We start from the raw sequence: 144,179 nt of genomic DNA on the forward strand, positions 1-144,179 counted from the left end.
CAGATGTTGAATTCCTGGGTGTGCCTTTGGAGTCTCGGCTCGGTTTGTCCTGGTTGCTGAGCTAAGCTGTTTGAGCAAAACATCGTGGGAACTGTCATCTGTGCTGAGCAGCAGATGAAATCAGGTGGTCATCACGCGTAAAGGGAGGCGAACCAGGACCAGAATGTGTCTTAAAAACCTTTGTTCTCGTGAACAAAAACACCTCGCATAATCTCGTGCAATAAATACCTCATTTTTTTGTGAAATTAAGACAGTATGCAACCCACCCCTCTCTCCCCCCTCACACACACACACACACACACACACACACACACACATACAAACCTTTTTTTGCAGTCTTGGCAGAATTTTTCGAAACTGAATTATGTAGCAATTTGCTGTGGCTTTGATGTGATAAATTTGAAGCCCTACTGAAATGTACACAGACTAGAGGGGTCTGTGAGCAACCATCAATGCCGTTGTGCTACAGTATACGACGAGTGCAGCCCTCCGCTCCTGAAAACAGAAAGATGAGACTTTGGCTGTTGGGCTTTTCTGCATAAAAGTGCTTCGTTCAGAGTCCGGGGGCTTCCTGATCGGGGCCGATTATACCGCTGTGGCTACAAAAATGATGACTATTCAGGAGAGAAGGATGCTGACTGGTAGTAACCTCAGGAAAAGGACAGTGAAATGAAGTCTGGGAAGCGGTGTGCTGAGGGGGGTCAGAGTCATTATAATGAGTCTGTTTGAAATTAAGAACATTCATCTGGGATGATGTTTCCTCCGTGAAATACAAAGTACACGAGAGCACATTCCCAACACAGATGTAACTTTGCACTTCCAATCCCTCTCTGTTTTTTTTTTCCGATTTGTGAAAAGATTGCAAAGATGGAGGTCTGATGTTATTGTGTTTTTTTCATCACATTCAATCGGTCTGAAAAGAATGCATAAGGTTCTGTGGTGTTTGTGGATCAATAGTGTTGCTCCATTGGTGAGTTCCTTGGTATGGGTGACACAGCTTCACAGTTATTTGGAATTGAATTAGGGAGGTTGGAGAGGGAGGCAGAGATGATGAAGAGTATCAATCATTCTGTCTCTTGTGTGAAGTTTTTTGTGGGTCGACAGAATCGGCAATAATGAAAGTTCACTTGTTCACCACTGAGGGTTTGTGGGTACATTTACTTTCCCCACGACACCAGACCTGGAACAAAAGAAGTGACCCCTCAGCTGAGGAGGCAATGTCAATACGATCTGAGTGATCCTATACGAGAGTTTGTCCTCGGGACGTTTGTTGCAACACTCGCCTTAGGGGTTACGCAGTGCCACAACGCTCTGCCCAAACACAGATTGCTCTGTCTTTTCAGTTTTATCACCCCTATTAACAGAATCACAGCTGCTGTTATGAGTTTTTCTTCATACCTAACTGATGTCTGACACTGTAGCTACTCGCTCTAGCCTGTGTTCATGACTTGACCATGATTGCTTTCACGGTCCGAACACAAAAATAAAAAGCACAATTACCTTTCATTTTTCCTCTCTCCCCTCCACTCCTCCTTTATTCTGCAGCAGAGTGATCACCCCATCGCTCCAGAAAAGATTTGATAACATTACTGTGGAACTGCCCTCTCTGCTGTCTCGGTATTAGACAGCGTGGTTGCGATGGAGAATAGTTTAAGTGAGATTGATTGAACCCAGTTGGTCGAGATTGCTAGTGTGTCGGAGTCATTTATGCAGGGATTGGCTCATAACCTGTCAATCAGATGGATGGATGGACAAGGCAGCGTGGTAGAGGGTGGAACAGAGAATGAGGGAAAAGTGGACTCAGATAAGTGAGGGGCGTTGGGGCCGCGCTGCAGGATCACCCTGAATCTGCTTCCCACAGTTTAAAAATATGTCAGCGAACATAGAGGACTTGATGTGTCCTGACTTATTTTAAGTAACCTTCACTTAAACACATAACTCATGTAAATTAAGTCTGGAATACATCGGAAATGTTTGAATGCAATGAAGACAGAAATCCACATCAACACAACTCTGAAAATGAAAGCGTAATAACACATCGTATCGGGCCGCCTGCAGGAAGCAGTTGTCTTATGAAAAACCCGTCCATAACTGATCATTTAAAAATGTTCAAAAACAACAAACAATTATGTGTTATGGGTTGAAAAGATTCCACCATATATTACATTTTAAGATCCTTTTATATAATCCCTGATTTTCATAAAATCCAACCCCAACTATCATTTATGTATAGCAGTTATCTCCGTTAGTGCCACTGTTGCTCTGAATCATCAAAAAAGTATCATTAAGCATAAAACCAGAATGTTATTCTTATCACAAGGAAAAGGTCATGTTTCCGATCTTTGCAGCTCTATTGATATACATAAAAGAAATGGATTGCCAGGACTACAGGTGGTGGTGCGGTACTACACCAATGTGTGTTTTGGGGAGTAACACTAAAACATAACTTTTGTTCATAGTCACATAAAAACTCCATTGGGGCACATTTAAATTACAAAGAGGACGATAGGCAAACATTTTTGATCAATTACATTTGGCTTTGATTTGTGACAATGTTATGTAAGCATATATACTTTATATACATATTTATGATAAGCTGATATGACTTTTATTAGATTGACAGGTGATTTATGAAACAGGTTCTAACATTTTCTTTAATACTCCAGTGCAATGGGGGTGAAGAAATTACATTTGTGCCGCTCAAAGTATAAATAGAGGCAATTTCTACTAACAAGCAAAGCTTTTCTTCAGCAAGGTTGCTGTTGTTGTGAATCACTTTGATATTCTTCATCAATAGTTTTAAATGGAACTAGTCTTTACCAAATATACAGTCCAGTCCAAACTATTTTGTATTGGAATGCAACCATTTGGATGTGGATACCAAAACAACTAGCCAGATATCAATTGATGTATGTGTAAATTACACTTTAACCTTTTATTGTTTGCTATGCAAGAAACTAAATGCAATGTTTTCCAGAAACATTCTAGAAGTTAAAGAACCAACTAAAAGAAGTCATATAAGCTCATATTGTGGTAGATGAAGTGGAACTGATATGACATGACATATGATAATTTACATCTGAATAATATTTTACTTATAAAAAAGATTATGAGACACAAACTTGAAAGAGTTAAATATATATATATATATATATATATATATATATATATATATATATATATATATATATATATATATATATATATATATATATATATATATATATATAAAGAATTTGGAGAATGGGAATTGCAGCAAAAGAATTCAGCAGACCAATGCTGTGTGAATTTGTGGAAAAAGTATCTGTTCCTATTTGCAACAAATTAAAGGGGTTGAGCTGCTCAGCATCCATCATCACGACACACATAATAATATAATTGCCCAACCGCCCAACTTCATTATTCTATAGAACGAGGAATATATCAGGAACAACTGTCTGTTCTTCAAACAAGTCGTTCTCTTTACATAAGAGGTTACAGCAATGACACCATAGGTCCTCTCAACTAAAAAGATTAGCATACTGATTGAACACAGTGCAGACACCTCTATTGAGGAGTGGATGGTACATAATCATCCTAATATCTGGCTTCCCTAATGAATAGCTTTATTTAAATAACAAGAGAGTATTGGGAGGAGGAGAACAGAAATGAAATTATTTGATTTTCTAACATCCTTTGTTTCCCACTCATGTTTCTCCTCTCACTTTCAAATCAGACCATCAAAAGGGAAGTGCTGCGTTAACATTTATTTACCGTGGTAGTATGAATGTGAATCACTTTGAATTCTGATAGACGAGCATACAGGACTTCAAATGGGGCTGAGAATACAATTGTGTCTGTTATTTTAATTTAAAAGTTAAAACATTTTAGTGAGGGATTTGTGTGTGTGTGCGTGTGTAAGCCGATCATCAAGCCTGTTGTCAGAAGCCTGTTGCAGGATCGCTGTGGCTTCACAGTGAATAACTAGTGTGTGAGCTGATAAATGAGGTGTCTGACTGTCCAAGCCTATGTGTTATCTCGGTGCTGCTATGTACAGCCGACTTCTGCGTAGGCAGTGAAGGCAGGTGACAGGAAAAGAGGGAGGAAAGGGAAGGGAAGGAATAAGGGGGCTTGGAGGGGGGAAAGGGGAGCGACAGAGTGACAGACACAGAGACATACAGAGGGGTGGAGGAGACAAGAATAAAACGGGGTAGGGGTGGAAGCCTTTGGGTGCCTGGTCTGTCAGGCATGTGATTTAGAATATAGTGAGGATGATATTGTGTCTGTGGGTACCACGCCCCTGCAGAGGGGAGCTCAGCTGGGTTTGAAGCTGATTAGGTGAACTTTGCTCCTCACTAAAGAAACTATATGTGCATAGTGGTGTGCACAGGCATCGAGTGATTTCAGAATGGATACGCGGACAGGGGAATGGATGTGGAATGGATATGTGTTGCATTTTTTTCACCATGATTTTTGTAGGTCTGTAATAAAGCATGGGCCACTAACTGCCATCTAATGCTTCAGCAATACAGCTTAATTTGGTGTGAAAGTATTTCTGGCAGATTTACAGCATCTTCTGTGTTCGTGTGTAGCTGTCAAGTAGATTATAATTCATGAGCAACAAGATGTGCAACACGTTGCCTACCCCTTACTTATCATAGAATAGCATATTAAGATGAATGAAATTTGCAGGCTTCTTGTGAATGAGCCTCTGCGTTATATTTCCAATTATATGTATGTATACTAGAGTTGCCAATCATGTATTGTGTCTGCAACACGAATACATAGTGTTTTTTTAATGAATGCATTGTCTTTATAATTATATGGTAATCGTGTTTTAAAATATTTTTTCTGTGTCAGATAAATGGTAACAGAGGACTAAGATTCAATTGAAATGTGTCTTTTGTATTACAGTACTAAAAAAGTAGCCTTCCAGTAAACTCAGGTTTGAAGTTTATTTTGAAGTTTCACAAAATAGGGCGAGGGATTATTAGGCAGTGGCAGCAAGTAAAGCATTAAGAGTTCATAGAGATATAGCAGTATGGTGTTCTCCACAATGCACATGTTCAAGTGTTTTAGCCCCTTTTCACTAATACCTGCTGTTCATCATTTCACCGTGCACAGACAAAGAAAAATATGTGTGGAGTGCGAGGAGAGAGGCCACTCACATGCATCTTTATATATGTGATGTATTTTCTCTTTATACTTTCAACACTAGCACCCTGAGTGTGAGCCAGATAATGTGCCAGATATTAGAGGTGGCATGAAACGGAGAAAAATAACAGAAGCAGATGAAAAGAAGTAAAGCTAGAGAGATGGGTTGACTGTTGCTAGGTAATAACGACACGCTAAAAAGATGAAAAAGAGGAAAAGGTGAGACAAATCCAAACTGATAGGAAATAATATAGATAGTGGCGAAGAGGAAGGTGATTGGCTTCAAGTTAAAATAAAAAAGGAGTGTAAGCGTACAGTACACCGCTCTTCCCCAACAGCACTTCTGCAAGCCTATTTTCTTGTCAGAGAAGCCAATAATCACATCCAGGTAATTGAGTGCAGTGTAAACCAGTCAGTGCTGCTCAAGAGGTTCTTTGTGTTTGAAGAGACCTGCTGACCTCTCTCGTCTCTCTTGTCTCCTCTTAGTGTGTGTGTGTGTGTGTGTGTGTGTGTGTGTGTGTGTGTGTGTGTGTGTGTGTGTGTGTGTGTGTGTGTGTGTGTCGGGGGTGCTACGGCTGCCTGGGTGTGTGTTTGAAGTGTGAAGCTAGGGGTTGGCAGAGCTCTGAGATATACTCAAGGAGAGAGTGAGTGGGGCGATTCAGGGGCACGTCTGATGCAAGTTGAGGGGCTGATGAGAGTGTGTGTGTGTGTGTGTGTGTGTGTGTTTGTGTGTGTGTGTGTGTAGGTGTGTTTGTGTGGGTGGTTGTGGGGGTCAGCTTGCAGATGGGCTCAGCGGGGAAGCGTGTGTGAGCGGTGGGCGAGCTGAGCACTCTGAAGCACACGCAACTCCAGTGTCCAGTGCACCTCAAAAGCAAGCGATCTTACTGAAATATCAGTTCTCGGTTTGCAAATGATCTTTCGTGAGCGGGAGACATGAGGTATCAGGCTGTGGTCACACTAACGTATGAGTGAATGTTTCTTGTCAACGTTTTCAAGAAGTTATGAAGCCACTGCATGAAATGGGCCGAGCATGGAACACGTGCAACAAATGACGCGTAAGACAACAAATTGTTGACTTTTTATGGATTACACAAATAAGACATAATATAATGTGTTACATGAGAGCTGGTATAAGCAGATTGTGTTACCTTCGGACAGAGTCAAACCAGCTGTTTCAATCTTTATGCTAAGATAAGATAACTGTCGCCTCGCATCAGCTTCATATTGACCAGGCAGACATGAGAGTGGTATTGATCTTTTTATCTAACGCTTGACAAAATAGCATATTAGCAAGATTTTCTCAGGAAAGATAAGTGCGCAAGTTTGCGTGTTTGTGCTCAGAACTTTTATTCCACAATGACCCCTCAAGGAGGTATATACAAAGAATGTATAATGCCCAGTAATGGGCAAGTCAATGCAACGAAGAGGAAAAGCATGAATAGACAAATAAGCAAACAAGCACTCTGGTAAAAAACGCAATAGTTACTTAAAGGTGGAGTCAGCAGAGATTGCTATTTAAAACACAAACAAATTTGCTGAATTTGACAAAAAGTGTATTGGTTTAGGATACATTTTACAGTATCGTTAACTAACTAACCTGCCGTGCTCACGTTGCACATCCGTTTTTGTTGGTGTGCGTTAATGTTTTTGTACCACCTTGTTAGAGGGGTAACATCAGTGTGGGGAAGTGGAAAATGTATCCCCGACATGCTTAGCTTTTCTTCATGCCATTCTCAACCAAGGAACAATTTCAGACTATATTTGCTCTAATGTAAATGACATCTGTCCGTTTCCTTCCATTGGAGATACAAATGAAGTGCTCAGGGCTGGGTCACCATCTTTTCTCCTCGTAATAATAAGAGACAGCAACGGTAGGCCTGGCACGATGCCTCGTATCTTTAAAGACTGAAGCAAATACATTGCAAAAAGGGCAACACAGGAGTACTCAAATGGGAAATGTCAAAGTCATGTAACCTCAAAAGGTGCTTAGTCATCTTCACATTGCCTACAACATGTTGTAAGTGTACTTTGAGAGCAAAGAAGATACCCCTGACCTTTTGTTGATATAGTGCACCCTCCTCCTTTGCTCTAGAACCGCTATATCTTGCTTCCTACTCAAACAGACGATAAGAACTACATATTTGCATGCAGACTAGCTGTGTGTCGGCAGTTTGGCTTCCTCCACAGATGATCGCGGCAGAGCTAGCCAAGGTTTCTTCGCCACGCTCTGCAAAATCAAACAGAGGCAAATGGCAGAGCCAGAGGAAGGCGGGAAAAGCTAATTGAAAGCCAAACACTTCACAGCCCGCTGGGATCACCTCTTTTTTGTGCACGGAACGTGCCGAGTGCTCTGTATTTATGGGGAGAAATCAGATTCTACAAATGACATGGAGTCCCCTCCAATGGCGCTCGAGCCTCCTCGTTCAGCATGGCGCGTGGTGCTGAATGCAGGAGGAACAGCTTGGCGGTTCCCCCAGGATCAGACCTGCCGACGAGCTGCAGCTGTGCTGAGAATTGTCATTTTTAAATATTCACATATTTAATCAGCTGTAAGGGCTCTCACAACACACACATACATACATACATTACGTTCATAAGTCAGCTTGCTTGCAAGATAAATATTTAGTGTTATTAGAGATATGTTGATATTGGCCCAGACTGCTTTGCATTACCACTCTATATACATATTGTTACGCACTACAATTAACATATATTCAGCAGGATTTTATTCTGAAACAGATTAATTGTCTCAAATGATACACCTATATATCTAGTCTCAATTACCAGTGTTACTTCTGTGCTAACACCACAACAGGAAAACATTTTGCTCATCCTTTTGACTAGCAACATTTACAAAGGACTTCCTATACCCGAGTTAGTTATAAAAAAAAAAAAAGCCCAAAAGGTTTTTTTTATAAATAATGGCATGAACTGACCAAAAGTATGAGAGTCTGAAGGCCTGTTGGAAAAGGGCCCCAGAACTCCCAGCTCTCCATCCTCAAAAGAAATAAAGAAAGCAAAATAAAACAATAGGCAGTGGGCTGCATTGTCTGGAAGAAAGAGATCCTTAGATATGAGTGTAGGGCCTCCCACTCATGACGGATCAGGAACACCTGAGAGCAGGGAGCTGAGGGGGGTAGGAGCACAAGAAGGGACGCGTAGCACTCAGTTTTAAAGCCGCCTGCCGTTTTCATGAACCGCGAGAGAGACCGTTAGTGTCCCTGTCTCCCTTTAGTTGTTCATCTGTGTCTACAATGATTCTTTGTAAGATTTAGAAAATGGTGTTGCTCCTGAATTGAATCAGAATCAGTGGAACCAAACTTTAAATCCCATGAAAACATAAAGCAAGTTTTGCAAATGAGGTTGTCATGCCTGAAAAATGGGGTCTGATTTAGACAGCACATGCTGTATTGCCTCTAGCAAAACAGACACGACGATATCGACACAAATTTAACACACAATACCAGGCCTGTTTGTTATTGTTTTAAGAAGCTACTAAATGGAAGAGATTGCATGACTAAAAGTATTACAACAGAAATTAAGTCTATGTTGCACCCAGGAGGAAAAGCTTGCTTGCTAACGGTGTGAAACTGCCAAATGTTTCTGATACTGCAGTGAGATTCTGAGGCAGCATCAATTAGTTGTGTGCATTCCTTTGACCTGTCACTGGGATATCTGAGCACCTTTTATCATCGTGCACAGTGTGGAGTGTGAGAGGCATCATCTCTAATCATGTGTTGTTGTTCTTTCTCCTTTTTGTTTTGTTTTTTTGCAGGGGTAAAAATATGTCCCTACGCCATGCAGAGTCCCCAGACAGCCATGTTGTTTACTGCTGATTAACAAAGAGAAGGGAAGTCAAGTCTGTGACACCAGGTAACGTGAATGAGGTGCCACAATACCACAGCAGGAAGACAGGAAGGATTCCAAAGCAGCAAGTTTGAGAGAGACGGAGCGAGGCACAGAGGAGGAGAGAAAGACAAAGAAAAAGACTTGTAGAGGAGGGAGAGAAAGAAAAAGCTGTGATATTAATGTTCACTGCCGAATCCTTTCCAAACGAAATACTAAAAGAGTGCTGCGGTTGGCATACGCTTCTCAATACTTTACCAAATTAGCAGAAGAAAAAATACTGCATTGCCAAGTGTTTGGCATTCATGTTATGATCCCGATCAAGCCATTTGTATCAAACTACAGTTGCTATTGCTGAATAACAAACTTCCAGACAAGGTCAGATCCGGTAGCTTGCTCAAAAATAGCCTACCATTAATGGATTTCGTAGGCCAAATTATTGCCTTTTTTATAGCCTCCACGGTATTCAACTCATCTCCACATTGTGCTTTACAGCTACAGTTGGTCTTGACTGACTCACCTCACTAGACGATAGTTAAAATCCTTCCACTCAGGCAGGTTTGCAGTATTTCAAACCTGATCCATTCCTTTGAAATAGACAAGCTGTTGTCAGCCAATTAGGAATATGTTATACCACTATGACTCTCTGAGGATCGACTTTGCGTTCACATGATACCGGATATATGAAGGAAAACATATCACACGTGGAAAAAATAACATCCGTGTTATTTAGTTCAATAAGGAAGCTGTCAGTCCTGAAATGAGCTCATGCTTTATGCAACTGAAACCTTTGTGGTATGTAATCTTTATGAAACTAAGTATACAGCCATGAACAAGAGTCTACAGCCTTGCATATGTGAAGCTGTATCACAATTGATACAGCAAGACTCATTGAGATGTCTCTAATTTAGCACAATTATCAAAGTTAAACTTGTGCTCGAAGAAAAGTCAGGTGATCAATTCTTAAGGATTCATCATCTGTAAACCGTAAAGACATGATATCATTTCAATTTGTCTGAGAATTTAGGTATTTATATGTCGGGGTGAACGCCATTACTATCCACGTAGCCACAATATTAGTTTAGCTAAAATGTTGTATTATTAAACTAATTGTAAAAAGAAAATTCCTACATATTTAGGGGGCAAAGTACCTTAGCATGTAGCTTCTTAATATTGGCCACTGACAAAGGTGTAGCCAGGAACATGGCACGCACAAATACACAACACAGCTTGACCAGGCCAGTCCTTCCCTTGCCTGTGTCCTTGAAGTGTTACACTTTGCAAACCTTTTGGGGGAAACTAATGAGAAGTGACACGACAACTAGCAGAAGCGGGATGACACATCTACACAAACATTACTGTGGACAACATCTCGTTTTTGTTTTTTTTCTAATATTCTAAAAATACACTTTAAACAGGATGGGGAGTCTGCCAACGGATCAAACAGGCACAAGTGGTGCACCAGCTGGTACCATGGAGAATACCTTGGATTTCTGCAGCACAGCGACTGACGTAGCAGCGCACAGGTCAAAGGATTAGCAGGTTTGTTAGTGACAAAGATGAGTAACAGGGAGGTAGAAAGCGGTTGCTTTTGTTTGAGGTACTTTGAGCTGCTTTCTTCCTGTACGTCATTGCTTTTTGGAAATGAAATATGTGATCGGGCTTAAATAAATTAACTTTATTTTCTGCCATAATTAAGAGTAAACCAGCAGTAAAAAAAGAAGAAAAAAAAACATCAAATAAATGTCAAAACATATTTGTGTACATGCTCGGATGAGCTGTGTCCTGAATATGTTTTTCTAGAGCCGAAAATAAATGAGCTTTCCCATGGGTGCATCATGATTCCATAAGCTTACCTATAATAACAACAGCATGACATGCTACATCTTCCCCTATAATTAGGTTACTATTTCCTGTCCCCAAGGAGCCCGGTGTCAGTTGGTAGAATCCGGCTTATTATTTCACTTTTCTGCTCTCCTTTCACTGGATGTCTATCACCACACCTGAACAAATAAGCGCACATCTCTGAGCATATCACTCCTGCCGGGAAACTCATACTGGCACAAAGACTAAGTCAGTTGGCGGAGATTGTTCTTAAGCCCCAGTTTAAAATTGTATCGACTTTGAAAAATCTCTTGAGGTTCTACATTTATATTGCGGCTGGTCCAAACTGGAATTCAGGGCCTGCTTAATTTAGAGGTTTGTCACTGTATGTGTTTTTACGTCATAACCTTGGAATTGGTTTCATCTGCGATCTGCGTGGTTTTGAAAGATTCCGGTTCGAGGTGTTTACATCCTGGTTCCAAAAGCAAGCGGCGAGAAATCAAACCATTCAGAGAGTTTCACAAGACAATTAGCAATGTTTTATTAAAAAATACAAATAATTACAAAATAGTCTGCTGATGCTTTCTCTCCTTTTTTTTCTCATCGCTGTTCGCAAGTCTAGCTGTGTACTATGTTAGCTAATAGTGAAAATAACCAACGACAAACAATGTTTTTTAAATGACCTTTAATTAAGTTGTCATTAGCAGCAACGTCACTGACAACGTCTCTGACAAGAAAACTGAATCGAGCACCATTCATTGAGCTTAAGTGCGCTTCAGGAAGAGACGGTGAACAGAGAAATGTCATGGAGGTGGAGGACTATCATCCGTCCTCTGGCCTGCAGTCCCAGTGCTGCGGAAGGCTGAAGTGTCCCTGAGCCAGACTTTGAATCTCTTCCAGCACCGTGGGCACGGCTGTGTTGCTGACCCCGCTGTGAGGATGTGGGCAAACCAAAAAGAGAAGTTCCCTCTGGGAGACATGGAGGAGACAGAGGATGTCTGTAGCATTGTCTGTTTGACCAGTCAGGAATGAACGATGGTGGTCTGATCAATATTTTACACGGCTGCTTTCCTCTGAAGCTCGCAAACAAAGTTCAATATCTCTGTGTGCCGCAAAGATTCAAGAAGTATAGAGGAAAAAAGATAAACAAGTAGACATTTTGGGGTAAGAAAATAACATTTGAGTTCAATTATTCATCTTATATCAATCAATAACTGCGCTCGTTGAATTGGCCATACTTCCGCTCTGTGCTTCTCTCTGACAGTGAAAGCTGTTTCAGCCATTTAATCAAGTTTTAACTTTAATTTACCTATTTAACTTCACTATTTATCAGTCATTTGAAGTTGTGTTCCTGGGAACGATGAGATGAAAGATGACAAAACAATCAGTAGAATGAATACAATGTCTGAGTATTTGTATAATTCCCTGTTGGTTCATCACTATGAGTGACACCTTTCAGAGACATGCGGTCATGTGATCTGTTCTTAATAAAGATATATTGATGACAGCTGCTTTATTAAAAGACAAACACGAATAACTTGAATCTGCACAGAACCGAAGCCGAATCATGGAAACCAAACTTGCTTCAACCTTCTGTGTTTTCTCCTTTATATTTTACTCTATAAGGGTACACCTTTTCCAATAGGGTGAATGATTTATTAGTGAAGGATGTCGATGCAATTGAGAGGCATTGAGTGGATTGGTGGAAACGGGAGGGAGGGGTGAGGGTGATGGTTGATGACAGGAGAACTAAGAACCATGCAGCGCTGGACAAGACATCAGGTGGATGTGATCTTTGCTGCTCCTCCCTGTCCATCACGGCTTCATCGCGATGATGGAGGGAGTTTTGTTTATTTTGTTTTTCCGTATCTATCAGCTTTTCCTTATTCTCTTTATTGATGATCCAACATGGAGTTCACCGGTGCAGTCTCAGTCATAAAGCACCTCATTGGAGCACTGTTGTCACAACGATGGACCCAAATGCACACTTCTGGCACAGAGGGGGGTGAAGTTTAACATTTATTCTGAGACCAGTGTCAAAATGTTTCTGGGAGCAAATTGTATCAATAATAAAGAATTAATATCAAGATATAAAACCATTTTAAATTATTAAATTGTGATTATAAAACCCATCAATTAGTATCAATGAATGACGGTATTCGCTTGCGCCATGAGACACTATTAGTTCTTCTAACAGAAATTAACAAAATATTTCGGACAAAATTGGGAAAACTTCAAAATGAGACATTAATCAATTGAATCTTAATCTCAGGGTTACTATGGATGTTTTTTTTCAGAGTATACAGGGACTTGTTATTTCATATAGACACAAATCAAATCAAGTTTTTCATAAATGTAATATTTATTTGACGAACGGCACAACTAAACTACCGAAGAGAAAATAAATGAATAAACAATGAGGAAGAATATGATCAACAGAACAATGAAACACAAATAAATGAAATCGACTGATTAGTTAAATTTGTTGATTCACTTTTTACATCAAGTTTCGCCCAAATCGTTCAGCAGCTGAGAGTTTGAGATGCTCCAGGGACAATTTTGCATAAATTTTAATTTAAGAATAAATTTGGATCATTAGGTCTGAGATATTTCTACGTAACATTATTTCATTATGTGACTTAAATGTCTTTGGCCTCGGAACATCAAACTCATTTACGTTTTGAAATGGTGTTGTTTCACCTGACGGCTCTGATGGGCAGATTGGAGGTTGAGCTGCACGCCGCGGCAGCCGCTTCTTTTTGGGAGTTTCGTTGAATCGCACTCTTCCATCTCTCGCTGGATTCGTCTTTCCTTGATATCTTCGGACCCTGGACGTCTTTTTTGTGGAAGTTCGGCTTGGACCGTTCTTCCTCGTCTCCATCTCTCTCAGCAGGAGGCTGAGTCATCTTATCAACCCCATTTCGTAGCAGCAGGGGTCCTCGTGGCACCTTTGCCAGTTTAGAAAGTCTTTAATGTCAGAGTGTTTTCTTTTGGAGACTCTTGCTCTCAATATTTTCTCTTCAGAACATTGGTGCATCGCAGGTCGGAGCTACATGGCATATTAGACAGCACAGGATTGCCAATGTCGACAGGTTAGGAACACAATACCGGAGAAGAGGCGGAACCGACAGAGCCACAAAGGAGAGATCTGGCCAACGGATTCAAAGTTATCTCATATTTGTGGTCATTTTTTCTTTCTCTCTTTTCTCTGGAATATGAATGATCGTAAAAGCCACAGGTCACAAAACATTGTTGGGTCAGCCGTAACCGTTCGGGGGCCATGGTTGACCCAAAGGCTCGTCTCGAGTTGGTCCGGGCACGCGCTAAACTGTGATTCTCACCACTTAGTGCTCTATGGGTCGTGAGACCATCCTGAAAGCAGTTTATTAGTTTGGATTGTGTCGTAGACATTTTCGTTTCATAATCTCTCTGTAGATGTTCGCTACACCGCGCTGGAGGAGGGCGATGATGTGGGCAGCTGAGATCGCTCAAGGGTAACAGACAGGGGAGCAAACAGGCAGACAGACAGAGCATAGGAAACAGACAATAATTAGCGCAGGTCCAAGAATACGAGGAAAATTCCATTTCCTAATATTGAGTATGACTAGTTGAGATCATTTTCTGACGGAAACTGTGAAAGACATACTGCAAACTGAAGAAATGATCAGAATCAGCTGCGAATGCAGACAGATGTGGGCGATGAGCAGAAGAGCAAGAAGAGCCAGGACGACCACGCCCACATCCAGACACAGACATGAGAGACAGACCGGGAGGTGTTGGAAACACAGGGGAGAGGGGAACACAAGGAACACGAGGACCTAAGCAGGAGCACAGCCACGACTGTGATGGAAACCAATTTTTTCTCGCTCAGTTATTAAATTATCCTTATTGTTGATGTATTGCGCTAAACTCTCTCTCTCTCTGCTCCTTTATGAGAAGGATGTTATTATTTCGTCAGTGCCTGTTAACTACCGCCTTTCAGGACTGCCCGATCACCTGTATAGAACTGTACAGGTGAATATCAGGTTATTTCGGCCACTTCTGGGGAAGAAAGCCTCCTGTAAATGCTGCAAAATGAAAAGTCTCTTTCTTGTTCTTGTCAGAGTGACAGGATATAGCTGCCTTGCAAATCCGGACTTTTTGAAGTGCTTTTATATTTTTCTGAAAGCTCAATTTGAATAATAAGCTGAAAAGTGCTCTTTTATGACTGCTATAGTGTCCATTCTTTAAAGTGACGAGGGAAAGGAAACTTAAATGTCTATGAGTGATGTCACTTAAAGCATTCCTCTTTGCTTGAATGAGACTTACTGAATATGTAAACATGCTCCAATATGAGTCACAGGTGCAGTAACATTCAGTGCAGCACAGTGATAATTGTACCAGGATAAAAAACATGGAAACATATGTGGCATAAAAATGTTGAGTAGAACCAATTCTACAGAAATTAAGCAGCTTGTTTTTCATTTCCTCTGTTTGGATTCATTCAGCAGGAGATAGCTATCAGCTCAGCGACGTAGGTAGGATGTATTTATTTATTTCCACCTTTTATTTATTTATATGTAGTTTTAAATACCACCCACGTCTGCTCCACATTTCTCTTGTCTCCTCACTCTAGTTAAGATCTGCGCTGCAGCATCGCAGCTGACAGTCTTTTTACCATTGTGATTCATGCATCCAAAAGACTTACTGCATATTTACGCCTTTAAACATGGGAAAAGACGTTTTACGCCTGCCAGAGGCTTCATCTGTACAATGTGTACATCTGAGGGTGAACAATAATTTCTCAATCTTTGACATCAACAAAATCACCTGCAATCGATGCCACAGGTTGGGATGTTGTGCTCTGCTTCAGATGGGGACTATAAAACTTACATTATGAAGCAGTTCTTCGTCTTAACAGAATGACGATTGAAAAAAATAAATGTCAGAGGCTTTAACATTTGAGACATTTAGGATCGTGTGTCAGGCAGTAATACTTACGCAAAGTTTTCAACAGTTGAGAAAGTTCTATTAAAAAGACTTTAATAGCACTCTGCTGAGCCACGGTCAAAATAATGAGTAATCGTGATAGCTAATCATACCTGCAAGTTAAATCTTTTTGAGGCAGTCTGGGTTGATTAATCTAAAACAGAAACTGGGGGATTATGATTCAACTTTTTGTTTTTGTTTGGATCTACTTGGGTCTCAGTGCTGAACCACAAAAACCTCTGAGGCCAGGCGGTCTGAACTGCAGCTTCCAAAAGTCTTCCCTCTCTGCCTGCAGCACATACTAATGTAGAAGTGCGATAAATACACAGAACACAGGAGATATTGAATTCAAAACAGACCCAACTATGATTCGGACCAAAAGCTCACAAATCATATTCAGATATGTTTATAAAGAATCTTTTAGAGATGCAAAAAAGAAAGAAATCAACAGAAAAAAGGGGAACAAATTACGACCTTGAAGTAATTATTTCGGAAACACCTGTGATATTATGTCTTACCGAAGAAAATGGACGTATTATTTTCATTTTATTCTCGGAAACAAAGGAAACTTATTTTTAGAACAGAATCAGAGCAGAATGACTTGCTGAACAAGGACATCTATGGGTCATATAGTATAATGCAAAATCCCCGATTTGTACCTTTTGCTTCATAAATTACAGAAAAATAGGGATGCAATTTTACCAATATAACAATTTTTTTTTTTTTCAATAACAAACACAACATTTCCCATTTGTAAAATATGTATTTGTCATTTCTGTATATTCATGCCTGCTCATGGTTTGTATAACAATCATCCATGAAAAATTTAAAAAATGGCATTTTTCAGTACATGCATATAGGTCACGTCCTGCTGTCCCCTCTACTCATATCCTTACGGTTCACATCTTGTATGATAGAAATAATTCACATCCTCCAATATAATCTTACACAGAGTGGAGGCAGCAGGGATAGTGAACATTAACCTTACTTAAGCTGCTGTTTTTCTCGAGGGGATTTGGAAGGATTTTATTACTCAAAATTGAAAGGCGCTCTCCAGTAGGAGGAGCAGACATGAATGGACCAAAGCTACTTAGTCAAACTGACACACTACACTGGGAAATGTTGTGGGATGTTGTTGAAGTACAAAAAGCCAACCGGTTATGAATAAGCTTTTCTTTGTCTCTGTGTTTATTTTTTCCTTTTCTACTCAGAAATTACATCACACATTACAAGGCCACTTCGAGCTCTTAAGGCTCTCACTCAAACAGGAAACATTGAGGCACCCTTTTCAGGAGCGCTCATTTTCCTCATCATGCTCAATCAGTGCAACGTTTAGTGCTTTTGATTCTGATTCAAGAGGCGGCGTTGACCTTTGAGACCTGAGCAAGGAAAGATGAAGGGCTTCGAACAATACCAATTTTAAATGTCGTATGAAAAGGTTCAACTAATTGCTGTTGGGCCAAGGAAATTTTCATTTGAATCCAGCTGTATGTATAACTTAACACAAGAGGTTTGTAAGAGCTGAGTCATAAATGCCAAAAACTAAACAAAAACACCTTGGTTTTCCCTTCATGCACGATTATGTACACGCACTCACATCAACTGTAAGCTTGCCGTCAGTAAATTATGTTTCCTATCAGATCATTTTCTCTTCATTTGCACTATGACGTTAAACAAACTCACACGTCTTGAGAGCACCAGACAGTTTGTGAGATGAATAAATAAAGGAGCGTGTTCTTTTTTTCTATCCCCGTAGATCTGTCTAATGACAGCTCTTGATATTTAACTGTCTTCCTCAAACAGCATTGTCTCAGTTCTGCTTGAACCCGCTCCAATTGTCATTACTATTGCATAGCCTATGGCCCTTTACACTCATCAACACTGCATTGCATTATTTACAAACTGGAAACAATTGAAGGAGCGCTGGATTACAAGACTGGGAGTGAGCCATTAAAATCCTCATCCTGAATTATGAATGACTATTTCATTTACCATGCCATGTTACATTAAGCACCTATATGGTGATGTTATATTTAAGGGACTTGCCATTCTCTCAGGCTGCTGTTTGTTGCTGTTTGACGAGAAGCGGACAGATTCAGGACAATACTTCTCTTTTGGACTTGGTCTGGGCAGACATTGGGCAAATAAATACTTGCAAAACCTAATGGGATTGAAGGATTTCTACGTAGCTGCAGGCAGTGCAAAGAAGCAGGGACGGGCTTGACAGACAGACAGACTCAATAAATAGCTGGCTAGAGACAACGTCAGTCAGATTAGCTGATGGAGGAGATCACGTTAACGTAACTCAAATGACCCGAGTCATGGTTCAGATAGTAAAATGGGTCTTCCTCCACAAATTGATACTGATCACATCATACCTCTGACAGCTTTTGTTTTTCTGCGTCATGCTGGTATCTGACATTAAAGTGCTGATTAACAACCAAACATGAGTTGGAAATAACAAGAAATCAGCTAGGGAGGAGAGAGGTTCTCGTGCGGTACGTCTACAAGTGGTTTGGCTCTAGCCAATACTCCTCACAATTCCTTCAGTTTGGATCTGATTTTAAAATACTTCCCTGCAGGCCCACTTTCAAGCCAGCTACCCGTGTGTGCTTGTTCAGATTTACATCAATGTTAGAGATAAAGCCCGCTCCTCTGATCTCCTCCATCAGAGGGAAGAAAAGTGTGTACACAGAGGATAAACACTATATTTTAAAGGGAAGGCACAAGCAAATGGAAAAAATACATGTTTATTCCACTTACCTCTTGTGGTACATAGATATCACTGCTGTTTTCTGACACCACTAATATGCTCTTAGCTCTTCCCTAAAAGTTGCTACACTAATCTGATATTTTGATGTCAAGCAGAATTAACATGCATCTCAGGGATTAGACTAAATGCAGCTGTCCTGAAGCTGTGACTAAGGAGGTAAAGTCTATGAACCTCGATGTCACAGACAGTAAAAAGAATGGCTACCCATTTTACTTGACAAAATATCACATCCAGCAAGAGACATTACAACTATAGCTTAAATGTGTGACAAATGGAAATAAATAGAGAACCGATGCAACATATGTAGAGCGCGACAATGGACGGAAGCTCAATTTGAAAGACAAAAAGTGCGTCACCACGCTTGCTGTGTGACGGGCAGACCGAGAGGTGTGGACTGAGAGATTGAGCTCATTATTGCACGAGAGGTTCAGAAGGCCCTGAGCTTCTGTAACCAACGTATTTGGTGCTGCAGGAGAAAGGATGAGGGAATAATATTAGCATGATATGGCTTCAGAGGAAGGTGGGGCCCTGCTGAGTTATGCACACTCATAGCTGGTTATTGGCATTGCAACATCTCATTGAGGGAGCACGTGTGGGTCAGTGGCAGTTCAAAGAGTTGGGAGTATGACTGCAATTCAATCAAATACAAAATGACAGCTGTTTGGCCCTTGACCCATAACCGATTGGAGGCAGGTTTGTCATTAGTTACACATTGTTCATTTTCTTCTGGCTGCGCATCTTTTTATTCTTAGGTAATATGGATGGTGTTTTTCCACTTCCAGCTGCCAAGTGGAATTCAAACCAGCATTTTACTGTGTGAGCTTTATGTGTGAATCTCTTGTTTTGGATGCAGTGTGAAGCCTACTGAGAGCTGTGAGCAGCAAGGTAGGGTAGCCCATACTGCTCTGTTGGCTGTGCTCTCTCAGATCTACAGGGGAACTCCATTCCTCGTTAAACGACAAACCACCACCTGTTCTCATTTCATCTCTCTCGTCCTCGCTGTGCCTCTTGGACCACCGGTGAAGGGCAGACACCCAGGTACTCCTTGAGGAATGGAGGCAAGTTTCCCATTCAAAACATTTCCCATCCATTTCCTGATGGCCGCCACCTGTTCAGTCCCTCTTCCCCTCTTCCCACCACCACATCCATACACACCTCGCTCCCGTGCGAGGGATGGGCAGATTGTTGGGGATGGGAGTGGATTGTCACTGTCACAGAGGGCAAAGGAGGAAAGAAGGTGGGGACTCTGTGTTACTGGATGGCCCCCAAATTCCAGATGTCACTCTTTTAATGACATAATTATGGCCGTCTTACGACTCCCCTTGGCCTTCAGCACATTGCACGGGCACACACGCACACACACACACACACACACACACACACACACACACACACACACTTAAGCACGCATTGTTCCTGCATATTGTTATCATTCAAAGTCTGTGCCCATGTCATTCATATTTATAATCATATGTCTTTCTGAGACATAGTCTGTAGGTAACTCAGGAAGTTAATTTATGTTTTCTCCTGCTGTCAAATGATCTTAAAAAGAACAGCATGATAGTTTAAATAAAATCATATATCAATCAGGTAAAAAATGAAGCACGAAAAAAACTCACAAAAGGATTTGTCTTCATGACAGCTTATCAATCACATGTCAAACTGGCCAGCTTCTTCTTTGCTGACACCCTGGAGCTGAGGCCATCTGGATCGGCCATTTTCTAGTCATTAACCATGCTCACTTCTTAAGAATCCTGAAGTATTTGCTATTTTCTAAAAAAAAGACAGAGGCTGGTAACTCCATGCTCACAGTTTGAAGCACTTGGTTTGTTAAATTCTATCTTTGCTTGGTGTCGGACAGACGTTGCTTTTGGAAGAGGACCATGATGAAAGGGGTTTTGATCCGGAGGCATACAGCCCAACAGTGTGAGACACACAAAGTGGTAGCTACCAAGCCGAAATTCAACAAACATGCACTCCACGAATACATGGGAAACTGTGAAGAATGATCACAATGAATACCACGATGAGCTGTTGTTTCAGTGGAGACCTGATAATGATGAAGGCAGTCCCTTCTCTAACAGGGCTAATTGGGGTTCAGAGGCATCTAATGCATCATAGATGGAGAAAGGGAGGGTCTCAGTGGTGTATGGCACCGCTGGCACGAGATCACAAGCATTAATAGAGCTGCACCTTTCACTTTGGGCTGAAAGACATCTGTTGCCAGCAGGTGACCTCGGCTTTATCATTACCAGCTAGACCCACCGATGTTTTCCTGGCATGACAATTTAAAGCGATATATATGTTTGCTGGCTAATTCAAGCTGTCAACATCATCCCTGTTTGTACGTGAAAAATGGGTGCACCATGCAGCGCACCAGATGGCAGGAATGGATCATCAATCTGGGACAGCAGACATTTGATGGATGGATTCTCCAGAGTAAACAGTTTCAAACTAAGAACCACACTGAGAAGAAATTTGCTCACAAATGAGCACTTTTGTGTGGACATTACATACTGAAAGATGCTGTCTTTGACTATTCATGTTTTTGACTTACGGTTTACAGGCACAATACAGAATCCAAACGGGAACAAGCAGCACTTCCACCACCAAGGATCGGTGTCCCGTGAGTTACTGACTCACAGACCGACGCACTCAATACACAGCGCAATACACGGTCACCCCACGCCTTTGCCAAAGTATACCCCAATATATATTTGGCCTGTTACATCTGGCCTAACAAGAGTGGAAATTGTAGGTCCTGCGTATCTTCGCTTTGTCCTCCTGTCTGGGCCTGCTTACAGTGTGTGTGTTGTGTGTGAATTTTGTTTTTATGTCCCCCCCCCCCTCGTCCCCTCCCTACACACACACACACACACACACACAGTAGGCGGATTCATCAATTGTGCCACAACTTCCAGTTTTCGTGTCTTGACAATTGCAAAAATAGAACTGTAAACATATGTACATGACAATTAGGAAAGGGCTCTTAGATATAAAAAAAACATTCCTAAATTCCTGATTAGAGTATAAAAGGCACGTCAGTCAAGCACATTATTCATTAATGAGACCTAAACTGAGGCGAAAGAATATATGGACATTTCTGTTGATTTTATCAAGATTTTTTAGTTTACTTTTATCAGTTTCCTGTTTGCTTAAACAGCAGCCTGTTCGACATTTTTGTCACCTGACAACTTCCCTTCAAAGACAAGAGAAACACTCCTAAGCAGGTAACATCCTGGGTACGAAGTGGCAGAGTGAGCCGGCTGAATATCACAATGTTTGCAAATTCAAACCTGCTGAGATGGCGTGCCACGTCTTGACAAGTTGCACTCTCCGAGCAAAATAAAATCTCTCCCACTGAATTCAGAGTATAAACAGTTGGAAAAGCTGCAAATTTATAAAGAAAAAAGGGGGGAAAAAAGCAACAGTGGAAGGCGGAGATGAGTCCTTTCATGACGGCGCCATCTCCATATGACATGCGACCACCAGTCTGTGCCATGAATAAATCATCCTGAACCGGGCAGCGAGTAAACAGTTGTGTATCTTCACCTCAGATGCCATGAGAGGTCTGTCAGACACAGCAGTTAACAAAGTCTGCCTCCTCATCATGATGCAGACCGTATTTCAGGAGATCCAGGTCCAAATCCGACACCCATTACCCCCACCTTCTCCTCCCTCCTCTCCAATGCAGGAAGTCACCCGTGTTTCTCCAGAGACGACTGAAAGTTAAATCGAGGACGGTGGCAATGCTGCTAATCTTCCCCCAGAGTCTCCCCTTCACTCGGTTGTATTTAAAGACTGCCCGGGATGGTCTCTGTAAATTAGGCAACCAGTGATCTGGGACAAGCTACCAATTTGTACGCAGTGTGGAGAGAGAATCAATGCGACCTCATTGGTTTTATCTAACATAACTGCAAGCATGACAGGCTGGTGTGAAGAGCGACAGTGTCTGAACTCTGCCTGCAAGGTGCTCAAGCTCGTCAATGACGGATGCTTTCACAAAATAATTTCATTTGAGAACACAGTGTACAAAGATCTTTTTTTTTTTAGAATATAGTTTTTTTGTTTTTATTTATAATTTATAATTGGCAGATACAAAAAACTCTTGAACTGTATCCAAAGTGTGCAATAAATCACTGTTGATTTTTTTCCAAAAGAAAAATACAAAAAGACCATCTACTTTGGAAAGTTGACAGTTGACAACCAATGTAAACTGGAGTGAACTGGTAATTCTACAAAGGGTTTACGAATCGCTACTAATGCTCTTTTAACTGACTACAGTTGTTAAATCTGTTTTGCTCTCCCAAGATGAAAACCAAAGTCAATATGTTTAAATACATCTACATTGGTGACATTCTATTTCCCCGTTGTTAAATACAAGAAAGGCAATCATATCCGTAAGCAGCACAAATGTGTAAAAACACATTAAAATGAAATACGAGTTTACAAATTGTACCAAGATGTTCATGTGAGAGGGTAAACAAACAAAGGAGGGCGGGAGGGGGGGGGGGACATTTTGAAACATAATGTTGTAAACAATCACCTTCACTCACGGAGATGCACAAAAAGAAAACAGAGCTTGTTAAGTGCTAAACAGCTGTTATTAATTCAAAATGCTTCAGCAGTCTGAACAAGCATCAACTTCTGGAATCAAACATTGAAGGCAATAATGCTTAATAATTAACTAAATTGGTATTGAAATGTCACAGCAGCAACACCACATGAAACGGGTCCCTGCTCGGCAAAATCTGGTAACAAATTGTAAATCAAAAAGGAAATGCTATTAAAAGAACATTGTATTAAAAAAAGACTAACATTTTACTTTCACATTTCAACTGAAACAAATACACCCCCCTCCCCCTCCCAAAAAAAGTTTCAAATTTACATCCACGTCCTTGCCGTGATCCAACTCCTTGACATCCCATTAGCATTAGCAGAGGCGTTGATATGATGCTGGTGCCATACCCTTTATATCCCACAGATATGACAAAAACAAAACAATCTTGTTTAAATCTAAACAGTTATATGAACACATGAGGACAAATGTGTGACTTTAATATTTTTTTTAAAAACTGCCATCTGAAGGAGAACTCTAGGCAGGAGAGGATCTAAGCATGTCAACGGAGAATAGTCAAGTGCAAAAATGTGACAACGTTGTTCTTCTGATTCTCATGCTTTCTGAAACTGGTCTGCAGGCAGATAAAATGGATACCTCAAACAAGCGTACATTCTTTTTGCACAGCCCCATCCCCCAGATGGCAAATGTCACAAAATAAACTCACATAAGGATTCTAAAAAGAAATAACATTTCTTGTACACAGAATGTCCAGCCAACGTTTGTGACAGAAAAGTGTCCCTACACAGCCAAACGCACAACCTAGATCCTTCATTCCTATACAACTCAAAGGTTTAGGCTTTAAGATGCAAAGTCTTTAAACATGCAACACCATTTAAAGTTCCTATCTAATTTCTGCTGTGCTAGTCATGGTAACTTCCTCAGACACCGACATTTCCAGATAACTAAAACTAGAACTATGCACTAACGACCTACCAAAGCTGTCTGAGACCATTTTCCAAATACTTTTTAAAGGACACTGATGTCAAAAAAGATGCTCGTTTATAATGTGAAAACACAATTCCCTGTCAAAGTATCCATATAAAGCACTTGCGTAGCATACTGTGTGCTCTTCCCTTTACTCTGGCACAAACAGCCAAGTAGAGACAATCTGTGGGGTAGTGCAGCTCTGTGGGGACGATGTGAATAAGCAATGGCTAAATGTTTGTGTTTTTTTTTTGCAAATGTCCTTGAAACCTCTATGACACTAATGGTGCCACGCAGCTGTGATGTAACTTTTGTCGTGTGCCGAGATCCTGGCATCACTCGCATATGGCGAGGAGGACTTAACCCTGGCTTTCCCAAATCCTTTTACCTAAGCTCACACATTTTCTGGGCTTCTTTTGATACGGCTCATTAAAATTGACGAGAGGTCTGTTTGTCAGTTGCAGGTTAACTGAGGGCAATTGTCTTTACTCATAAGCGGCCTAAAGTAAATGTAATTGTGGATTAAACAGCTTTTTGCTCAGAGTTGCGCTTAAACACACTTTAACCATGACATTCCCTCTTATTAAGAGTAACTTTACTTTGCCCTTAATTGACCGTCGTTACATGCAGATACAAGCATTACAGATAGTGACAAAGTTGTTAGGCCTGAGCTGTGGTTCAGTTTTTGTAACATTCCTAATGCAGAAAGATTTAACGATTAATGGTAATACTTCAAAAAGGCTTATAGATCATCTTGATGGCGTTTCCACAAACAGCACATTCAAATCCAGCATCATCAGTACCTTTAGGTTTGCACATTATATAATGGCTACATGCAGCCATACTATTAAAAGTTCTCTTACCAAACTGTTAAAGCACTTACAGACTAGCACATTTTGGGCATCTTTTGCAACATCTTAATTTTGTGGGCCTAGTTTTTTAATTCATATGGTGATGTGGTTAGGGATTCATTTTTGTTTCTTTGACCAATAAGCATCCCTGTCTATTAATGTCTACGTTTATACAAATGAAAGCAGGAAACATGACTTGAATATAAAGGCTGCACCAGGCTAAGCATACTGAAGCACAACTGTATTTGTAGAAAGGCAGTTGTAACTTGAGTCAGAGAATACCTGAGGAAGAAACTTCATCCACTGGATAAGTAGATATGCTTGTAAATCAGGAGAAAAAAAATGTGGTTAACATGAAAATCATAGGTTGCCATCTTCAATTGTCTTACGATGAAGCCTCGCCTTGCTATTTGACGAATTGCATAGTAGGAATGCAAAATGTTGTTCTAATTTGTAGTTTGGTCATGCTGAAAAGCATGGTAAATGTTGCACAATTGGACAAGTAATACAAAGCAAAAGATGATCAAAATAGGTCAGTCTGCAGAAAATTTGACATTTGATTTTAAAATCTTAATTTTCATCTATTAAATGTACAATTTGGTGGATAAAAATTTATTTTATTTTGAAATTCTTTTTTTCCCCTACAGGCTAAATTTTAAAGGTGATGGCAATTCTTTGAAAATCTGCTCTACGTGCACAGCTGAATGTTACACTACACTAATCTATGCAGCTAAGACAATTTGGGTGTATTATGTATTCTATACTTTTGCAATAGATTATGTGCTGGCCTATGTTCCTGGAAGTAGAGCCTCCTAAAACCAGCAGAAATACCCATTAGAATGGAATGGAGGACTTAACAGTGACACAGTCACCTGGACACAAATCGAGAGCCACCAGAACCAATCATCTCAAAACTGTGGTTGTCTGTAAACCTTGTTTAAATCTCTTAACTGAACACAAAAGTGCAAATTGCTACCACTGTCCTATCTCTGTGTTCTCAGTAGTGCTTCTCTTGCAGATAATCTTTCATCTTGTTAGGTAAGGGCAGTTTCTGGATCAGATCTATCCTTGTGTATTGTCTAATGACAAAGCGACAGAGATACTGCAGAGAGCGCACTTGCATAAACCGAGATACTGGATTGGTTAGTCTGACAGGGTAGGTTGCAGACCCTGGTAAGCGAGACCTGGAATAGCAAAAAGCTCCATTCTCTGAGTCTCTGATGGAGTGTTCGATCAAGTCAACGATGGATGTGTGTCCCTCCACATCAGGCTGCTCATAGAAGCTGAAGCGTCCATTGGAGTGTTCAATGCGTGTGTGGAGGGTTTTGCCCTGTGACCTGAAACTCAGGCTGAGCAGGTACCTGTCATCTGAGCTGTCTCTGACCAGGAATGAGCCATCAGCCAAGTTGACAAGCTTTTCCTCTGCCTCCCAGCGTGTGATGGGGCCCCAGTACCAGCCCTGCCTCGCCAGCTTCTTCAGCTCCTCTGTCAGACTGGTGACAACCATGGGCCCGCTGCTCTGCACTGACTCGTACACCCGACTGACCCCAGGAGCTGAATTTGGATCAAAGTTGAGGTGGAGTCTCACCCTATCAGCTACTTGGCTGTCCAAAGAGCTGAAACCTGAAAAAGTCCTTGGAATACGTCCATTACTCATCATGAGTGGCAGGAGTGGAGAGAGGGGAGGTGGGACCTCTACTCGAGAATTTTGGAGCATCAAGCCAGCGGAACCAATGAGAAGACTATTAACTGAGGTTTCCATGAAGAGATCCGGAGGCATCCCACAAACCAGTTCATGTTCCTCCTGTCCCTGGTCTGTGTGGAGGGATGCATTGTCTGCTTCAGTCACCACCTCCATAGGAGAGGCGCTATCCAGGCAGAAAGAGTGGGACCCTTCTGGGTACATTCCCTCATCTAAAGGCATTGTGTACTGGATGTAGTCCTGGGGAGTCAACCCCAGCACTACAGGCACATCATTTTCATCGATATTTAGATGAAGCTCCCCATTTTGTGGCTGTTGGAGATTCTTTAAGGATTCTGCTTGGTCCTGAAAGAGCCCTTCCATTTGAAAATCATGAAATTCTTTCCGGACACCATTTAAGTTGGGACTTGGGCTGGGAGAGTGAACCATGGCTTTAACTTTTACCTCCATCTTGATACACGCTTCATCTGAGTTTACGGAGCGCAGAGGCCACGGTGAAGGGCTATAATGGTGACTACGTAGGGACGCAGATCTAAGGGGTCTCTGAGCTTTCACCTCATTGAAGCTGATGGGCACCGAAGAGGATGAGAAGCTGTCATCATCATCCACCGAGCCTATGGCAGAGGAGCTGCCTTTTACTTTTGCCTTCTGCTTAGCAGACAGTCTCCTTTTAAGTGATCCCATCAGACTCTCACTCTTTGAGCGGCTCTTATTCTGGCCTCCTTTGTCCTCTTCACTACCAAGGTCACACCCAGATAGCTCTTTGGTGTAGCAGCCCCCAAAAAGTGACTCTTCCTTCGAAAAATCCGTCGTCACCGAGGGCTGCTGGAGCATGACAAAGTCACCCTCCTCTTTGCCCTTTATGCTGAGGGACTTGCGGATGGTCTTAAGGCTTATCTTCTTCATTCTGACAGGCCCTCCAAAGTGGGGGCATGGGTTGACTCTGCTGGTTTCCTGATGAAAGTACTATCCACAGTGTCCCCCCATCAGGTCGCACGAAACAAGTCATGCATACAGTGGAGCCATCAAACCCTGTAGAAAGAACAAACACAAAACATTATAGATATTAAATTATAATATGTTCCAAAAGTCAACAAAATGCTAAATTCATGTCCACTAAAAAGATGTCATTTAACAACAGTACCGCACATTACAGTCAATTAGTTCAACAATTTCTCAGACCATCAGTTGAAAACATGAAGACATTCATTTTGTTACATAATAAATAATAACACAGCAAATCCTCAAAGTTGAGAAGCAGGGACCTGGAAATGTTTTGCATTTTAGCTTGAAAATGAAGAGATTACTTGATTATTAATTGTATTATTGTTTCAGCTCTAACCACTGTAATTTCAGCACAAAGGATTTGTAATAAAACAATGACTATATGTGGCATACTAAATGTCTTGTTGCAAATCCTTTGTTTCATTGAATGTTTGGAGTCTAATATCAACAGACATTAAAAGATGCTTCTTACTTTCCCAGGCTTGGCTGGCACAGATCACTGGCCTGCAGCATTGTTTACTATGGAACATACTAACAGTCTAATAACTAAAAGCCAGGACTTGTACCACAGGAGTTTGACAATGTATAATCTAATTTGCTAAAGTGTACAGCCAAACAATAGAAAATATATCCAATTCCAATAGTCAATGCCCATACAGTATTGTAATTCATTACTATGTTAAATTAACAAAAATAATTTATCAAGAGTATCTAGAGACATGTGCCACTGAGACTCGAGCTAAATAAAGCTGCTTGATATTAAGACAGCTGCAATCTGATTACTCACCATTATGTACAGGAAAATGGTGACTCAGTTGGATGGGTCAAGTTCCACTTCCACCACCTTTCATTTGATGCTATGAAAAACAAAACTAGTTAATTTGAGAAGTTCGACAAGTTGGTTATATATGGTAATAACACATTATGCAATACAATAGATATATACTAACACAAACAATATGTGTGAGTAAAGTCAACGTTAGCTTGGTATGTCCTGACCTGACAAGGCCTACCGTCACAACAGCATGCCTTTAGCTTAGCTACGCATGTTGGGTTGTGACTTTAATGACAATATTTTGACACAGTCTGCCCAACTACGATATAATAGCTAACGATACACTTCAAAACAGTAAGGCTATTAGAAACAATATAGTTAATCGATACAAATTGCCAATTTTAACATATATTGGCTTGCTTGTATGCTAACGTCAAATAGCTAACATACAGTTCACTAGTTTGTTAGCATAGCTACTTTCCAGACAAATCTGTAAACATGTAAATACGTATTATACATGCACATTATACTGTATCATACCCGGTCACTTCTGCGTGTTTTAGTGGGCGAAATAACCCAGAAGGGATGGCATCTCTCTTGCACAACACGTTCATGAAAGGTTCGCTTCTTCACAACTGTTGGCTAACGTTAGCTTTAGCTAATATTAGCTACATAAGTCAATCAGCTAGCTTTGTGAGCGTTTTCTGTCGAAAACATTACCGTCAGCCTCCCTTCAGTCAACTACTGCGCCCAAAGCGAGGTGTATCGCGTTATTGTGTCCGAGTTTGGTTCTTCTCTAAACCTGCCGGTTTACATTTCCGACTGGAATGACACAATAAGGTGAAATCTTTCTGTCTAGGTTGGCTAACACTTTGTAGCTGACGGCCTCTTCCTTTCTTCCTTTGTTGCCTGTTGAATTGTGGGAGCAGGATGAGATGCAGCGAATCAGCAGCTACAGCAAGTGTTTACGTCCCAGAGGCAGAGCAACCCAAACACTTTTGTGTATATATATTTTTTACTAAATATATAAGGGGGAAAAAAATACGAAATTGTCTTACCAAAGCATTACAAAATAGTTTCACTTAATCTGCAAATTATTTGATTCATAACCAAGCAATTAAGAGACCTAATCTGTATCATGCTTTTTTCATTTCACATAATGTTTCGAGGCCTGCGGTTGGAATGTTGTTTTGTACTTAAAGTGATAATCGCGAAGATTTTCAGTGAAATAAATATATGACATAATCTATATCTAAAGGAGGTAACATAATGTTGATTGAACCTATTACAATATGTAAATCTTTGCAGGATTATGAACTGTGTCAAAAATGCTGTATTACCATTTTCTCCACACAAAAATAGAACTATGCACACAATTCTGAAAAAATAGCATGTGAGTATGGGAAATAAAAGACTCCAGACTTCTAAATTCTAAGCACAATTCCACTTTTTTATCACACAAATAAAATTTTTAAATCAAACAGGGCTTAAATCCCATTAATTTCTTAGAGTGGTGGAGTGACACGCATCCTTCCCCAAATAACCTACACCACTAGATGCTATTGAGCAAAGTATTTCGCTATTCCCCAATGGGCTGCTCTGTTGCCAAAAGTAGCAGGAACTGGTTGTACAGGGCAGCAGCCAGGCATGGAGCAATCATGTGTTGCAAAAAACATTCATGTTCTGTGAACATCTGTGAAAAAGGATTATTGAGTTGGGATATAAACTGAACATAAAGGCTTAAATCAACGGCTCGATTTTCACTTTGTATTCATTCATTTATTGAATATTCAGTTGTTTTTTAACCAAGTTCTGTTAACACCATGCTTATTTAACAATTTAAAAATTAAAGCTAATGGCTAAAATGTATTTCGTGTTAGTTTATTTTAGAGCAAATAATGTGCGGTTTGCTTATTTGCTTAGCTTGCTAGTCACAAATTACAGTTTTTATACAGTATAACTTTCCTTCAGTGCAATAATCAGTCATCCATTTTCTGCTATATCAGATCACTGTGAATATCAACCACTACTTGTATTTAACTAAAGCTTCGTGTGTTTAGCCTTTATGCTTTAAGGTCTTTCTAATTTGTATTTGAGAAACATCAAGTTGCCGCTTCAAGTATTTTAAGTATTTGATGCAGCAACTAAAACTTGAACTCTGAAATGATACATTGGTTGCCTAATTAGTGTCAGTATTGTTCTAAAGTAAATTGTGTTTACCACAGCCAGGCTAATTTGATCCATATACTGAACATTACATTGTTTTTCCACACTGTCAAGTGTATGGCAGTCCTTTCCCCAACCTGCTTAGGGCAGCTGTGTGCAGACAGTTTCTATGCAAAGACTCTAATTACCAGGCCCTATTAGGGTTGATCAGGCTGCCTTCACTTGATGTGTTGGCACAGGAGGGGAGGGCTGGCATAGCGGGAGGAAGGAGGGGTGGCAGCTTTTAGATATAGCAACAAGGACACTGGGAAGGAAGGATGCAATGTGTCTATGCTAAATTAGACCTGACAAACAAACTTTAGTCTGGTTTATAGTTGTTGCCAGACAGTAAAAACAAGTAAGTATTCAGCGGGGGGCATAACCCAGACTACATCATGACAAGATAAACAGATCAAAGTTACCAAAGCAGGCTGTTTCACATGAATGAAATCTTGGAGTTTAATAGGGATTGAATATCCGCATGATGCTGTCCTCAGAGCACAACATGATGGCCTCCAGAGAACCTCTCTCTCTCTCAAGATCAATATTTCCGAAAGGATTTGAATGTATTCATAATTTCTCGAGTCGAGGCGGAACTTTGCGCACACAAAGTAAGGCCACACTGTTTAATGAGATATACCTGCACCTCGCACAGCCTCTTAATTTCAAATACTTTATTTGTAAAATAGGTCTTTGCCTGCTTCAGTTTAACTCAGTCCTTTTACTTGACTCCTTTACCGATGAGGGACTGCCAGTAGCCCCTCTGTGCCCACGCTCATGTCCTCAACACTTGCAGCGGAGCGGAAGACGGGTACAGCGGGCATGTCAAACAGTGACAGGGCCAGTGGGACTACTTGGGATATGTTTCAGGGATGACTGTGGAATAACATAGAAAGGGATTGCCTTAAAAATGCAGTCTGAGCATTTACTGTATGTAGGATGCTGTTTACACTTTTGCCTCTTTTTGCTGTGGTTCACTTTATTTAAGTAGATTCATTTGTTAATTTTCTGTTTTTGTCCTTGCGACATTTAAAAATCAATGAGTGTTCCATGCTTGAGTCAGGCCATAATATCACTTTTTTCCAGGTCTTCTAATATAGCACATAGGTTGCTCTTACACCAGCTACCTCCACATCCAATGTTAAACAATTAATCAATTTCCCATGCTCGCCTAACGTCACCCTTGAGTTTGCATTATTAAGTCTGGAAGTAAATGCTTGTATTTTGTTGCTGCTGGACGACTGCAATAATGATAATATTAATGAGCTGATTTGACCTTGATTTATGCAAGAAATAGTGTAAGGGCTACAACCAATCCTTTTGCCCAGCAGCCCTTGTGAAACATTCGGTGATAGACTGATGACATGGCTTAGTTTACTGCCACTTCACATATACATTCACATATACATTTACAAGCACGTTTATAGTCCTTAAATGGGCAAATGTGCATTGACTGGTTGCAAATTATAGTAAAGGGTCAGAGAAGGGTATTTTTCTTGAATTGTGTATATGGTTCCTACAGTTTGTTGTGATTTTGTTCCGTGTTTTGATCTTGTCACTGGAAATGAAATGCATATGAATACAGCTTTTCCAGCTATTTACAGTATGTTTTCTCTACCAGTTATCTCCAAAAGAAAAAGTGCATCAGCAGTATAATGCGCCATGATTTATGTCTGTTGGCCAATATGGACAGGTTCATGACTCATGATCAGCTTTAACCATTGTGAGTCCAGAGACAAAGAGTAAATCTGGCTTCAAAGTATTTAAATTGGCAGGATTTTTTACTTAGAGATCAGGCTTGTATTTATTACCCGCCCAAGGTGCTTTCTGGCACATGAGTGATTGAGCCTGATTTTAAATAAATGACAGATTTTACAAAGGATTTAACATGGTAAAACAAATCCCTAAATTGCCTTTGAAAACAAAGGCAATTAAAGATCGAAAGTGCAAAACACAAATATATCTTCAAACTTAATATACAATTATGTTACACATTTTTTTTACAAGGCATATGAATAAAGGGAGAACTGCAGTTTTTGGACACAAGGGAAAACATCTGTAAAGACATCTGGGAGAATTGCACACCTTGTGTCTGATGGTCAAAAATGCAGGACTGAAAGACATAAACCATAACCCACGTTTTCTATTTATTTAAAGTGATTTTGCTTCCTCTATGCAGCCTACTAACAAATGATACAAGACATTTGGTGGTTGTCAGACAGAAATGATATAATGTACTGTTTGAAGCAGACTCAAGAGCTATTGAGACCGCCTAGTCTGACCTGGGGCGATATATTTCTCCACCAGGCAAAGAAGACCTCCTCAGCTGTTTGGATGTCAGAACTCTCACTCTGTATTCTCATTGTACACCTGCTGAATGCCAACAACATTCCTAAAAGCTCAGACCTATATTCTGTAACAGAGTTTGGGCAAACATGAATACATTTCTTAACATTCAAGTTAAACCCTTTGGCAAGTTCATTGATATGACGCATGCTGTGCAGACAAACTTGGTTCCAACCCACAAAAACTTTGTTTTAAATTCTGATCAAGGTGCAGCAAAGGTTTCCAAACATAACAAATGTGTCACACAAAGATACAGGGGTGTGTAAAGAATTATATATATATATATATATATATATATATATATATATATATATATATATATATATATATATATATATATATATGTATATATATATATATATATATATATATGTATATATATATATATATATATATATATATACACACACACACACATATATATATATATATATATATATATATATATATTCATTGTGACTCATTGTGATAGAAGCTCTAGAATAAGGATGTGATATATCTAAAATTAAAGTTGCTTAAGAAAATTATTATGATATTTGTAAAATGTACTTGCATATAAAGTAATGGATTATGAAAGCGTAGATTATTATTGTCCCTCAAACTCTTCTCGGTGACAGTAGACTATACAGCAGGCAGCCAAAGATAATTATGGGCTTAAATTCTTTTGGAATTATCCATAGCTGTGCTATTATATTATTATCATATAAAATTACCATTTGCTAAGTTTGTTAATTATCGCCCTGTCGGCTGATCATATCCACATCACATCTCAAGTGTGAGATCTTGTGCAATTGGGTCAACTTTACACTGAGTTTCAAAAGAATGTATGCTTGCACTTGTGTTTGAAGGCGATGCACATCCATTTTTTTTTAGTACATCGATGTTTGAGAATATAAATTTAATGGAAGGATAACACTGCTGTAAACACTTTTTTTTCCAATATTCTAGCAAAGGAAAGCCTTCAATGATTTGGAAATATGCCTTGAAACACTGATGATCCTTGCAAAACAAAAAATTGCTTCAGCATGTTTAACATTTCAAAAGATCCGATGAGCGAGATTTGCCACAAATTGGCACATCAGATATGTCACAAACACCGTTTAAAGAAAGGCCCAACTACAGCCATAATGTGATCAGATCTACTGCACATGTAAGCAGGTCCTTGACAAATAGATTAAATAAAAAGGTGCAAGTGTCATTGTTGGTTGGAAAGGTTGGACAATGAAGAAGTCCATTTTAATATACATTAAGTAATTTACAACTATCACAGCCATTTTGATCTGGTTCGCAACTGCTGTACAGCTTTTTCTGAATTTTATATATTTTTTTGCTTATATGTGGAAGCAATTTGGACACAAACAAGTTGTATTTTTGTAGCACTAAATACAGTTCCACAGTGCTCATTAGCAAATCTCCCTAAAATGCTGCACTTTTTGTACACATGATTGAGTATGTCATCATTCCCCTTAGGTGTTTACACTATTGTGTCGACATTCACCATGTGAATGTTTTGTGGGTGTTCCTCTTAAACTTTCCAGTGTTACAAAAATAAGTCGGTCCGACACTGTTGGGCCTCTTGAACGCACCTTGGTCCTCTCCCGGAAGTGGTCCAACGCTGGCGCGTTTGTTGAAAACAAACCCGGGACAGACGTTTGTGTTGACATGTCACCGGCAGACAACCGCTCATTGAACCGACAAGCCTCGGTCGTTGATGAAGCTTTTTAAAACTGTTTGTTCTTTTGTACACAGAAAGACGCGATACATTGAACATGGAATTATCTCCGCTTATAAAGAAAATAGGTGGGCTCTCCAGCTAAGGACTCTGAGTTTACCTGAACTGTTTAAACAAAACGCTGTCACTTGCATATTATTAGCAATTTGCTAACGTTAGCTCGCGTTACAAACTCTCCAGGTTGTTTATGTCACACTGACTTTAGTGTGCAAACGTGTAATTATTGTCAACACTCACGTTAGCTTTATTATGTTAATTTACCCACGTCAGGAAAACTTTTCTGAACTTCTAACCAACGTTAGCTAACAGCTAGCTAGCTGTCGACCAGCTTAAACTCTGCTCTAATGTTTCTGCTCAACTTAATACTTTGTTTTTTCGACAAACCCTAGGTCATTCTTTGCTGGAGATAAGAGTTCGAGCATTAAAGAACATCATTTGTAAGCTGGACCATTCCCTGATTTCCGTCTCTGACGTTGTCCAAGAGAAGATGCTTTTTGTGCATCTCCTTGAGTGGTTCAATTTCCCTGAGGTGCCAATGCAGGAAGAGGTCCTGGAGCTGCTTTCAACTTTGTCAAAGGTAGATACACTTCTAGTTACATTATAAATGACTTTTGTTACCAGGTAGGTTTGGCAGACAGTGGCGAGAGAGGAGCAGTCTAGCCTCAGTCTCTCTTTAATTAACAAGGCCAACCAGACATTAACCTGCTAATTACGATTGGATCATTATTTGCCTATTTCCAATATATGATGTCATACAGTTTTATGTCAGGCCCAGTGACATTTTAATAGCAACACCCATGCTAAGGGATTTAACAGTGCTGTATTACAATGAACTCTAGTGTTTTTTCTCTATTTCCACTTTGTCATTTTTATTCTTCCCAGCATCCTAGTGCAGCCCAGATGCTAAGAGACGTCGGGGCGGTGGACTTCCTCACTCAACTGTCTCCTAATGTGGAACCCAGACTGCGAGCTGTCATTGATGGAACCCTGGACCAGCTGTTCCACCTACCTGAGCTACTCCCTTGTCACATAATGGTCTACTCGCATGGACAGCGTTCTACAACTCCAACAGGTGTTGCAAGTTAAAGCCAAATGGTTGTTTGTTTTGTGTCTGTCTTCGAGAAACCTCTAAATGTTCGTCATCGTATGAAGTGGAGAGGCTAATGAGCATGGTGTGGGTTGTCAGTTTGCTTTACGTAGATCCTATAACAGTTTTATCAAATAATTGCAGTATGTAAAAGTATATTTTAACAGATCTGGTGTCTCTGCTGTAGCACCTACAGTTGGTCCACCTGAAGACCATTTTCCTAATATGGGCTATTTCCACAAGACTATGCCGAGCCATATGGATGTGCCAGCTCAGAAAATAGCAGGTACCAGTGTTTTGATTCCTTAGTTTGCTGAGTCTCATCTTGAATTTTGCTTGCAGTTTTATCTAAAGACAGCACTTTATGTTTATTCAATGAATTACTTGTTTTACACATTTTACCCTTCTGTGTTTTACAGTGCGTGAGTCTGTGAGATGTCTAAAGTTTTCTGTGTTTCCATGGCTGACTTTGACAAACACAGACAGACACATACTTTCATCCAATGAGAGGCAAGACATGAATCTAACAAATCATCTATGCCGGGTTAACATGAACCCAACAGAATGTTAAATGAACAAAATTATGATTTTAATTTTGGAAATAAATCATTGAAGAAAAAGTTAACCAGACTAAGACACATTCTGTGCCAACTTTTGGTACTTGACAGTTTGATTTCCAAAAAATACGCATGTGCTGTGATGGTAAATTACGATTAGTATTAAATATATTAATTGTAATTCTTTTGAAACAGTTCTTTAAGGAGCAGCAACCCCAACTTGGTGCGGACCACATGTGAACTTCTGTGTGACGTCATTATGCAAGACTTTCCTACTGAAATCTTCCTGCAAAGACCGAGTATTGTACAGGTATTATTACATAACCATGTTCTTGCACTGACAATTGTATTGCTAATGCGCATACGATTATGCTTAGCTTTATGGTAAACCCATTTTAAATAAGTTGAAAGATATTAATCTGAAATTCTACAAAGTTTTATTTGTCATTGTACGACAGGGTTGTACAACAACATTTAGATTTTAGTAAAATAAAGAAAACCTAAACCCTATATTCTTTGTGGAGGATGAATTCTCACAATGAGAGGAAAGAAGCTGTTTTAAAGTCTGGTGGTTTGCCAGCTGACATTTCTGTATCTCTTTCCAGACAGCAGCAGGGTCAAGAGGTTTTGTCTTTTAATATCCCCTTAGCTCTACGCAGGTACCTCTTCTCACCAATATCACTGATGCGCAGTGGATGGGTGCCAAGGATATTTTGAGCAGTTTTACTTACCCGCTGTAAAGCAATCCTGTCCTGTGCTATGCACATCCCATGCCATTTTCTTAATATTTGGATGTCAGGAATCAGGATGCTTTCTATTACTGGTCTGTAAACGTTTACAACAACTTGGAGTTTTATCTTAAGTTTGTTTAGGAAATGCAGCCGTTTATGAGCTTCATTTACCAGGGTGGAGATGTGAGAGGGCCATGTCAGATTGTGTGAGATGCTGATTTTCAGGCACTTATAGCTGCTAACTTGCTCCATCTCAGCTCCATCGATGTAAACAGGGGTGTGTGTCTTTGCCTTCTATTCTATAAAATCTCCTATCACAGGTTTGATCCCATGCTTCAACAAGTAATATTAGAATCCAAGCACCTTCAGGTACAGTGAGTTTCTTTTCAATGTTTCAGTGTCAGTGCACTTGTCTGCATACTGAGATGAAGTTTGTCATTAAAATTAAATACAGGTAGAATTTGTATTATTTTCAGCACGTTGCGGTGCATTTTGTGGATGTTTGATTTTTGGCCATCCCAGTGCTTTTCACTGCTTTAGACAAAAGCTTGTTTTTCATTTACACTGTCTTGACTTAAATATGGTGGCTTGTTGCTTCCCCTAAAACATCTCAGTGCTTTACTAAATATGACTGTACAAATAGACACAATTAAAGACACCAGAGCATGCTTATTTTCTGATGGTTCTCTGCCAACTGTTCATAATGTTGAGCGCTATTGTTTATTCACATCAGTTAAATGACATGTATTGCTTTGAGTGGCTAGCATGACCATCCCACAATGGAATTTATGGGATGGTTGCTCAAGCCACTGTCAAAATAATAACCTGTCAAATGGTGTCCTTGAACAAAACACCAATTTATAATTCTGTGTCCCTGATCTTGTAGGAGGCTGTGGTGGCCTCTGGGGCACTTACTTTGCTTGAGCAGGCACTAGATTGCTGTGAGGATCTACAGTAGTTTGGTCATGATGTACTTCTTGCAGGGTTCAAAAGACCTTGGTGGAATGTTTTGCTTCTTTCCTCTCAAGGCCTCCTTGAATATTGAATATCAGGGATTCTGTAAAACTGGTCCAACTTGTGTGCAGGTGTCCTTGTCCTGGCTTTGTTGGCTTTGGAGGAATCAAACTGGTCCTTTGTTGCAAAAATAAAGGCCAATGTACTTCTGTCAAGTGAGTGCGTATTGTAACTGAATTGACATGGGGTCAAGATACACCCTCTCTCCATTTCTGGAGAAAATAGTACGCTGCACTTTTTGAGGTATCCACCAGTATCAGTTCTGCAACATCATGCATCTCTTCAGATGCATGAGACAGAGTGTTTGAGGTGTCCTGATGAGTCACACTGTGAACATTACTGTTTTGTAATAAAGTGGTGCATTACGTCAGATCGATCTCCAGGCAGATTTAGCATACTGTCACCCTGCAGTCTCATCATCAAAAATCATTATCAGAAAGTACTTTTCCAATTGTGGCTTTACCTTGTCCTCCTTTAAATGACTAACTAGAGCTATTCAGGAAAATTGAAAGACTTGGATTTAGAGATATGACATCATTAGCTAAAGAGAGCATGGAATCTAAACTTAGAACAAATTCGATTATTCAATGCTGCTTGCCCTTTTAAAGCAAACTTTATTACAATTGTTCCGTCACTGTCTCAAGTTTAGGTCCTCTTTTTACGCAGTCTTTTCTTTGTTGTTTCAGCTCGGGCTCTGTTTCCGTTTTTTGACAAAGCGTGAATAAATATATACTGTATGTATACGATGATGTTCTAATTGGATGTTACTGGTTGGTAATTTCGTCCTCAGAAAACCTTTCCATAACCCAGATTTACAGTTATAATACTGCTCTAATATCCCCTTCTGTTTTCAGAACCTTCTTTCCCTGTTGAGGCTGGGGTCGGGTAAAGGTGAGGCAGGCTACCTCCACTTGCAGGCGCTTTCCTGCCTCCGGCAGCTTTGTGTGGGGCTGAAGAGGAGACTACGCTTTCATCAAGATCCAAGCTTTTTCTCCACAAAGCAAGGTAGCATGCTATGAGTTTGATTTTGAGATTTTAGATGCTTATGCTGTTAGTTTACATCTCCCTTTATTATAAAGTTAGTTTTTAATAAGTATATGTATTATTTGGTTGTTCTACTTACTTCAAGAGTAACTTTAAACATTCTCAACTATTTATTGTTTAAGTTTTGAAGTGTAGTTTTATTTATTTTTTAAATTATCAGTTTATTTAATATAAAATTTGACTGCTTTCTGATCCAAATTACTCTTTTCTTACAATATCTCATTTGTATCACTTCTCAACATAATCGTCTCTTTATCATTCAGGATCTATGTGCAACTAATATACAACTATACCCTTTTTTTGTGGTTGTGTAGATCCTGTTTCCCAGAACTCGTCCTTTTCCTACTCCCAAGAAGTGCGTGGGCCGCAGCGTTCCCAGGCCTCATCTCCGGTGGCAGAGTGCTCTCCTCGGCCCTCCGTGGTGGGACGCACGGGCCAGAGAGCCAGTGGAGATGGCCAAGATGGAGACGCAGCTTCCACCAGGTGTGTGCGTCGCGGCAGCTCCACATTAATGTGTAACTGCATTTTAAAAACATGCTGCAGGAGACTATGGAAGAAAGTAAACTGCATCCCTTTAGGTACATCAGTTCTTGCTCGGTGTTTCTTTGCATGTCTTTAGCAATCGCCTTGGCAGTGAGAGCAGAGATTCACTCAGTTGCACTTCTGAGGCACACACTGTATCATGTTAGTCTCTCTTTCTTGAAGAAATTACATTTTGATATGATTCAGCATTGTTGTCAACTCTGTCTGTTCACCAGACCTTACACTTAAAGAGAGTTGTATACTTTTTAGAAACTTGTGCAGGATTTTTTTTGTGGCTTTGATAATGACAAAATTGCTGGTGACACCAGCAACCCGCAAACTGAGATGAAACAACGTGAAAGACTGTGGAGGATGTTATTATTCTTTTAGAAATAAATAAGACCAGGAGCCCTCTAGCGGCCGGTCTACAGTGTTTAAAAATCAGTTCAGATTCCTATAATGGCTTCTTTTTTTATCCATCCCTATAAAGCTCATACGTCACTCCTTGTATTTGAGTTTACAGATCATGAATTTACAGTCCTGCTTCTCTCTTGTCTGTGATTCATCCAGCGCCAGCTCGCACAGAGGGGGAGCATCAGTTCAGGCCCCCGGGCAGACGCCCCAGTCACCTGCAGACGTGGCCCACTTGGAGCTTTCTGACCTGGGTGCAGAAGATGTCCTGGAGTTGCAGTTACAGCAGCTTACTTTGGCTCAGTTCACTGTTGCCACCATGGAACATGCCATCCCACTGCTTAAAACCGGTAGGAGTCATCGTGGTATTATTTAAAGAGGGAAAGATTTTGTAATTGATATAGATGAGTTACCATTGTCTGTTTTTAGCTTGAGTAACGATCAGATATTGCCCATATACCTTTACCTGTTTCCTCATATTGACTGCATTCTGTAAATTCTTGATCTTGTCAACAAACAAAAAAATCTCCCTTGAAATCGCTCTTACTCAGTGTCACTCCTTCTCTCTTCTCTCTCAGAGGGTTCGCATGCGCTCCATCGTGTTCTGGAGCTGCTGTGTGACGCCGTCCTCCTGCTCGGGGACAGTGTTGGTGAGCTGGTCTGGGACGATCGCAGCCTGGTGGGGATGGAGCTGGCAAGTCAAAACACAACTCATGACAGCCTCTTATGTAGATGAATGGATACACTTCACTGGAAGGGGGAACTGGGTTGGCCACTTGACAGTTTGCAACATACAAATAGGCATACGGTACTCAACTGTCAAGGAGAACGATAAGCATGAGATGGAGCTGAATGAATTATAAGGTTACAAAGGCGTTTTGCGGTTTACAAAGAGCTTCTCACACATGTGAATACAGCATTGTTGGTTTGGTAAATATCTCCATTTACTTCGTGTAAGTCCACACAGAATGGATTGTGTTACACTAGTGTGTGTGTTTTTTTAACACCATGCAGAGTTATTTGTCATCCTCCCTGACTGTTTAAAGAGTATGTTCCTATGCAGGGGGACTTATGCACTTGTCAAGCCAAGGTCCCTCTGGCCCTCTGCTGTTTAATACATGCCCAGAGTCTTGCAGCCTGAGAACTGTTTTGTCATCTTTATGTGGAGAGCAGCTTTAGTGTGCCAGACCTCTAGGTTTTTCCTTTGGGAATGGGCGGAACTGTTCATGCCAGCCACAGCAATGCACAGGGCATTTACTGCCCCCTGCTGGTTCAATTCTTCTATTGTTAAATCTCTCCTCCCGAGAACAAAGTAGCTGAGAATAGATTGTTCCAATGTATTCAAACGGAGATAGGGTGGATCTGTATCTAGTCCCAAAATAACCCTGAAATCTGATTACATTCAATTCCTTATGTCTGGAACGAGCAATTTTTCTCATGGCCCCCAGCCAGTAGCTTTGTGTCTGTGTGTGTGCCTGTGTATGTGAACATGCACACAATGTGAATGCAGGTGTGTGCCTGTGTTTGTGTGGCGTGCATGTTTTTGTCTACATTTCTGTCTGTGTTTGTTTTTAGAAGGAGAAGCTGCAAGCCTGCATGGAACTATTGGGGGATATCCTCAGCTACCATCAGAGCTATTCAACAGATATTCCCCACAGCTCTCAGGTTCATCACAGAGTAGCCTACACAGGCATTGCTGTATTCACCATTAAACTCCTTCAGACCATCCTCCCTCCTGAGAAGGTATGTGTGTGTAGATGTGTTTCTGTGCACTTGCATGATCTAATCATAATACTTTATTCTCTGTGATTACTTTACTTAAACTCAAAAAGTAGATGTTTTAACTTCACACAGGCGAGTGACAATCTTCCAGAAAAGACAGCAACAGCTATTTTCTACCTGTGCTTGGACACGTCATTGGGAAGTTTATTACCCAGCATCAAAGACACAGCGGTGGCCTACTTGGAACAGGTGAACTCAGACAGCCATGATCTCTACAGGAGGGTGAACCGCGCTGCCCTTTGGATGGAATCCACTTGTAACTTTCTCAAGGAAGCAGAAGCCGAGGTATGAGCTGAATAACACATAATTACAGTGAGCACGTAGCAACAGTAGCTCTACAGTCTACGCAGATAGAGCAGTCCTCTATTATCAATATTCAACCTACAGTTCTTAAATTAAGAAACACGTTGACACAGATGTAACGGTCACTTGCTGTGGCTCTCAGGCCTGTTTAGTCCGTCATCCGTCAATGGCTTTTTTTCCTCACTTATTGATTTTATTCCTGCATCTAGGGAGAAAAGAACTGGTTGGAGTTACTGGAGCTGGCAGACCAAGCCATAGACGGCCTCCCGTTTCACCAGCACTTACCCATCATCAAGGAATGCGTTCACATCTGCTCTTACCTGTACGTTAAACATCTTGCAATGTAAAGTCTTTTGTTCTGACTCGTTTTTATATTTTATTGTTTTTATGTGAGTTTGAATTATTCTGGTTGTCCATCACTAGGTGGAAGTTTGATCAGCCCAGTCCATTCCTCCAAACAGAGAGCCAGAAACTTCTCCTGAAGCTGCTGTCCCATCCGTCACTGCCTGTCAAGATGGAAACATACGAACACACTTTAAACCTGGTCAAGGTCAGAGCAAGACATCTAATATCAGTGTTTAAGTGAGAGTGTGCAGGTTCATGGCTAAAAAGATGGTGACTAAATACATAATGTGGGTCTGTTGTTGGTGAGGCACCCATATGTAAATAACTAAGATGAAGATAGATGAATGACACATTTCTGACAGCGTTCTTTGAAAATCTGAATTGTTTTTCATTTTACTAACTACCGACTAGTGTACATGACTACATTTAAAGTGAATTGGAACTTTTGTATAGGAGCACAAGTGAGAGGATAGTGATAATTTATTATGTGCTTTGGTGTGATTACATACACCCCTAGGACTGCCTTGGCATCCACAATGTGTCACGACAGGAATCAGCAGCCTGCGGTGGAATCAACTTCCTTACCCACCACAGGGTACTCTATGAAATAAGCGCTTTTGGACTGCAGGATTCTGCAGAGAAGGTAGATGAAATCACATGTTTACTTCTTGTATTTGCATAGAATCAACTTGACTTTTAGACCGCACATCCTTAATATGCTAGTTCAAAGTTAAAAGGAATACATGTTATTGAATGCAAGTACTCATTAAAGTACAGGGTTTCTGTGTGTTTGTTTTCTAAGTTATTGTACATCGCTTTAAGGTCATGCTAAGCTGTCAGGGCTGGCTGGTATCATGTGATTTAGACATTTAAAAGTCCGTCACTGACAGTACTTGCTAGTAAATGTTTTGCCAGCAGCACCTTTGTGAATTCAGCAGTTTGCATGTGATCTATAGGTGAACGTTGCTGCCAAGGATATCCTGCTATTCCTGCTCAAAGGACGATTGATGATGACAGCATCAACCTGGGACAGATTTAATGAGGCACTTTACCCGGTCATGCCCATATTACAGGTGTGGTGCTCCCTGTAGAGACTGTGTTGTATTTGTGCTTCAGAGGTCATAAAGCAGCGTCATGTTTGAAACTTATTACATTACATGTATTGCATGGGGGGATGTGGTGTATGTACAATCAAAACAACTATTATCAAAAGTAAAAATTTGGCGCTCTTGGACTAAAAATACTTCATATTGAGCTGCCAGTGAGAAAAATGTAGTTATTCTCTCATTTACATATTTGGTGTTATATTGTTTCCTTTTTTTGCGTGAAAAAAAACAAGCTTTTATTAATTGTTCAGTTTCCATCAACAGAAAGCCTGGAAATTCTTCATGAATATACATGAGATTTTGACTAGGCTGTCAAGTGTGATTTAATTCAAGGAGGCCGTTCAGAGATGGGCCCACCGTGTCAACGAGAGACAAAATGAAACCACCCATAATCAAAGCAATGCATATTTTATTTACTGTTGCGCAGCTTAGCTGGAATTCCCCAAAGTTCGCTCCATTGTCTGCCAAGGTGTTTGAATTGCGTTTGTGGTGTGTCTGTGTGTGTGTGTCTGTGTGTGTGTGTGTGTGTGTGTGTGTGTGCGCGCGCGCGCACGTGCGTGTGTGTGTGTGTGTGTGTGTGTGTGTGGCAGGGTTATGCCAGCACTGAAGAATCACTGGGAAACTGCGTCCTGCTGATAAGTGACATGTCGGATGTGGCTAGAGACGAGGTGTTTCCAAGCACAGCGAAGCTAAAAGCAGCGCTCCGACTTCTTTTTACCAAACAACCCACGTGAGTCTGGTTCTTTCTTTTGTCAATGTTGTCGCTCTCTGTTTTTGTTTGGGTGTTATTTTCCTGCCCAGATGATTGCACACATCAGAGATGTGTGTGTTTGTATAAGTCTCTGATGGTATGTTTCTTTTGTGTCTTTGCGTTGCAAAGTTATTTGACTAGTTTGACGTTGGGTCTCAGGGCTTTTTGTGATTCAGACAAACTCCTGAGAGTCTTAATAATCTGCTTTAAAACACACAGTGATGGACATATTACCTCTGCCTGGTGCTGTCAGCTGATGTTCATATCAAGTCTATCAAGTCATCTAAGTGCTCTGTGAGGCATTTGTAAAACCGCTATCCAGTCCCAGTCCATGAATATTGATAGAGATGGAAATTAATACCAGACACTGGCCAAGAGACAAGCCCTGCTACATTTAGGCAAAAGCTAATAGATGTCACTCCCCTGCCAGCCGTTTATTGACAACCAATCACCATTTGGATGTTCTGTAGAAACAACAAACACAAAAAACAGGTAACATTTTTAACGATGTATTAGTAGTCTAATGCAGGCAAAAAGCTTCCTTTGCCACCTGAATAGAGCTGTTTTTTTGTGTGGGTTTTTAAGCTATGCTAAACAGTAGGCTTTTCAATTAAATATTTAACTCCAACTATTGCTTAAACTGTGCTCATTATTAACAGTGTGAGAATAGCAGCAGTGCAACAAATCCTTCCCCACTTAACCAGCGATGATGACGCTAACACAGCCAGACCAGACCTGGATCAAACGGTGATCTCCTCGCTCCCCAATCTCTTCTGTCTCAGAAACCCTTTAGACATTGCGCTGGACTCCAGCAATAAGTCTGTCCTTAAGGTATCAATCCACATGCACATAAAAACAACACAATTGGATTTGCATCTGCACAGGCAGATATAAAGTGAGACTTGATGTGTTTAATGGTGGCTAGGTGGAGTCGGTGGAGAAGCTGTTTTGTATCCTGTCCTCGGACACTGTTGACATCTCCCTGAAAAGATCAGCTGCAGAGCAGCTGTCTGTAGTGCTACAAGGTCAGCGATTTGTAAATTATACAGCCCTTTTAATATACAGTAATTAATGCATATACAGTATTGTATTCATTTATCTCAAAATGTATTAATCATCTATGTTTTTAATACATTCCAATTGAATGTAGGCTCCATCAGGCTAATACTTTAAAACCTTTTGTGCATATCTCTCTAATGCTTGAGTCTTATGAGAGTGCTCATGTGGAGGCATATTTTAATAGGAAACACACTGGCTGGTTATACTTTGGACCCACTCTGTACACCACAAGTACTTGCAACTATGTAAAGGGGATAATATCACTGTAAAAGTCTTACAACAGAATGTAGTTGCTAGCAATTCACAACCCCTTAATAGTTGATTTGGGAATTATTTGATATTCTATAATAAAGTAAAGTGCCTGAATTGTTTACCAAATTATAATAGGTTTTAAAGGCCTAACCAGGTTCTAGTAATAAAATGAAAAAACAACTTTATAAGTTGTGTGATAAGTGGGAGCTCTTTCCTTCCCTCTCACCACCATATGTTTTAGACAAGCAAAAGAAGGAAATTGTTTATGATTATGCAAATGTTGTCTGTATATTAAATTGCTCTCTTACTTCCCTGCAGACACAGCAATGCACCCAGTGCTGAAGAATCTTGGAATAACAGACAAAGTAGTTTCTTTCATCACAGGGAGCGTAAACCGCGATAAGGTAAAAACACATCTGCGTTGGCAAAGTGATAAATGGATGTGTGCTGAATGGATTGCCGTCGAAGCCAAGTGAAACAACCCCTGCACCTCATAAATGCAGTTCCATGCACTCTCGTTCGTGTACATGTCCTCGATTTATATCTGCTCATGTGAGTACATGAGTTGCCAGCGGATGTGGAGGAAACCCACTGAGGCGTGCATGATAGAAGGATGAAATGGCCTGTATTAATAGTGTTAGACAGGCCTTGGTCAGCAGTGATTTTTGCCCTCTAGTAGCTACAGTCTGCTGATCATTCCCGGGCCTTGAATCAGAAGGCGCTAACAAGGGTAATCGTCCAGCATGTCTGGCTACATGGAGGTGAAGGAACAGGGCCACAAATAATGATTTGTCTCGACTAACAAGTGTGTATGAGTGGGATGCCTGCAGGTTATGTTTGTCCCAACCCTCCATTGCCTGCAACCTGAGCAGTCTTGGGTTTCACTTATGTGAAGAGACAGTGAAAAGACCCTGTGCATGTGTATGGGAGAGACACAGCAGGAGGAGCCAGAAAGAGAATGTGTGTGTTTGTTTGTATTTCCCTGCAATTAAACACTGGGTGCATATGTTGCTGTTCTCCCTAGAGCTTAGATTGCCTGCTGGAGCCTTGTGTATGTATCCTGAGGAAGCTGGTGTATGCTGATCCATCTCTGAGGCACAGTCTGGCACATCGCAACCTCCTGCTCCTCACACTGCTCAGGGGTACATTCACAAGGCAACTCATTAAGTAACAGCTATACACGTTATGTTGTGTAGCTCAGGGGCACATTCTAAAAAGAAATGATGACAAGTCATCCATTGATGCATAGTTTTTACCCATGTTGTCACACTGCACTAATTGGCGTATTAGTATGATGCAACTAGTTGCCACGGTGCTCATCTCTGCATAATTTGTGCTTAAATGAACAGTCACTCATGTTGAATTAGAATACATTTCATTAAAAGTATTCTTGCTTGTGACTCCCGGTAAAGTTAAAGATTCAGACTGAAATGCACACAAAGTTATGCTTCACAATTGTAACGATTATTTTTAGGTTTTTAACGCTTTAATGTATGCAAAGGCCTGACATGGGGTGGAAATCTCATAGGGGTTTTCTAAACACACTTTGTCACTCTAATTTAATTCCAAATCATATCATATACGTTTATTCATGAGGTCGAGAGTGATTGTTGTTATATAAATTATCTATGTTATGTCTTTATTACAGCGTCATTGATATTAAAGGAGAACAAAGGCAATGGAAATGAGGTCGCTGTCCTCATGACGTTACTGCTTTTTGATGAAATTGCCAGTATTGAAATATGGTGAGTTTATTTTTCCATCTCTCCTAATATACATGTACACCCATTCAATAATGTGTTGTGCTACCTGCTTTTTGAATCATATCAGGTCGAACACAGCCAACACAGATGTGACCCTCACACCATTCTCCCTGCCACTGTCAGTAACACGCAGGTAAACAAATATGTAAAGTTATGAAGATTTGATATTCAACTGCACAAGCAATATGAACACCTTTACTGTTCTCCCAGGTACAACATCCCATTCCAGGCAGCGACGCATCACGCTGTCAGCCCATACTGCTGTGTCCTGCCCTCGTCCTCTGACCTCCTGACCTTGGCTCCTGCCCGCCTTGCCCTGCAGGTGGCCTGGAACACGGCATGGCATTCTGGGATAGACAACCTCCTTGAAGAGCGACGTGGCGTCTCTACCGATGTTACTGAGTAAGAAACCTAAGGTTGCCGTGTTTTACCATGTGCATATAAATATAAAACTTGCAACATATCCCTCCTGATACTATTCTCTCTCATAGAGAATTGTAGGAAATTTGTTTCAAAAGTCTTGGCATCTTACATTCCATCCGTCTTCATTTGCTTTTAATGTGACCTAATCTAAAAAGATGAGACTGTCTCCCACACAGTTTTCACCAGCTTGATTACAGCAAGTACGTTTAAAGCACGCCCCAGACGGATCAATCCACTAACTGCTTTGATTGGGGGAAGTGTACTTGTTTGAGATGAGTTAGTGAAAAAAGAGAGGTGCCTTCTCTTTTCTATAAAATACAACTCTGTGCACATTCCTTGCCGCTGATGGTATTGTTTTTTCCTATTCATCTTTTTTCTATATAACGTTTTTCATAGTGAGTTGACATCATTTGACACTTTTCTTGAGAATTGCTTGTTAATTGTAGCTGGTATGATGCCCGCCTCTGCTTGGTTTCGATGACAAGTAATTCTCTCTTTAATGTCTCATCCCCAAAGATTAGTGATCAAATATGTTTGTTAATGAAGTCATTAGTATTCTTCTGATGCAGCACACGTGTCAGCACATCAATAGTCACGTAGTCTGCTTTTGAATAAATGTTTTTTTAACCATTTACATTTTGTCCCTACAGATTTCATCCTGACTTGAAGCTGTCAGAAGCACAGGTTCTGTCGCTGCAGGCGGTGCATCTTCCCACTGCGCTGCAGGGCTGCATCAAGGCCATCGTCATGGCAGCAGGACACAGCTCGGTGACCTCTGCCCTCTCCAGGCTGAGCCTCTATTTACTTATTGACCAACTGGCCATCCCTCACATCCCCATCCACAGTTGCAGAAAAACCCTTCACTCCCTCAGCTGGCAGGCAGCAGTTACAAGGTGCACTGGATACAAATTCAGTTTGAGGTTTTTGTACTTTAGGTTGACATGCTAATAACCAAAACATATGTATTGTTAACTTTTATGAATTAAGAAAATGATGGTAGGATTGTATGACATTCCCCAACAGTATGCTATTGTTATTACTTCTGCTGTCGAACAAAACAATACTTGCTCTGGACCAATTAATCTCTATGGCTCAATTGGTAACCCTATCCCTATTTTCTTTCTAACTACTCTAATCCTGAAAAAAAAGATGCTAAATGAAAATAATTAAAATCTCATGCATTGTAATACTGATAAAAACAAAAGGAGCCACAACCAAAGTGCATTCAATTATGCAACTTTCTTCAGTTGATCTCCACCCCTCTGCAAAAGAGTTTTCTTATTTAGTGTTGCAGCATATGTCTTACCACTTGTCATTGGTTTGAGCAATTCATATTTCCACTATACAATGATGTTTTACTTATTAGTTTATTGGGAAAAAAAAAGGTATTCAGTTTACGAGACAAGTAATGAATTTCCAAGTTACGTTTTTTTCTATTTTTCTTTTAACCATGCTCTCTTCCTGTTGTTGTCTCGGTCTGTGTCTCTTCCTCCCTGCAGGTTTCTCCAGGTGCGTCCAGCCAGTGTTGAGGATGAGAAGTTGCTTGTGGGCATTGTTGCATTTCTGAATGCCTACTTCAAACAGATGCACACAGAGTATGCATCTGACCCAGAAGACAAGGACCTACGCTGGATACTTGAGCTGCTTCTCAACCAGGTGCAAATATTTTACACTGTCTGCAAATAACAAAGTAATACCTTACTCAAGAAATCCTATTACCTTACTCAAGAAATCCTTTTTAGGTTTTTACTTAAAAGGATGGCTTTGAACATAAGTTACAGTGTGGTTAGCGTATAGATGATGTGCCATTTTCTAGTTTTTAGGGCTGTGTATTTGCAAGCACCTCACTATACGATACACATCACGATATATTGCAATAAACATTTTTTTAAATGAAAATTTTAAAATAGAGCTGAAAATACAACTTAGTCTAATACGTACATCACACATTGATAACTCAGCAGACAAATTGCATCAAAACTACTTCAAAAGGTATTTTTATTGCACATCAGTCATCACTCAGACGAGAACACGCTGAACTGAAATACACTGAAATTCTATGACAATAAAGTGCATGTTGTACTCTCATTGTGTCACTGAACACTTTTTTACCAAAATTCACTTCCCACAACTTAATTTGAACATAAAATTCATACATTCTACTTTCATGCCATAAACATCATATAAAATAAATTGGGTAAAGTTGTCTGACACTTCCCATTTACGTCCCTTTTTTTGTTATTGCCTGTGGTGACAGAATTGTGGTGTGACAAAATCGGATGACAGGATTTTTGTTTCCTGTATCGATAGTAGTTCCGGACATACCCATACACTATTGTTTACAAAATTGTTACGATATTTAGCTTCATGTTGTTTATTGATATTTCTGCACAGCCCTTCTGTTATGTGTTTGATGGTACTGTAGTTTGTCTGGTGAGTGTGTATGTTTGCAAAATATGTGTGTGTGTGTGCGCGCATCTCTGTTAGCCTGTAATCTGGTTAGATTCTCTCCTCTCCAACACAAAGGGTTATATACCTGTAATCAAAGCTTGAATAAATCACAAGCCAAACATATTACGCCAGAAAAATAGTATCACAGTGTACCACCTCGGAAGAGATTATTTCCTGAGCTCTTAAAACAAAGTTAGATTCATATTTCTGCCCGAGGAGAGGAATCACCACACTGTTTTAGCGGGGAGAGCTACTTTTAGGATTTAATCAGTCTCACCTTGGTTTTCTCATTAACGTGTGTGTAAACAATAAGCCCTCCCCTGGCAGCTAAAGCAGACTCAGATTGAATGCCTGGTAGGGGTGAGCAGCTCTGCTCTGACTTTTCTGTAATTACTGAGCTGTTTCAGGAACATCTGTCACTCCCTGCACTTATTATTAACTCTCCATGTGCACTGCTCAATAAGAAATTCTACATGTTTGTTTGTTTTTTTAGATCAGAGTTTTGCACGGTGGGTTGTATGAAGAAGGAAGGCGCTCTTTAAGATGTGAAATAAATTAGTTGCTAAAACAAACAATTAAATGAATGCCAATTCATTAGAGGCATTATGACATTAAGATGGCAGAATTCCTTCAACATATATACAATATATACTGTAAATATGAAATAATGTTGAAAATTGTTGTTGTTCTTTCATATATGAATCATTCAGGAGACTGCATCCATTCTTAATTTGCTCCTTGGTGTGGAGACCCAGGCCTCAACTCAGAGCACAGGGGGGCCGGAGGAACTGAAGAGCCATGTCAGCCAGAGGCTGCAGAAAGAACTCACCAGCTTCTTTCACATCTTACTCCTCCGTCTTACACGAACCACTGACAGGTAGGGTGATTTCACGCAAAGACGTTGACACTCCAGTCTGAAGTCACAAGACGGGCAACACACTTATCAGTCTTTATTTAGAAGTCTTTGTCTTTCACTGCAATTTGAATATCATTATCAAGCCATACATTAAATTCAACTATTTTATAATTTTACGTTGTTGATTGTTTTGAAAGGTAATTGTATTGATTATATTACTATAATAGGTATAATGTTGTTTCATCTACTTAAGTACTAATTGCTGCCTTAAAAACAGGTATACATTATATTTTAGATAGTGAAGTATTCTTCCACTGACGGGGAAGGGCTTATTTTAGTGATAGAAAACCAACTAGCTTAGTCACTTAGAACATAAAAATGAATGCAAAACGCATAAAAAAAAAGGTTTTTGAAAAAGAATTGGAATGCTCATTGTGTGTTTTTTTTTTTCTCTTCCGCTTCTCGACGACTCTCTTGTCTCTCTGGTTTGCTTGTGCCTTGCTCTTTCTCACTCTGTCCTTTCCTGTCTGCCCAGGCTATGTCTGGCATTAGCCGGCCCTTTCAAGAGCCAGCTGGCAGTCCGTTTGCTTCAGAGCCTGAGGGTGTCTGATGCCCCCCGTTTCTATGGCCTTCCCAGCCTGGAGAGAACACTGCAGGGCATGGTCAGTCTGACCGCCCAGCCTGGCTGGAGCTCCCACTACTCTGACCTGGAGCCCATCGTCCTCTGCGCCAAGTATCTCAGTGGGCTATTAGAGGTGCGTGTGTGTGTGTGTGTGTGTGCGTGTGCGTGTGTGTGCGTCTGTGTGTGTGTGAAGCTTTTCATAGTATGTATGCATATGTTCATGTGTTGCATGGGCAAATGTGAGCCTCCTACCATCTTTTCAGAGATGAGACTGCCTGCTGAAATGAATAAAAAGCAAAAGCATGGTGCTTTCTAAGGAATTAATTAAAGTTAAGCAAAATGTGGTTACGGGACGTGCATTGCAATAGGTAACACTCTCATTGATTAGATATGCCACACTGTGAAGATGCTGGTGAGATCAATCAACCTTGCGTATTCCATCTGTTTGATTGCTCAACGGTCTATAAAACAATAGCACAACATGGTGTAGACCAGCTTGCACAGCAGTCCTCAGCACAGAGGTGTCTAAACTTTTATTTTTAATTTGGAATGAAGACCCCACTGGAATAACACAATACCTATGCTTCTTCATTTGGATTGTTCAAATGGGCCTCTCTCACGGACATAAATTAAGATTGCATGAAGATTGAATGTTAATTTCCTTTTCGGTCATGATCTCTGGTGGCTGCTTTTATCTGGGTGATAACAATCGCATACCTAACACTATCACCCCCGTCTTCTCCAGCCTCTGACCCACCTCTCACCTGATACTACTGGCACTGAAGGGCCCTAAAGCTCAGCAGGCCTTGGGCTCCTCTGTCTTCATCTGCTCTTCAGTGCAGTCCCACATCCTGATGGCACATCAAAGCAAAATAATTAGTCTCAATTGTATTTATTTTTCCTTTGGATGCAGTGAGTTGCATGACAAGCATACAGTAATCATTAACTCAGAAACTGGTACGTCTTTGCCTGAAACGGGGAGCAACATGTCAAAACGCCACTTAGTGTGCCAAATCCAAATAACGTGCAGTTCTGTCAGCTATGTGTTTGTAAAGGGAAAATGAAGGGACACAAAAGAACTGCATTTTTCTCTAATTAAACATCCCACTATTTACTTTACACAGGTAATCTCATCATTTTATGTGGAGTGGGGAGGCAACTCCATGTCTTTCATGGGGAAAGGTGTGACCAAGAATGCTGTCATCTGCTTGCTTCACCTGTCCCACGAGATGATGGTCGAGAACAAGGACAAGGCAAGTGTCAGCAATGTTTTTTGCTGCTGGTTTGAAAGAAATCAGTGTGAGATGCAAGTACTAAAAGTTGACACGAGTCTACACAGTATTAAGAAATGTTGGAATGTAACCATAACAATATTTTTTTTTTCTCTGTTTTTTTTCTGCATCAGGACTTCATATCCCAGTGGTCTTTGGGGAACGAGGCAGCTGCTGACGATGCTGGCTCTCCTCAGCTTGGTTTGGCCTGGCTCGTCCCACTATGGGTCGACCGCGATCAAGAGGTGCGGACAATCTCTAGCTTCTCATTATTGTATAGACATAATAAGTTAAACACTTTAACATATATAAACTATATTTATATGACACTCCAGTCTTCAATGTTTAGCTGTTCACTATTCATTATTCAGCTGAACTTCATAAACTCTTTCTGTCATACAAAGAAGTTTCCAGATGCTTGACTTTTGGGACAAAATGAAACCCATAAGATTTGTGCAAGAACTCGCAGACAAAAAGAAGCACATGACAGCTAGTCGTACCGAAGTCTCTGTCTGTCTCCCAAAATAAGTTCTCACACAACTCATTCGAAGACGCTCCCTCGACAAGGTAGAGTCTGTCGTTGCCATCATCAGTTTAAATATGGGTTTAGGGTTTTGAATAACCAACATGGCCAAATGCACATCCACAATAAATATCATTTTTGGTCTGTAGATGTATATGCACCTACATCACATTTATGTTCTCATTTTGCTGGTTTTTACTCACACATCCACTCAAATTTGTGTCTCCCAACTCCCGCTAGGTGAGGTTTGCCAGTTTAGGTTTAGGTGCAGCTCTGTCCTCGGTGCCCAGCGGGTGCCAGGCTCTGTGTGCCAGCTGTCAGAACATCAGCGGAGGTCTGTGGGGCACGTTACTCAACATCCTCCTGGATCAGCAGGAGAGCAGCATGGTGCGCAGAGAGGTACGCTATTGGAACTACAACCATGCCCTACTGTTATTATGTTTATTTGTTGCTACACAGGAAATAAATAACTTCCTTTTGAAGAGTTCTGGGTCTTTTTTTGCGTTTACAGAGATGATTGACAAAAGCTAACCCCATCTATTATAAATTGTTAAAATGCGGCACTTCCTGTTGTTATTGTGTCCCAGAAGTAAAGAGTAAAGAGTAAAGTCAGTTTAAATGTGGCTGGACTTGGATGTATTACCAGCCAAATTCAGGCAGATGGCACTGTTGCTGATGCAGTCTTACTTGGCCCCGTCTCTTGCATGTCTCTTTTATTCTTCTTGTTTGTCCAGGCTGCATTTATCCTGCAGAACTTGATGGTGATGCCCATGCCTGCCAACGCAGAGGAGGCCAAGGACTCCCACTGGCAGGTCAGCAGCTCTGCCGACCAGTTAAAAAGCTTTTATAGACCATGAAATGTTTTCTCTCTCCCCTTTTTTCAGTTTCTTTCTGTTTATATTCCCGCCCCTCCTCCTTCTCTGTTCCTCCCTCCCATTCCCCTCTTGTTAAGCCCTGCAGGGTACAGACCAGAGGTGTTTCTAAAATTAAAGCTCTACAGGGCCTTCAGCGTTCAAATCCAAAATAATTAAGTTTAAATCTCTCTGAAAACACCAAGTGCATCTAAATTTGGGAGGTCATCACTAAATATAATTTATTCAAAAACAATGCTTATTGTCTTCAAAATTTTATTGAGTTGCTTTTTTGTATCAAGACAAAAAATGTAACTTTAAAAAATAATTAATCTTCAACTTATCTGTATTCAGTCCTTTTTCTTTCCTCTCTTCTATTTGCCCTGTTCTTATCTTTAAAATGTCAGTGGATGTGGACTCATCTCTGGATCTTCCCCTAAATTAACTATTTCCTCAGCACCCGTGTGTCCACGATGAGGTGTCCGGCATGTCTCTGGTGGGTCTTCCAGCACTCCAGGCTCTGCTTTACCACTGTCAGTACTTCCAGCATGTGGCTCTCTCTGCCTCCAAGTGTTACCAAGGAAGGTACACTTTCCACCTGCAACCTCACACCAGTGGACCTCATTCTCAGGAGAGCAGTTCTCTCAGTAGGTTTTATTTTTGGTGCTTCATCATTCATTAGTTTCTTTCGCAGTGTAGATTGATGTGTCATTATGTGTACGTGCTTGTCTAGATTCAGAGAACTCTCTGTGGTTTTGGAGATGTGACGTCCCTGCACTAACTACCGACTCTGGCAGACCCCCCAGCTCCCTCTCCACATCCAGCACCGTGGTTAGCAAGGCCTGTTTACCTTCAGACACACATTAGCTTGTGGTAAACCAACAGCTGCATTAAGTTAAGCGGATCCTCTGGACAACTATCTTCATGTTGTCTATTCCAGATAAGAGGTTCGAGGCCACACACTCTGAAGGGTCCCTCTCCATTGAGCGGCGCTGAAGAGCCTCCTGCCAGCAGACTGATGACTCAAGGTACAAGTGCAGAGGGAGTGTCTGTGGGTACACAGCCATTTGCAGTAATAGTAACACATGATTTAGTTCTTCATACCATATATCATCATATTATTATCCCCAAAAAGCACAGACCTCATTGTTTTTTTTTATTATTATTAAAAACAAACATTCCCCACATTTTTCTAACATAAAAAGTAGAACATTGCTCTCTGTATTTTATCTCAATGTAATGTCTTAGATTCTGTGGTTACATCCAGAAACAGCGTGTGAACCACTCTCTATTAGCTGTCTATTGTTGTGCCTCACAGGCCAGAGTGACACAGACGCCAGCAACTCGGTGACCTCCCAAGACTCCCGACAGGGCGAGACCTCGGCCCTGGAACCCGTTGTCATGGTAACTCCCGACCTCCTGACAGCCCACTGCGGCCTGCTGGGTAACCTGCTGGCCATCCTGCCAGACTTCACCCTCATTGCCATCCAACACCACCAGCTCCTCCAAGCGCTGGCCAGGTAAGAGGCCACACGCTCAGAGCGCATGAACACACTCTGCAATGGGTTAACCGTGAATAAAACTCAGATTGGCTTTGTTGTATTCTCAGTATGAATTCCTTCCTTGTTATATTCAGTCCGTTGCTGAAATATTTTGTTTATTTGATTACAACACATAGTTTATTAATGGAAAAGTAATTAATTGTTTTAGTTGTCGGTCAAAATATTAAATGTTTTGTGGTGGCAGAATGGTTTTGCAGTGTAAATAAAAGTCATAAAATCAACACTGAGCTCTAATTAATGAATAATCTATTACATTTATTTAAATACATATGTATATGAGCTGATAATGTAATGTTAATTGTGGCTCCAATCCCTTCTAGCTAGTTTCTTACAAACACATTTTTCCATAATCGTTTCCTTCCTTTTCAGCCTGGTAGATATTGGGCCTATTGAGAAATGTCTGACTGAGCTGAAGACACCCAACATCCTATCAGGGGAGAGAGAAGACATCCAGATCCAGGTGACGAACACTGTGATAGACAGTTCTGAAGAGTTTTTCAACTTTTTTTTCTTCTCATTTGAGCGTGGGTTGGAACCACACAGGGCTTCAGTGCAGCGTTAGGTTGTCTGAGAGCACCTCCAGATTTTGGTGTGGGTGGAATACATTTATACTCAAAGTGCACCATTGTTTTTGCAGCTTGGAAAATTAGCTATTACCATAGAATAACTTATTCTTACCATGCATACATTGTCATATTCCCTCTCACCTTAGCTGCTCAATAAATGTATGCAATCTGTTTGTATGCAAGTTCAGTTAATTTGTAAAAATGTCTTCTTGTGTGACTGTGCGTGTGTGTTTCTAGTTTGCCATTCTACTTCAATTCCTGTCCAGCTTCTCCAAACTGCTGCGGTCATGTGTCATGGTGAGCAAGGAGCTGATTGGCCAGATGGACTTCCTGAAACAGCTGTTGGCTACTCTGGTGGCAGTACTCATGTTGGATACCAAAGGATTAGGTCAGAGCCGTGTGTTCAATTTAAATGGATTCATTATTATTCATTAACAATTAGTCCAAAAGCTTTTCAAAATGTTCCACATTTAGCATTGTGTATGTCACTGTCAACACTGCTTCAAATGCAACTTCTATTCATACGTGTATCCAACTCTCCGTGCAGTACGTTCTACAGTGAGATTTGTGTGTGGCTTTGTGGCTCTCTCGTGTCATCAAATTTGACTCAGTTTTTCCCTTTTTTAGATGCAGGTACCCGAGACGTGGTTTGTGTGTGCTGGGCGGACGTGTTTATGCTCCTGGCTACTCTGGTGAGGAGGGACAGCTCTGCAGCTTACCCATCTGTCTCTGCTGCGCTGGGGAGACGCTGGCGGACATTTGCAGGTACACAGATTCTCTGCTGCGTGCGTGTGTTTGTGCGTGTGTTTGTGCGTGTTTGTGCGTGTGTGTTTAAATATGTTAAAGAGAGTGAGTGAAAAACTAAATTAATTATTCTGGTTTAGGCTGCGGAATCAGTTTATAAAAAAATTGTATTGATCATTTCTCACTATTTATAATAATAGATTATTGTCTTTTTGGCAACATTAAGGTGTTTCATTTAATTTGGAGAGCCCACTACGGTTTATGAATCAAGATCTTGATAAATTACATAAAATCTGGCGGTAAAATTATTTTTCTCCCCAATTTACAAAGAATGATAATCATCATTAGGGTAATTATGCTGATTGCAGTAAATCACTAAATACCCAGGATTAGCATTTTAGGCATTGTGCAGCTTTAATTCTGGTTTTTAAAAAAACGGGGGGGAAAAACATCATTACTGTGTGTATTAACTTCCCTGAACAGATGCTGGGATAAAATAATTGCATCCTGTCCTTATACTACCTCTACTCCTCCTTCTCGTCTTCCTCTCTGATTAATGGCGCAGCAGGGAAATGTGATGAGTCCAGTAAAAGATGAATGCTGAGCCTTTGTGCTTGTATTTATGTCTGTGTGTACTTGTTTATGGCAGCTTGGTGTCTGCATACACATTCAAATGATCAGTGTGTTCCCCATCGGTGCATACTGCCTCAGTCATGGATGTGTGGGTGTGGGTGTGGGTGTGGGTGTTGGTGTTGCAGTGTCATTCATTGAAAGACCTTTTTATTGTCCCCGTGTGTCTGCAGGAACATTATCAGTGTGTGTGAATGAGAGGTTCACGGACCCTCTTCTCCACTCAGTGGCTTTGCAGTTTCTCAGTACAATTTTCACAGTGGGAACAAATAGTCTGCGAGTAGAGGTCACGACCTCGGACTCTAAACATGCTCCGGCTTTATCTGACATTGTAAATGGTCCCTCAGCAAGCCAGCTGTGTGAACTGTTACTCCAGGTACGTGGCGGTGGACGAGTTATGTGGTAGTCTGTCTAAACCTTGATACACATTGGATATTAGAATTGTCTGAACTTGATTACTTTTCAGATACAACAATGTATGTGCTTATGACAAAGTCTCAAGAATTCAAAACTTTTTTGGAGAGTTTGGGATTTGTGTTATGAATGAACACCGTGTCCTTCTTTAACCATTGATGACAGAGTTTTGATAAGAGGACCCTCCAGGACCCTTTGAAGAAGCTGACAGCCAAAGCTCTGATGGCACTGATGGCCTGCAGTCCCACAGCTCAAAGCCACGCAGCCAAAGGTAATTCCCCAAACCTCAGGATCTTATTTACTCCCTGCTGGTTTTTCATACATAGAAGTTTCCAAAACACTACATCTATCCTGTAAAATGACCATTATCAGAAGTTCATCTTTCAATCAAGTGTTCAATTGACAATTCTAATTCTAACTCTTCATTTAATGTGACATTAACACTCCAACGTCCCATTGTGAACTCTGACTGTTTGTTTATCCTTTTCTTAGCTGGTCTAATTGACAGCTGTGTTGAGCAAATGAAGCAAATTCAATCCCAGCTCCACCTGGAGTCCGTCCGACCCGGCAAGGCCTCCCAACGCAAAAAGGTGAGCGAGCAGACACTGGCTGGAAATTTCCAGTCTCATCGAGTCTGTGCTGCCGGTGTTTTTTCCATTGCATAGAATAACAAACTGAATTCAACTTGAATGAGTTTTTGGACAAATATTATGAATATCTGTCAGTTTCTCAGCAGTTAGTCCCGTTGCTGTTACGGTGAGGCAGTGTTTTCAACATATTGGTCTTTGTTTTGTCTTTCTATTTCATCAGGAAGAAGGCTATTTAAAGGAAGTCAAGCTGACTGTGGAGATCCTGCGGAACGCTCTTTACCGCAGCGATGAATGCAAAGTGAGCCTCTCTATCTGCCGTTATATTCTCCACTGCTAATTGTTTTTTAATGGGACTTCAGAGTACAAATGCTGCGCCTGTAAATGAGATAGACCTAAATGTGCATGGCCCTACTAGCATCTCAGCAAGTTTAGCTTCTTAAACCCTGTAATGGCATTACTCATGGAGCATATTAGCTGATTTTCATTTTCTAAGTAGCCTTTCACTGGTTGTTACCTTGGATTAAATAACCAGGGAGGCTCTACCGCAGTATTTACTCTCCTCCCTCTGTGTTTTTCCTGTATCATTTAGGAAAACAGTGAAACGGCTACTGCCATCTGTGTTTGTGCTGTTGTATAAAACTGTGTTTCTCTAATGTATGATGTGAGCGTCCGTAATCATGTACATGCCTGTATGTGGTTCTTTATATACGTGTGTTTGTGTAATCTATTTGTGTGTGTGTGTGTGTGTGTGTGTGTGTGTGTGTGTGTGTGTGTGTGCGTGTGCGTGTGTGTAGGTGGTGGCCACAGATGCTCACCTAACACTGGTACTGTATGCTCTTTGGCCTTGGCTACTATTGGATGACCCCACCATGGAGGCGGTGCTGGAGCTTCTGTGCGTCTATACGGCCAACTGCACCACAGGTCTGTGTGTCTGTCTGTGTATCTCATTTGTTTGTGTAGGCACTGTGCCTGGCTCGTGCCTGCCCGTCGCCGCTGTCTGCAGTTAGCAATCTGACTGAGTCACACACACTTTTTACACTAAGAGCCCCATTGTCCACTCCAATGACCACTGAACAACATTGTTTCTCACTGTATAAGACCAGCGCCTGCTTGCCTGCCAGTCACAATGAGCACAGTGTCAGGATCCAGGGATCAGGCTGCATGGCTGCCTCACTGCATGCACGCCAACGGGTTTCAGACCAGTGGGGAGATGATGAGGGGAAGCACAAAGCGTCTCTGTGTTGCCGGAGATATTGGTATTCCATCATGCAAATGTACTCGCTGTCGATGTGGAAATCAGAATAGCAAAAGACAGTTGAGGAAAAAGGCAAGATTCGCGTAGAGGAAACAGTAGGGACATTTTGCTTTGATAAATGGCTCGTGGTCCTTTTTGATCTGTTTGTGTATGATGTAGTTGTGCAATGAAACTCAGTTTTATCAGTGGAGGAAAGGAAGTTTCATGTGAACGTTTCTGAGAGTGTGCGTCTCTGTCTCTGTTTGATTGACACACAGTTCCTCAGTGGGTGCATGTGCTCTGATTTACACACTCTCGCTTTAGACCCCTCTAACTGTGAGGCACCAGAAATCAGTGAAGTCGGGCACAGTATTTCCCTAAAGGTTAACTGAACAGCAGGTTGTGTGCAGGCTGCATGCAGCCAGCCTTAGTATTACACCATTCACCCTCAGGCTACTATTTCTTCTCCTGAGACTGCTACATTTCTAAGAAATGTTTCATCTACACTCTACCTTCTTCATCCAAGGCTTTGTTTGCACTGCAAGTTCAACAGTTTTCATCTGTTCAACACATATTTTTACAGATATTTTTGTATCATCCCCAGAATTTGCTCCCACAGACAAAAAAATAATCCCATCTTCTATAGAATGATCGTAAAATAATGGAGTTTTGTAGCAGCAGTGGAAACACCTTTTGACTCGCATCAGTGAGGTAGATCCATTATAAAGCAGACCTCCCTCGTCAATTCAGTGATAGACAAGCTTTCTTGACAGGTATTGAAATAACCTGCGGCGAACATCAGCATACGCCTGTTGCTATATCTTACCATTCCACGCTTAGCATAACCCACAAGCTGTCATGTTCTCCAATAAGCAACATCAATCAGGGTCAGACTGTCTCGTCAAGCTCATCTTAAGCTTGTTATTTTCTGTATTTTGTGTGTATTCTACAACTGGAGCAATTAGTCAAGTCAGTTGTACTGATGCAGAAAGAGATATTTGTATGTTACCTATTTGTGTTTACATTTCTGAATGGCTGAGTTGAAAATAAATTGTAGCCATAGCCTAAGGCTAAATAATTTCCCTCCCTGCCAGAGTCAGAGGAATGCATTTGCATCACCAGTCACAGTGCGTTTATTATAAATAAAGATGAAAGTTAGAAAATAAACAACTTTCACAGGCAAAGCGACCAGGTGAGACTTCATTGCTTCCCAACTCTATTCAGTGCCTGTTGTCTGGTCTCTCTCAGTAGCTTCGTCTTCATTGCGCTCACAAAGGTGAAGTTAATTCTGTCTCCGTACAATAATTCCACTCTTCATCATTTTTGTCATTTGGCTAGACAGCTTACAGCAAACAGGCTGTGCATGCAGTCATGCAGAGATGTTTTGGTATGGTGAGCAGACAGCCGTGCAGCCCGACGAGTCAGTCTTTATTTTTGCAGGCTGGACAGCCAGCTAGCTTTAAGATAAACAGTAAGAAGCCACCGGTTCCAACAAGAAGAGAGCATTTTGCTGAGTGTTAATATCTTAGTAATGAAAAAAAAGAAAGGGTTACCATAGCTGCTAACGATAGGCTAATTACACAGGACAACAGAAATAACAGAGGAAACTTAAGGCTATTGGTTTGAAGGCATATTGTTTGCACCCACAATCCACTGCACTGGTTGGGATGTCAGCACAAACATGTGACTCTTGATTGGCTGCCTCGGGGATCGCAGTATGGTATGCGGTTGTGTCTGTTGGTGTATGGGAGAAAAAAGATTGTTGAATGACTCAAACACATCAACAGTATGTGTGAAATCTGAGTTATCTTTGTAACCTTGAACTTGGATCAAATGATGATGAAAAAAAAAAAATCCAAAAAAGTTGTTTTTGTTCTTTTTTTCCTCCCAGCATGCAGTTGTGTTTGTGGGGGTGGCCCGTGTGTTGCCCCAGGATCTAAAGGCTCCCCTAGTAACTCTCTGATGCACTCCGTCATGAAGCTGGCCTCGGGGGTCGCCCCAGATAACAGCCCCGTCCAGAAGCTGTCCTTCTGCCTCTTGGCTAACCTCGCCATTTCCCGCGACTGTAGATGCCTCCTGCAAAAGGTACAAGCCTGGTGCACAGTGCACACAACATCGGGGACGAGATTTAATGTACAAAAATGTAGTGGGCAAGTGTCTGATCACAAAGTGACAGAAGCTTTGACTTAGTGAGGATTTTTTTTTGGTTTTATGAGTGAGATATGAAGTTATTTTCCGAAATGAGGGATAACTTGTTTTAGAATATATCTGCTCAGATGAGCCAATTCAAAGGTTTTTATGTTCATGTAACAAATTTACAAGATAAGTGTGATATGCCGTGTTACAAAGTAAAAAAAAAATGCAGGGTACTTGCTATAAATAAACATGTGCATCTCTCGCACTTCTTCTCCAAAATCTCTTCCTCACACTCTGCTGGCTGGTGAAATATTTTCCAAACCAGGAAGCAGCTTTTAATGATCTATCGACATGATGCTAAATCCCTGATTGCTTTTTGTCATTCTCAGAATAATTTCCTGCAAGACTTCCTGTCGGTGCCAATGCCCAAGGCGGGTGCTGTGAAGGCCGCATCCATGGGTGGTGGTGGTGGTGGTGGTGGTGGTGGTGGTGGTGGTGTGGGCTTACTGGGCCTGTGGCTGAGGCTGCTGGTCAGCCTCTCATTCGCAGAGGACGGGCAGCAGAGTATCTTTAGGGTGACCGGAGCCCTGGAACTGCTGGCAAACCTGGCACCGCACCGGCGCCATGCACTTCTCACCCTTCACAACGTCTGCTTCTGCCCGGCCAACAAGCCACATGTCATTGCCAATGGTATGGAAGGGGAGCAGGTGTTGGTTTTATTGATCTAAGTCAGGGTTTTGAAAGTACAACAATTAGATTGACTGACTGCAAATCTTGCCACAACTTCATTTTGCTTTTGTGAAAACGGACCACAGTGGGAGTGAAGATGCACCGAATGTGTTGCCATAGTTCTGTTGTAAGCCTGTCATTTCCTGGTTTGCAGTCTTATCACATACAAAATGTTATTTTCATCATGATGGTTAAATCTGCTCTGCGATCACTCAGGTTGAAGGCAGAAAAAAGAGAATCGAAACATTTGGATATTTAATAAGTAGTTCAACATTTCGGTAAACACATTAATTTAAATTAGAAGGAGGAATGCTAGAAGGTGTAAGAAGATTAATGATTCTCAGACACTTAGATGAACAGAGGAGAGGAAGTATAAAGATAGATTGTGCCCCCACGTACAATACAAGCTGTTGGTCCAGGTGGGTGTATTTTTGTTTCCTGTGGAAAGATCACATTTCCTGTGTACGTTGTGTAGTATGATTACAATCAATCAATCATTTTGCAGGAAATGTGTGATATGACCGCATTGCTATTGTAACACATACGCTTGGTAATTATCCAGACAATAAGAGAGTGGTTTATCATTTATTTGCACCTTAAAATATCCATTTGTTGTGCTTTCTTGGTCAACATCTATGTTATATGCTAATATTTGATTTGTTTTGACGACTATGAACCCTTTAAATAGTACTGTGGTCATTTTGAATTACATTTTTTTTTAAATATTTTCAGCACGTCGATGTTTGTCCGACAGTTGATGGATGTCTCTGATTATCTGCATTTCTTTCTTTCAGACAAAGCCGTGGAGGTGTTACTCTGCTGTCTGAGCAGCAAAGAGGTGGAAACTCGCTCTATGGGAGCATCTGCACTTTGGGCGTTGCTCCACAACAATCAGAGGGTACACGCATGCACAAACACACACACGAGCGCTCAAGCAGCAGTACCATTTTAGTGCCGGTGCGTTTCACTGGCTGGTATTGAAGTTTGTTGGCGATGCATGTCAAATGATATCATGGCGTGTCTTCATTCTGTCTGCTGCTATAATTATATCGGCTTGAAATATTCATTGTCCCCTCACATGCATACAGAGGAAATGACCAGTGTTTTTTATCTCCTGATTATCAACCGAAAAAAAGAACGCTCATCTGCTTCCTAATCTGTCTTTGTAATTTTCCCTCAAAGGCAAAGACTACTTTGAAGTGTCCCTCTGTTCGATTGAGAATTGAAGAGGCGCGTACCATGTCTAAGAAGGGTATGCATTTATTCACTTTGATGAAGACACATGGGTACCTGCCCTTGTGCTGAATGGGAACATTCGGTTTTGCATATCCTATTGTTTTACGATGCTTTTTTTCTATAAACCGCAGATGCAGAGAACAAGCAGGATCCTTTGAGCACCTACCTGCTGAAGTGCCTTGAAAACCTCTCTCAACTGCTACATAACTAATTGTATTTATATAGGTTTTTTTTGTATTGTGTTTTATAATTATCAAACATGAATAGATTTTGATATTAAAGTGCCATGTGGCAGATTGCTGCTGCTGTCTTGTATGGTCTGTTATCACCGGGACAAACTGAAAACTAGAAGCATACTTTAGTGTTTTTTCAATGCAATAATTTTGTTCAGGAAGTACACCAGTTGTGACGTTTAGACCCAGAGCTGTGGTTAGGAGGTGTTAGGCTGCTGTTCACATGCGACCCTCGGGTGATAACCAAGCAATAAGTCCATAGACACTGAAAACATCGTGTTGACAGGAAACGGGAGGAGACTGGTCGCTCTGTGAGGCCGTACTTAAGTGTGAGACGCATGAGGCTCTTTGCCAATATCAGCACGCGAACATATTTGAAGAAAATGCGAGCATATGGATGTTCAGCAGGCGTGATGTTTATCTTGTCCCCCGTATTAATTTAGTAAGTTAGCATGCAGACATTTGTAATTATAAGGCTGATGTGAACATCATCGGTTTTACAGGCCACAATGGGAAAGCAGACATTCTGGCGCCGGATGAAAGTTATTGCCAAATGCTAGTCTTTGCCAAATGGTGCAGCAACGTGGTGGATGTGTTTCAATAAAAATACACAAACGTGAACATCATGGTGGCGCTAGAGGAAAAAGCCAAAATATTTTATCTTCAAGAAATGTTCAATATCAGTGGATCATTCCTTTTATCCATCCAATAGCTTTAATATGTGACTGTCAATCTTAGAGATCTTAAAAAACATTACAATCTAAGCATCAATTTAGTTTATTATCCCCCCCCCCCTCCCTTTTGATCATACTTTGTTTTATGAAATGTCACAGAATTTCAAGTATAACTGAGGGGCAACATTGGTCAAACTGAGAAAACGTCAGTATGGATCACACCGTGCCACATTATGCCATAAGCCTGCCTCCCAGTCCCAGCCCTCATGGTAAAGTGCCCCTCTGTGTGGAATGAGCCAACTGTGGGCTCCCATGAAGTTGCCCCAGTTGCTCAAGTGTTCCCCTGTAGCCAGAGAGCTGCAGGAAGTGCAGCTCTACTCGTCTCATCAATGCAGCTTTCATTCTCCCTCGGAGGGGCAAGATGGAAGCAGTACAAAAGGACCACTGGTACTTCGTGGTACTCATCTTTCTTCCTTTTCCTAAAGGTATGGAGTTGATATATTTGAAAGTGTATACTAGATTCACAGATGGTAATGTGTCAGCACATGTTTATTGGAAGTTAAAATTGGCATTCACTGCCTCGGTGGGCTAATCTGAAAACTGAGTCAAATTTATCATCCGCTTTTAATCTTTCATTCATAATCAGTAATTGACTAAACATTCCTTTATTCCATTATTTGTTTTGTGTTTTTAATTGGCTGAGAAGATGGTAGGAAAGCTTGTTGTGAGTTTTGAAGACATTATTATTCTAAACCTGCCAGAACTCTCCCAAAGGCATCAGTGGACTTGAAATCAATTGTCATTCAGCTCGGATAAAAGGCTCTGAAAACTGGGAAGCTTGATCACCGACTATTGTCAGTTGTGTTTTTGTGTGGTGGCTCAAATTAGCTTAATTACCATTAACCCAGAGGTGGCCTCATAGCTGTGAATGGCTGTGTTAATCTTCAAGGAGGGGGATGTTTTGAGGAGGGAGGGGGGGAACATGGCCCTTTTTTTTGCTCTGTAACAAACATGATTTCTTAGTTTTAGAATATTATATATATATGAATATTATATATATATTTATATATATATATTTATATATTTATTTATATATATATACTGGATGAAGTGCATTTTTCTGTTAAAACAGAATCTAGCAATTATGACACTGATAAGGTGCAGAAATATGTAAATTCAACCAGTAGATTGCCTACAAGAATAACAATTTGTAGGATTATATATATATATATATATATATATATATATATATATATATATATATATATATATATATATATATATAATCCTACAAATTGTTAGATTCTGTTTTAACAGAAAAATGCACTTTATCCAGTCACTGTCCCGCAGATGGAGGCCGCTACGGTCCGCCTGGAGGAAGGGATGGTTCTCAACTGTTTGTGCCCGTGGGACGGCAACCTCAGCATGGTGTCCTGGAACAAAGTACCAGACAAGGATCCGGTAGCCGTTTTCCATCCAGAGTATGGAGTGTCTTTTTCTCACCAATACCGGGAGAGGATAGACTTCCTGAGGACCACGTCGATGGATGGAAGTATTTCCATGAGGAATGTAACTCACCAGGATATTGGGGTCTACCACTGCTCTGTTCAGACCTTCCCTCAAGGCCCCTGGACAAAGAACATTCAGGTGGAAGACTTAGGTAAAAGATGGCAGATAATGTTGAGGTGGAAATCTTTAATCACAATGCCCCGCTGAACGATGTTGGAATTAAACTTCATCGATTCTTTCATTTCCTTGAGGTATTTAGATTTCGGTCTTTCATTGACGAGCTATCTCCTGTGTGTCATCCCCAGATGAGCCCCCAGAGGAAGTCAACGGCACAGAGCCCCCCAGTCCCGAGGTGATCCAGACAGACACAGAGCTGGTGGCGGAGCCAAACAACAACTTGACCATCAGCTGTAACCACGAGCACAACGGCACCATTTACCAGGTCATTTTGGAGAAGATGCCGCACGGCCAGCCCTGGGGCATCATCGGAGTGTGTAAGAAGGTGGAAGCGGGCCTGGTGAGCGAGGACTACAGCGACCGGGGCAAAGTCAGCTGTGCAGACAGCCTGGATGTCAGTCTGCACCTGACAGGTGTGGTGCAGGAAGATGGCGGTTTCTACCGCTGCAGCTTCAGCACAGATGCAGGGCTTCAGACGACCACTGTGCTGCTCACTGTGTCCCCTCCAGGTACAACCACACACGTCATGAGGTAGTTAGAATGCTCAGATATACTGTAAATGGCCTTATGGCTTGGATAATGAATTGTTCATCGTACTTTAATTGATTTAGGAATGCAAATGTGTCGCTTGATGAAACATAATTACCACAATAAAACATTGCTTCTGATACATCAAAAATAATTCAGCGAACTCCAACAGACTCCCACCTGCTGAAACACAACATCCTGTGGCGTGCCTCTGAATACTGTTATGAAAGAAGCGTGTGTCTGCACACTTCATGTATGCTTTGATGTGATATGCGAGTCATGAGCAAAGTTGTTCACCGCAAATGCTTTCATATCTTTAAAAAAAAATATTTTCCATCATTTGTAGGTGGATTCAGCCTATCTGTGTACATGATGTGCATTTACATCGGGGTCGGAGCTGCAGGGCTTCTTCTACTCATTGCCATTATCATACTAGCAGTGAAGCACAGGTAAGATGTATCTTCAGCAACCAAAACACAAATATTGATTGTGTAAATATAGGGCTAGTCATTGATAGATGTACTACGTCATACTATGTCACAGATTTTATGGCAATTCACCCTGGATTGGTCAGACATTTTAGTCAAAATCACAACTTCTCGCATCAAGGTGGGGCGACAGGGAAAGTCATGGGATCTTTTCAGGATTTATTATCTTGCATATATGAATGTCTGAACTAACTGTTGTTCCAATCTATCAAGTAGATGTTGAAATAGTAGATACTGGTGATGTAAGATATGTATCACATTGAATGGCAATTCATTCAGTAGTTGTCGAGACATTTTTCTAAATAACCAAACGTCATCTCTCAAAAACTGTGACTTCTTTAGAGGTACATTATTGAGTAATTTGCAATAAAAAGCAAAGATAATTGAGAGGTCTTTCAGAAAATTGTATTTATTTCTGCTTTCGTGTCCGGTTTCTCATCTCATGAGTCCTTGGATTGACTGACTCATCCTGTAGGTGGTAACTGGGGGTTAGGGTTAAGGTCATCCTTAGCATTTCATGCTAATCCATCCAATTGTTGTTGAGATATTTCAGTCCGAACCAAATCGGCGCACTGACCGACAGACTGACAAAAATTTGACTATTTCCTTTGATTATTGATGCTTTCAGAAGAAAACTTACACTGAACAAATGATCAGAGGGTTGCATCGGAAATGTCCAATCCTGAAAAATAATCCTGTTTTTGTTCTTTTGTTGCAACTTGTCGATTTGTGTCTAATAATCATCACAGGAAGAAGAACAGGAGAGAGGAGTACAGAGTCAAGCTGCACCCATCTCAGAGACAGGTGAGCCTCACATTAGTCATCATATCTACTCTTGTCTTCACGCTGGACACTTTTAAGGCCCTCCCTTACCTTCTCTTCAGACACGCACTCAATTATAAATCCGTTACACTTTATTAAGCACATTCTGTCATCATGTAACTTGCTGCACTGTTTTTAGGCTTGTTGACTTCACTAACGCTGCTTTACTACACAACTCACAGTGTGACGCTTTTGGATAATGTATAAGAGCAGCTCGTCAAGATGTGGGATGATTACTTCTTCATTAAAGTAATCCTTATTGGACTTTTAATTCAACTTCATATAACTTAATTTAAGACATTTTTTTTAAGTCTGAATAAAAAAGGTGATTTTATGTCATTCTAAAAAGTATATTTCTGCCTAGATTTTCTTAGGTTTTGCACAACTCTATCATCTGTGACATTTCATTGTGTAACACTTCATATACTAACACAATCTACCTCATATTCACAGCCAAACCTCTATGAGAACATCCATGTGTGTCCCAGGATGGCACAGAAGTCCAGGCAAATAAAAAATTGCCCGATCTATGCCAACCTACAGTCTGTGCGATCACACAAAAAATGAGCATACATAAATATGATGTACCGTGTACTGTTAAAGTATACTGTTTTTATTTGTTTTTTTACAAACAAAGCAGATTCATGTACACTTGTACGCATGTGCTATTGTTTCCCATCAATCTACACTCAATAATCCATAATGGCAACGTGGAAACACAAACGTGTCATTTACATAAGCATTCAGCCTCTCTGCTGTGGCGCTCCAGGTTGTGACCAGGTGCATCCTGTTTGCTCTAATTATCCCTGAGAGCGTGTCAAGAGCTTGATTGGAGTCCACCTGTGACTAATTGCTAATTGATTGGACATAGTTTAGAAAGGTCTCACTCTGTGTGTCACTTCCACAACACGTGAAGTGTGCAAAGGAGTCTGAAGACCTTTCTGAACAAACGTATATCATCAAGTGCCAATTCTAATTAGTTCTTCTTTTTTTTCGGGATAAGATGCACACTGATTATTATTCATGCTGGGGTTTGGCATGACTTAACAAGCTGGTGCTCATGTGAGTCTCAGAGAGCTGACGGTTTTGTTCGTGTCCATCCCGGCTCCCACTAATTAAATGCAGCATGTACTTCATAATTACTGTTGAGCAAATGCTTGTTTTGTGCAAAACAATATATGACAGTAGCCGTTACGCAGGAAAAAAACAGACAAAAACCTGTATAATCATTCTTTTCACTTCCCCAAGCCCCGAGTAAAACGATTGACAAAAGCCTGTGTAATTGCTCTCCTTTTACTTTCATCCCTCCTGGTTTCCATTCAAAGCTTGACAATGGTGTCTAATCATCTAACGGAAAAGAAAGGCAGTCACTCAGCACTGTACCATCACTTGAGACTGTCGCTTTCCCCGATGGGCTCTCCGTCTAGGATGGCTGCATTCTTGTTACAGCATGCTCTTATTGTGAAAGCTAAACTCTAATTAGATAATCCTGTGCTTTAGTTTACAGCTCCTTATACATTGTCTATCAACTGTTTGTTGATGAATGTGTTGGTTCCTTTTTTTTTACTGTGTGTTTTGCAAATATAATTGAAAACAAGTCTTTTTTTTATGATAAGCTGTCACAAGTCTTCCCAGCAGTATTTATTTTGTTTTGATTTCTAAGCTATAGGCTTCTGTAAATCAATGTTTAAGGTTTATTGTAGTGCTATTAAGCTGTGTATTGTTTATGAGTAATGTGATTCATTTATCTCCATAGAAATGGAGGCAGTGGCAGAGGCAGTAATGGATATGCAGGCTATCCTGCTAGGAAACAAGACAAATGTGGACAAGCTAGAAATGTGGAACATAAAGGGACAATTTAGTTTGGAACCACACGTTTTTACCTTCAATGTCATCTTGCTGTTTCCGGCCAACCAGTAGAAGCTGCAACTGTACATTTGACTGTGATGCTGTGATTAGTAATGCTGTGTGTTACCAGCAATACTGAAACTGATGTGTGTGACTATAAATGACTCCCATGTGGTATAAATAAAACAACGTCATAGCACTAGTTAGTTGATTTCCTGTGAACAAGAAGAAACAAATCAGAAAAAAAAATATTTCGAGGAAACCAAATGATCTTTTTTGTTGTTTATGCGCTCAAATTCTTCAGTGAATGGTTCTGTAAATTAGCTTATTCACTTTTCTGCCAAACCAGATGATAAAGAATAATGCGACTCGCATGTAAATGAGGGGAAAGCAGCACGGTTAACAGGGTAAACCAGGTTAACGGCACGGCAGAAGCGCACTAATTATGTTATATTTTGTTTTTTAATCTGTACGTGTAAAAATAACAATTTGTCCTTTGGGTTTTCTGCCCGTTTTCTGTAATCACGGTGAGGTTGATGTGCTAACAGCGGATGCTACAGGAAGTTCCTGTGCCCAACCAAGAAATAGTAAAAGGCCTTCAACACACCAGGGACCAAACGGAAAATAAATATTTTGCTTTGAAACCTTTCACACAAACACTGTCAAGAATGTTGGCGTTCTGTGCATTCCTCCATCAGGTCACACAATCATCAATTTATTGTTGTTTTTACTATAATACACACAACTCCGCCCACTGTTGTTCACAGTATGCACTACTCTGTGGAAAAGTTACGATGCGGTTGTATTTTCTATGGGTGGCGCTAAAGAAAGAGAAAAACATTTATTTCCAGTGTGAACTTTCAGCTCGAATATCACCTCAACACGCACGTGCTGGCTTGTTTTTATTGCTCTCCAAAATTTACAAAATTCCAACCAGCCGTACTTAAATACAAATCCTGCACTGTGAAATATCTCTATATGGTTCATAGAAATAGACTATTTCTTGTTATTCACACAAAAATTTTGCCTTTGGTCTGAAAATACTAGTAATCATCATACCTGCTGCTAGCTTAGCTCTAGCTTCATAATTCGATAAGAAACATTATAATCTTTATTTTATATCTCTCTTGGCAATAAAGCAAATAATTGTTTTTCCCAATATGTCAGACATTTCCAAACACTACTTACCTTGCATTCAACATGACTATTAGCAGATAAATTATGCCGATACATAATGGAACCGATACGTGATAGAACATTCAATTTATTACCTTTTTGTCATCAAAAAACATTACATATGTACATTTAGTGAAAACTGTAGTCCTACACTCAATGTTTCCAAAGTGCTATTAACATATAATCTGACGGTATCAGAACACAAAACGTGTTGGACACAAACAAAAACAGAAACCTTACTGTAGCAACAATAACATAAATCAGGAAACATCATACAAACAAGTGAAAGCTGCATGAAGAACAAAATGTACAAATGATAAACGGTCAACTAGAACATTCTCCAGTCTTCTCAGTTTTGCTCTAATGCTCCAGATGTAGTGGAACTATTCTACATACATGTATGTACGACTAAGACTCAGGACAACTAGGGCAGAGAGAGCCAGATGTGTCAACAGCTGTCCTTCTGCATACTGTCACAATGCTCTGTGACGCAGACACACGTATCGATGGGCACTTCTCAGATTCATGACTGTTGAGTTCTTTAAATTACAATATACAAAATAAAGTGAATGACTGCAAAACCTATCAGCCCAAAGTAAGTGCTTGTACTTGTATCTCCAGTTCTACAGGAATCGTTTAGCAACAACAACAAAAAAACACATTAAAATATATTTGACATTAAAAGGACTGCTTTGCTGCCTCAAACTGATTGTCATTGGACCGTTTTTAATTTCAAAGTTGCTGCTGTAAATTCTGGATCCTTGCCCGTCTTCGGCATAACGTAACAAAAAGAAAGACCACTTTGATCACAAATATTGAACAAGATGAACAAGTGTCTGCTGACGACCAACAGGCAACAAGTGTCCTTCTCAACCTTCTAAAAGAGCTCTGGTTCGGTTTTGCTAAACGTTTGCGGGGTTAGATGGCACTTCACAGCTGGCTGGACAGTATCTAAGAGGAACTTAAGACTTTTTAAAAAAGTGTTGAATGCGACAGAGCGACTCTGTCCACAATTGTAAACTCAAAGGCCAAAGCCGCTGCCTTGGTTAGCTCTCACACTCTGCGGTCTGTGTCGGAAGGCACTTCTTACTCGAGGACAATGCAGAGAATGTTAATGGGACTTTAATGCCGCAGAAATAATTTACTGAAAATATTTAATAGGTTTTCTGTCTGGATTTTGTCTATTTCAGTGACAACCACCTAATAGCATTTATTTCTAGTTTCTATACAGCTGCTGATGAAATGATGAAAAATAAAAAAGGTACACGGTATTTATGAACAATCTGGGAAAAACATTTTATAGATGAGAAGGTATCAGTATTATCTAAATCTCAACAAAGTAAACTTCCCAAAATGTCAAACTATTCCTTTCATGACGTTTCCCTATTTTGTGTATTTTAATGAGCACAGATTTTATCAGTGAAATGCAGCTCATGACTCTAATATATTTTCTAAATTTGAATATTCTATGAACATAACAGCTGGGAAAAAAATATCCCCATGATTTTGTCGCCACAATCCCCATGTGAGTCCCGTGTCATAATGTACTACTGCTTTGTTGAACTCCTCATTAGGTCACCAACATTCTCTCCTTTTCCCGATGCATTATCGGTATACGAGGCTGGAGAAGAGCTTGAATAAATGTATAGTCGTCAGTTTAAAGTAGAAGCCGTGAGAAGGTGCTTCCTACCATTCCTGGCAGGACAGTCTGCTCCTATATCGTTACATTTCTGAATGACTTTTTCCCTCTGCTGCTTGTAACTGATTAAGGGCGTTAGCTGATTCATCACTGCCATCGAAGTCGAGCTGTTTCTATGTCAGGCATTGATCAATTTCACATTCTAGAGAGGGAGCAAAGTACAGTGAGCTTGGGAGGATTAGGTGTCAAAAATGGTGGAGTTTCTCTTAAAATGGTTGCTGAGACTGCACATTGTTGGAATGAGTTTTGTGTGATTTCATCAATTGCAGAACAAAAGCTTTTTCTTTTTTTTTTTTTTACACCGTCTTACATTGGGCCTTAGTCTGTTTGTACTTCTTACGGTAAAGCAGTTGTTCAAAGAAAAAGAGGTCCTGCTGGCTTTAACAGCATAATGACAACATAAAACACATTAAAACTACACATTTTTGGTGCAATCTTTGAAGCTACCGCTGTTGTCCCACACCACACACCAAAAGAGCCTTTTCAGGATCCATGTCATGTGTCACTCGCTCTACAGTTGACACTATTGTTTAAGTATCGCCAAGAAATAATATATTACACATGTCACTATACATATTTCTACATCCTCTCTACAGTGGGGAAAGTGTCCTGTTTTGGTGGATCAGCTCTTTGTCATTGAAGGGGTCTCAGGCTGCAACTGGATGCAGGGCCACTAGAGGGCGATGGTGCCTGTTCCTGGTGCTGGCTCTCCTCCTGCTCGTCAGACAGAAAGCTGGGGAACGTCTGCGCTCGAGGGATGAAAGTCATTGTCAGGCCGCTTCCTGTGGAAAATAAGTGGAGAGAGTGGAAATGAAGCACTTCTTTTGAGCCAAATAAAACAAGTTCATTTGTCTCACTTAACCGGACCTTCCTGTCCTATTTTCTTAGACCAGTGGTTCTCTAATGGGGGTATGTACACTTGTGGGGGTACGTGAGATGTAAAAATATATATATAGAGGAAATTAGGATCCAATACAAAAAAATCATTGAAAATGGTTATTTATTACATATTCAACAAAATGTGTAAATTCATAAAGATAATATGTATTCTATATTAAATCAGACACTGATGGCACAGCGCCACTGTGTTACATTTCTTTTTATATATAAAAAATATTTCAAAGGGGTATATCAATAAAACAGGTTAACCACTGTCTTAGACAATACATTCATGGTACAGCAGTTGCTTAGCTACTGTCCACGCTGATTACAAGAATAACCCAGCCATTCTTCATTTATCTAAAACTATCTTAAAGCTCTGGTATGGAAGTGGTTCTCAGATCACAAAAATAAAAAATGAACTAACTTGTGCAATAGTTTGATGGACCTTGAACCTTTCACCTCAAAGAAACAACTTCATTTCCAGATTGACGTATGCTGTCTCATCTTTTTGGACCGTCTGCTGTTCCCCCTCTTTCCCCGCTCGCTCCCTCTCCACCTTAATTTAAATTAATTGGACCAATTTGTTCTGCAGTTCATATTGGTTAACTGCACTGAGAGGGAGTAATGGATACTTGTGGGTGGAGGGCTGTTCTGTGCAACTGTGAGACCATTAATAATATATTAGAATGCTGTTTGGAGACGTGCACGGCGAGGTAGGTTGAGGATAAAGTGGCTGGCAGGTTGCTGATCATGCACCGAACAAGGAGGAAGTGGCCAGTGATTAATATTTCAAAAGGCGCAAAACCTAACACAGCACTGTTATCAACGTATAGCATATATGGTACCAACTCATACAGCTGGCTCAGACAAGTTGCTGCAGGTCAATACACTTCAAATCAATTTACTTCCAGTGGTTAATTGAAATTTGATTAACAAATTAAAATTTGACTTTGTCTTCTATAAGCCGTCTTCTTTCAAGGCCGCATTAACAAAATCGACAAGGAGATCATTTTCTGTTCTGCTTGTGTTGCTGAAGTGCTTATTACCAAATATGATTTTAAGCTGTGCAAATCATTCATAATACAGCGAACACACACACTTTTCTGCATGTGTGTAGTCAGCGGCAGCAACCAGTCCCGCTGCCACCACAGGGAATCAGGCTCAGACCGTGAGACGCTCTGCCAGCTCACCGCGGCGTGGAATATAAAACATGACCCAGTCAGCCTGGCAAGCAATGTCAAGTGGCTGGATGCGTGTCAGCGCCACAGAGAGTGTAACAGAAATGTGCGTGAATAGAAAAGGTACAAGAAAGACAAACACAGAAAAGGCATTTTCCTGTGCGAGTTAAGGGAACAGCTTACCGGAGGAAGCACGGAGGAGCTAGTGTGGGTGTGAGGATGAGACCACAACAGCACCAGCCGTAACAGGTGAGTCATAAACGCACGCACGCACGCACGCACGCACGCACGCACGCACGCACGCACGCACGCACGCACGCACGCACGCACGCACGCACGCACGCACGCACGCACGCACGCACGCACGCACGCACGCACGCACGCACGCACGCACGCACGCACGCACGCACGCACGCACGCACGCACGCACGCACGCACGCACGCACGCACGCACGCACGCACGCACGCACGCACGCACGCACGCACGCACGCACGCACGCACGCACGCACGCACGCACGCACGCACGCACGCACGCACGCACGCACGCACGCACGCACGCACGCACGCACGCACGCACGCACGCACGCACGCACCTCTGTCCACTAGTCTTTCCCTTACTTCACCACTTAAATTAAGAAAAAATGCGCTATGGCTTTAAGGTTTCACATGGAGCTCAGTCCATGTTCGGAAAAAAAAAACACAAAAAAACAGCACAGTGCAGGTTTAGGAAAAGGAGGACACTTCCTCTCCACGTTGTACTTAATAGATTGCTGAGACGTCTGGTGTGCAACCAGGCATATCCTTTTCACATCTTTGCCAAGACAATCCCTCTCCCCAACCAAGGCCAATTTGGGGCTGGCAAAAAAAAAAAAAGAAAAAAAAAAGGCAGGGAGCGCAGAGCAGACAGAGAGGACGAAGCAGATCTCATCATCTCCTCAGTGGAAACCAGCAGTGTTTGTTGTGTGATGCCAGATCCCCGACAACAGCCACACTCTTGGACTGGAGACGCAAATGTTGACTCGCTCATCCATAAAAATAAAAAAAAAGTTATAAAAACACAGAGAGGGGATGGTGTCAACATCCCTCCTTCTCTCCATCCCTATGAGAAGCAGACAGTGATTTGTCAGTGCCTTTTCATTACCACGGAAGGTCATGTCATCCTATCTGGCCTGGGGTGGCAGCTGCTGGGCCGGAGCAGACAGGACACGCAGGGAGGGCACTCACACACACACACACACACACACACACACACACACTCGCAGATACAATGGTGGACCCGGACACACAAGCAGCCATTCATGAATGCTTGTGCACACACACATACACACACACCTGTCTGCACCTTCCTTCCTCACAGTGCGATAACCCAGATGGCATCCTAGTAACAGCTGTAACCAGAGAGAGAGAGAGAGAGAGAGAGAGAGAGAGAGAGAGAGAGAGAGAGAGAGAGAGAGAGAGAGAGAGAGAGAGAGGAGGCTGCGTGAGTACCACAAACTCTGGATTATGCGAGGCCGCTGACATCGAGCTTTGTGCCTTTTGTGTGGTAAATCTGCCACAGGAGCAACAGCACACCATCAAAGATCAGTCCAATGCAGCCCGAAGCTTGGCTCGGTTAATTGTAGTTTAAAATAATGCAAGATAAGATAACAGAGATTAAAAACTTTCCGAACCTCCGCCGAGAAAGAGTTGAACTCAGTTTTACCTGGCTGCAATGAATTTTTCATGTGATTCCCTTTTTGCATCTCCATCTACTATATTCCTTGTCGCCTGTTGCAGATAAGATAGCGTTATCATCCTGTTCTCCTATCTTGTCCCTGTGCCTTTGATACTTGCTCCCTCTCTGTAAAATTCCCTCGTATCACTCCCGGCCGATCAAACTCAGAAAAGCGCTCCATTCCATTAGAATTGCTAATGATACAGCACTAAACTGTGGCGCACAAGGAAATACACAGAGAGAGTGAAGGCAATAGATTACGTAAAAATGAATCCAGGAAAAGAAATACAGGCATTCTTGTTCCAGTTCCATTCAAATATTGGTAATTGAACCACTTCCGACAGGCGTCGCGCCCTGCTTTTTCGACTCCAAAACTTTAAAGTGCACTTATTTCTTTGCATCAGCAAACTCAGAGAGCACAGCAGTATGAAATGCAAAAGAGAGAATAACTTTAGGAGAGTAGAGGTGGAACACAGTAGAAAGTATACATTGTTTTATGCATAGTTTCTGGAAATTAAAACATCTACCTTTGGTTTAACTGAACATGGTGAATACTGTGGGATGATTTTGTTTCATACAGCAACACGAGCAAGTCTCACTGTTATTTTTTCCTACTCCATATCCCTCAGCTTCTTTTAAACAAAACACATTTGACAATTATTACTTCCAATTATGGCAAACAAGGCTTTTGGGATGTGTTTTTGAAACTTTTCCAGACAAATGAAAAGCAGATGTGAAATATATCAAAATAAAGTTACAGTACTGTTCTTTGCTGCCAGGTCCCCGGTTAATCAAGGCAAAACAAACGTGTTCCTTAATTATTCCCCCAGACCCGCAGGGTATTTGAAAGCAACCCGAGCATGACTCAGCAAATTGACTGTGCTGATTGGATATTCATCACACACGCAGTGATACATCCAAGGCGCAGTCAGCCAGCCATCATGGTCTAAACTCCTGCTTTCTTACCTCTATTTGCAACCAAATAATTATTGCTTGTATCATCACTATTAGAGAAAAATAGATGGATGTATATATTATCTGGATTCCTGTTGAAGCATATACACATTACTTATATCACGGATCTGATTCCCATCTGAGGCGTTTATTGAAGTTGCATTTCCTCGAAGAGATTTGCAACTACATACTGTACGCAACACATAATATAATACATGTTTACAGACCAAGGGTGTGAAGAAAAGTTACTATCTGTACAGAAATATCAGTTTTGTGTATATTTGTGGCAGTAAGCAGCTTTAGTAGGGTTGTCGTGTCTGCTCGATTATCAATTTGAGTCAAACGTTTCAGTTTATTGTTTGGGTCTGTGAGGTGTTTGTGGTTGCTGCCTGGGATATTGTGGTAGATTAGCAGCTCAATCAGTGATTGTGCAAACAGGTTTGTCTAATTATGTCCCCTTGGTAGGGAGGGCTGGAAGAAGAAAGGTACGGTACTTCTGCAGTGAAGAGCATTTTATTGTTGATGGTGTGCTCAATGTGTGAAATATGTCTGTATGTGTATGGATGTGGTCTTATTACTGAAGGACACTGCAAATTCATTGGGTGATACAATTAGCAGTTTTTACTGTTAGCCGTCTGCTACGTGTTCTTTCATGTGGAAGTCGGTTATTTGCGCTTTTATGTTTGTTACTTTTATGCTGCCGTCTTGGCCAGGACTCCGTTGGGACTATCCAGGAAAAACAAATGATAAATAGAGAAATGTTTTTTTTTTACTATTTTGTGTGATTTTGTTTTTCTCTCGCTTTTCTTACCTGGGTAGCTAAGAAAATGCCCTCACTGGTTGGCGCCTTGCTGTGAGGCAGCAGCCTACATTTGTTGTTTGCTTCAGTTTAATGTTCCATTTTGCTCCAGCAAACTTTCTCTTAATAATCAATCTTCTTCAGCGTCCCTTTTAAAGCTGTCTGGTGTCAAACCACCACCTCTCCTTGTTATGAGGCGCGCTGATTGGAGGTTTATTGAAATCACCTGTTGTGGTGACCGGTTGCTAATTGAGAATTGAGAGCAGTGAGGCACATTTCCCCTTTTTGCCAATCATGGTGTGACAACACCTTTTCTTCAGGGCATTCAGATCCTTCCTCGACTCGATGCAAACCTCATTTACCAGCCAGATATGTTGGTTTTCAACAGAGGTTATTAAAGAACACCTTTTTATCTAGGTTACCTGCATCCGGGCAGACATTATTGCTGTTTGCTGAGAGATTGTGCTTGCTGCACCTTGTGCCCGCAGGCATTATCTGGCTTATTTTCATTAAAAGCCTGTGCTTATAAAATCCTTATTATTAAAGAGGAATGTTTTTATTATTATTAAGGAAGCATTTATTTATTATTGTTAAGGGAATTTCAAGATTTTTTGGTTCTCCATGTAAATATTAATGTATTGTGGTTGTGATCGTGTTCTTCCCGATTAGCCAAAATCTGGTGAATCAATACCGCCACAGAGTGCGAGTTGTGTGTGTTTTGATTTCTTATTTTAGAAAAGGTGGTGTGACATTTGTGGCAAATTGTGTTAAATTTGTAAGTGGTAAAAATATGACTGAAATCTGGATGCTGCTCATATCGGTTCAGAAAACAATATAAATACTGTACAGGTTTGTGTTTTTTTGCTGTTGCAACGTGTGAGGTTTCGCTCAGAGTCCTAGGAGCAGCACAGTGAGAACACACACAAAACGTCAAAGAGCTCCGGGGAGGTCGAGACCTTCTGCCAATGAAGAATCAATGCAATTACTCTATATGGCTCTCCCCATCCGAGACTGGCCCGCAGCCATGTTCGAAGCAGCACCAACACCCGACGTGTGCGAGCTTCCCCCGACATGCCTTTCACAGTCCAAACATCCCGTGTCACAACAGGAGTTAAACTCCTGTCGTTCCCCAGAATCACCTTGTCGTCCTCCTTGTCTGACGAGACCTTTGGCTGCGTCCTCAAACACATTGATGCATTCAATTTATTCATGGGAAAGGAGGGGGAGATAACGGTAGCGCTGCATGTGTATGAGCAGGAGAAGGTGGAGGGTTGCTCTGACTCGGACAGACAATGCAGAGAAAGCGTGGGAGGACCAGAGGAGATGCCAGCGTGATGGATGAGAGCGAAGCTCCTCTGCTCACCAGAGTTTGGAAAGGAAGAGTTTTGAAAAAAAAAAAAGAGTTTACAGCGACCAGGCCTATAAATAACAACCCTGAGGTAGAAGCTTCTCTGCTTAGTGTAAATGAGTAAAAAAACATGTTGATGTTTGGAATAGAAGACGCATTTTGCTTTAAAGCTTATCAGGCCACAATTAAATGATAGTGAAAAAAATAAATCCAGCCTTAGGTTTTCAAAAGAAAATGATGACGGCAGAGTGACTTTCATCTTTGCTTGGCTTTCTGTTTTGCTCTATCAGTGAAAGCCAAAAGGCCCATAATCCTCAGATAAGACTACTAATCAACTAATACCATGGACAGAGAGTAATCTCATCAGCTCACTAATCACCTTTCTGCCTCTGGTCTGCATCTTGACGTGAACACACACATCTAACACACCCTTCCATGTGTATATTAAGTGCTCACAGGGGACATACCGTGCTGAGCCTGAATGCTGTGGAGCACCTGCTGCAACATCAATGGCTTTAGGGTGACATATCTGTTTTCCCCTCACACACACGCACGTATACAAACATGAACTCATTTACTTCCAATAACACTCCCATTACTTTGTCCCTCATAATTGAATTAAGATTATGAGTCCGTCTGTGTGTCTCTGTTTTTTGTTTATCACACAAACAAACACTGGTCTTACTCAGTTCAGAATATAGCTAATAATCTAAACTGTCTACTATTGGATAAATCTAGACTTCAAAACTAAAACACATTTAATTTGGAATACAGAGATCCATATTATTCTTGTTTCGTTCAAAACAGATCTGTGCATGTCATCAGTTCTAGTGCCAAAACAATATTCCTGTGTCTTGTTTCTGCAACTCATCCAAAGTGCTCCACACATCAATACTGACACAAGCAGGTGAAGACATGGCAACACAGCTATAAGTACCATGAGTAACGTCATGCCTGCACCTTGGTAACTGTAGAGATCTCCCACGCTGTTCTGACGTGTAATGTGTTGCCAGTAGGCGCTGCGTGGCAGGGAGATGGACTTGGTTAGCGTCTCTCTGGGGTGGATCTGAAAGACACAGAAAGCGTACAATGTATTTCAGTCAGTCACTCGTAACAGGGGGGACTGCTCTGGGCATGTCGGTAAACAGAGAGCACTCATAATACGATATATTGCTTGCTGAATGGCATGTTTCCACTCTTGAAGGGCTGTTCGGCGAGCGATACGGGACTTGGGACTGTGGTGTTGTTGTATCACTGGATTATATGTGTTGGACATATCTGGAAATTAAAGGCTTCATCCAGACTACTGCTGGAAATATATGAAATGCGTCAATATTTTACAGAAACACGCGGACTAAACTGAGTAAATGCATTTTCTTAGTTTCAGCCATTCTGCAAGAGTGGTCAGATTTGTGTTGCTAACCATGTGATTTATAGAGCTGAGGGTAAATGCTGCATTTGGACATGTTCCCAAACGGTGGGGTCCAGGAGCATGGCCATATGGTCAAGGCTCATCAAACACTAGGCAGGCCTACATAAATAAAGAATACAGATGATAGCAGAGAGGAAGGGGAGGGAGAACGGACGGAAGGAGGGAGGGAGGAAGGAAAGGATGGACGGGTGTTGTGATGGAAGGAGGGAGCGGAGGCCAAGACTGTGGGGTATCAGAGGGCTTCTGGTCCAAAGCAGCTCCTTGGGGAGAAACTGGGCTGCAATACCTTGAGGAAAATGAATGTGTGTGTGCATGTGTGTGAACATCTTCTGTGAAAATCATGATTTATTGCCTCAGTGTTCACTGGTTTCTAAAAATAATCCTGTAAACAGCATCAATGACATGCTACTGTAGTTTGATCAGCCGAAATCAAACAGACAAAGAGCAGAAACCATTGAAATTATACAGAAGGCATTTTAAAAATAAAACATATTATTTATGTGTACAGACGCAGTCTTTGTACAAATGCTTCGCCGAGTGTAATGTGCAACAGGATGTATCCTCAAGCGCATGGAAGTGACACACACTCTGCATGCATTAAATAATGATCCCTGGAACAAATGCATGCTGACACTTGAACGCATTATTAGCTGTTTGCAACGTTGGTAGTAGTAGAAACAAACAAACTAATGGCCTCATTGAGAGCTGCTGTGGGTAAATCAGATAAACAAGCAAAATGTAAAAACGTACCTGGGAACTCTTCTCCATCTCCTCCATCATCCTCTCATGCTGCTGGGCAATGGCCAGCGTGGCCGAGTGGACCCGCTGGTAGATCATCTCCCCCTCCCGCGTCTGGAACGTGAACAAACCCTCTCCTGTGTCACACATCCTGCGCCAGGAACACACACACAGAGACAGAGAGAAGTGCACACGCTTTGATCGTGCTCACTCTTGGATTGCTGATTTACAAAAATGCATGGTTGAGTGTGCACTTACAGAGAGGCGCATTGATATAATACCCCACTGTAGTCAAACACACACACACATGCATGAGTAGAGACAGCACACAAACAAAGACACACATTCACAGAGGCACCTGTCACTTCAGTGCCTGAAGGGCTCTGCGGCAAATGCTGATATCCTGGGATGTTTCAATATTCAAAGTAGCTTTGTTGAAGTTTTTATGACATTTTCCAGAAGTTTTTTTTTTTCTTTCTCCCACCGCTAACATTTCAATCTCACACACACACACACACACACTCAAGGCAAAACAAGCTCTTATAATGCGCACACACACCTTCCAGATTCAAAAGTGAACCAGGTAGAGTCCCGTCCGTATCTGCGCAGGGAGCTGAGAGGCCACATGACGAGTTTGAGGCGAGCGTTGTGTATGTCCCACAGGTAGATGTTCTCGTGGGTGATCTGCATGGTGCACTCCCCATAGATGTCCAGGTTAGGAGTGGGCATGAGGTACACGTTGAAGCGCTCTGAAAAGATTCACAAACTAGAATTACAGCCTTGCGGTCGTATGCCTCAGCTAAACAGTGAAGTTGCAGTTTACATCCTCGTCTGCCCAAAATGTCTTCACTTTATCATTTTATCCTGTTACGCTAACCGTCTGCTGGCAGAAGCTTCATTGTAAAGTCATGAAAGTGTTCTCATCTAACTCTTTGGCAAGAAAGCATATAAGCAAACTATTCTTTTATGCTTATAAAGACAGAACTTCAGATTTTTGAGGGTATCCAAATGTATATCAGACGTGTTTTTCACTCGCACATCTCACACAACAGATATGCCTTCATTTTAATCTATGCAGATGTCTGCACCGACGCTGTGCAGGCGCATCTCAGCTCCGTCTCAGTGTAACCGCGAGTTAAAGCATTTATTTAGGCGTCGAGTCTATTCTTTTGACAATACGGGTGTAAACGTGAGACTGATAATAATAAGTTAGCTGTGAGCCAAACACACTGGAGCCAACTCTTCTCCGACACTGTGTCTCTAGACGCAGAGCAGTGGCCGGGGTTTGGCAATGGCCCCTCCTGTGTTATCCTCAGAGGCCCCTTAGAGGTAAAGAGTGGAGGAGGAGTCAGCTGGCAGTCGTTGGCAGGACAGAACAGGCACACAAAAAATGGAAGTCAATGCAACCACGAAAGGTCAGCAGAGTGCGAGATTAGCTGTGGACAAACACAGAGGGAAACAGACTGTACTTGTACAGAGTTTTTCTAGTATTCTGACCCCTCAAAGCACTTTATCACTATTTGTCATCATTCACCTATTCATACACTGATGGGAGGAGCTAGCATGCGAGGTGCCGCCTGCCCATCAGGACTAACTAACATTCACACACTGGAGCCGCAGCTACGGGAGCAATTTGGGGTTAAGTGTCTTGCCCAAGGACACATCGACGTGGACTAGCGGAGCCGGGGATCAAACCCCCGATCCTCTGATTTAAAGACAGCCCTGCTCTACCACTGAGTACACTCACTCATGCATGCACGCACGCACACACGCACGCACACACGCGCGCAATTGTATGATTTTCCTGGCGCAGATCATTATTCTTTTTTAAATATTCTTCATTGTAGCTGTAATTTGTCTAGTGCTCTTTATTGAAAACAATATCAGTGAACCACCTAAATTGATTAATTTGAGATGTAGCTTTAAATCCTACAAAGGTTTGCAAAGAGCCTGATTAAGATAAGGATCAATTGTTATGAAGTGATGGATTATTCTTCACTCTCTGCTATGTGAGATCTGGAGTGTCGGAGGGACGCAGAGGTTTTTTAAATTTATTTATGAGGCAGGGAGCATGAAACACAAGGCTTCTAAATAATTTGCACCAATATATATATAAGCCTTATACAATATAAGCATTTTGCATGCAGAAACAAATGAGATCGGTTTGCCTCACCATTTTGTCAGCATTTCTTTTTGCATACAATTATCCAATCAGTATCATTTTATCTTCAGTCATACATAGTAATAATACACAACATTGACTGTACTTAGTCCTGACTCACTCTTACTTTGTGTATTCATCCAATGTGGGTGGCAAAAGTGGAGTGCAACCATAAAAAAGGTATCGCACTTTAGTGGCTCTAACTAACCGTCCAGTGAGCTCGACTGGGATCAAGGAGCCAAATCTGTGCATTCACATGAACTCTCCGAGGAAGACAAGATGAAGAGAGGGAGCGAGTTCTCCATAATTCAAATTAGATCTCACTAATTACGCTTAATGATTCAAAATATGTATGTGTCTGCAGTGGACTGAAAATGGCAATGTCATAGTGTGGCGTATTTTTAGGGACGGTGAAAATGAACTCTGATCTAATTATCGGCCCCTGCTGTTGGGGGAGGGCTACTAATTGAAACATGGGTGCAGGCTCAAGACTCTTGTTTTATTCACTCATACAGACAGCAGACAGACTCAATTTGTCTCCATAACACACTGCTGCAACTATCGTACGAGCACGAAACTTCTGCTGCAACGGAAGTGAGCGGCATTGTTTTGTTGCAGTTTAGTCAAAAACATGTATATTTATATCTTTTATGAAATGAGGCCAAGTTATTTTGAAGAACACAATTTCCCTCACAGTGAAATGAAATGGGCTGAAATGAGAGCAGATTCTTTTCAATTACTCGCCCTTTTACAACTTTAAACTGCTCTTCTTTGCCTGTTGCCTTTTCAATTTCCTTTGCGAGTTTACAAATTACACAGACAATGAGCTCCACTGTGATAGCAGCGACCTGTTGTCTCCTCTCTTTTCCATTTCCATTTCCTGTGAGTGGAATATGTGGGGAAGCACATTTATTTCACATGGCTTTAGGAGCCATAATCTCATCCATCTCTGTGACAAGCTTCATTATGAGGGAAGCCAGTGATGCACAGCACATCTCATTAGGGTTGGAACAGAGCCCCGACCACAGCCTGTGACCTGTGCTCTAACTCACACACACACAGGTTTCCTTCAACACACACACACACACACACACACACACACACACACACACACACACACACACGAACGTCGATCTGAAGTTGAACCAACATGTGCTAATGTAACTTAAGACTGTTACAGGGGACTTCGGATCAGATATTGACAAAAACGTGGCCCTTATTAGCCAGGCCTAATTGGACAGTAGCTGTTCTGCTCCTCTAACCCTGCGTTGCATTAACACATACTGGCCTGGACTGCAACCACGGACTGCTTGGTGGCGAGCCGAGTGTGAGAGATTGACCCAGAATGGCTGTCGGTGGTAGCAGGGACTAATTGGGCACTCACCGTTCTGCTCCCGCTGCACCCCCGCTGCTAACAGGTCTGGCTCTCCCAGGCTGATGTCGTTGAGACGGCTGCCCAGGCACTCCACGCACAGCAGCTTACACCATTCTTCTGCATCCAGCTCTGAAAACAGCAGTGCAGTGTTAAGGCATGTATGTACACACACACACACACACACACACACACACACACACAAACACACACACCCTCCATATCCGACACTGCAGAGATAATAAAGCACAAATCATACCACGACAAGCTTGCCTTTACTGTGTTATTTACACATGCACATAAATCACCCGAGGCATTTCTGAATAAAAGGCTGCATGTACAGAGCATGATACCGCTAACAGTAACCAGGGAGGGAAGAAATCAATCTGATCTAGTTTCCAACTGGAAGCTGCAGCTTGTTAGTTGGAAAGTAAATGACGAGAGAATGAGCCGGTAAAAGGAATACGCTCTCTTATAGGCTTAATTGTGGAAAGTAACATGAAAAAAATGAATCCTACTAATGTTTGTAAATTAAATAAATAGCTAGCACCAGCAGACATTTGTTTAGCACGTCTGGAAACCGGGTGAAACAGAGAGCCTGGCAACCAATCTGCTCACCAGCAGCAGCTCATTAATTAACACGTCATGTCTTGTTTTGTTTAATCAATACTTAAACCATCAGGGTTTTTAAAGGGGTTAGCGCTGTTGCCAGAAGGCAGTAGGAACACACATGGATGAGAGCAGTATCAATCTTCTCATCAAACCCTTGGCAAGAACGCAAATAAAGCAATGTGGAAGTGTTCCTTTCAGGGATCCCTGTAGTTTGTACTAAATCAGAAGAATTGTAAATTATTTACTCTTTTAAATTTAAAGCAGCAGTCATGGTTTTAGGAGCTTAGCTCTGTGGAGGGAGTTATATCTACAACATGTGACAGCTGGCACCTAAAGGGGGCAGGGCATTCATTGTAAGACTGAAGATTTTAATTGGGGGCTAAGTGGAGACAAATGATTTCATGTATCAAATCTGGAAATTTGTGTGGCAATCTGTTGTTAGTGTGTACCGATTTATCTTCCTGTTAAGGCAGAAAAAAAAACACTGTTTACAATGGAGAGGATTTCCAACTGTCTTGTGTGAGCTTTTGGTGAGAGTTACTGAGGTATGAAATGAGGCAAATGCTGAATTTGGGTCATCTTTCTGATACTCCATAACTCCAGGCCCTGTTGCATTCTGGGATATGTAACAATGCCCAGTGATGTGTACAGAGACACGTTTGAAAGTGCTGGAAAAGCACCCTATTTCAATGCATGTTTTTGTAGTATGTGTGTTGAGGTATTTACACTTTATTCGAACTCGTGGGATAATCGCTCACTGCGGGTTCACCAGAACAACTGTCGTGTCCAATGGGACAGAACTAGACAACCTTCCAGGGTGAAGGAAAGGTCTGCTGCCCTCTGAAGCACCTAATTCACACGTAACAAAAAGCAGAAATACAGATGTGCACGCGCACACACACTCACACTCTCACACTCAAAGACAGCCGCTCTACACTTAAGCTCTTTGCTCATGCCTCCCAAGCTTCAGCTTTCTCATTCAGAGTTACCATGGCCTCTGAGGGCCTCTAAACTCTCACACTTTTAAGGCCACTGAGTGGAAAATTGTCGAAACAAACACTTGATCCACACAGAGGCATCTTTGTGTGTGCGGAAGTGAAGGTATGTAATCGTAAAAGATGGAGTGCGGTTTTTTATTAAAGAGTGAGAGAATATGTGAGAATCAAATCAGGAGACGGGTTTTCTCATCTGTTTTTCTTGATTTCAGACAAATATGGTGGACAATATTATGTGCACAATTTCATTAGAACTGATTTGTCTGTTGAATGTAAGGAGTTAACGCATGAAACACACAACTGTCTGATCTGGTACCATCTTTTTTTCATTGTTTCATTGACAGCACACTAAGTTCTATGTGTGTGTGTGTGTGTGTGTGTGTGTGTGTGTGTGTGTGTGTGTGTGTGTGTGTGTGTGTTTGTGTGTGTTTGTGCATCGAAATGAACCAAGAAAGTGAAGGAGAAGTGATCATTGGAAAGTAAAAGCAAATTAGAGTTCACCGCTCTTAGTTCAATAATATTTCCAAAGATGTTTACTGCTACACACATGTGCACCCACATCCACAAGGCTGAAGTTAAGATGGAGACGTGCATCCTCCTCTGTGTGTCTTATCTCGCCCTTGGCTTCCACTACGCCCAGCTCCATTATTATTTGCACCTAAAAAACAGACAGTTAAATCTCAACCAACCATGGTGCTGATGATGTGCCTCTTTGGCTTCCTGTCCACGTATTAGAGGCAATCTCTATTGTTACAGTCCGTAATTGGGTTGCTACACACCGCAAACGATGCCCAATATAGTTTTTCATACCTGCGGTATGAAAATCAATATTTCGGAACAGATCCTCCCACTTCTTAATATAGCGTCAAATGAGCATCACTTGGCTAATCTCTCTCTCTCTCTCCCTCTCTCTCTCTCTCTCTCTCTCTCTCTCTCTCTCTCTCTCTCTCTCTCTCTCTCTCTCTCTTTCTCTCTCTCTCTCTCTCTCTCTCTCTCCAAACTTTTTGCAAACCACCCCTCCACTTCTTATGCAGCATATCCTGACACACATTTATGTCTTTGCTTTCAATAAAAGAACACAAACAGACAAGAAGTCTAAGCTTTACTGGCTCCCCTGCAAGTATAGACAGTGGCTAAAAAAAAAAAAAGATTTATTTAAAATGTGAATTTTGAAAAAAAGGCACGTACCTGAGTCACAGGCAAATGTCTTGGATGTGTCGTCGATGAAGATGATCGCCACCGCATGCTTTTTTGCCTCCCGCGGCATCCGGGTAATGTTCTTTACATTATGGAGCTCAGTGATCTAAAAGCGAAGGAGAGAGTGGCACCAGCACATTACTTTGAATGAACACAGCCAGGAGCAACAGCAGCGCCAGCGAAGGCTTAATTGCCATCTTGCACTGACTTTGCTGAAAATGCAATAGAGTCTTAGCATATAACGAATGGCAAAGTAAAACAGAAATGTGGGCGATTTTAAGGGATGGATAAACAATGGCATTTTTTTTCACCCGCTGATTACAAAAATCTCTTTTTAAAAAGGAAGAACTCATCCACAGTGACAGCTCGTTGCAGCACGGTGATTGCTGGTGTCGTATGTAATGCATTGCTAAAAGCACTTTATGAATAAATGTGACCTGACGCTCATCCTGTATACACTGTGTATCCACTGTTCAAGTGCCTCCTTAAAAGTGATTTTACAGTCAATAGGGTGGTGGAGATTGGGGTGGAGGGATGGAGGGAGGGGGGGGGGGGGGGGATCAAAAGCATCTAAATCACTTTACCAGGATATTGATCGCGGATGGGAAAAAAAAAAAAGATTACATTTAATTGAATATCACCCGCATTTACAGGCCATTTTGTTCAACAGTCTCCTCTGTGTTCACTCTGCCTGGGAGATAAGGCCCATTACATTATTGTAGTCCATTGTGTGCTAACTGTGGGCTCTTTGCCAGACTGTTGGAAATGAATTAGCTGGGCTCACTGCCCGTGTAGTAAAGCTTGACTGTTTAGGGTTAAAAGCCCAGCCCTAATAACGCGCACAACATATGTGGACTACAGATCTCTTTGTTCGATAACACTACAGATTGTACATTTCCCCTCTATTGTCAGATATCCTCTGCTCAGCATTCAAGTTACACAGAGAGACTTTTAAAAGCATGAAATACAAAGAGAAGAGGCTATGGATAATGAAAGTTTACCATGTGTAATTTCTTATCATCCTCAAAGAGAGTATCTAAATAATGCATATGAGATGAGGTGATTATGTTTTGTCCCTGTGAGGATACATATTTGATATATATATTTGTCCTCAGGCAGACCATTCATACATATAACTGCTACAAAGCAAGCATCAACTGTGGGAATTTCTGAGCCATGAATTCCACCAGCCATTCATTTCTGTCTCTGTTTGTGTAACTGCGTGCGTGTGCTCGTGTGTGTGTGTGTGTGTGTGTGTGTGTGTGTGTGTGTGTGTGTGTGTGTGTGTAGCGCGCCATGTGTCTAAGGGAGAGATGTGGGCGCATTCCCAGCCCGAGGCGCGCGAGTCCGGGCAAAGTGAATCATTTGTGATGAGACTTATTTCTCATCTCATCTCCTCCCCTCCTCTTCCCACTCCATCTTTCTTCTTGTTTATTCAAAGGTGTAAATTCAATCTCATATATCAGGAAGGCTGCAATCAAACCAAATCAGATGTTACAGTGAAAACGGCAGGCCTCCCATTCCTTTGAATGTACGTCTAGGCGATGACTATTGCGACTGCAGGGGATGCCGGGAAAAAAAGAAAAATGCGGCAGCCTACAACGGAAAAAAGTTCAGACAGAAACCACTTTTGGAAAAACGCATCCCGATGTCATCCTGCAGTGAGCAATCACATAGCCATGGCTCAATGGGCCATTGATTTGAATGGGTCAATCGGCTTGGTGCTAACAGTTATGTGTCAGCTCGCTAACATGCTTAACATGACAATGCGAACACGATGATTTTTAGCTGGTAATCTTAACAATTCCTGCTCTCTTAGTTCAGTGTGTTGGCATGCTCACTTTTGATAATTGGTACAAAAGAATGAAGGGAATGTCATTAGTTTAACATATTAAGTGGTTAACCAAAGTACTGGACCCATTTTGACCTTATAATGGTGCTTAAGTTAAGGAATCACAATACCTTCTGAGTGGTTCATGACTGTCTGCAATATCCTGACTGCCAGTACAAAAATGCATGGCACCTCCAACTGTTGAGATATTACTCCCTGTGAAGTGGTAGACCAACCAACCGACTGCACTGGTGTGACTAAAACATATGAACATACTGTGCTTGAGCATTTAAATACAGCTCCATCTCTCTACTGCCTCTGTCAGGAGCTCAGGAGAGCTCGAGAAGTGAAGCACACAGAAAAACTTTTAACAGGGCTGGAAATATTGCAAAAAATATTCAGGGATTCTTATACTGTGTGGACCAGTGCCTTAGAGAGAGAAAGGGAGGAGGAGGGAGAGAGAGAGAGAGAGAGAATAAAAAGCCAATCCCCTTTTGTGTTGATTCTGTAAATCAGCCACCAGTGCAGCCTATTTCCTCCCAAAAGCACTGCAGCGTTGAATGAAGCCCTCAGACGGGACCTCTCTTGATCTTTGTGGCGATGCATTACCAGGTGCACTGGTGCATGTGTGCGCTCATCGCTCACTCCGGTGCAGGGTGTATGAGATGCCTCTGGTAAGGGTGTGGGGGGGGGGAGTTACAGCCACACAGGACGCCTACTGTGACAGTATGATGCAGTATAGGCAGGGAGACGCTTCGTTCACCATACATGGCTGATACTGGAGCAGTGAGGGATGCTAACAACAAAGGGGATCTAAACCTCTACCTATGCAGTGATGAATTCATAATTACATGGTTACAGTGATGCTACAGACTACTCAAACTACAGCCACGCAGGGAACCGGGTGTCAAAGTCCCCTATCATCTACTGTTATCTCCTCTCATTACTGTAAGACTCTGTTCACGGTCCTACCCTTTTTAACATCATCTCCCATCACCATGATAATGAGTCATAAATGGAGAATTTCAAAGGGCTTAAGAGGCGGGGAGAGATATATTATATACTGGATTATTACTTTCAAAAGGGAGGTTAAGGGCCCCAGAGGAGATGATAAAGTAGGGAAAAGTGTCTAAATGGATCTTTAATTCTATCATCTGTAACCAATGGATGAAAAGCAGGTTATTGGTGGGAGGAGTGTGTAAAACAGTACCGAGGGATTCTTTAAAAATGTATTTATGTAAAAACAACCACCTTGAGTAACCTAACTGCTGCTATTTACTGCGTCACTTTCTTCATAAATTAATTTCACTAGAGCACGTTTTCTGATGTTTTAAGAGAATATATCTACTGTTTTAATACAAAACCAGGCTTCTGATTTTTGGTGGGCGGCCATCAATGTCAGATGTTATCAGCTAAAACTATATATTCCACCAAAATCAAAATCTTCGCTGTTGTATGATGTGCCAATGTCGGTAGCATTTAGACTCCGCCAGCAACTGGTCCCTGAGGGAGTGATGCACCGGGTTTAATCTCTTTTTGGTATTCAAGAAAAACAACCTTTGAATGCCATATATGTATTATATATTAGTGGCATTCTCCAACTTGATGGTGGCATGAGACCAAAGGTCAGATTGTTCCCAAATCTTTCGGAAAAACACTCTGGAGATTAGGAATATTGATTATTAATTTCATCAAACTCTAGTCAATGAATGTTGCACAATCTGGATTTACTGAAGGACTGACTGACATCAGTATCTTTAGGCCTCACCGCCAGCAAATAAAATGTAAAAGTTGTCTTGTATAGACCGAAAACAAATATCCATATAGCTTGAGACACTATATACTTTGTTTTTATTGTGAGGCAGTCTCAGAAAAGAGCTTTATATCAATGTGAGATATTGTTTAGAGTTGCAACAAATTACTTGTAACTATATATACACTGCATTGTGACTGCATCGCTCACTATTTTCTAAAATTGTATCGAAAAAATGGATTAACAGGAAAATAATTGGGAAATTTATCAATAATAAATACTAGTTGCAGCCATGACATTTCATGAAAATGGTTACAGATGAATCTTCTATTCTAATCAATTAACTAATGGAATATTTGTCTAATTAGTTCAGCTCTAATATTGTTGTGACTAATTCTGTGCGGTATTGAAAAAAAGTAAATCAATACATTGTCAAATTGAATGAAAACCAGAATGTAATCTATAATGAGTTTGTGTGTGTGTGTGTGTGTGTGTGTGTGTGTGTGTGTGTGTGTGTGTGTGTACCTTGTGGAAGCTCCTGAAGTAAGCTGCTTTCTCGTCCGGGTACTTCTCTAACCGTCGTGGACCTTTGCTGGAGGCCTTCTTGAACACCAGCCAACACCTCCGGAAGATCTGACAACAGAGAACGACGGCAGCCGCGTTACAGAAGCACAACTCTCCTGGAGCACAGACATGCTTTCAGTAACTGCAGATACAGACAACAGAAAAACACAAACTGACTGTAACAACAAAATATTAGACTAGGAAAACTAAATGTGACAAAACAGGACAGAAAAATCAACGCTGCTGTACCAGAGCTGAGAGCAGTTACCATCCTAGAACTCAAGCTTAGTATTAATCAATAAAGCCACCTCAGCAAAATGCAAAAACATCAAAGCAATTAAACACTTGAGCAGGAATGTTTTCCCATTGATCTAAACTTAGATTGGCCTTAAGGTTCATTCATGTTGTTTACATCGGAAGCACTAACATACAGTACATGCAGAGCAAAGTGATTCTCACCCTCCTTACATACTTAATCAAGCTGAACGTCAAGAAGAGAGTAAAAGCAGCAAATAGACGTCTTGGGAAAGGAAATCAAACTATTCTAACTCATAAATCAAATATATCTGGAAATACATCTCTTTGGAATATATCTTATTCAAATGTTATGAGCTCATTAATAATGCATTTAGACAATTCACTGGTGTGTCTGACAGCTGGTGGTGCATTGTCAGAGTTTTGAGTAAATGCTTTGATCTTGGTCAGTAGCAACTCCAAATACTCTTCCTATGATTTTTTTGCTTTTTGGAAAAATGGAAAAGTCATATGGGTTCATATTGCACATTCAAATGAAATGAAAGATCATCTAACAAATAACTTTAATGAGATGAAGAATTAGAAAAATAATTCATGTCTGGTTGTGCATTTACCTGCATTTATTTTCAACAAACACTGATGATTTAGTTTGATTTTCTGAAAGTGTCATTGGCAGAATCCTCACCAGAGTCTTAAATCATAAAGCTACGCCCACCAAATTTGTATTGCAGCTGTTGCTAAAGTAATATAAAAGATCAAAAGTACACAAGGGAAAGATATATTAAATGTGTAAACATATTTTAGCTTTGGGGAATGTAGGTTTGTAAAAAAATAAAACATTTGATTTGTTGAGATTTCTTTTTTTATTAATTAATATCCCCGATCCTGGATATTTTATTGATATGATTAATTTATTTCCCAAATTTATAAGTGAATTCCCTGGTTTATTTATCAGCAATAGTGCAGCAATGGGTTGTAACTGTAGACATTAAACTGCATTTCAGAAGATGTGAAAACACTAACAAATATTGTCCCAGAATAGAAATTGGAGCAAGTGTTCAAGACTTCAAATTCACCAAAAAACTCATGTTCCTGAGATGTTTTAAGCAAACTACACTCTGCTTTACAGGCTGAAAAACTTAGTTTCAGTCTGAAGTCAGTTTTTAGTTTTTGCAACACAGACAAAAAGCTTCTCTCTCTTTATCTCTCTCACATTCTCTCTATCGCTCTCTCTCAGATTACTATACATTGTATTGATTACTGGACCACAGTCTGGCTTATCCACCAGCTGAAGATGACACAAATACAGGATGCTGCATCCTTGCAATACTTCAAGGTCAAATCATGAAGAGGGACACAAATGAACGCATATGAACACACACACGTAAACACACAAAATCACTATATGTACCTGTGTATCTGTCATTTTACCTCCAATTACTGGCAGTCTTTAGCAGACAATGTAATCATCATCCATAAGCTAAGAGGAACAGTCCTATTTTCTGCTTTGATGCAATGCATTTTTTTAGCAATGGGCAGCTTTGTAAAGATTAAAGGGAATTTACTTAACCCATAAAGAAACACCTATTTATTCAGAGTATATGACCAAATTTCCGATCTACATTTGTAGATACATGGTTTTCTTCGGACAGCAACATCCCCGAGGATCTATATATATATATATATATATATATATATATATATATATATATATATATATATATATACCAAATTGAAATTGTTGTTTATATATATATATATATTTCACTGTATTATCCCAAAATCAATACTTTAGAATTCCAAAACATAACCCTTCTCTTGACACAACCAGCGTCAAGGTGTAAAAAGCCAAAACAGATACAACAGTGCAGCTGAGAGACAGAATAAGTGTGATGGCCGATAGCTTATGAGTCCTATGTGGTTGCCTATCTTTTATAGTGGGCCCTTCTATTTCCTGGTGCCGACAGCCGCTATCACTCTGTCTGATGTATGATTGCCCTGGGCCGCGTGGTTGTGTTTGGGAACCATGGATGTACGATTAATTTGTTTACTCAGCCGGTGTACTTCATAAAAATCCCACTGAGTTGAACTTGGCACTTTGCAGTAATTGACTAGAGTGGATCCCTCGGTCCTTATCGGTCTGCCTTGATGGACCTCCATTCTAGTTAAGTGTTGCCCAGGCCCATTATGAACAGCAAACAACAAAATACAGTAGTGCACAACGCGTCCTCTTATGCATGGTGGACCATTCTCTACACCCACCATACATAAAATGCTTAAAAGTAAGGAGAAGGAAGGAAACAAAGGGGCAATAAAATCTTACTCAAAATTGGAAACACTGTATTTATGTCTATGAAAACGCCTATTAAAACAAAACAAAACTGCAGCTTTGACAGAAAAACAAGTAACTATGTGAAACCTGTTCGACAATGGCCATTACCACATTTGCAACTTTTAAACAGTAAAATTAAAGCTAGCCTCAATTCCCCTTTGGGAGCTTTAGTCAAAGCAATGCTGCCTGCTTGCCGCACACAAAGTAATTCACCCTAGGAGTGCTCAGATTATGTAATTATACCAGCACAAAAGCAAGCTCAGTGAGATAGCTTATGCATAATAAGAACCAGGGGGTATGAATGGAGAGGGCTAAATTTTGCCTGTTCCACAGTTGTCAGTGCTTTGTCTAGGCAGTCCTGTTCTTTGCCCGGTGGATCTTATTCAGAAACACTAAGACTTATTGTAATTACACAGGAGTGAATGGGACTCTCTGCTGGTTAGGTGTGACTCATTTAATTCCAGAACAGTGTAGAATACATAGCTTTTCAGTGAAATCCAACCTACCGGTTCCAGAAAAAAACAAAGCAATGAAGAAGAGGACCGTTTTGGTGAAAATGCTGGCGTTTTGATCAATCACACAAAGTAGGCTACAGTTTGGAAACAATCTCCAATGCAATGCATACACATTGTCATGTGAATGATTACATTCCTTGTTTGGCCCTTTGCATCATTAATCTTTGATTTACTTTATATAGTTATATGCATATACCCATAGTTAGTTATTAATTAGTTATACTACTTGTTTGTTTGTTGCTAATTTTGTATATATTTTGTAAGGTAGACCAGATAGGAGAGTATTACACAACTGCTAGAAAAAAAAGCATGAGGTTTTTTTTTGTCTTTATGTTAGGGAGAGGAATTTCCATACTTAAGCTATTTATTTTTTAGATTATACAAAAAAACTGATCTGGTGACTTGAGGTGTAGTTCTGAGTCAAAGATAGTTCCTCGGACTCTTCACCTGAGCCTAATATAACTAGATAGTTTTGTTTTGCCCGTTAAATCTGGATGAGCTGTCAAGGTTTTTTAACAGCGAGGACACTAAAATATAGGGGAAAAAAAGAGCAACAATTATCATCAGGAGACATAGCCGCATATGGATGTATCATCAGCATATGGGAAGAGATGCAATGGCTCAGCTAGAGGCTATGTCCATACTTTAAAAAGTACTGGTCCCAATCTAGATTCTTGAGGAACACGACAAGTAAATGTTTTGAAGTTTGGAGAATTATCTTTTGAAAAAATACTTCTCTGCTAGAAAGATATGTTGGAGACGGCACAACTCGGTCTTAAGTAGTGTAGTTAAAAGAATGTTATGGTCAACTGTTTCAAGAGCAGAGTTTAGATCAAGTATACGAGCTCCTCCATCTTGCAGGAATCCAATCGAACGGATTACAGTAAGCAACAGATACAATTGACTTGTGTTTGTTGTGTTTTCTACATGAATTAGCATAAGCAGTTTCTCAACAGGGGACCCCTAATGACTGAATATAAACTCTGGACTCTGTACCTTTCCCGTATCGGCCTGATTGGCTAGTCTCACTCTCACAGTCTGATTAATGAGGGAGAGGCTCATTAAAACTCAGAGAAGGGCAAACACACACATAAACCTCACTCAACATGTACCTGCCACACACACACACACACACACACACACACACACACACACACACACACACACACACACACACTATTAGTATTACAATCTCAGCACTTCTCCATAATGACTATTAAAATAAAACATCTGTACTTAATGTCTATTAAAGACAAATTATGAATCATTTTCATTCAAGTGGTCAAAATGGTGCTTACAGTGAACCGCGAAATTCAACAACTTCATGAGGATCACAAAAGAAGAAGTCTTTTTATTGTGCATTCATTTAATTTCTAAGAGGTGGGATGAACCCACAGGGCCACAGACATCTAAACGAGATTTGGTCATTAAAATGTAACACTTCATTAACACAATCTTAGAATGAGTTATTAAAGAAAATATTTTTTTCCAACACAAGTGTGTGGCTCTGTCTTCTTCATTGATGTATAAACAAGACCAGAAATAGAAATGAGTGCAAAGAAAACAAATAAAAATCCTTCTCTTTATGGTTTACCATTGCCTACATGTTTGTCTACATGCCATTCATCTAGCAATACACTATAATTATGGACTTAAGGTTAAAATTTTGAATTTAGACGATAATAATAACTACTTTATCAGTGACAAGAGTTAAAGCCTTTATTCAACGGATTGGTCGTGATTCAGAAAAACTAAAATATATTTTTGATGCCAAAATTCTGTAAAACGTGACAGTGCTTGTTTTTCCACAGTACCCCAGTTACTGGGGTCAAGACAAAGGGACATTATAATGTTACCATGATGTGTGAAATGTAATACAACATTTTGTTTTTGGCAAGAAACTTGAGGGGATCATCTGGGACTAATAATAAATTCACACAAACAATGAAATAGTAATAAAGGAGAGTCAAAGTTCCAGGGAACATACAATTCTTTGTTCAATATCTGTTTTACTATGATATCAAATAGGGAGACAAAATCATTGAATTTTGCTAGTATTGACTGCCAAATTTCAGATATTGTGACACCCTGATGCTCCACTACTAAAGAACAATGACTACGTCGGCACACAAAGCGAGGCAGTGTGCAAACTAGGCAGCAGAAAAAAGCTGGCGAGAACATTTCAAGGGCAATTCCTTCACTTTTACGCAGGTCTGTCTGTGACAAGGTAAACACTTCAGGAGGCACTTGGCAATGTGCAGCGAGTTCATCAACAACAGTTCGACTACGACAACCACACTGAAGACTGTTGTTCTGGGGGACCGAAAGAAGGATTGGAGCCAAAATATGATCACAGACAGATGGAAGCAGACTGTTGGATGGGCTCTTATAAAAAGGTTCAAACGGAAGCTGAAAGCATGGCTGTCTCCAAATAAAACAACCTTGCTTTATGGCGACATTTAATGTTGCAATAAAAAAAATAAGGTTTCACTTGGGATACTGACAGGTGGTATTGTCAGACAGGAGAGTGTGTAAAACCATGACTGAGAGGTCTAGTCGAGAAATTAGGAACCCAGACACCTCATGGACCTCAGTAATGAGCCGTCTTTGAAGCCATGGTCATTTTCCGTAAGTGGCCTCAAACACAAAAGTCCATTCACTTCCCGGAAACTTCTGGCATTATTAAAGAACTGTCTCGCTTCTCAATAAAATATGGGCCTATTTCCCCCACAGGCAAAATCACTTGTCATTTGGATGAACTGAGGAACTGTCTGAAGACATGAAAATGATTTCCAATGACAGCCTGCTTCAGTTAAATGACTAATCACGTCGCAGAATAAAAATAGACGCCTGTTAAATTCTCGGGAGTTAATATTGAAACACAATCATAATACCTCAGAGGCGCAATTGCATTCATTATTCCTAAGATATATGGTTTTTAAAAAAGAGGCAAATGTGGGAAGGGTTTGTAACCTCTCCATCATTCATCTGCTCTACAAGCTATCATTTAAAGATGATTACTGCTGCACATACTGGCAATACCAGACCTGAGAGCACTTCAATCAAGGTAGTCCTGCAAAACATGATCACAGTCCAGATTTAACTGGCACTTAGCATGTTAAATACTGAGCTATTTATGCGCAGTATTCTGAACAAAACACCTTTTTAACCTTGTAATCACAAAGAAAAAACAACCACTGATATAGCAGGGTTCTGTCTGCGTTTGTTTTTCTCTTTAACTTCAAGCAGTAGTGTGGATGAAGCGGTCCCGCTCGTTCTGCATGAGGTTTAGAGTTCCCCTGGTGATAATGACGGCTGATGGACTATGACAGACCGGGCCCGACATTATCAGCTCCCGGTGCTGGCAATCAATTTCAGACGGCGGCGGGGTCTGTGCCGCGGTGTCCATCTTTATAATTTGATTTGTTATTCTGTCGGACAGTTGTTACAGCAATCATTGCGGCGATCACTCGACCCCCTGCCTACCCTCTTACCCAAATCCTCCCAGGACTGTGAGACCCTTTCAGCAATCCTCTGCCAAATGCGACCACTAAAACGTTGGCCTTAAATCCAGCATTGCTCCCTCTGTCACTCTCCTCTCTAGTCGCCGGCTGTCACCTTTGACTTTATACATAACACTCATCCCCACTGACCCTCCCTCCGCTGTAAGGAAATATATTTCCCACCGCATCTAAAATGTTTGGACATCCCATAATTTTGTAATTCGCCCCTGACTACAGCTGTTGGCAGGGTGGCGAGCCAGCCGCGCCCCAGTTAATCATAGATTACTTTATCTGGGCCATTCCAAATCCTCATGTGTAATGCAGTGCTACCTCAGTAGCAAGTAATCACTGCCCCCCACTTCACCCCCACCTACTCCCAAATACACACACAAACACACACACTCGTCACTTTCTCTTCTAGCCTGGTTCATCTCTGCCTCTCCTTCTGCCCTTCTGTCGTCATCCTCTCTCTTCTAAATGTCTCCTCTCCCATTCATCATCTCTTTCTTGTGTCTTTGCATGATTGAACATTCTCATCCAACACGCATGAGCCAAATTGGTCCTGAATTGTAAAATTACAATATTAGCAACCCTTATTTTCCCTAGTTAAGGCCTTGGCTGTGGCTGGGTGGCATTATACACTGAGTATTCATAGCTGAATGCTGGATTTGAACGTCACAATGTGCCACGAAACAATAAAGGACAACACGTTGCAGCGGATTCCCGACCGGAAAGCAAAGCGTGCGTCTACCCAATAGGAAAAAAAAACGCAAGGGCAAGTGATATTAAAATGACCATGCAACATGAAGAAATAAGAGAGGGCCAGGAATGATGAAAAAATGAAAGAGAGCATTCCAGAAGGAAACGGAAGTAAAGGATCTAAAGAAGGAAGGTTTGCTTAAGAGAAAGGTTGAAGATGACCATGTGGTGGGGAGAGCAGCTGCTTAAAAAGTGTTGTGTTGGAATAGATCAGAGCTAAAGAGGCGTCTGGCTGCAGCCCGCCATTAGGATTCATGATGAATAGCCTGGGACTTGAGGTCAGAGCACTAATCACAGATCCTAACGACTACCTTTTGCTGTGTCGTCCATAAGAAACCCTCTTCCCCTAATTTAAGGCACAACATATACACCTTGGAAAGCTACAAGCCGAGTCTCTTTGTGCTTCCAATTGTCATTTTGGAATGCGGGGAAAGTATTTGTTGTGTGTTATCACTGTGGGGGAAGAGAAAGAAGATGTTTGACCCACGGTGGGCAACACAGCCTTGAGCGATACAACATTATTTAAAATGTCACACACTGTGCTGAATCCAGCCATCACAGCTACTGTACTGTTTTTTTTTTGTTTTTTTTTAAAGCACAGCACAAAAATAGCCGCCAAATTATTCTGAAGGAGATGTAGGTCAATATCGAAGTTTCTCTTGCAGGTGTGAGGGAGTGAAGAGGAGTAGAGGGGATATTGTTAATGGTATAAACAGGGTTGCTCGTGTGAACTTAGACTACGGCTTCAGCGGCATCCATCTTTGGGTGCTGGCCACGGACAGGCAAACTGACAAAAGCTAGGACGAAGCACTACACCACAATCAAAATCCCGTAATATACCCATACGGTTTTATAATGTTGCTTACTTCAGTTATTCCATCGTATATTTAAGCCACTATTGATTCTAGTGACAATGAGGTTGGCGAGCACTGCTGGCAACAGTATACAAGGCAGTGCATGTGTAAAACCTTTTTTTTTTTTTTACGATGGGCCAATTTTGCTTTAAGTCATCATTATGACAATTGCCTGCTCTTTGAACCATCCCTCATCCAAACCTCTTTATGTATTACAGCTTTAGTCAGCAATCCTCTGCGCACACACACACACACACACACACACACACACACGCACACAGAGAGCCATTTCCATTTAATCCATGTACAAGGCTGAAGCGTTCACAGACAATAACACGCAGACAAAGAAGGATTTAACTATTGCAGAATACCCTCGCCAACAAGCAGACTGAGACCACTGTAGACAGAAAGCAACAATACAGAGCAGTGTTATTTTTGTTATGAGACTGGAATGAGTTGTCCGGCACAGTGTATCCTTGACCGTGGCTGAATGTTGAAGTGAACTAAATCCATAAAGGGAGAGGAATACAGTCTGCGTCCACAAACCTCCGTTTTAAGCCTCATTTTCCACTTCAGTATGTTGGCGCTTGTGCAGCCGGTGGCTTCCTGATGAGCCAAATTAGCATCTAAGTCAGGTGAGGGGCTGTTACATGGAAACCAAATACAGCCTCAGAAGTGGCCGACGAGCCTCCGTGGGAAGAGAATATAAAGTAAGAGAATGAAAGGAGCTCCTGCCCACGACGATGACGCAACTCCACCAATTACCATTAGCTGACCACTTGATTATCATATCAATAAAGACTGTGAAATCGAATGAGGCAGAGACCACTGCGAGGTGTTCCAGCAAATACTTGCATGTTTAGCAGGATATTATGAAACGCAGAGTGTTTTCCAGGACACTTTGTGCAAGCGTTTGTTATTTGAATTTCATCAGAAGCCCTAAAAGCAGTAATCCTCATGCATTGGTGCAGTCATTCCCCCCCGAGGATTAATTCTAAAGAGGTACTCGCTCACTGATGTTCGGGCTGCTTCTTTGATACGGTTAGCTGGGAAAGCAGTGGGCTCTGTGTCTGCAACAACTATTCCCTCACAACCAAAAAAAAGCAGAGATTTGCGCTCCCTGGAACTTGACTCACATTTTGGTCTGCAAATCAAAGAGGACACTGGGGGAAGAGACGTCTGTGTTTGCGAAAGAAGGGAAATGAGGAAGTGCACTTCTATGTCAAAGGAAGGGGTCCGATGAAGTCGGTCATATTGTTTTTGTCTCATTTCCTCCTAAAGAACACACTCCCTTGGAATAAGTGGGCCGTGATTCGGTGTCACTGTGTGTCTCAGCATGAAATCGTTGAGGAATGCAATTATCACTTAGTCCAACAGACATTTCTCTGAGACGTGGGCTAATATTAAGAGGGGAGTCAGAGTGGAAGGTGTGTGTGTGTGTGTGTGTGTGAGGTGAGGGGGAGACATCAGTTAATGTTGACCCCAATGTGTGCTTCCAACTACAAACTTCCTTTCTTTAAATGTCCTAATCTGCTGACAATCGTACAACTCATGATGGGTCAAAAGTTTGCCGTGTGAACTCCTCTTTCTTCTATTTTATAATTGATTCCAATAACCTCTTGTTTTCAATTGTTTTATGACTCTTGAGAGCCATTATTTCCTCCATTATGACCTTTCAATGATCCGCTAAAATTGCCACTGCCAAGGCTACTATTGTGTGCTCCATTTCTCTTGGCAGACCTTATCTAAAATTCATTCCCTGAACAATAATTCTTTGGGAAATATTAAAGGCTGTTTAATAGAAAGGGGATCTGATTCCCTCGGCCTCCACTCAAGGTCAGCGTGGCTCATTAGAATGGAGTGCGAATTTTAAAAAAAAGCAGGTGGCTTTGCGTGCGTCTGTAGCGCTTCATGAGTTAGGCATGCAGGTCCCAAACTGTCACCCCGGTGCTCAAAGAGGGAAAACTGTCACCTCCTTACTATTAAAAGAACTCCCCTGAGAAAGAAAGGGGGAGGGGAGGAGAGTGTACAAACTCATCTCAAAACAAACAGTCCTTCCACATAGACGGGTGACTTGAGCTTCTTTTTTTTCTCCCTCCAACTAACACAAGGTCAAGTTTTTGTTTTTTTAAGCAACACATTAATAATACAGAGGCTGACAATTAGTGCCACATAAAAAACCCTTGTTTACTCCACAGCTTGGGCTAATTTACATTATTCAACAAGGCTATTTGTTTGCAATTAAAGCAGATCAGGTGTAATATTTCATTATTTTTTTAACAAGGCCATAATAATGTTTACCTTTGCGCCGCAATGTGAAAATTAAGAGCACAAACAAAGACAAGCCCCTTAACACACAGAGACACAGCCGAGGCTATCTTTGGCTGTGCACTGTACTGAATGTGCTTGGCAAGCAGGCTGATGAAAGGTAACAGCAGGAGAAGAACTCATTATAGAGCGTGATTCAAATATAAAAAGGTAGGTGGGACTTTTTTTTCATCTCAGAATAACTTCATCTGGTCCCTTTTTGAGACATTATTTACAAAGTGGATTGTCATGTATGACAACTCATCCTTGAAGACCCGATACAATTTCTCTGAATTGAATTTGGAAGCAGGTTGAAAGAGACGACCGCCTCTCATCATCAGACTATACATACCGATAACGACATCTGAAGGAATTTCTGATGGATCTTTCTCTGAATTCTTTGTCCTAAACGTAACAGCGCCGGAAGAGAAATTGCTCTGGAAATTGTATTTTTTTACACATCTGACATTTGAAAACACATGCAAATACACAACTACAATGCCCATGACTGTATGGACACACGCACACACACACACAGACACACAAAGTGAGAGTGAGCTTAGCTGCAGCGTAGAGCCCCGAGGGCTGGTCTGTTGATTAATGAGTGGAGGAAGGCGAGGAGAGGAGGATGAAGCAGAAGTGTTAATGGAGCTATGATAGATTCCTCTAGGCATGGTGTTTTATAGGTGAGCCTCCAGTGTATCTGCACAATCTAGTATTACAGTACCACAGAGAACTGTAAAGCCCAAGTCCTGCGTGGGAGGGGAAACGTGTGAATAAGATGCAGCGAATATGGTGAAAAATACATTTACCTTTCAGTATCACACGGCTTAATTTCATCAACTTAATTGAAAATATCTTGACCACATTTTTAATTAACTAGCAAAGCTTCTCTTGTAAACCACTGCTGAGAGGCGTATGCTGGGCTTAACAACTTTGTGACAACAGTGGCAGCACGATTTTACAGGAAAACCTCATTTGTTCGTGACTGTCACGTCGCTGAAATGTGATATTTAACAGCTTGAATAAATATTCTCAGTCAGTCTTCATGTCCTTGTCAGCGAAGAAGCAGGTGGAGGAAAATCTCTCAGTGACATCACATCACAAATAGTGTTGAAATAGTCTTAGGAAATAGTTTTTGTCTATAAATAACTTCTCACTCATCGGATTTTTAAAAAAAATAAATACATTTTGGCTAGAAAGTATCTATTAATAACAAAATGGATCTGAAAGTATGTCATTTTTTAAATAAAGTTAGTGTTATTATGTTAGCTTTTAGTTTTTTTTGCATGTTTACTTACAGTTTATTATTTCCACATTATGCTGATCAATGGCAACATTTCTATATATGTTTAGTCATCAGAAGAACAATATCCTTGTAGCTCTGATTTTGGTTTCTGAAGGAAATATCTGTTGAATGCTCCACTGTACAGCTACTTGCTCACTTTGTTTTCCGATCGTTTAGTGCAGTTAGGATGCAAACCGTAATATTTTCTGCTAGATGAGAGCAGTGAGAGTGAACCAAAACATTACAGTTGCACTAAAATTTCCATAAACAGAGTCGGGTGATAATTCTCTGTGGGTCCACTGCTATGAGCGACCCCTTTCACGTACAAATCCCCATGTGATTGATTGTATAAATCGTGGTAAAGCTGCTTTAAAAATTCTATGCTCCGTTATGTTTTCTGCCCTTTAAATAGAAAAAGAATGACCTAAAGTGGAACAAAGATGTAAATGTGGTTGGATAATATGCTTGTTCTCTCTACTTTGATTTCTGGTGTTGAATCAAGTGTCTCGTCTGTCGTCAGGGGGCAGGGTCTGCAGGGATTGGAAAGATTAAATAGCCATAAAGAGAGTCCTTTTCCATTGAGCTGTGACTTCTCCCTCAATGGGATTAGGGAACTTTGCACTTTACAAAGCAGCTCATCAGAAAACATTGGGAACACAAAGCTGTCATGGACAGCGCCAGCATGGTGTGACATGTGTTTGTGTACGGATTTCAGGCGGAGACAGAGGCAAGACGCAGGAGACAGCAAGCGGGGGGAAAAGTTGCTTATTTTGAGAGCATGACGCTGAGTGAAGACAAGGAAAGAGAGTGTTTAGAGCATTATTAGTCTTTTTATGGTGCATTACTTAATCAATTGGGTTTTCAACATCACTAACTACTAATAACAACATTCTGTCATGACAGAAAGCTTTTTTGATAATTAGGAACAACGGGAATCAATGATGTGAAATGTTCAAGTGGGGTCCAGGCAAAGATTTATTTATGAAAGCAACTATATAATAGAGGCCCATTTTTCACCGTGAGTAACGACTGTTGGCCTGTTGTTCCCATATCCTGCTTGAGATGCAATTCATCAGGGCCAATAAGAGCTGGTAATTTGTCTTCAGGTCTTTGTCTGATGGAGGAAGCTGATGAAAACCAAAGGAAGTGACCACACGATGTATAGCCCTGAATATCTGTAAATTAATGCACCAAATCCAAAAACATCCATCACGAGAAGAGCTGAAAGTAGGCTACATGCACCCACAAGGCAAAAATAAAATCATAAGCAAAACAAGGCTTGTTAAAAATCCTCTATCTTCCACAGATTACATGCACTTATGGCAATCAGATGGAGTGGAGAACACGGCTAATTGTGGCCACTGGATGTAAGGATCGAATGATTTGTTAATTGATATAATCGGATTTCTTCGCACAAGCCCGGTCACATTTACCCATGTTGCTCAATTGCTACGAGTCTAACATTGCTGACTGTGTCTTTTCTACGCTCCACTGACAAGTACAGTTCCTGGGGTGAAACATCTCCTGACGTCCACCGTTCTGGACGGCCTGTCATTGTTAATAGTGAGTGCATGGAAGTGGCAAGATCCTATCTTAATATCTTGGACAATAGATCCATTGTTCTGCACTTCTTTGCGTCTGCTTTGGGTGGACGCTTGTGCGCCAACAAGGGGGAGCAGACCCACACACCATTACAATACACGCTGTCCACCTAAAGGCCACTGGCTGGTCACTGAACACAAATACCCACTTATAGGACAAAAACAGCTGAGTGAGACAAAGCATTTATTCACTGTTTTATTTGTAGACAGAGATGAGAGGAGAGCACCATTTGGTCCAAAAACAAAGTACTTTAATACCAGTGATAACTCTTGATTTTTCCCTCTTATATAATGGTTAGAAAATGCTTTATTTGCAAAATGAATGTCTTATAACAGTGTAAACTGCAAGCTAAGCGTCGGACTCGGGTATCAAAAGTCTGCAAAACATAAGCTGTTTTATTTTTCATTACCTCATATTGGACATAAAAAGCTTCTTACTTGTTGTTTTGTCTGAGTAACAGTCTAAAAACTAAACATATTCAGCTTAAATATATGTATTGTTTTTAATATAAAAATCCTCACATTTGACAAGCTGAAACCAGAGAATAATTGGCTAAATATTCCTAGAAATGGAATTCTTCTTCCTAATATTTAAATATTCTTTGTAGTATTTACATACTCAATCTCTTCCCCAATAGAGCAAATATGGAAGGATACATTAAATGCACATTCATCTCACGAGTAAATATCCACACAGAGTCATAATAGCTGGCAGGAGTATTACACAATGTAATTTCACGTGTCCAACACTCATAACAAATTACAAGCATTACTTACGCGTCAGTATTTGCTGGGTGGTGACAAGAGCCACTCTAACACAAGTACTGTAGATTGTAACACATTAAACTTCCCTCAAACATTCTTACAAGACCAACAATGGCCATCTTCCAATAAGCGCTGAGCTACAGCAGCCTTTTGTTTCAGTCCTTAAATTACAGAGGGTTCTTTGCCCCAAAACAAACGTTATACGATCCCAAGATTGTGAAATTGTTATCTCGTAAAAAAAGTAATTTAAAAAACCCACATCACATCTGTAAATCTATGAACGGGGGAGTAACCCATCTTTTTGCGAACGATATCCCTGTGTTTGGGTGATGAATATCTTAAATTCTCAGTCTGCAGGCCTGATTATTGGTTTACTGATTATTTGTTTACAACCACACTTTTGGCTGATTGTATTTCACTCCTCCTCATTCTGGACCAGACATAATGCATTTTTAATGTGTTTTCTGCTTTGAGAGTTCTGGTTTGACCAAGGTGCTCTCATAACTGCACTCTGATGGCAGCTTTGTGCTTTTCGATTATATCCTCGCTATTATGAATGACATTAGCAGTCTACTAAATGTATCATACAGTATATATCTTTTTGGGATCTAAGTCAGTTTGTTGGTTTTAGGCTTGAGTGTAACAGTGCAGTTCAACACAATGACAGTACACTATTAATCTTAAAATGCCCGACAGCATCTCAGGATCTAAAAAACATATTTCTTAAAAAATCAAGTCCAAGTTTCAAAACATCAACAGTGAGCTGGAAGGGGAATTTGGCGATGTGGTCTTCTTTTGGGCAACAAAACAAAACCAGGGAGTGCAAAGCAAGGTGGTCTAGCCTCAAAACATATTAAATGCAATTTTTTAAAGCTGCTATGACAGATATTTTTTAACAATTGATCTAATGACTGTGTGCAAAATGAAAGGGAGCGCATGTTGCCATATACCCACAGAGAAATATCAGCTGCCCCCAGCTAGCGTCTTTCAGCTAATTTCCAGCTCACAGCTCTCCTTTTAGCTCTGATTTTGATCTCCACCAATGCCTGTGGGAAATATCTGGCTCTCTAGCTGTTAAATCCTCCACTTTCAGCACCAGCTAAATGTTAACTTTGTCTGTCTGCTGTTTGTCGATATAGGCACAGTTGGTTTAAAGCTCGGTTCTTTTGCAGAAAGCAGCTGAATGCTGCGTCTGAAAACCACACAATGAGAGGTGATATTCACCAAAATAGTAAGGTTGTAGGCCGTGAAACCAAAACAAGCTAAAAGCTGCTATAACCGTTACGTGATAGTTATCTATGGCTTTGATGTGTAGTCAAAAGCCATAGATAACCAAATTCGTTACACGTAACTTTGCGACCCCTTTCTCATGCAAGTCATTTGGTTATAGACAAATGATAATTATGGAAACTGTAAAAATCCATCATTTAAAATCATAATATTCTGGTTCTATTCTTACTGCACATTTGTTTGTATGTAAAATAAAATAATGTTGAGTTTTTTGCAGCTACTATTTGCTTTGGTGAAACTCCTTCGGCGTTAATGTAATGTGGTGGGAAATTCAACAAGAATAACCTGAGTGTGAAGTCTATGTGTGAAGCGCTCTGCGTTCTCCGAAAATATTACATATTTTACCTTTGGGCCAACATCTAATCTACCGCTCCTTTGAAGTGTCAAAACATGTTTGTGAATGGAGAGACTGAATGGCAGACAGGCTCACCTGCAGCAAACTGAAATTGACCATTTAAGACTTGAAGAGAAGTTGGACAGACGAGAGGAAAATATTCCTATAACGGCTGACCTTTTCTATTTACCGCAGTGATGCTTAACCTGGGAAACATGTACCTGGTGTGAGACTGACGCACAAATTACTCAAAGGTCATGTTATTCAGCTCGTCAAAGAGGAGACCATCCCACTGATAGAAAGAGAAAGCTACATGGGGGTCGGCAAAATTCTCTTTCTTTCGGCACTTTTCAGCATTTAGTTTATCTTTATGTCGTCAAAAAATACTGTATGGTACAAAGCCACAGGATTAAAATTAATTGAGAATCCACACACTGTTCTCTGGCAGCAGATTGTTTACTTGTTTGTCGGGTGCATGTGTGTGCCAATTCTTCACTGTTGAACCGAGCCAATTTGTGTGTATGTCTGTGCGCGTCTTTGCACTGTGTCAGGGGGAATAGTCTGTTGGGGTTATGGAGGGTGCAGTGTGGGGTGATGAATAGGATGCTTTTGTGCTCAGTCTCTCAACTGTCTGCAAACCAGTGAAGGAGAGAATAGTGAGGAAGAAAAGGGGGATGAGGTGAGGGAGATAGCCAGATAAAGAGGAAGGGAGATAAAATAGAGGGGGAGGAGATGAGAGAGACACCGTAGTGTGGGGAGTACAGGTGAGACGTGAGGTGAGAGAATGGGTGGAAAGGTGAGGAAGAGGAGGGGAATGTGAGAAAGGAAAGAAGAGAGAGACTATTTGTGCATTCAAGAACACTGCATCGTTGTTTCTTCAGCCAACAAAGAGACAAAGAAGTTGGCTAATGTAGGAAATTGTTGCCATTCATGTCAGTGGAAAAAAAAATAAAAAATGTCCCAGTAAAATAAAATAAAATGAAATGATAAGAAAGTGCCACGGCTGGTAGTTTTTATCACTCTGAAGAACACAGACCTGACCTCATGGCCTCAACCTTCACACTTGATGGGGTTTGGAAATGAGCCAATCATATTGACAGATGCTGATGAGTGCAGGCGGAGCTGTTGGTCTGGCCACTTTAATATCGCATAAGGAGAACCATTCAACTGTACTACTTTCTAATACAAAATAATGTATAATGCATTTTAAATGGCACAGCATTATAATAGTGGGTGAGAGCATTAGAAGGTCAACTGTGATGCAAAGTCTTGATATGTGATATTTGAAAGACCTTTAAAGCACTAAAAAAAAAAAACATTAAAAAACCATCACATGAGGTGGAAAACACCCAGGACCTTTCTGTCCTAAACCTGAGCAGGTGCAACCTGACAGGTAGGGCTGGGTTTTGACTTGTGGTACTTTTATGGTACCTTTTGAAATGTGTCTGTATCAAAAAGTGTCAGAAAATGAAAGCTGGTATTGAAAGCTTAGTATTCTAGGATTGTAAATGAAAGTCTCTGGGTTTTAGACTGTAGGGCGAGACTAGTGACATGAAGATGAAGTCACCTCGGGCTTTAAGATATGTTGACAGTCTACACTTTCAACCATTTCATAAAAGCAAACAATTAATAAATGAATCATGAAAAGATGCAGATAATTATATAGTTATTCAAATAATCAATAGTTGCAGCTCTACTGGCATCAAATGGTTGGTCAGATATTTGATCTTGTTTATCATCCTTTGAAGTGATAGTTCCTCTTTTGAACCAGAAAAGTTTTGCCAATTTCAGACTGTTTTTGATTTAGACATGTTTATATAAAACATGAAATAACTTGTATTTCTTAGCTGAATAGATTAATCAATATATTGATGAGTCTATTAGACAGAAAATTAAACTTCATAATTTCAAAAAGCAAAAATGCCAAAAAAACAGATTTGTAGATTTGTTCTATTATTTTGGGCAGCAGCTTTTTGGGAAACAACAAGCCGCATGAAGATGTCACCCTGGGATATTGGGACTGTTGGTGGTACATTTTCTCTTTTCTTTTAGATCATAGATGTACTCAATTGAAAAAATTACAATAGATTAATAAATAATAAAAAATAATCTTTACTTATGGCTCTTTTTTCTAAAGTAGGAATGAATAAATCCTATATTTCTGTGTAAGGTGTTTGTAATAAAACTAACATATCCTATCAGAGAGTATTGAAACATGTAAACTATACTCAGCTCCAGCGGCACGACGGACCATTGGATGGAGGTCTTCTGTATGTTGTACGTTTGGCTGCATTTTAGTGACGAGGAATCCTAAGAAGCACAGAGGCCTGTGCATCTCCTTGTCCATTATACTACATCTGAGTCTCCTTCTGTTTTGACTCTGTTCAGCATAAGTGTCTCATCACAGCCATAAACATTATTTAGCTGTTGAGTCAAACACGAGACGATAATATGAAGTAAAATATGCTGTTTGGTACTCACAATGCTAAATATCATCCATTTTGTTCCCGATTTTCCAGTGAGACCACGCATGTGTCAAACATTTTGATTTTTATCTCTCTCAAAACACTTGAAATTAAGCCATTTGGCAATGATGAGGTATTTTCTTCCCCATAAAAGAAGAAAAAAACAGGAATAATCACAGAGATGTTGTGTATTGGTGCCTGTTGATTCAGGCACACAAATACCTTATTTCTGCTCCATTTTTGTTGTTTCCTTTTCTAACTGAATCAGAATGAGAATGGGCGCTGGAATAACTAACCCTAGCATGGACAGATAAATACTTTCTGTCTACCCACACCAGGGTCCTCCGAGGCCAACGCAGCATGGCTTTTCTATGATGAAACGGCAGCGAGCGGTGGAGGGCTGAGGGAGTGGGCGATCAGGACACAAACTGTTATTCTCCTCAAACAGCAGGATGAGATGTGAAGCTGGCAGAGATACGGCATCCATACCTCGTGCACGGCCAACGCAGCGTGCATCCTCAGCTGCTTTGCAAAGTCATACACACACACACTCCCCACTTTCGCTGAATGCATCTAGCTAACAGCATATGCAAGAAGTAAATAAACTGAGCCAACTGTTGTGAGCAAACTAATTAGCATGTCAACAACAACACATGTCTTGCGCTTTCATTTGTTACATCATGCTTGTGTTGTGCAAATCCATAGGGGCGGTAAAGGTCGCTCTTACTCAACAACGATTGCTCTTAAATAACAATCAAAGATAACCACAAATGCAGCGAACAATAGTAGAATAACGTTGATGAAGCCAGGTGATGATGTGAGGAGGCAGACATCATTAGCCTCCATCATCACACTTCATCAAAGGAGAGGGAGTGTGCCCGCTCTGTTGGCGTAATGAGCTGGAAGCATGAACAAAAGCAGATGGCTTTATGAGTCAGACAATAAGGCGCTCATGATTGAATATATATCATTCATTTCAATTTACGCAGTCTAGCCATTTTTCTCCTTGCTGAACCTCAATTTAAATCCATTGACAAGGCACATTGAAGGGCTGGCATCACACCAAATCAGCTGGATTTCAATGAGATTTGTCAGTGCTGGGGATAATTCATCATAATAATTCATCATCACTGAAAGAGAGTTAAAGTACAGTATGGCTCTGACTGATAATAATAGGCTGATGATAATGTGTATAGTGATAAATGGCATTCCCAGTTTTCCCATTATGTTGTACATCCTAGAATCCATAAAGCACCGTGTGAATGATCACCATGCAGCATGATGGAGACACTTACGGCCTGTGGTACTCAAATGTAAGTGACCTTATTAGAGTCAGTTATGGTGTGGTTATTGTCTGTTAAAATACTTTAACAACGTACCTCAGTTAGCTCATTATCACAGTGCTTTTAACTCCTTAAGCTTTGTAGTTTACCCTTGATTCTCTTATATAACCACAGCTCTGGTAAAACAGAGTTTTATCCGTTTGTAACCTTACACAGGAAACTACATATTGGGCCTAACTTTTCACAATGAAAACAAAGTCACAAGCTAGAGGTTGAGAATAAAGATGGGAACGGTGACTTACAACTACAACCACATGGCAACGCCAGCCGTCAATCATCTGGACTACAGAAGTATGTTTTGCACAGAGAACAGGGGGAAACTTGGCCGCTGCTCGTGCTGCTCTAATCTGGTTTTCCTCTTGAAGAGCTCGCAGCAGGACGGCTGCCTATGGAGCAATTAAAGCCTCTTTCTTAATCCAGCCGCCCGTGACGCTAAAAGACGGCAAAACAACTGGAACTCCTCGTCCTCTTCCTCCTCCACCACCAACTCCTCCTCCTCCACCACCACCACCACCACCACCGCACCAGACAGCAAGTGCAACAGTACTCACCCCCAGTTTCTTACTCCGTATCCTCACGTATCCCTGTTTGACTATGTCGTTGAAGTTGGAAGCCATGGTGAGGGGAAGCGGCTCGCTTCCTGCTCGAGGTGAAAAAAAAAATGAAACAAACTAACCGCTTGTTTTGTTTTGTTTGTTTTACCGGGCAGCGAAACGTGTTACTTGAGGGTCGCGCGGTGAGACATCCGGCGGCGGGAGAGCGGGCGGTGGGCAACCTGCTCCTGTGTCAGCGCTCAGGCTGCCCGGCTTCGGCGGCGCGATCCATCCGCGCGAGGAGGGAGATACCATTCGTCAGCTGATTCCCTTCCAGCCGGAGAGGAGAGCAGAGGAGGAGAGCGCAGGAGGGGCGCGCTTCCTGGACCACACCATCCCCGAAACGGTGAGGGGGGTGGGGGAGCTCTGCTGCGCAGGGAGAGCCGGAGCAGAGGCAGAAGTCGTATTCCAGCGGGGATACAGAGTTTTCTTTTTCGCGTCATTGTTAACTTTTTTTACTCTAAAATGGTGAGAAGGGCATACTGTAGTGGATAGTCATGATTCCCCCATTTTTCCAGTGAAAACACTAACATTTTTATTAGAGTTGCCTAGAGGGATTAGTCGTCCTAATCGACTTTAGGGCCTACTCCAAAATGCATAATATTTTAGGAAATGTGCACAGACAGATCTTTTTTTTAAATTTTGTCGCCTTACCAGCGAACATTAGTCACTATAAGCAACTTGTCTGGTGATGTACTGGAGTCAACCTGTGCCAGCACTTTTTAAGGTTCTTCCATAGCCTTACACTGGGCTGAGTCCTGGCAGGTGACCATTGCTCATATTGATCTCTAAAATAAAAATGATTAAGGTCAAGATAAATAGGCTTCACTTGGTCATTTGTATCACTCAACATCTTTATATATCGCATGTTTAGTGAATTTTAAATATGACTTTTGGAGTAAACATGAACCTCCAGCCCCTGACAATATGTTCAAAGACAATATGCAAATGTACAACAGAGCTAGTGTTTAGACTAATTTGCAAAACAGTTTTTACATTGCATTTCGGTCATTATTACCTGTCTGAGTATGAATATAATTTCCATATATTTCGCCAGACAGCCCACTAATAAGAAAAGACACTTGCCAGTGTGTGAGCACCGTGTTTTGTGATTATTAGGCGGCCTTGACTTGATGTTGTTTGATTTGTTGAATAATAGAAACCGGCTCGTCCAGATCAAATAAATTGTAAGCAAAACAGACTGTACAAAGCATACAGCCACCGCCTGCAGCTTGTTTGTATATTGTTGATACAATGCTGCAGATTGGCAATCAAAAAGCTCTGAGAATAAGAGCACAGGAACACATTTTGATCCCCGCCAAAGCTATAATCCTGATCGGGATGTAGTGAGAGGCGTAACTCCGGTTGTGCAATTGCGGAGAGTGAAATCCTCGGTATTGGGAGCAGATGGCTCAGGTATATTGATATAAGGGTCTACCGTTACTTATGTTGATTAAAATGAGGAGAAGAGAGGTGGCTTATGCAACAGAGTTATATAAACAACTGATCACTTCAGAAATACTTCTTCCCGGATTCATTTATTTTACTCTCTTCAATCGAACAATAGGAAAGCATCATGAATGAATGTGTCAGTTTCAGAAAACAGATAAATGAGGACACAAAAAAGTATCTTTCCTGGCTCTGCACAACTACCCTATTGCTCATACTAATGTATATTGTTGTGTTGCACTGAAAAAAAATGTCATCCGCTGAGAAACAGTGGAGCTTTGTTCAGTGCATATAGATGTCTGCCAGTCAGAGAAGTGCTATTCTGTCAAGTGTCAGCTTTTGAATACAGAGGTAAAACTCAATGACTGTATTTTCTGTCCTGTCTGTTCATCATATTCAGCAAGCCGCCGCCCCTCCAACAAACAGCTTGACTTTGATAGTCGTCATATCTCCGCGGAAGAGTCCTCAAATTTCAGACTTGTCAAAGTTGTTTTGTCTTCATAATCCTCTTTGTACAACATGGCCCCATTCCATTCGCGCTGCCTTGTCATCCTCCCTCTACGAAACCAATGCTGACAGCAACGACGTCTTTTGATTGCGCGGAATATTGTGCTCTGGTGTCATTACAGAGAGCTGTCCTAGTTTGGGAGGAAGTAATTGCCTGCTGCGTTACAAGACCAACAACCAGGTTGGCCTCAGTTGGTCGCAGGTAGCAAGTCTTAGCGTGCAGGCCGCCACACAAGCCGACATATGGCCCTGACATACATGAGCGGCTGCCAACAGGGTCAAATGTGCAGAGAGACTCTCAGGAGCAGAGGGACCTTCATCAAGGTCAAGAGCCAAGCAGCCAATATCTGCTGAGCTGCGGAAAACAACTCTTGTCCAATATGGGCAATTTATCAGCTATTGACCTCATAATCAGCACCATTTTTCATCCACGTTCCGCATCACATATCCAAGTCCCTCCACGTCTATGATGATTAATACTGGGAAGACCGAGCTGCTCATAGAGGAACCATATCATCCATTAAAGCACTTAAACATTCCAAAACAAATACGGTATCCATGAATAGTTTATTTAGTCACAGCAGAGAAAAGCAAACTTATACTATAAAGGCCTTTTGCATTAGATGCTCAGTTTGTCTCAGTGCTATTTGGCGAACATTCACGAGCAGCTAAATAATTAACACATTCAAAAAAGATATGCAGGGGTGAATGAGTGGAAGAAGGGTAACGAGAGAGAGAGAGAGAGAGAGAGAGAGAGAGAGAGAGAGAGAGAGAGAGAGAGAGAGAGAGAGAGAGAGAGAGAGAGAGAGAGAGAGAGAGAGAGAGAGAGAGAGAGAGAGAGAGAGAGAGAGAGAAATGCATCCACTCTTAGTTGTTTGCCAGGTAAGCATTTTTACATGTGGGCGGAGGAGTGAAAATAAAGATCACACAGGCAGAGTTATGGTAATGATCTGCTGCGGGTTCTTGTACTCAAGCTTTTTACAGCAACCCGTATCAGCCTGATATGTTAATAGGCACAATGGGATTTGGGTTTGATTAAATGTCAATGCCTGAAGCAGAAAAAGAAAGAAAAAAAGCAAGTCTGGCAAGAGAAGAAGAAAAAAAAAAAGCCCATTTCTCAGAATAAGAGATGTAGGCTGTTTTGGGCTCAGTGGGTCCTTGGCCATCCAAGGAGGACATTGGTTAGTCACACAATAAAGGACAGCTAAGGTTGTGGATAGTCCCAGAGGATCAAACTGTGACATGTTTGTGATTTACTCCATAACAGCAAAAAGTAGAAGTGGTTGGAGGGCCTCTCTGTCCTTCTCTAGAAGGTGAGTCGTGAGAATGGGAGATTCAAGAGGGTCCTTTACTTCAATCTCTGATGAGCGTATGAGTGTATAAACCTATTACAAGGGTTTTTCCCGTTACCAAATTAACCCAAAAATGTTATCAGAAAAGCTACGGATAAGATTTAATTTGCAGGAGCTTCTGTGCTTGTTCAAACTCACGGCTGGCAGATACACCTTTCAGGAATGTCCGTTCTAAATTCTGCCTTATCTACAATGAGATTAAGGGTGCATTTGCATTCAGGGAAGATTTATAATTGTAAATGAGCGAGAAAATCCACTTCAAAGGTAAACCGTGTAGGTAGTACACCAACGATCAGTATTCTATGGGGGAGGATGAAGGGTAAGGAAAGCAAGTGAGGGAAAGCAGAGATGCAGATGGATGAGGGTGAATCAGAGGGGAAATTATAAAAAAAAAAATAGGGAGAAGAGAGGAAAGAGCACGATAACAATGAATAGACAAGAAGTGGCTCATTCTCAGGGAAAGGCCATACCTCCTGCTGGTTTGACCCAGTCCTAGTGTCCTAAATTGGGGTCCATCTGATGCCACGTTGAAGCTGACCCCGGGGTTGGGTCTCTGGAGACGTAGCTGTTCTGTTGCTGTAGTGTTTCTCAGAGAAAACGACCGGTGGAGGCTGAATCCATCACACTCGACTACTACTGGAAGACAAGAGGAGTAAGATAGGTTTCTCCCCCCACTAGCACAAGAGCGATGAGACGCCTCTTTCTTTCTTCTTCTTCCTCTTCTTCTTTTCCATGCCACACAGCTAATTTGGAGACCAGAGGCAGGATTTCTAGACCGTGTAATATCAAGTGAATTAGGGACTGGTCTTGGATCACTGACCAGGTCCTTCATGTGACCATCTCATTCATTTTAATCTTATTTCATAGTCAGAGACACTTGATGAATTAGAGCTAATGGTCCTTTGGATTAATTAATATATTTGGGAGTTATAAATCAGTCTGCATAATGTCATTTTATCATGTGAATTATCATATGATAAAAGCCTTATTATTATTATTCTTGTCAACACATTATTTTGAGACTGACATCATGTCTGTTGTCTTTTATTATAAATACAATTTAGGAATAATTGAGTTCCTTCGTGTCTTTCCTTCTCCTGTGCCCTTCACGGCGAGGGTCAACTACAGGAGACCTGACAGGAAACTAGCAGTGATTCATGCTGAAGGACACCACAGCAAGGCAGATACTAAATGTCAAGAGGGTGTAATCCAGGGTCTTGATCTCATTGTGCCAACCTGCAGCCCCTGAATCTCAAGCTCTTTAAACACTGGGTAATTACACATTCATCAACACATGTGGTGCTGTGTCTCTTTAACTCATTACAGCCTCTCTTGCCCCCCCCCCCCCCCCCCATGACAAAAAAAGAAAAAGAGTGTAGACAGACAAGCGTGACTAATGTGTATGCCCTGTAGAGGGCAATATTGTCTGCTGCGTTATAGGGGGAGTACTTTGAAAGGGCTCTTTAAACGTCTTTATGTTTCTACTCAATGACAATGATATCTCTGTACGTGTTCAACAATCTAACAAGGTGATGAATGAGCAACATGTAAGTTGTAGAAAAGAAGCGATATTTTGCTGCAGAAAAACGGAAATCAATCGGTTTAAGTGCCGGGGATTCAACACAAGTTACATTGTCCCAAATAAAAAGCGAGACGCTCTGTCGTTGCTGAACTATAGAAGAAGATTATTTATTCTGCATCCGATTCATAAATAAATGATCAAGTGCAGCTTCATGGATTTCTTTGCAAAAGGTGCCTGGTCCCTCAGCTCAGTGTGAAAACAGTTTGAACAAGTATGATCAGAGTAGCAGAGGGTCAAATTTGGCTAAAATTGCTCCCTGAGAGCTGCAGGTTATTGGCTTCCTTATTTAATCTGACAGATTTAATATAAAACAGGTGATGCTTGTGCTTCTCTCAATGGCCGTGGCTTGTGGGTCCTTCGTCGGGATTGGCAGAAGCACATGACTCCAGTGCTCACCGTCCAGGTCGGGACAAAGCTACTCTTTTACCTCCAGGGCCCGCTTCACAACGGCTCATGTGTGAGCATGGAAAAAGAGTGGAAATCAAACCTCCTCTGTAAATACACGAAAGGTCAGTGATGACGTCAGAGTCCGGGGACAGCCTCCTCCGTGATTTTGCGGCCTGTCGCCGACGCCTGATTCCTTGCAGCTCTTTATAGTCTGCACTCTTTGCTCCCTGACGATGATCCCAATGTGAACACACCAGGAGACTTCTGTTATAATTGTGTTTGGTGTATCACCCACTGCACATAAGTCTGGGCACTGAACTACGCTACATAGAGCAGGCAGCTCCAAAAGGAAGAATATATTTTGCTGACTCGTGCAAAAACCTTTCAAACAAACATATTCTGGGACTCCCTTTGATGTAGTTTAGTATGAACTGTAGTTTCTCATGACTTTTTTTCCTGCTGCGCTCTTCTCCCACTACCCGTGGGCCATCTAGGCCTTGGCCCAAAGACTCTCCCACTTTATTTTTCTTCTATTATGACTGAATGCAAAGAAGTGTGCCCATCTACCATGCATGGCCTTATTGTTCGGCCATGACCCTCAACTAGACTGTATGTGGCTTCAGAGTGTTCCTTGTTGTCTTGCCAGGCATCTCATACTCTGTTTCTCTTCTTCTGCAACATTTATTTTTCTTTCCTTTGCAAACAAGTGTTTGTTTTACTCGCAGAGTATCTGATTGTGTCTCGGATAGGTCAGGGCTCTTTGAAACTCAATCCATTTCCTCTATTATTTATTATTCATGGCTTTGTGTGTGGAGAATGATGCTAACATTGCTAAACTAGCTTAGTTTGTATTATTATCATTAATGCAATCACATCTGGAGGATAAACAGGATACCTCTGCTGGACAGCTCACTTGTAGAAATGTGTTCTGTATAAGTAGACTGTTCTGAAACATTGATGAATTATCAAGCGACATGTGTCTTTATATGCCTTCAAAGAAGAGATGCTGATTATTTGTTGTAAGTGTCCAGATGATGTGGACTGTCCTTATTTATTCGGAGGGATAGATTTAACAGCAGTGCAGTCTGGGAGGCAGCCAGCCCCTCCCAGAGAGGTAAGCACAACTTTCCCTTCTCCACAGTGCCTGTTTTTGGAAAGGTTTTTTACATGTGGCCAACATCTGCATCCAGAGCATAAAACTGCTTCACTGACACCCATTTATACAGGAACAAATATCAGTGTGAGCAACTTATGTGTGCAAATTGTAAATTATCTGATGGACAGGTCCCCCCCTTTGGTAATAAATTAAGATGAATGTATGTGTTCATCATTGTATGCATACAGATATGTCTGTGTACAAGAGAGACAAAGACAGTGAGAGACAGCACAATAGCTAACATGTGTATCTATAAATAAATATATAGATACACATTATTGTGTTTAGCACAATCTGTCAGGAGTTGTGTTGACAAATGTTCTTGATTGGGTTTTCTACTCCGACCTATAACCAAAATAATTTTGCAGGACCTAAATCTCTATCAAACAAAGACGTCTTTTCTCTTGGAAAGCCTCATTTATTTGTGCTGGGCCAAAGAAAAGAGGGAGTTTTGATCTGTTAAAGCCTCTCGCAATTAACCTGGGACAACACATTGGCAAAGTCTGAGATGCTGACATTGTGCAGCTGCTGTAGCTTCATCACTCTCCGATGGCACTATTTTGCAGATTATACCAGCATACTATAACCCTGAACATGAAGGTGACCATTGGTTTAACAATATTAGGTCATTACTCACACCTCAGTCAAACCATCCAACGTATTGTTTTGTTACAGTTTAATTTATAATGCCTCGCATAAGCACAGGCTAGCAAAAATGTACACAAAATAATTCAACAAATCCTCAATCATCTATTGTTGGCCCCTGATTGATTTTAAAGTAACAAGTTATTGTACTCCAACTCAATGGTCTTGAGCACCCATTTATAAGACTTTCAATTTCAGTCAAGCAGTTGGGTGGGTTGGTCACAGCAGAGCCAGCTGGTAATGAATGTTTATTATAAATCAAATGTCTAAGATTTGTCAGAGGTTTGTTTTAAAAGCACAGAGGCCTAAAATAACTCAATAATTATATGAGTCACCTTGCCACTCAGGAAAAGCTTATTTTTTTCTCCACCAAAGTACCCACTCCATCTTTTGCAAAAACACATTCACAGTGTGGCTATGTACATGTAATATTTTTGGATCATAAGGGGAAAAAGCCCACTCCCTGTCAGATTTTATGTTTTGTTCATCTGCCAAAGTAAAGGTTTGACAAGAAGGAACACAGTCATTACCACTGGCAACCATACCTTTTCACCTTGGTGCTGACGGCTTCCCTGACTGCATCACTGCTATCTGATTCCCATCCAGCCACAGTGGGACAGGCGGCACAGACGTAGCACATAAACAAACAGGTGAGCGAGTAAAAAAATACAATTAAACCCAAACAGTACATACACACACACACACCCACACACATGTATGGCACAAACAAATGCAGTAGCACATTCAAACTGTCTGCCTGTCTCTTTCGCCCTTTTGCTCTCCTCAGGTGTATTTGGTCTCTTTGACACAGTCTGCCAGTCTGCTGCCATGCAGCGCCACATTTAGCCCCGCAAGAAGCGCCAGACTGCAGCTGAGCAGAGCACAGTGAGGAGGTTATTAATGGCTTTCCTTATTTTAAACGACAGTCTGAAAACACTGGTGGCACCATGCAGACCCTGCGAGCTGCAAGCTTGTCTTTCATCCCATCTGTCTTCACAGCACTCTGTCTCCTTGTCCCTAATGGGCCTGTGGCTGTCGCTCTGTCAGTTTGCTCCTCACACACCCTTGTCTGTCTGGTGGGTCGCACATTAAGGAACACACCGATTTATCACCAGCAATTGATGTGTTGCACTTTTTCCTTCATTATTTGAAATCATGCAGCATTTTGTACTAACTAATAGTGTCCAACAATGCGATGAAACTGCGCCCGCTAAACTTTATTTCATGAAACTTGGAATGTTCTTATGAAGTCTAAAAGGTAGGAAAAGGCTATTCCAATGTCATGCTCATGAAGGTGTCGGAGCATCAAAACATCACGCTGCTTTCTTTAGCCTTCACGTTATCGCTTTGCCCTTTCCTATGTCCCTGTCTTTCTCCCTTTCACTACGCTCCTCATCATAAGCTCCACCTTTCATTCTTCGGAGCCACGCCACCTATCACCACACCCTGTTGTGAGTTTTGACACCCGTCTGATGTATGCCTCTCTTTTCTCTCACAGGACCTGGGTGCACATGGACAGCCTATCAATCACTCCGCAGCCCTTTCTCCTGCAGAACTCAGCCAATCACAAGTGTTTGGGATTGATCTGAACGTGACCTGTCAGAGCGTAAATGACTGAATGATTGCACACATATTTGAGGATGGTGTTGGATGCATGTTTGTGGGCAACTGTACAGTCTGAGTGAAGTAATATAAGTTGTCAACATCATGCAGAGACGCACGCACACAACGATCTCCCCTTTCCCATGGTTCTCCACCAATAAGTTGTTTTCCATATGTTGTGCGGGTCAGAGGACATGTAGCATGTGCTTCACCACATGTGCAATTAAATCTGCCAATGCAGATAGATTTGTGAATACGATTGCCACACATGTACACTCGTAAAAATCATACAAAATTAATTTAAGTAGATTGCACTCACACTGTGTCACTGACCCAGTTGCATCATGTAAGATTAAGTAGCACTTGTCTGGGAAATAGCAGATACTGGCAGCCTGAGTCACAACCGATTGCAGCCCTCCACACATCATAACACTGCCAGACAGGGATATGGTGGGACCCATTACGGATTGGTCATTTCGCTCCATTGCTGCTCGAAAGCAAATGAGGAGTGGCGACTCAGCTCCCTGGTGGCAGACCCGAAGAGGAAAGCTGGGACATTAAAAATCAAACGCTTCCGCTCTCCAAGGTTTGGATAAATAACCAGTCTGGATATCAGGGATGGGGTTGCCACATCCTGTGGGACTTTGGCGTCGGCAATGCAGGCTTTCCCCTCAAATGCAGCAATGGATTTGGAAGTCCAGGGGATTGGGTTCAGTTGTCATTCAGCCCACAGAACCTACCACTTCAGTGACTCCCTGCAGTACTTTGATCTTTCCCATTTGCTCTTACCCAGCGGATAAGTATGCAGAGTCAAACGACTCATCGCCAATGAGGGTTTGGAGCAGATTGTCAGCTTTAATGTGCGGGCATTATGACCCGCAGCAGCTGGACTGGTCCAGGACCACTGGCAGCATTTTAGAATACCAATATTTTATCATTTTAAGATATTTTATAGCTCTTTTTCATTTATATACTATTTAGAGAGTTTCTTGTCAAAGTCTGAAACTTCAAAATACTCTCAGATTTCTCTTTCACTATAGGTTTGAGGTAAATTGACTCAGTGTTTTTGGGTTCAGCAAACATGAGTTACAATCATGTTACTTAAAAGAAATCTTCAAGAATAAGAATGAACCACATTATAGACACTGCCAGCAGGACATATAATATTAACATAAGTTTGAAGGAGATGTTTGTCAATTTCTAAGCTTAAAGAAACTACATTTTATTTCATGAAATTGCAATTTTTGTGTTTTCAAACACTTGAATTATAAAGGTATTGATAACAACAACAAAGGCCAATTATGATACGATCAGATTTCTGACATTTTTAAGTGTCTAGTCCAAAGTTCTTATTTTTGCAAACACATTTCTTGTTGACTGATTTAGATATCAGAAGCCGGTGTTGGTTGTAATAGTTTATTGCAAAATGGACTTTCCCTAACAACCTGAGGTAGGAAAATATGTATAATGGAGATAGAAAAAGTGACAAAAACACAATGAATTGACCAATATATTGGTTGTAGCTTGAAAGAAAGCTGAGAGCTGGTAAGAAATAGGAGCAAATATATCTGTTGATTCTTCTACATACTGTATGGAAAAAAAATGGTTGCATGGTATTGCGTCTGTTCATCTATGTCAAATGGCTGTGGCTTGATATAACCTGAAACATATATGGGGTAACAACATTCATTAAAATGCAATGCATGTGTAGGATTTGTTAGAGAATGACAACTCTGAGAGACGAGTAGACTTCCCGACCTGCAGGGAGTTTGAACTAAACCACATCATCTGGAAAAATACCAACAAACAAAACCCATCACACAGGCAATTACAACAGCAACAACAATCATAATAAAAACATATAGCAGCATCCTTTATAAATCATATTGATATAGAGCATAATCATATAAAAATAAATGCATAACAATTTGTTCCCCAACCATTAACACAAGTACAAAATATGACAAGAAACCTCTCCAGAGCACCAGTAAAAATGTGCCAAACGTAATACAATAAAATTGATTCATCCTTAAGTGCCGTTATAATGTTATATCGTAGGATTTCTGGAATCAGTTTTCATACACAGCTCATCGTTGAGAGGGCAAAGTGATGGCACTCAGACGCAAGTGTGAAACTATTTACAAATATGTACAAGAACATTTTCAGAGATATTTACAAAATGTCCCGATATAAATTTCCTGCTATGAATGGCAAATTGAACACTCAGTGCGAGTGAATACTGACAATTTCTCATTGTGTGTGTCAAGTTTTTGTTGCTGGGTTTACGCCGTCATGGAGACGACCTCTAACCCCTGGAGTGTAGCAAAGCCAGAAACATTTCAGTCATTGAGTTTGACAACGGGGCTTGATTACTGCCTATTCAACAGCCCGAGTGTGCTTTCTCTTCGGTGAAGCTGCCCTCCGGGGCACTCAAATCACAGCGAACACCCGGAACGCCTTTCCTCCAGGAGGGTTTTGAAGACTGCAGGGAAAAGAGAAAGAAGAGGGAGAGTGTCAGTCTGGGTGCGGCTTCTGTCAAATACGCAACATGTCCGAGCCTTTTGCGGAGAGACATCGATGACATGCACACACAAGCAAACCGACTTCAGGTTTTTACGGAGCAACGTCTACATCAGTGCTGTCTGACACTTTAGTGACAGTTAGGACAAAAACACATCGGGGTTGGGGCTCCCTGAGAAAACAGATAAACCCATTTTTAGACAAACACAGGGGACCTTCATGTGTTCATCCAACAAAGACAGACATGTTGTGAAGTGGAAGGAGACAGATAAATGATGGGCAGATACTAACAGACGTCAGGCATCTCAGTGAAGTGAAAAAGAATAATGTGGTGGAAGGAGGCAGGAGGAAGAGAGGGGGAGGACAGAAAGAGAGCGGGAAGGCCGTAGAATAAATGAGACTGAGTGTGTGTTTGTCCTCTGCGCAGGTCATGTTAACAAGAGTCATTCTGCAGACCACAGAACAGCCCAAAGGTGGAGCAATGTTATATTTAAAAAAGCTAGAACATACTATAAAGTATGTGGGTCACTCTTAAGCTTTGAACAGCGGCTGGTACAGACCTGTCACCTTAATGCTGTTGTAAAGTGGTACAGCCTGATTCAACACATGCTCTCACTTTCTTTTCCTATGCAAACACAAGCTCCCTTCTTTGCGATTCCCCTTTTGGTCTCATAGGACCCATGGTGTAAGAACAAAACAACGCACACATCGGATTGACTAAAACAGTACGTTTGTTCAACATCAGATAGACATAGATTATTATTAATATGTATTCTGGTCAAAGGCTTGTTCCTCTTGATACAGAAGCGCTGTATTATATCCTTAGGTTTTTTTTTAATTTATGGGGTAGGTATTTTATTCCCTGGCTTACTAACATACCAAAAGCTGCTGTTCAACCAATGACAAGCCAATCTTGTTTACTGCTCGGAGTCGCCCATCCTCTTCAGAGTGGAAATGGGAATATAATGGGGCAATATAAGCAAAAGTATACTTATATGTTGATGATGCAGTGTTTTATTTGCTAACCTGCTCTTTCCTCGTTGACATCCTTCATCCTATAAGTATGTTTGGGGATGCCTTAGACACTGAGTGTCACATTGTAAACAAGACTTAACATTTAAACTATGTCTGTGAAGGTGGATGTCCTCGTTCTTAATGCATTTATTCTTCACGACTTTGTATTCTTTGTTTACATTATATTAAGCTTCTTACCCTTGTCTGCTGATTGCCTTTTTTTTTTTACTTACTACCAACAAACAAACCTCTCCTAGAACTAAATTAAGATTCACTCATCTCCTCTGCACTAATTGCCAAGCAATTCATTATTTTAAACTGGAGGCAAGTTAATCACCCTCCCATGCACACTGCATGAGAGATGTTATGAACTGCCTGCAATTGGAAAGACTAGACCCACAAGGAAGGGCAGAGTGGACACATTTATCTCTACCTGAAAGCCATTGATTTGTCATTCCCTTTCTTTGAGCCCCAACAAATTAACCCCTTAACTGTCCAACCGAAGTTTAAGACATAATACTGACATAGGACTAGCTATTTCCCTAAACAATAAAATCCAGAATAAAATGCAAAACACCACCCGCTCTGTATTCTCTGAAACAGCTTCATTTCACTTCTAGTTGTCCAACAGCGGTTTCTACCAATATAAAGTAAAACTGTTTTCAACGCTGTTACAACCAGGGTGATCAGTTTTTCTGTAAATGTGTTTTTGTTACAAAATTATCGATTGGAGTTTAACATTTCTAAATGTTTGTATATTATCAAACATATGCACACACAGCTAGCCAAGAGGTCAGCTTGGCTAGACGAGACATCCCGTACCTTTCTGAAAAAATGCCATTTTTGTATGAGGCAATGTAGTGTTTCCGCTTGTCCACCGGCATTACATCGATGTAGCCGCCCACATCATTCCTGATTACTCCAGCGTGGATTGCTGTTCGGCATATACTGGACTTCTACAGAGGTATGCAAGAGAAAAGTTCCCGTGAGAAATATTGACAATGGTTACCGTCATGAATAATTCAGGTTCAATAGCTTGACTTACATCGGAGTATATCCTGGTGCCGATTACTCTGGATATGTGAGGATTCTCTTCTAAACAGTATCTCGGGCAGTATAATCTAAAAATAGACCAGTTGCATGGTTAATGACTGAAACCTAAATGATGCTGGAGAACTAAACATATACATGCAGACAGACAGGTTCATACCTTGGACAATGCTTTGCAGGCTTTTGGTATGAACACATCAGTGCAACTGTGGTTTCACATGTGATGGCTTTGACTGTAAGAACAAATTACAGGGAATCTCAACACACAGCTGCAGCGTGTAATTAGTAATGTCATGCAAAATGTCACACATCTCTAAGTATAGTGTCACATTTTTGTCGGACTAACCTGCTACTCTGGAAACTGTGAAGGAATTAGCACTCAGATATTTTCTGTCAAGGGGAAACACAAACATTGACATTATTTTGTGACTATTTTACCAATCTCGCTTTAAAACATCTTCAGTATAAATCATGGGGATGTCTCTAATGTTATTGTCTCACCCAAGAGATTGAACTCCATTCTTGTTGGATTTGATAAAAAAGTCCTGTCTGCCTTGGCGCGTTACATCCATCCATCCTCCATCATTATCTATGACACCGGCATGTAGACCAGCTCTGCACACACTGGATTGCTGCAAATAAAAAATTTGATTTACAATGTAACATTGATGGCCCTTTGCTAACATAGTTGTAAGCAAGTAGCACTGCAATGCCTCTCGTGCACTTTGACGGGACACACAGCTGTTAATTGGTTGACTATTGACCACATCATTTGCATTACTCAGCCTGAGGAACTGAAGTATACTCACCATTTCATAATATACTGTCCCAACTACTTTTCCTGTAGCATCTATGCACCCAGCTGGACACTCGTATCTGTGTGAGTAATATGGGAAAAATAAGATGAAGTAAACTGTACACTCTATTTTGTGGTGTTGCTGTTTTTTTTTTTAGATTTAATCTGAACTGTACCTGTTACATGGTGTTCCTTTACACTGATCTCGGAGCTTAGTGTCACAGGTCACCAGCTGAGCTGAAAAACATGAACATAAAGGCTTTTCAGTGCTCGTACAGGAGCCAACATGCATGAAGCGGCAGCTTTGATGCAGGCGACTAGTTTCCTAAAGGCTGAGTTGAGAGACAGCCAGTGAGGACCTTTGTTCTGATGCCTCAAGAACCAAAGAGAAGAATTCCTGCAACAGGGTTCAGGGTGGTCAGCAATTCTAGAGGAAGCGTCTCAGTTTACAAGCACAGGCCCGTTTCACTGCGGAGAGGAAGAAATTTAAAAATCGCATGGAGCCGCTCTCACCCCTCAACCTCTCTGAGCCGGCCAAAAGCAAACACACACTCAGGGATCATGCTGAAATAGACCTCCCCTCACTTCTCCAAAGAGTGACTTGCAATATTAAGCACACTTCAGAAACTGTCAGAGTTGTAATCAGGGAGAGACAGCTAGAGAACATCGAGGCAATTTAAGGTAAATTGCAAGAAAAATATTTCTTATTAAGCACATGTTTTGTACTATTTGTCTTTTACCCAATGTATTAAATAAATAAAAAGATGTTTTTTTCCATTAGATCACATCCTAAATTTCTTGCCACTCTGCGCACCTCCTAATCCTAAACCAGATGAAACAAGATCCAGAATAAAAAGTTAAATGACAGCTTACACATCTGCTGTGTGTTGACCACTTCATTCTTGTGCAGGTCCTCCGTGGGGCGCTTGGTGGGGGCTGGAGCTGGAAGACTGGGAGGCTCGGGCTTGGAGGCCCGAGACCGGGGCTTCTGTGGAGTGTGGGGGGCCTCCGGCTCAATGAAATTGTTTTCTTCGGTTTCCTCTTGGGGATGGTTAGAACTGTCATCTTCAAGCAAAGTCACAAAATAGGGATAAACGAAACTTATTTTTCCTCACAGTTTCTATCACAGTCTTTATTTATTTTTCAGACACATACCTTTGTAGCAGAGGTTCTCCTTGCAGCCGCCTCCATAGCTGGGAGGACAGGCAGAGCATGGGGTCCCATGTTTGTAAGGCGAATGTCCCCACCAGTTTCCTCTGTTCAGGTGGTAGAACAGACAGGGCTTATTGAACCGAACTCATTATACTTGAGCAAAACTAATAACCTATATTCCTTTTCAACCCATTTGTGTGTGACAGTTTTAAACTTCAGTGAAAGAAACGTTTAATGTTCATGCAGCTGGGAACAGACCTCACAACCAATATACTTACTTTGGTGAATAGTTGCAGACGAGATAGACGGCTTTGGCCCAAATCTGTCCCCACACATTCATGTTGTAACACATGTTGATGGCACAGCCAATCCGACTGCTGGTGGCCCATACCAGCTGCAAAAGAATAGCAAGACAGACCATGAAAAAACATGTAATCAAGTCATAGCTCACTAAAGGATAAACTCTCAAGAGGAAATGGGTAAAGAAATGGTATAATCCAGACCTAGCTACCTGCGTATAATGAGTACAAACTGGGCCGGAGCATCTGAAGGGACAATAGGGGTCACACTCCTGAGAGTAAGGGAAGGAGTAGTCTTTCACTTCATCATACCAGGCCTGCACATGGAACGTAGGTGGCTGATACCTGGGGAGATGAGTAAGCGTATGCACCTTTGATGACAATGCTCAAAAAACATTTATGTTGTCTTGTGTCTCTTTTGGCTTGGGAGTTGATGTTATGCATCAGAGCTTACTGCAAGTCGTCTTTCAAGAACCTATATGCATGATACCCATAGCCTAGTTAGTGCAAAACAAAGCAACTCTTGTGCTTACAAAACCACTAAGGTGTTTGTAAAAAACTAAATTCTAAGATACCGGTGGTAGCTAAAGAGAGAGCATACAGCAAGCATGTCATACCTTACTAAATGTAGCCTGGCAGGGTATCTCACGAGCCAAATCAAAAGATGAAGTAATTTGCACTACACTGTATGTAACAGATGTAGCTACCATTTGAAGTAAGCGCCATTGGTAAGCACAGCAATGTGAAGACATCTGCTGTCATTAAGCATCGAGCTTTCAATCAAACATGTGTGCACTCTGAAAAGACTGCAGTGACCAACGATTGCCACTAATTTGGCAGCATGTGGGGCGAGTCAATCTGATTAGAATCAAGTGAGCATCTTGACTGTGAAGTGATATGATTAGATGTGGAACAAGAGACTCTTATGTGAAGCAGTGCTGCTTTCAGACGCTCTATGAGCGGCTGAGTGTACAATGTAGCAAATATTATGTCCCGTGTGAACGTGTTGGTGGTGTGAAGAAAGTAGCAGAAAAGCTAGCAGCTGTGTTAAACTATACAGAATAACTTCTAAATTAGTTTAAATGAGTTGTATATTGCTTAATATTTGAATAACATATGGCAAGCTAACTGTTTGACTGAAAAGTGGCCTTCATATTCAAATACCTTTTATTTAACCTGTATTTATCCCAAACAGTCAAATTGAGATTTTCCATTTTCCAATGGGTTCCTGGCCAAGGCAGCATCCTAACATACTCACTTTTGACTCTTCAGGTTCACAATGTGTCTGTAAAATCAAACTATACAATAATTCTGTTCTTATCAATCTTCTTATCCTATCCACAGAATTAAGCCTCCTGTCAGCTACAAACACACACATGATAACTTTGAAGACTGTACCTATTTTCAGCAAAACAACCCTTTTACCCTCTCAACCTTGGACAAAATAAAAGTCTATGGATGCAGAAACTGTGTATACTTAATTAATGTTTACCTTCCCCAGTGTGCTCCCAGGTTCTGTCCGATCTGTGGCAGCAGACCGGCAGGGCCGTGCTCCCACAGACAGGTTTCTGCCCACTCCTCGGCCGTGCGCTCCAACTCTGTGTCCCACACCTACACAGCAGATCAGATGGAAAAAACATATGAAGTTTTCAGGATTATGTTTGATACTAAGTCAAAACAAACCGACTCACTGCGACAGAAAGCCGCTTGCATTGCAACTAATGGGCCGTAATATATATATATAACAATGTCAGCTCATAGAACGGTTAGTGTACTCGCACTGGAACTGGAGAAATTCACTGCCTGGTAGAGTTTCTTCAGCTGTCAATGATGTGGAGTGGTATTCAAAGACTTGCTGAACAAGGATTACTTATCATATGTCATGATAAGTAATAGAGACAAGGAACTGCTATGGCTAAGTAACTGCACTAATCTCTAAACTAAGTGCAGAACTATGCTGATGTGTTCCTGCTGCTGTAAAAAGAGCTTTTTGACTCCCTTATTGCTTCTCAGCTGACTTTCCCCAAATGCTTTTTCCCGTAGGATCTGGGGTTATTCAGAAAATGCAAAAGCTGTTTTTCCTTTAAGTAATACCTTCCATATGTCTCTGGTGAGATGTCTGGGTGCAAGCTTTTGTTTCACTTTCCCTCTCTCTGAATTGCCCTCTCAGTTAAGTTTGGCTCTGGTTGGATACGAAGGGATCATATTCCCATTCTGGGGTTTTCTGGGAATGCAAAGAGTGTCCTTCCTCCCTGCTGACCTACATTCTTCCATTAAAAAAATGTGAGAAAAACTCCAGCTGTAATTCCTCTGAAAGACACCGTATGGGCCTTTAATTGCACACCTTCCCTGTCACCTTCAGTGTGGGTCATCTAACGTAACTGGTTTCTACGAGAAAGTCAATTAGTGTGTGTGTGTGTGGGTGTGTGTGTGTGTGCATAGGAATGTGTTTGTGTGCGTTAGCATTAGTACACCAGCGGAGGTGTCAGAAGTTTTCACATCTCACACATTGGCCCCTGGAAGTAATAGCTTACCCTCACTGAAATATCATCCAATAACAGACACTAAAATAACTCGCCTGCTTCCACCACTACCCCCTTCGTCCGTCACCCACTTACAGTCCCACCAGAAACAACTGCTGTTCTCTGCATTACTCCTGAAACACCCACCCACCTAACAACAGGATGTCTGGCAGCGCTGCAAATTAACTCTTAGCGCTGAGCAGTTTTTTCAGCTCTTTCTGGGAATCCAACTTGCTGTTGAGAGGACCTATTGGTTTAAATTAATAACACCAGGGTAACATTGTCTGACTCCGCCATATTGGCACAGTGGTCTATGTCAGATTTCAACACAAAGCCTCGTAGAAATGTTACATAACTGACATATAGAATAAATAAACAGTTGGAGGTGTGGAGTAGAGTTTTCATACATTTCTATATGTGCAAAGATGTAGCATATTGGGGAAACAGCAACCTTGTCTGCAGTTGCCTGTGGTCTGTCTTGCACAATAAGCTCAAATGATGACTGACAGAGCCAGGGCTAAAACAGGAAGGAGAATGTGTTTACTTGAAACTCTATCTCTGCTCAGAAATTACCTCTGTGGGCAGTGAGCTGAGAATAAGTGTCAGTGTGTCAGTATTGTCAGATCCATTTTTGCCAGTACAAGAGCTTACGATGCTAAAACAGAAACATCGGAAGAGATTTGAGCCTGGTCATCAGCAGTAGTGAGAAAATAAAATTCAGCAATAACATTTGTTACGATTTTCTCTGCAAGTGACCTGCTTGCACGAAAAAAAAAAAAAAAAAATCAATATTTAGAGAGATGAGCAGACTGAAACACATTGCTTAGAGCGGTGGAAAGTACCAAACGATTTGCAAACCACAGCACACAGGACGCTCTGTGCTTAAGCGGGTTCAACACAATGTTTGTGACCATTAATGAACGGTTTGGGGTCGGAAAACATTCTGCTGGCCACGATGAAGGTTTCAAGACAAAAACGACCACAACTCTCTCACTAGCTGCAGTGTCTTCAGAGGGAATGTAGCTGATGACAGTCTTTATGATTCGTGATGCTTCTGAAGCCGTTCTTAAATAATGATGAGTACAAGCAGCATCCTTGCAGCTGAAGTACTCATTCCATCGTCCCAAACCTTTTTCAGCTGTTGAACCTTGTGCAGACTGCTGTCGGCTGCTGTTGCTTGCACAGTTAGCCCAGCAGGGAGGCCTTGTAACCAAGACCCCCCCCCCCCCCCCCCATGACACACACATACCCTACCCACCCTGACCACATATCTGCTGGGGCCCGTAAAGAAAAACACCTCCCCTACTGGAGTCTTTCAGCACAGTGCACGCAGCATTGTATATTTCACTTAACACTTCATTTGCAGGTTTTGGGGTTATTTTTTTCTTCTCTTTCTTGGTCATCTGGTTGCATTCTAAAGGCTACAGAGGTGGACTTCCTTTGCAAGTCTGAATTTCTTGTTCATTGTCAATGGTGCATGTAGAGAAATACTAAGAAAGCAGGGAAAAGATATGGGAATTGTATAACGTGACAGAGTAAAAATATAGATACATGCAATGAGAAACCTGGCAGAAAATGGAGGATATGTGGTAAGAGGAGAGAGAAAACAGGCAGACAAATGGAGGATTATCTATTTTATCTTCTCTGACTACTTCCCACACCAATTTGGAGTAAACAGTGTTGCATGCAGCACATTCCAGCCCACATCAACTCACATCAGAGGTCCTGGGGTTGACCATTGTCTGAATCTTGTCAACCAGTGAATACCATTATCTCCCATTATCATGTTAGACCAGGAGCATAGTTTGACCAGAACAGCAGACTATTGTGGGCTTGACTCGGGAAACTGTCTCACTTATACTCGGCATCAGAATTGAGCAGCCTGATATCTTGATTTGGTCCAATATTGGGATTTATAATGTCTTGGAAATAATAATAACAGTTTCAGCTCTCCCAACAATTAACAATATCAGCCAATCAGAAAAAAAAACTCCTCCTGAGTCTAACATTACAAAAGTCATTTTTCCTTGTTGCTGAGTCACTCCTAAACCCAAAAGACCTTGCAGTCTGGACAGGATGCCGGTTGACGGGGTTGTCCTCTTGGGCGTAATGCTTCACAGATATTTAAAGGATCATTGGAATTTGCTAATTTGATCTACATGTGTTTTGCATCTCTGAAAAGTTTTATGACCAATGCTCCCTGAGGTATTCGTAGAAGGTGTTCTTTATGAGTGGATTCAGAGCAAGAGCATCTGTTTGCATTCTTGGCATTACATCAAGCAAGTTCAGCGTGGGCTCTTGGCTCTTCTGTGTGTGACAGGTGAGGCCAAGAGAGTTTCCAGTTTTTCGGGTGGCATCTTTTCTATTTTGGGATAGTGTTGTCCTGTTTGCTTCACTGGAGCATGACCTTGAATGTGGACTTGAGGAACTACAGAACGCTCTTTGGGAGGACCAACTTTTTTTTTCATACTATGATATTCAGCTGCTGCGATTAACATTGAGAGAAACCAGTGGAAGTGTTTTTCTTGGGTGTAACTAGCTGACCAGACCCAGAGACAAACCCAAGACACACTGGAGAGATTCAATCTCTGAGCTGGCCTATGAGCTCTGAGGTAATCTGCAGAAGAAAAGTTGCAGGGATAAAATAAGTTTAGACAGCTCTCCTTCATTTTTTTATGCCACTGGAGTCTGGTAATTACTTTTTATTTGGCAATCTTATTCATCTAAAGCACATTCTTTTAATATTGAAGCTGTCTGTTTCACTCGCTTGTCCACATTACCGTAATTAAACATCTTGGGTTAATGCAAGGCTAATTTATTAGTCTAGACCTTAATTATTGTCTGATTGAACAGCCAAATTACCCAACACTAAATTAAAATGGCCGGCACTTTCAGCAAAACTCTGACTCATCTCAAACTGTCAATACAGCTTTATCTTGAACCGCAAACATCACAGACACCTCAGACCTGAGCGTAGCCCGGCAAGGCCAAGTTAAACATCATTGCAGGTGGGACCCTTTCTCCCATGATGCCATCTGTTTGCCTTTCAGCGCTTCAAATACTGACACTTCTCTGTTTATATCTGTCGGTCAACATTTGAGTGAGAGACAGAACCGCTCTCCCACCTTCTAACGCTGCATTGAAGCTCTGTGGATCACTATGGAGTGTGAATGCTTATCCAGGGAATTCTTTGGGCCTCTGTGTTGGATAATGACAGAATGGGAACGGAGCCACGGGGATAAGGGAGGCAGAGAGAGGGGGCAAGGAAAGGAAACAGATGAAGGAGGGAGGGGGGGGTGAATTGATGTTATCTCAGAGTTTATGTGATGATTGCCACAGAGGGTCAGCCGGGTTACGGTTTAATACAATGGCAGACAATAACAAAGCTGATGGCGCAATGGTTATGTATGTGCGCTTGGGTATTTGTGTGAGTGTGTGTGTGTATGTGTGCATCTGCATGCATGGGTGTGTCGGGAGAGCAGGGAAGCATGTCTATGAAGTCTTCCAGTACAGTGAAGCTGTGAGGTTTCTGAAAGGTGACGGCAGTTCAACGCAGACTGGAGGAAAATCTGAGAAATAGGGAGCCCCTTTCAAAATAAAGCACAGAAAATCACTAAAAATCTCTGTCACCTGAACAGTTTCTCGCTTGACAGATATTTACATTCATGCAGATGCTTAAATGTAAATGACAATTAATTTCAGCACGTATCTTTAAAAGTTATTGTCTCTACTTACTTTGTGGCCCTTCCAAACATCTCCATCTTTCTTTTATTCTGTCCTTAGTCGCATTCAAATAAACTTATAATTTTTTTTTGTTGAAAAAAGTCATTCTACACTTCTGTGCGTCTCTCATTGCCTTTCTTTCAGCAACGTTATAATTTTTACACCTACATTTATATTTAACTACTATTCCTTGTATTCCTTCGAGCTCTCACTCTCTTTCTCTCACCTAACGTCCTCTTGTTGCATGCCTCTTCACCCCTGGGTGCCCCTGGAGCTAGAAAAAAACAGCTAACTGTAACAGGAGACAGTAGAAAGGAGCTGTGCGCTGCTGGCTCAGCATTTCTCCGCTAGAGTCTGCCTGCCAGGCAAAGTGGTGCTTTTACACACGCACACACACACACACACACACACAAACACACACACACACACCAGAGGGGTTCTCAAGTCCAGCCTCTCAATTATACAATTACACAGTCCAGCAATTGCCCCCAGCAGGAACTGTTTATTTGCCTTAACCATCGAATAATACTGCCTTTTGTTCTGTAGCTCTCAAAGTGGAGATGAAAGGATTATAAAACCTCATTACTTTCTGCATACTGTATTGATTTTTAACCTCCTAAGTACTGTTGGTGGCAATGCACTGTGGCGGTCAAGCAGTGCATACCCATATAGTGTATTTGGAGGAGTTCCAGATCTGTGGAGCGCTGACTTACAAAAGGTGTGTGTGTGTGTGTGTGTGTGTGTGTGTGTGTGTGTGTGTGTGTGTTTGGGTGTGTTTAGTGGGGGGTAGACAGCTGGTAAAACAAGCCCCGGTGCCGTGCTCTGATTCTAATTGCACTGTGAAAAGTGATCTGGCGCTGTACACACACGTGATGGCCAAAGGATAAAGTCAAACAAATCTCTCAGCATGAGTAAAAGAAAAACGCAGTAGTAATGTGATCATTGGCAAGTTGGCGGAATTCTTTTCTTCTGGCAAAACAACCAACGTCACATGGTAGAGATGTGTGTGTGTGTGTGTGTGTGTGTGTGTGTGTGTGTGTGTGTGTGTGTGTGTGTGTGTGTGTGTGTGTGTGTGTGTAGAGGGGCTGTCCTCATCTTTGAAGGTGCTCAGATGCTGGCATGCTGCTTGTGTGCGAGCCAAGAGGGACAAGTGCCAGCCAGTCTGGTGACTGGGTCAGGTCACTAAGCTACATGGTCTACAAGTGTGCAAGACTCTTAAGGAGTTCAGAATAGGGTCAAAGTGTTCTTTAATACATACAAACAGCATGAAGTATATATGTATTTCTTCATGGAAATCAATCTCCACAGACAAACCCTCCGCATCCTCCATCCACCTACCATGTGCTCCATGTTGGAAGAAGGAGGGTAAACCTGGCCTCTGAGCTTGTTGTGAAGGTCCAGGATGAGCTGCGCGTCACCGTCGGTAATGGCCCTCTTCCCTCTCTGCTTGGCCTCCCACCAGTCCCCCTCCTCGTCCATATACTTGTCCAGAATCTGCTCCCAGCCCGTGGAGTTAGGAAGCATCACCATGGAAGTGGCCGCCTGGAGCAGCAGGAGAAGGGACACGCCCCTAAGCCAGCACAGAGATACATGCCTCATCCTGGAGATGGTGATGGGGGTTATCCTTCCAAACACAGGTAGGGTGGATGGCGAGGACCGGGGAGCAGGCCAGCACAGAGCGACACTCCTTATTAGTCGACAGCGTGAGCTGGCAAAGACATCGAGAGAAGAGAACAAAACAAGATTATTGGGAGGATTGGAACTGGTGTCCTGTAACAAATTTGCTGAATAACTTGAGTCAATATTAAACTTGGTGAGGACACCGCATTGGCTCGCAGACACTCGGTTTGGTGCAGCGCCACTGGTAACCTCATGGATTTCACTGGGGGAAAGCTGGCAGACTGGGAATGACTAGTGGAAGTGTGAATTAAAGAAATCACTACTGGTGTTGAACTTCCCTGAGGACTTTTTTCCCTTAATAAAACAGAAAGACAGCTTGGGAGCTGCTCAAAAAATAAATACAGCATCAAATCACATTTAGCAGTACAGCTGTAGTTTAGTGCACAGAATGCACAATATAGCTAATGAATTCACAATACTCTATGCTTACATATATTCTCAGTTTGTTGTATGCATGCTGCAATGCTGACAGAAGCTGATACAAGTGCCAACAGCTAATGGAAAACGGGAAGAGTAGGTAATGTATATTGCAATGGAAATGGGGTGGTGTGATTTAACGTCGACTTGGGAGATAATTTACCTTTAATGAATTGGAATGCAGCCCGCTTCTTGATATCCTGACAGAGATCTGGCTGTGAAGAAACTTCAGCAGCAAGAGGAAGGAAAAAAAAAAAAGTCCGCCTTCAAAGTAAGTTGAGCAGCGCTCAGGTGGAGCGGTGATGACTGTCGCTTGCTGCCATATGATCTGAATCAAAGAGGTGATGTGATCGCTTTCCCTCCGTTTGAAACGAGAGAGTGGCTCTTTCTTCTTTCGGGATTCTTGCACCAAAGCCGCTAAAGCATCACTTATCCACATTTTATCCTTAACTTGGCTGCGCTTCGGGAGTGCCGCCCCTGACCACGCCCCTCCCTGAAGTTGGAACCAGCCCACTCGGTCCTGCCAAGACCTCCGTGCGCGTGCGAGCTCGTGCGTGCGTGAAGAAAGGCCTATAAGCAGACACTTTTTGTCTCCTATTTTGGACAAGTTTGAGACTCAAATGCCCACAAACTATGGATGACACAGCAAGAACACGCCCCTTCCACAATCTGCCAAATGTCTTGGGAACCAGGAAGAGATGCGATGACCACAGAGAAACATATAACTACAAAGAGATGCATAATAACTGCAAGGAAAATCCAAACAATTACAAAGAGACTCAAAACCACAAATAAATATGCATTACGACTAAAGAGACACACACCAACTACAAATAGACACAACACCATAAAAAAGGTCCATTGCCGCACAAAACAAAAACAAAAAATAGGCAAAAATCCCACAAAGTTTGTAGTAGAAGATCTTAATATGTCTCTATAATATTCCAATCTTGTTTTAATCTCAAGTATTCTAACAATGGTGTTATTTGTAGTTCATATGATATCCTGTTATTGATTGAATGGTTCATCCTCAGAACAGTAACATGTACTTAAAGGTTGTTGGCTGACTGTGGCCCTCTTGCGCAACTGGCTTTGGTCAAAATGAGATTAATTTAAACCAGATCTTCCTCCTCTGCGGGGCCTGCAAGCGAAGGCAAAAGTGGCCCCATTCTCCTGTCGGACTGTCGGACTGTCGGACTGTTCACAGAGGACTTCTTAGTGGGATTAAAACACAAACCAACTCAATGTTAATGCCAATCCCCAAACTCATCGTATTCTGCAACATAGTACATATTCCATGATGGAAACAGGTTTTGTCTTTTGTCATCTGGTCATTTTCACTAGTGGCTGTGGCTCGTGGGGAAACAGCAGCTAATCACCAGGCCTCTGTGTGTTTCCCTCTGTACAAACTTACTTTCCACTGGCGGAGACACAATCTTCTTGTATTTTACCTGACAAACATAATAAACAAAATGCTAGCCAAGCCAACCATGTGGCCACCACCTTAGCTCTGTATTTGTCTGTAAATCCCCTTGTTTCCATGACTCCCTTATGTGTTCATGCCTTATACCCATTAGGTGAGTCAGGGACTGAATGTTTAGCTCTATCACTCAGTTATGGATGTATTTGAGTTTCGTAATTCCTAATCTGTGCCACATTTCACATTCAGTATGGTCACTCAAATCGGGGAAAGCATGGTTTGGTAGTTAGTGGGGTGAAAAGACAAGACGTGCCATAGTCCTGTTTTGGAAATCCCTTATTAAAAGTTAAGATAAATATTGCCAAAATCTACTTATCAAAGTATCAAGTATCAAAACGTATATTTTATATTACTATAAGGTTGGGAACCACAAGTTTAATCTTTAACACTAGCCTACTCTTTAACAATGCATTGTATTTCATAAGCCCATCATCTCTAAAAAGTAACTGTAAATAAATAAATAAATGTCTAGTAGATAAATGTAGCAGAGTAAAAACTTGAATATCATTCTCTGAAATATAATAAAGTGTAAGCAACATAAAATGTCGTCAACAAGTACAAATGCTTCAAAATGTAGGTGCAGCACAATCTACATCCCACCACTGCCCGTAGTTAAGATGTAAATGCATCAAGCAGTCGTCCAGGGTGCCTCTGCTGTCTAACCTACTTCTGGATACGTACAGAATGTGATACAAGAGCTCTCACATTGAGGACCCACCGCATGCTGAACTTCCATAAACCTGGGGTTTACTGTCTGCTCCCTGGGTCAGTAGCAGGGGCCTCGGCCACAGCGCAGCAGCGACCCTCTCTCTGCGGTCAGACCCCCCATCTTACCCTAAAGCTGAAATAGCAACGCTGTTACTCCCAGGAGGGAAGCAACGCCAAAAAACCTCATTCATCTGCTATAGAACCAAAGCTGCTCTACATTTAGATGTGTGTGTGACAGGGAGGAAGAGTGTGTGTGTGTGTGTGTGTGTGTGTGTGTGTGTGTGTGTGTGTGTGTGTGTGTGTGTGTGTGTGTGTGTGTGTGTGTGTGTGTGTGTTGGTATGCCATCATGACATAAATATATGAGGCAATACATAGAACATGCAATTATTTTAAACACTCAAAATGAGTTATTCTGGCTCTGGATATGACATGACTTATATTACATTAAGGTTAATGTTGAAATACACAAAGAGCAGGTCTGTGACCCCGACTGTAAAATGAAATTGTGTGGATAAGGAAATATTTACCAACTGCTCAGGGATTTCTATGATTTACAATGTGGTAATTTAGGTCAAGACATCTGTAACAGACGAGACATTCTCTGATTAATGTTTATTACAATGCGTGCCAGTAAATATACACTATTTGGGCCTGCGGTATAAAGCAATATAAATGATTTCATGCTCGGGCTTCTTGTGGCAGCAGCCTTTCTTGAGAGTTCTCCATATCATTCCTTCTATTTCTATTTCTGTGCATTTCACATTTTTCATTTATTTTATACCCCTGACCTCGCTACCTGTATGTTTCTGTCTACACACACTTCCTCTCTCTCTCTCTCTCTCTCTCTCTCTCTCTCTCTCTCTCTCTCTCTCTCTCTCTCTCTCTCTCTCTCCTCTTGCTGGTATGGCCCCCACCACACGGTCATTGTTGAGCCACAGGTCCAGATGCTTCTTTTGGTACATCCTCTCAGTATTTGGTCTTGCGAGAAACCCCATGAACTCAACAGAATGCATCAGCTGAGCCAGACTCGGCATCCACACAACAGCAGCCTCTGAAGTCAACAGCGAACCACACACACACACACACACACACACACACACACACACACACACACACACACACACACACACTCTTTCTCTCTCTCTCTCTCTCTCTCTCTCTCTCTCTCTCTCTCTCTTTCTCTCTCAGAACCCTTTTTGTTGGCCTACGTTATCTGGCACATTGCTTCGTAATGGTTCTGGTTGAGCTGGATTGAGGTCGCAGAGTTGGAACGACGTCAAGGTGACATTTTGTGACATTATCAGCAGTGTTCAGCAGAAGGCTGTCTCAGATATCTACTTCAGGTCAGTTTGGCTAAGTTTGTCTGCCTCTACCCCCTTGTGGTGAAGAGAGGTCAATGCATCTGTGAGGAAAATGTACTGTAAGTTATTACTGGAGAGTTAACACTACAACATTGAATGTGCCCTTTGTAATAAAAAACTGTATCGTTGGCTTGTGTTCAAATGTCTTGTCTCCTATATTGCTCAATATTGTTGTGGTATTTGCAGGTATTTACTTTAGTAAAGGATACGTTAACTTAATGCATAATCCAGTGATTTACTTTTAATTTTTATGCTTTGCAATTTAAAATTTATTTTTACATTATTTATATTTACATTGCGCTGTTTGTACTTTTACTTGATGTGTGAGCAGCATGTTTACATTGTTATTATTGTATACGCTGATTGATAGATCAATCTTCAACAAGGCATCAAATGTATAGTTTATGTTGATATGAAGTTGATCGACATTATATTGCTAAAATCTAGTGTGTTTAATTTCAATTGCACGTTCTTGCTTTCTCTTTCTTTCAACCCATCAACCTCCTCATGAAACACAATTTACCTGCGAGTCTTATCGTGTGTTTTTTAGCGTGTATACTTCTGTGTGTTTTCCACAGCGTCGTCTAACATGAGTTGAAGATATCCTCTATGAAATATCAGAAATGTATCAATGGACATAAGTCGAAACCAGATCCATGAAGTTCTTTCTTTGACATGATCACGTTGACTAATCCACAGTCTCATCAGCAGTCTTTGAATTACACTTGTGTGTCTGCTCCTGAACAAAAGTGACTGTCAATAGATTGTACTGTCGCACACTGTTCACATCACCACTAGATGTCAGGTTCAGCATGCTGTAACCTTCAGACAGAACGTGTCTCTCAGGGAATCAGGTTAGAAAGAAGAAGAAGAAGAAACAACAACATAAATCTAATTCATGACAACCAACTAAAATGTTTCAGCTACCCACATTTTGTACGACAACTCCTGCCACTTATCCCAGTCTATGACTGATCTGTAGAGGCACCGAGGAATTGTGGGTACTAACTCACAAAATATGTTAAATTTGACAGATGTTCAAAGTAAGTAGCTCGACCAGAAACTCACGTTACCTTATTTCAGAGTGCTCTTTGCTTTGCGTTGCTGAATGTTAAAAGGATAGCTGCTTCTGGTGTTCACCAGTACATTTCCCAATAATGCCAAATGCCGACTGTCTTCTGGATAGAATTAAATAAGCATACACTCTCTAGGAGATATGCGGGCTGGTTTGCCACATGTCAAACCACTTTTGCTTTGACTTTGTCATAAATATGAAAGTTTACTTTGATAGTTGTTTTTAAGTTAAGTTAATGAAATGCACGCATTTTGTGAATGTCTTGTCTTTGTACAGAATATCCCATTAATAGGAATCATGCAATTCTACAACACACCATGAGCACAAAGAGTTCAATGTCCTACAAGCCAGTCGAGCATCAAAGCCTCTGTGAGCTTTCGACTGCAGGTATAAAAGACAGAAGAGAGTGAAGGACAAAAGCCCATCTGATTATGCAGCACTGTGCTTCTTGAGGACGTTGGTTTTGGCCTGCAGCTGCAGGATGCCGCTTGAAGGCCCCGTGAGGAGGCGAGCGTGGCTCCATCCAAGACAAAGACGACAATAGGATATTGAGGGCAAAGACAGAACACAATCCATCTTCACCTCAGTTTATATTCTTGGACTTTAACTGAAGGGTCAAGTCTAGTCTGTCTCAGGGTCGGACATATTGTAGACTTATTCTTATAGCCTGTGGTGGAGATGAACAGTGCCAGGGTCTGACATGTCGGGTCGACAGCATGTCATTACTTTTAATGTCAAATCTGAGGTGAATACAGACTATACAATCGTACTATGTTGCAACAGCTTATGTCCTTCATCATAAAATCAAATATGTATCCTGAAGTATGCCAGATATGCTTTATATGTATTTTACGAGGGAATCTGATGAGCCTGCTTTGCCAAGGAAAAGTCACTAGACGAGAAAAGTGACCGTCACATAAACTGAAATGGAGTTTTATTTCATTGTGGCTTATGGATCATAGGGAATACATGCAAATTCAACCATGAAAACGTGGGAGAAATGAATTTCCCTCCACATGTTATGGCGGCACTCTCCCAAATAAACACTATTTCAGACCAAAAATAGTCACATGAGACACCGCAAATGATTTGTGTACCTAAAAAACGTTATTTTTTACTCCTTGTTTGAAGTAAGGGCATCCAACTCAAAAGAAGGATTGCAAAAATGAGCCCTGCAGTTAACTCTGCTTCCCCAAGAGATTTATGGTTGCAAAAGGGTTTAACATGATCACGTTAACATTTGAGGAGATCCCAAAACATACTTCAAGTAGCTGACATCAGTCTCTGGGAAACACTCATCAACATGCTCCTGCCTGATCTAAGCACATGTCAGAGTTATGAATACAAGTAGAAAATGTGTCATATAGTATGAAAGTTATATTACAAATGCATGACAATGCAGAATATGACAAGACAACATACTGATGCACGTACATCCATACATGTCTGATGTAACTGTCTTCGATCAAACATCCTGCTGATTTGATATTATAAATGATATAAAAAATGCATCCAAAATGTTCTCTTTGATCCAAATAAAAATAAATATTGAGATAATTTGGCCAAATTGGCTTTGTAATGAGTAGTCAACAAAATAAAGTGTTCGCCCAGAGCTTTTGACAGTATCACTTGGTCTTCACCAGTTACGCAGTTTGCCCTGCTGTTATGGAACTGTACATTATTCCAATTATGTTGATATTTTGGGCAGTTTTTAAAGACATTTGTGTGTGATGTGGTCAAAAGCTCTGAAACAAGCAAGTCAGTGAACATTAAATTTAGACTGCATTGTCACCAATTGTTTCCAAAACCAAGAACAAACCCGTAAGATCCATTTCAAGGCATAAAAGTTCCCAGAAATTTGTTTTATGACAAGACTATGCGCTGATGAAGAGTATGTGTGTGGCCAAAAGCTCCAGAACAAGCAAGTAGGTGGACCTTAAGTTGAGTTGATTCTTTACTGTTCTATTGTTTATTTATATTTATATTACTTATTTGTATTTTATTGTACTGCGTGTTATGTGCACTTGTGTCTGCTGCTGTAATCCTGCAATTCCCCCACTGCGGGACTAATAAAGGATTATCTTATCTTATCTTAAAGGTAAATTGTTATTTTGCGTGCTATGTGCAGCAGCCTAACATTGCAGCTCTTTTCTACATTGAGCATTAACTCCAGCTCCAGTCAGATGTCCTCTAACTGTGACCCCATGTGATAGATTTTTAGGGAGGTTTGAGGACGGGCTACATTTCCGATGGTTTGGCTGCAATGGGAGCAAAATAAACATAGTTGTTGTGCTTCCAACAGAGACTGAACAAAATGAAGAAAAAAAAAAGAAGTCTTTCCGAATATCCCCCTCGAGGCACAGAGAGGCCAAGTTTTCAACCATTCAGTGCTTTAAGTCAGGGAGGGCAGAGAGGTTGTGGAGTACATAGACGATGGAGGCGAGGAGTGGATACAAGATTCTTCTGCAGCTGCACAGCAAACAATCAGTGAGTCTCCAAACCATGACCAAGCTCTCTCTCCAAAAGATTGATCCACCTTTTT

The 144,179-nt window shown here is 41.2% G+C and overlaps 5 protein-coding genes across 10 annotated transcripts; 2 read left to right on the forward strand and 3 right to left on the reverse strand.

The window, feature by feature from the left end:
* Nucleotides 1-22,638: 22,638 nt before the first annotated feature.
* Nucleotides 22,639-29,314, reverse strand: LOC137788844 (suppressor of cytokine signaling 6). 2 transcript variants are annotated; one of them, XM_068581972.1, is made up of 3 exons: nt 29,143-29,314; nt 28,435-28,504; nt 22,639-27,674 (listed from the first exon to the last, which is right to left on the reverse strand). In XM_068581972.1, the coding sequence occupies exon 3, from the start codon at nt 27,546-27,548 to the stop codon at nt 25,938-25,940; it is 1,611 nt and encodes a 536-aa protein (XP_068438073.1). In that variant the 5' UTR covers nt 27,549-27,674; nt 28,435-28,504; nt 29,143-29,314; the 3' UTR covers nt 22,639-25,937. The 2 variants fall into 2 exon arrangements, with proteins under 2 accessions (XP_068438073.1, XP_068438072.1); XM_068581971.1 differs by having other exon boundaries at nt 28,963-29,314.
* A 5,315-nt stretch (nt 29,315-34,629) lies between these two features.
* Nucleotides 34,630-64,512, forward strand: rttn (rotatin). 2 transcript variants are annotated; one of them, XM_068582146.1, is made up of 49 exons: nt 34,630-34,773; nt 35,095-35,282; nt 35,588-35,777; nt 35,980-36,078; nt 36,212-36,302; nt 36,545-36,659; nt 38,949-39,099; nt 39,453-39,621; nt 40,231-40,421; nt 40,650-40,765; nt 41,647-41,814; nt 41,926-42,138; nt 42,366-42,478; nt 42,580-42,706; nt 43,019-43,144; nt 43,458-43,574; nt 44,198-44,337; nt 45,018-45,189; nt 45,284-45,383; nt 45,988-46,073; nt 46,694-46,811; nt 47,318-47,414; nt 47,500-47,565; nt 47,643-47,834; nt 48,506-48,748; nt 49,355-49,511; nt 51,017-51,183; nt 51,698-51,917; nt 52,909-53,037; nt 53,190-53,300; nt 53,819-53,977; nt 54,313-54,390; nt 54,887-55,076; nt 55,163-55,260; nt 55,370-55,457; nt 55,748-55,949; nt 56,361-56,451; nt 56,795-56,945; nt 57,185-57,322; nt 58,105-58,307; nt 58,511-58,616; nt 58,838-58,935; nt 59,156-59,233; nt 59,730-59,856; nt 62,061-62,254; nt 62,695-62,995; nt 63,829-63,932; nt 64,217-64,286; nt 64,402-64,512. In XM_068582146.1, exons 1-49 carry the CDS (start codon nt 34,743-34,745, stop codon nt 64,479-64,481), a joined length of 6,759 nt encoding a protein of 2,252 aa, XP_068438247.1. In that variant the 5' UTR covers nt 34,630-34,742; the 3' UTR covers nt 64,482-64,512. The 2 variants fall into 2 exon arrangements, with proteins under 2 accessions (XP_068438247.1, XP_068438246.1); XM_068582145.1 differs by lacking the exons at nt 34,630-34,773; nt 35,095-35,282; nt 35,588-35,777; ... (5 more) ...; nt 40,231-40,421; nt 40,650-40,765 and having other exon boundaries at nt 41,652-41,814; nt 57,191-57,322.
* A 1,002-nt stretch (nt 64,513-65,514) lies between these two features.
* cd226 (CD226 molecule) lies at nt 65,515-74,266 on the forward strand. 4 transcript variants are annotated; one of them, XM_068581559.1, is made up of 6 exons: nt 65,515-65,662; nt 66,514-66,837; nt 66,992-67,372; nt 67,738-67,840; nt 68,629-68,683; nt 69,155-70,020. In XM_068581559.1, exons 1-6 carry the CDS (start codon nt 65,599-65,601, stop codon nt 69,266-69,268), a joined length of 1,041 nt encoding a protein of 346 aa, XP_068437660.1. In that variant the 5' UTR covers nt 65,515-65,598; the 3' UTR covers nt 69,269-70,020. The 4 variants fall into 4 exon arrangements, with proteins under 4 accessions (XP_068437660.1, XP_068437661.1, XP_068437663.1 ...); XM_068581560.1 differs by lacking the exon at nt 69,155-70,020 and adding an exon at nt 74,021-74,266 and having other exon boundaries at nt 65,517-65,662; XM_068581562.1 differs by lacking the exon at nt 69,155-70,020 and adding an exon at nt 70,027-72,540 and having other exon boundaries at nt 65,518-65,662.
* On the reverse strand, nt 71,802-113,427 carry dok6 (docking protein 6). Its single transcript, XM_068581563.1, has 8 exons — nt 113,118-113,427; nt 92,917-93,024; nt 88,799-88,913; nt 86,016-86,135; nt 83,030-83,219; nt 82,483-82,621; nt 81,261-81,366; nt 71,802-74,206 (listed from the first exon to the last, which is right to left on the reverse strand). The coding sequence occupies exons 1-8, from the start codon at nt 113,181-113,183 to the stop codon at nt 74,058-74,060; spliced, it is 993 nt and encodes a 330-aa protein (XP_068437664.1). The 5' UTR covers nt 113,184-113,427; the 3' UTR covers nt 71,802-74,057.
* A 9,832-nt stretch (nt 113,428-123,259) lies between these two features.
* On the reverse strand, nt 123,260-137,372 carry crispld1a (cysteine-rich secretory protein LCCL domain containing 1a). Its single transcript, XM_068581713.1, has 15 exons — nt 137,176-137,372; nt 136,254-136,623; nt 130,163-130,281; nt 128,883-129,015; nt 128,650-128,765; nt 128,375-128,475; nt 128,093-128,284; nt 127,396-127,456; nt 127,233-127,299; nt 126,925-127,055; nt 126,770-126,813; nt 126,584-126,656; nt 126,419-126,494; nt 126,196-126,329; nt 123,260-124,321 (listed from the first exon to the last, which is right to left on the reverse strand). Exons 2-15 carry the CDS (start codon nt 136,512-136,514, stop codon nt 124,270-124,272), a joined length of 1,560 nt encoding a protein of 519 aa, XP_068437814.1. The 5' UTR covers nt 136,515-136,623; nt 137,176-137,372; the 3' UTR covers nt 123,260-124,269.
* Between the last annotated feature and the right edge of the window lie 6,807 nt (nt 137,373-144,179).

Source organism: Clinocottus analis, unplaced genomic scaffold (assembly GCF_023055335.1).
Source record: "Clinocottus analis isolate CAN_PGR_092001 unplaced genomic scaffold, fCliAna1.0.p SCAF_18, whole genome shotgun sequence".
Taxonomy (NCBI): Eukaryota; Metazoa; Chordata; class Actinopteri; order Perciformes; family Cottidae; genus Clinocottus; species Clinocottus analis.

Bases quoted from the DNA above. Each gene is read 5' to 3' on its own strand.
- LOC137788844 (XM_068581972.1), bottom strand. From the start codon at position 27,548: ATGAAGAAGATAAGCCTTAAGACCATCCGCAAGTCCCTCAGCATAAAG.
- rttn (XM_068582146.1), top strand. From the start codon at position 34,743: ATGGAATTATCTCCGCTTATAAAGAAAATAG. The intron at 36,079-36,211 runs GTACCAGTGTTT...TGTGTTTTACAG, and splicing joins GCCAGCTCAGAAAATAGCAG to TGCGTGAGTCTGTGAGATGT. The intron at 59,234-59,729 runs GTGAGCCTCTCT...GCGTGTGTGTAG, and splicing joins ACCGCAGCGATGAATGCAAA to GTGGTGGCCACAGATGCTCA.
- cd226 (XM_068581559.1), top strand. From the start codon at position 65,599: ATGGAAGCAGTACAAAAGGACCACTGGTACTTCGTGGTACTCATCTTT. The intron at 67,373-67,737 runs GTACAACCACAC...CATCATTTGTAG, and splicing joins GCTCACTGTGTCCCCTCCAG to GTGGATTCAGCCTATCTGTG. The intron at 68,684-69,154 runs GTGAGCCTCACA...TCATATTCACAG, and splicing joins TGCACCCATCTCAGAGACAG to CCAAACCTCTATGAGAACAT.
- dok6 (XM_068581563.1), bottom strand. From the start codon at position 113,183: ATGGCTTCCAACTTCAACGACATAGTCAAACAGGGATACGTGAGGATA. The intron at 83,220-86,015 runs GTGAGTGCCCAA...GAATCTTTTCAG, and splicing joins GGTGCAGCGGGAGCAGAACG to AGCGCTTCAACGTGTACCTC. The intron at 82,622-83,029 runs GTGTGTGTGCGC...TTCCTGGCGCAG, and splicing joins TTCACTTTTGAATCTGGAAG to GATGTGTGACACAGGAGAGG.
- crispld1a (XM_068581713.1), bottom strand. From the start codon at position 136,514: ATGAGGCATGTATCTCTGTGCTGGCTTAGGGGCGTGTCCCTTCTCCTG. The intron at 128,766-128,882 runs GTAGCTAGGTCT...ATTCTTTTGCAG, and splicing joins TTTGTACTCATTATACGCAG to CTGGTATGGGCCACCAGCAG. The intron at 126,495-126,583 runs GTATGAACCTGT...GTCTATTTTTAG, and splicing joins CCTGCAAAGCATTGTCCAAG to ATTATACTGCCCGAGATACT.